We start from the raw sequence: 104,950 nt of genomic DNA, 5'->3' as shown, positions 1-104,950 counted from the left end.
CTACTGGAAGCAGCTCACATTTGTCCTGTGGATGACACTCAGTGCTTCCACAGCAGCAGTCACAACTTGGATGGGCCCTTTGGGAAAGAAAAATAAGGAAAGACTTCTTTTAAGTCAAAGTCAGTTGGCGCCAAAGAATGCTCTGCATGGGAGCACAACTCCTTCATTTGTCCTGTCCTTCCATTCACCCAGGCACTCGTGCTGCCAGATGGGCTGCTGGGCTACACGAGCCTCTCCTGTGAACAGGGCTGTCACTCTCATGGGTCAGAAGTAATTAAAACAATGACTCACGATCAAAACACCTATTAGGTTCAATTTGCTACCTAACTTTCTCTTTAGTACCTTTTATTCTAGTACTAAATTAAAAATGTATTTTATTCAAGCTTCTGTGGCTCAGGGTGAGGTTTGAACACCAACTTTTCCAAAAATCTAACAATTAAACTTCTACAACTAAATCAGCTTAAGTTGATTAGTCTTTAGTTAAACCTGCAAGGAACAAGGAACTAGTTCAGAGTCCAAAATTCCTACATTATTCAGTCTTATTATTGGACAATTCCAGGTGAAGCAAAACGCCGCACCTGAGCCAGTGTGTTTGTAAGAACACAGGCTGGTGTTCCACAGGTCTGTGTTCTGCCTCTAACAATGATCTTCAGAACACTTTCAGGTTGTGTCTGTCACTGTCCATGACAGAGGCACCCGTGGCCTGTTCAGGGACTCGCTGGAAATGCAGTGTTCAGGGTGGCTGAGCCCAGGTGCCCAGGTGAGGGCCCTGCTCAGTGCCTCCAAAGCTCAGCACTCACCACTCCACACCTCTCAGGTTCTGGCCACAGCTTTGGTTCTACTGAGGAGCTGAGCATTTAGCAGGAAGGGCTGATCTCACTCAAAGCTCCGGACTTGCTGACTCACCCCAGCACAACCCAACTACCATGGCTCACAAAACAAGACAAGACTCTTTTTCTCTCTTTATTGACTGATGGATTCTCAGGCAGATCTGTTAATTACACTGTTAAATAATAGTTAAAAACAAACCAAGGCCAGAGGAGTTTGAAGTGAAGTATCTAAACTGAAGCAGAAATTGGGAAGGAAAAGGCAGGAGAAGCTGGGCTGGGGTCTCCACTTGTGTATCACTTCAGCTTGGACACCCCGATGGCAACTGTTGTGACCCCAAGCCAACAGATTCCAAGGCCTGGCTCAGATGGGACGTTGTCTAGATAAGGAAACAGTTGCCCAAATGTAGCCAGATCAGAAGAGAACAGCTCTGTCCAGACACGGAGGTGCAAGGCAAGTCGAGGGGAAGCAGTATTGCAGCAATCCTAGAACACAGCCAGAGGGAGCAGCAGCTCTGCCCCGCCGTGGCCAGGCCTGGGGCTCCTCAGCTCACACGTTGTGGGTCCGTTTGGTGAGCTGCGGGTCTTCATCCACCAGCTTCGACTTGAGATGCTCCTTGTAGGCAAGGATGTCCCCTTGCCACTTGGTGATTGTCTGCTTCTCACAGACCCAGATCTCCTGTGCGACCTGAGAGCCAGCACACCACGAGGAGGAGGAGGAGGAACAGCAAAGAGGTTTGCAGTACAAATTTCTATCATCTTGCCAAAATTATAAAGTTAACTAAAAACAACTCTTTGAAGTCTAGCAAGAAAAGTTTGATAACTTTCACATTTAGACTACCAAAGAAAAGTATCTACAGGGAAACATTTCCCTGTAGATACGTGTTTTCTGCATAATTTGTACAAGATTTTAGAACTGAAAGTCCCAGGCCCCTCTGTATTTCTGGTTTTGTTCATGGACTAAGATGAAAAGCCTTTCTTGCTAAATTGGTAATTGAAACAAAAGTAGTTCTTGACCTGAACTACTTGGATCTATCACAGTGAAAAATAAAATCATATCTGAACTTGCAGCCAAAGCTATAGCAGATAGATCAGCACTTCACATTTGTGGTGGTTTTTGTTTTATTTTAAGTACCTAATGTTTTCCTGGGCTAGCTCAGCAATTGTTTAACATTGCAGAAAGGGAGTCACGATTTCTTTTTCACTTACCCATCTTTTTGGGATGAGTAAGAGCCAGTCAGTTGAAAACACCTTGTTTTCATGACTAAAATGTTATAAAGGTGCTCTGACAAAACTCACACCTGTCCTTACCTGTTGGATGAGTCTGAAGTCATGGCTGACAAGCATCATTCCTCCCTCGAACTCATTGATAGCATCTGCCAGTGCATCTATGGTTTCTATGTCCAGGTGGTTGGTGGGCTCGTCCAGGAAGAGCATGTGAGGGTTCTGCCAGGCCAGCCAGGCAAAGCACACACGGCACTTCTGCCCATCAGAGAGGTTCCTGATGGGGCTCACCTGCCCAACACACACATGCTTACAGCTCTGCAGGCACCTGACAGCTTGCCACCCTGCCCCAAACCACCTGGGTCTCACCTTGGGCTCCCAGCAGCTCCATGACACAGGAGTTAGCCTTAGACCTGCATCAACCTCAGTTAGCCTTACACCTGCACCAACCTCAGTCAGCCTTACACCTGCATCAACCTCAGGTAGCCTTACACCTGCATCAACCTCAGGTAGCCTTATACCCACCCCAACCTCAGGTAGCCTTACACCCACACCAACCTTCTCCCACCCTGGGAAAAAGGGAATTCCAGGGGTTTCTGAAGGACTGTACACAGCAAGACCCAGCTTGTGCCAAAGGTGTGTAAGGACAGTTCATTGGTATGACTGGTATTCACTGACACAACAATCAAACTACCCTCAACTTCTGCAGAGATAAATGGGCAAAACCAACATAAAAATCAATGCTGAGCTGCAGCAGTGTGGACAACTGTCACACACAGGACGTGTCACACTGGGCCTTGGAGCACCATAGATGGGCCCACTCTCTTGCCTGAGCCAAGTGGACCCTACAAACAGCTGAGAATCTTCTAGCACTTCTGCCTGGTATTCATCTCAGAAATAAGAGAGAAGTAAAATAGTTCAAATTATAATTAAAACATGCTCAGGTCTAGCAATATACCAGAACTTGCTTTCTTTTCACCCGGAGTGTGAGGGAGTTACCCCTTCCAACCCACACACTGCTGTGATCCAAAGAGAGTTCCCATGAACCGTGAGTTATTTTTTTCTCCAATTTCAAAGGCAGAGACGGAAAAAGCATTCTCATGCTGTGGTGTGGCATGCTGCATACTGTATCACACTGTCAGGTATCAGTAAAGTAACAGAAAACACAGAACCTCTAATCCCCTAATGAACAAAAAAGAAAACCTCAACAGCCAATACTCACCTGCTGCTTCCCTGTCAAACCATATCTGCCAATGATTTTCCTCATCTCCTCCTTCTCCTTGATCTCTGGGTAGCATTTCAGCATGTACTCCAATGGTGAGAGGTCTAAGTCCAACTGCTCTTGCAAGTGCTGACAGAGAAGAAAAGTCAGCTTCAGGCTGGGCAGGCCAACCACTCCATGGCCCTAAGCACCACCCCCCTTGCACCCTTCTAGTACCAGGTGAGCAGCAGAATGCATGAGGCAATAATCCCACCCACAGAACAGCCTCTGTGCCCAGCTACTAGGGAATAATTCAATAATTTCCATTTGAGGAACAGGAGTGCTGCTCCAGAACAGGAGGCTTGTTCACCACCAAACACAAGGCACCAGCTCAGCCGTAGCAGGTGTGAGGCTGAACAAGAAGGACCACAGCCAGCCTCTTTGCAGGGTAAGAACACGAGCTGGAGCCCATTCCATGGAACAGCTCCTTCCCCCATCTCCAGACACAGAAAGACAGCACTGGGAGAGGCCTTAGGAGCAGAACTAGAGGGGTAACGTTCCTCATTCCTGACAGCTTTTTCCTCAGGATTCCCTGCCCCTTGGGGCTGCTGTAGGGAGTACCTGGTGGTATCTACCGATCTTCACATGTGAGTGCTTGCGAATCATCCCATCTGTGGGCAGCAGCTAGAAGGGGAAGATAAAACCATTTCAGCAGGAAAGCTCTCCTCTTGTAGTATGCCAGAAATACAGAATCCAGCCATCTCCAGTCTGGCACAGGGAGACAGTCTGAACAGGTAATATGAGAGAAAAAGCCCTATGTTTCAGCAAGACCACAGGACTTCTAAGGCCTGACCAGGGTGTTCTGGAAAACAAGTGCACTTTGTTGCAGACTATTCCAAAAGTAAAGGCCCAGAGCAGGATAGACAATGCACAGAGCAAACCTCTCCTGTGAGCAGTTTCAGCAGTGTTGACTTTCCAGCTCCATTGGGTCCAACAAGAGCTACACGAGTATCCAGGTCAATCCCAAACTCCAGGTTATTATAGATCCACGGCTGCGAACCACAAAACCCACAGAACATTATTACACCTTCTCAGTACTCTCCAGAACCTCCCCACTGCACCTGTAATGCTCTGTCCCCAGCAGGCCCAGCATTAGCACTGCCAAGAACTTTGCTCCACTAGTCACATACGGCAGCCCCCTCAGGAAGCTCAGCCAAAAGTCTCCCGCTCCCAAACAAGCAGGAATACAAGTGATCTCTGTATGCATAGTCCCATACTCACCCCATCCTTGGTGTATCTGAAGCTCACATTCTGCACCATGATGACGGGAGGGGGAATTTTCCCACAGGGTGGAAAGTAGAATGACAAAGTCTGTTAACACAGAATATCCACCTGTGAGACACCCAGATCACGGGACAGCCCACTCATTCCAGTATAACCATGCCTCACTACCAACATCAGCTGTAGACCAAGGCCCCAGATTGTGGCTTGTTATACGCCCTTCTTGCAACTCACTCAGATTTATTCTGATGAGCTGCTTGCAAGCTCATCTGCTGGCCAATAAATCCCTATTTCTTTTCCTTTGAAACAAATGTGGGTCTGCATTCTTGACACAAGTAAAGGGTGCACTGAGCATCCTCTCTTATCTCCTATGAGCCCTAGGCATTCCTTTCTGATTTCTGCAAAACAGCCTTATTAATAAGACAACTCCACTCCCCTCCCCTAGAAAATTCCTCCTCATTGTTCAGCATCACTCCATGTTGAGTACAGGGATACTTGGCATCAAGGAGGGGTATCTTGTTCTTGCTACCAGCTCTGTCAGCCCTTCCTGCTGTCTGCTGAAGACCCTTCTACTCCTGTAGTCCATGTTTCAAATACAGATCTCTAGATGCAATTCCATGTCTGATCCTACCTTATCATTCACAACTCTCTCTGTCAAGCCAGAAGCCATCATTTTTTGAAGGGTCTTCTCCTTGCTCTGAGCTTGCCTGGCCAGCTTCGCACTACCATGGCCAAACCGTGCAATGTAATTCTGCAAAAAGAGCCAGCCAAAAGGCACAGTGACAAGGCTGATGAGGGGCAGGAATGCCCACTAAAGGGGTAGGAGGGTGCTCGTGCAGCTAGGCAGGTACCTTCATATGAGCGATCTGATCTTGCTCCCAGTGGAATCGCTTCATTTGATTTTCTTCTAGTTCTAAGCGGGTCTTTACATACTGATCATAATTTCCCTGGAAAGAGAGCATGGCACATCAGATGTGTCCAGAGAACAGCCCCTGTGCCTGTCTGGTTACATGGGCTCTGTTCACTCACCGTGTAGTACTTAAGCTTGCGGTTGTGCATGTGGATGATGTTGGTGCAGACGCCATTCAGGAAGTCCTGGGAGTGGGATATCAGCACAAGAATCCGCTTGAACCTGTGGCACCACGTAAGTTATTACAGACTAAATTAGGAAAAGAAATCCCGTTTGTTGGCCCTGATGGTGACAAAGGCTTTATATGCATGCTCTGGTAAATAGCAGTAAAGCATCTACAACCAATTGAAGTGTGTAAATCCTGCCAACAGTTTTCACTGTAGTAAAACACCCTGCACCATTACATAGTCTTTGCCTGTTACCACAAGAAGTCCAGAGCTGATTGCCTTTGAGGCAAGTGACTTGTGTCACTGATGCAGCCATCTCCATTAGCATCATGTTTCTAAGAAGTTTCAACCTTGGCTGCTTACTGTCCCCTCAGTACAGACTCCCATCTGTCGCTATAGGACACAAAAAAACACGAGCTCACACCGCTGTTCTTAAGGTGAAGAAAAAGGGAAGTTTATTTTCTGACTCTTAACATTTATAGTTTTTTAAGAGTGACAGTGGATTGGGGGGTGACAATGTCACCTCTCCAATGACATTGGACAAACCAACAGTCTATCAACTTTCTCTTCCTCCATAAAGGAATGCAAAACAATGAGTTATTTACAGAAAGTGTGTGAGAAAGTTCGCTATAAGAATGACAACATCAGAAGGCTCAGAAAATCTTAAAAAACCAGGGTGACACCCATCCATATGCACACTGCAGTTGGCTCTGCTCCAAATCCATACAATGAAGGGTTAAAGCCTCACCAAAAAAGGTTCAAAGTTCTTTTCTAAAGCACCTCACTTCTAAAGCAAGGACATAAAAGGTTCAACTGACAGAGCTGATGGGAAAACCTCTGCAAAGGCAAAGCCCTTCTCACAATAGTTCTTTTAATGCACACCCCATAACCTGAGCTTCCTAAGTGTTCCTAAGCTTTTTGCCTTACACCTTAACATTTTACCTTTGTCATGAAAACTAGGCACCTCACACTCTAGCAAAAGATGAAACCAACACGCTCAGATACTACAGTTCTATAAAAACAGAGAAATGTGGGGAGGAAGATGAGCTGACAGCCAGGTCTGGAAAGCTCATTATGTACTAGTACAGTACTTAATGCTGGTACACAGGCTGCCAAGGCCTGCTCCTGACTTTCAAGGAAGCACCTTTAACCTGGGAGTACAAATTAGCATTTCTCATTTCTTCAGTGCAGGGAGACAGGGAGTTGAACTGAATTCTTTATCCTTGTCTCAAAGAATCTCACACAGCAGCAAGCAGGTGTCACTGGTACTGCAACACAGTTTTGCACCCACAAGAACTATACAGTTACTGCTGCAGAACTTGCTTAGGTGCTGACAAGATGTTTGTGCTCACATGCTGACAATCAGAAAAGCACAACCCACAGAAGCAGCAAACTCCTCCATGCTTACGTTTTCAGCTCTTCCTCCAGCCACACACAGGCATCCAGGTCAAGGTGGTTTGTGGGCTCATCGAGCAGCAGCATGAAAGGCCGAATGAAGAGTGCTCTGCAAGGACAGGGGAGATGTCAGCATAGGGTAAGTGTAGGGAACCCAAAGCCTCTCAACCTGCTCTGAGTCCTTACAGCTGTCTGGGACTCTGCAGTCACGGGCAGCCACACACTCTCACTCACCTGGCAAGTGCCACCCTCATTCGCCAGCCACCACTGAAGTCCTTCAGCTTCTTCCTCTGCATGGCTGGCGTGAACCCCAAGCCGTGAAGGATACGTGAGGCTCGTGCTTCTGCCTTATCAGCATCCAGCTCCTCCAGGCGTTCATACAACTCCAAGAGTTTCTCACATTCCGCTGGAAGAGAGCCTGATGGTCAGCACCTCTGCCCACAGAGGGTTCTCAGCTGCACAGCTGGGACACCTCACAGCCCCTCTGCTTTACTCCTATTGAGCCCCCTGCACAGCCAAGCCTGAAACACTTCTTAAGATGCCGCATGGAATAATTCATCCAAAGAAGTGTCATCTGTGCCCATTAGTACAGGGCAGCTGGAGGAAACAGGTACCACAACATGTGAAAACTTCCCCAAAGAACCCCAATTTCTTTGGTAGGGAAGGAAAGGGAGGAAATGCCCCTTGGGACTCTGAGAAGCTTTACCATCTTCATGAGCTAAACGCTCTGCCTCTCGCTCCAGCATGGCCCTCTCTGTATCCACCTCCATCACACACTGCAGAGGGGTCTTGTCACTGGGAGGCATCTCTCGGGTCAGGTGATAGATGTCAATGTGCTCTGGGATGGGCACTTCTCGCTTCCCAATAGCTGACAAAAGCATGGATTTCCCTGTGTGCAGATAATCACAATTAATTGCTGCAGTCAGTGAGCTACAACGTCACAGTGAAACAGATGAGATACACTCAGATCCCACGGTGATTCCTTCCCTTTCCAACCTCAGAAAATCCTGGGGAACTTTTTTCCCAAGAGGCCAGAAGAACTGGAGGCACAGTAGAGCCCACTGTCTCGGTAGGACAGGCCACCCTCCTAGCTAAGGCTCACCACCCCAAAGACAGGACTGAGACATGAAGAAGCTTTTTGGAAACCACTGCACTTCAGCCCTCATCCAGATTTAGGAAACTTTATCTCTGTCGTAGTTTCTGCTGTCTAACCAGGTCTGACAGCTGGTATCACGATCCCAGATTCTGAAGACTTCTAACACAGAGGAAAGTAATGCACTCATCCCTAAACAACCAGGGTTTTCCTGAAACTTAAACCAGATGGTCACTCTTACTAGCACCTGTCTAATCACAGGCATATTCTGCATCTCTCAGTGTAGCATCACTTTCTCCATAGACTGTACAGTTGTTTTCCTAGTCAGGCCAAACCACACGTTTTCTACTTCTCCATACAGTACAAGTCCTTTGACCAACACCAACAGCATTGGGTTTACTGGCTCTACTAGGCTAATCAGGCAAACAGGAATCAGGCAGATTAACAGCTCGCAGACAACTCTCCCAACTCTCCACAGAAAGCAGATCAAAAGCACAGTCCAAACCCAGAATGCAATCTCAGACATCTCTCAGCAATCAGTAATTCCCCTCCCAGGTGGAGATATGGGAGAACAGAACCTGCTGGGTCCCAGCCATATCTGCCTAACCACCTTCCTTCTGTTTTCCAGCACTTCCCACCTGCACCTGCCCAGCCTCTCAGCAGAGACCTTCACTGAGTTCCAGGGGGCCACGGTGCTTGCCCTCTTGCTCTCAGCTTACCAATGCCATTGAGTCCAATCAGGCCATAGCGCCTCCCAGAGTTCAGCTCCAGTTTGGTGTCACTCAGCAGCTCCTGGCCATGAAAGGTCAGCGAGAGGTTGATGATATGCACATCAGTGCTGTTGGGGTGGGAGGCCAGCACTCCTGTCACGGCTCGGGCAGCAGCTTTCTTTAACTCAAAATCCTCCAGCTCCTTCGTAAGAGCATCCACCTCTATAGAGAAGACCAGAAGTGTTACTGATTTACAAACACAAGGGAAGCCATAAGCCCCTGCACCAAAAGGCCCAGGACCAAAAAACAACTCCCATTTCTACAGAAGAGTTGAGGAGACCAGGATGCAATGACACTCAGCTTTTCAGCTTAGCACGAGGATATATGCGGTCCAGTAAGAACTTCAAGCAGCCAAATATCTAAATGTCAACTAAACAAAATGGGACCATCAGAACTAAGTGAGCAGCCACAACAGTGAGCCGTTTTCTGAATGTGATGGGACTAACCCCCACTAGCAGGAAAGACTAGACTAGGAATAGAGCGTACAAAGTATTGCCTGCAAGTGTAAGAAAAGGCTTGGACAAAAATGAATTGACTAGAAAATAAACAAAGGGAAAGCTAAGAACAGAGAAGCAGCAGCAGCAGCGAAACAGTCCCTACTAATTTTCTGAGAAGCTACAATGCTCATCTGCATGTTCCCTCTTCCTTTCCTCCTACACTACAAGAAAATGATAGAATCACAAAATCCCAAATTGGTTTGGGTTACATCTTCCAGAGCATTTAATTCCAAACCTGCTGCCATGGATAGGGACACCTTCCACTATCCCAGATTGCTCCAAGCCTCATCCAATGTGGCCTTGGACACTTCTATGAATGGGGCAGCCACAGCTTCTCTGGGCCACCTGTGCCAGAGGCTCACTGCCATCCTTCCTGTCATGCTGACCTTCTGTCATAGGCCAACTTCACTCAGTGAGAGATGCTGCCCTTGGAAGCAGCCAGTGGCTCTGGGGATGCTGGCAGGCAGACCTGATTTCTGATTGTGCCAGTGCAGAATGACACCCTGGTTGTCAGCAACCAGCACTCCTGGCGAAATCACCCACTCTGCAAAATCACTATTAACACCATAGCAAATGTGCCTTAGCCGAGGAGCAAAAAATATCACTGGCACTGACTCACTGGCCCAAAGGACTCCTTTGGGCAATGCCACAGAGCAGTGACCACAAAGAATGAAACAGGTGAGCGAAAATGGGTAAAGGAGTGTTACCCCGATGCATCAATAGCTCAGCAAGAAATACGCCGGTATTGACCCACATAGAACCACATGATCTCCTGGGCTGGAAGGGAGCCACAAGGACCATGGAGCCCCAGTCCCGGCCCTGCACAGGCACCCCAGCACCGCACCCCGTGCCCAGGAGCGCTGTGCAAAGGCCCCGATGCTCGGGCCCGTTCCCGGAGGAGCCGCCGGGGCAGCGGAGCCTTCCCGGGCCCAGCGGGCCCCGCCCCGCCCGCGCTGCACCAATAGGAACGCGCTATGCAAATGACCCGGCGGAGGCGGCGATTGGCCGGCTCGGGCCGGGCGGCCCCCGCGCGCCGGGGCCTCACGGAGCCCAGCCCGCGCTGGGACCCGCGGCCCTCACCGGCCCCGCCGCCCCGGGCTCCGTGCCGTGCACCGGCCGCCGCTTGGCACGGCGCACCGCGAGCTGAGCCCCACAGAACACTGCGGGCTGCCGGCTGAGCTAAAGGAAGGCCCAAAAATGAACTCTCTGTAAGCGTTCCCAGACCTATTTCCTTTGGGACCAACAGCTCCCTGCGGCAAAGCCTCTCTCTTTAACAGGCACAAAGCCTCTTTTAGAGGCAGGCTCTTAGTTTTTGCAAACCAGGTACCTCTCAGAGAAACAGGTGAGCAGAGAATCACAGCAAATAGCAGTAAGAGAATTGATTTAGACGCTACAGTGGCTTCCGCAGCAGGAAAGAAAACTCCAAACTAAACGAAAACCCAAGAAACCCAAGAAACAGGTCTGGGCATCAAGCAGCAGAAGGTAGGGACAGTGTCTGAGAGGAGGAAAACACCATCAGCCCCCTCCATCTTCACACTGCCGTGCCTCAAGCGAGGGCATCCTTCACACACACGGCCCATGCGGAGCCCCCGGGCCCGCGGCTGTCCTGCTGCCTCAGGGCAGAGTGGTCCCGACGGCAGCTACTGCAGCCGCCGGTTCCACGCAACCCAGGCCGAGGCATTTCATCAGAACATCAATGTCGCGGTTCGCCCACCCGGGACACAGCCGAGCGTACACGGTCCGCCGGAACGGCGCGGGCCAGGTCCCCGCCCTGGGACACGTGGGGCAGACACAGGACCGGCCGGCTTCTCACCTGGCAGCACCGTCCCGTTGGCCTCCGGGGGCCGGACTTCCTGCGGCTCCGGCCCGGCATCACCGTTCTCGTCCGGGACCCGGCGCGGCCGCTGCCGGGCCTTGGCCGCCTCCTTCTTTTTGGCCGCCTTCTTCTTGGCCAGGTCGGAGGGCATGGCACGGGTGGGAGCTACGCCAGAGGGGGCGATAGGCGCCGTTAGGTCGCGCCGATTCGGCCCGGCCCGGGTCGCCCCGCCTCTGCTCCCCGGCCCGGAGCACACGGCGCCGCCGGCTCCTGCCGAGGGTTCCCGCCCGCCTGCCGGGCTGCCCGCGCCGCGCCACACCGCACCGCACCCCCCGCCCACCCCACCCCACCCCGGCCCGGCCCCGCCGCTCCCCTCTCTCGGCTCCCCGGGCCCGCCCGCACCGGCCGCTCGCGCTTTCCTTCTGTCGCAACAGCCCCGCCGCGACCGCGTGCGAGCGCCCCGCCCCCTCGGCGCACCGGCCAATCGCAGCGCGGACCGTCACCGGCGCCGGGCGGCGCGCGGCCCTGGGGAGCGCCGTCCGCACGCCGCCGCGCCTCCCGGCATGCCGCGCGCCGGCCCGGCCCCGCCCCCGCAGGTACCATAGAGGCGCCGGCGGCGCGGGCCAGAGCGGCCGGCAGGCAGCAGTGAGAGCGGAAGCGGAAGCGCGCGGGGCGATGTGGCCGGTGAGGTGGCAGCGGCTGAGCGCGGCCCGGCCGAGGCCGCCGTCACTCCCCGAGCTCCCGTCCCGGAACTGCGGCCCGCCCTCTGTCCGGTCATCGGCCTGAGGGTAACAGAGCCCTGGGGCCGCCGTCCCGCGGGACCGCTGCCGCCTGAGCGCCCCGCGCCCGCCATGTCCTGCGGCTGCCCCGGGAGCTTGGCCTGGCCGTAGGTGCCGCGATGCGCCCGGGCGCGGTGCTGAGCGCGCTGCGGCCCGCGCTGCCGCTCCTGCTCGGGCTGTCCTTGGGCTGCAGCCTGAGCCTCCTGCGCGCCTCCTGGAGCCACGGCGCGGCTGAAGAACGCTGCCTGGCACCGGGCCCGCCCGCGCCGCCCGCCCGCGGCGATCCGCCCGAGGCAGCGGAGGGGAGGCCGGGCCCGGGCCACGAGGACTTCAGGCCTCGGATTGTGCCGTATTACAGAGACCCCAACAAGCCTTACAAAAAAGTGCTCAGGTAAGGCATGCTTTTTCTTGCCTGGATTTTCTTCAAGCAAAATATTCTCGTGGGAACTTTTAAATCTTCGTGTAATTGAACAGGTTCAAGGTGAAATTTGCTGTTTGAAATAACTTGTGTAGTAACAGCGTGGTGCACCAAGGTAACGGCCAAGATTGTTGCCATAAGGGGTGTAAGAGATGCGTTCAGGAAATCAACCTGAGGGGGGAAAAAGGCAGCAAAATTGCCTAAGAAAAGTGAGAATATTTCTTCTCAGTACAGGGAGGATGATTCTGCCCTGCTCAGGTGAGACCCCACCTGCAATGCAGCATCCAGTCCTGGGGTCCCCAACACAAAAAAGGACATCAGCCTGTTGGAGTGAATCCAGAGGAAGCCACCAAGATGATTGGAGGAGTGGAGGAAAGGCTGAGAGAATTTGAATTGTTCAGTCTGGAGAAAAGAAGCTTCACAGTGATCTAGCTGCAGCCTTGCAGTACTGCAAAGGGAACAGCCAAGAAGGATGGAGAGAGACTGCTTAACAAGGACGTGGAGTGATGGGACAAGGGGGAGTGATTTCACGCTGAAGGGGAGTAGGGTTAGATTAGATATTAGGGACAAAATCTTTCCTGTGAGGATAGCAAAGCACTGGCAGGGCTACCCAGAGGGGTTGTGGCTGTCCCATCCCTTGAAGTGTCCCTGGCTGGGTTAGACAGGGCTTGGAGCATCTAGTGGAAGATGTCTCTGCCTGTGGCAGGATGTAGGGACTAGATGATGTTAAAGGTCTCTTCTGCCCCAAAACACTGTGGGATTTGGGGGTTGTTTTGTTACTTGTGTTTAATAGAACATGCTTAATTATTCTTCGAAATTTGTTTTAACTGGTCTACTTGTTAGGAAAATACTGGTCAACTAATCATAGTGTATGTGTTAAGGAAATTTTCCTGCCTGACCATTCAGGAGCCACTCTGGGTATCCCTGCTCAGCTCCTTCCACACACCACACTCATATTGCCAGACAGGTTTCCTTGGCCTCAGGTTTCCTATAGCAAAGTCTCTTTGATTTCTCTTAGTATTTCACTTACATTGTAGCAACACCATAACAGCTCAGGGTGGTGCCTCTGCAGAGGGACCCTGAACAAAGGGACCCCTGGACTTTGGTACCCTCACAGTCTGTGTATTCTCTTTGCATATTTCCTCATGTGCCCCTTGGTGCAGTGGCGGTTTTTGGTCTGGAGGCTTCTCATTGTTCACTGGGTCCTGCAGGGCTTTGTGAGGCCAGAGAACAGCACCCATTGCTGGCTCGTGGCCTGGGTCTCCAGTGATCTCCCAGCACCCAGGGCCCCGTGTGCAGCTGGTGTACCCCAGCACACCTCAGCCACCAGCACTAGAGACTCCTCAACAGTCATTCCTGTGTTTTTGTTGAGCATACCTGCTAAGCTGCACTGTTTACTAAGCTCCAAGTGGTTAGCTCTGTGGTATTTTAATTTTAATTGCACTGGCACAGTTTTCTAGCTCAGATAGCTACAATCTCACATTATCTATCTTGAAAGAAGCATTTTTACAAAATGGGATTTTCACTAGTGAGACTTCTCAACCTCTATGACCAGGCTTGACTTCTTCACCCTGGGTAGATTCCAGCATTTAATGATTTGTCCCAAGTTACCATAATTCTTTGATTTTTTTTTCTCCTCCAGCTGTTTGTCATGTAGGTATGTACTTCCTTTACAGAACTCGCTACATTCAGACAGAATTGGGATTCCACGAGAGGCTGTTTGTGGCCGTGCTGACCTCCAAGGCCACGCTGAACACGCTGGCCGTGGCAGTGAACAAGACCGTGGCCCACCACTTCCCCCGCCTGCTGTACTTCACCGGGCTGCGCAGTGCCAAGGTGCCCCATGGCATGGTGCTGGTGGCCCACGGCGACGAGAGGCCCATTTGGCTCATGTATGAGACCATGAACTATATCCATCAACATTTTGGTTCTGACTATGACTGGTTCTACATCATGCAGGACGACACCTATGCCCAAGCTGAGCAGGTCAAGGCTCTGGTGACACACCTGAGTATTAACCAAGATGTGTACCTGGGGCGAGCAGAGGAGTTCATCGGGGGAGACGAGCAGGCCCGGTACTGCCACGGGGGCTTTGGCTACCTGCTGTCCCGGAGCCTCCTGCTGAAGCTCCACCCACACCTGGACAGCTGCCGCAATGAGATCCTCAGTGTGCGCCCAGATGAGTGGCTAGGTCGTTGCATTATTGATTTCCTTGGCATCACTTGTGTTTCCCAGCTCCAGGTACTACCTCCCTGCTCAGGTTTTGTGTTAGCTGAGCCTGACAAAGCCCAGAATTTGATTCGTTCTCTACTGCATAGCCAAGAGGCTTTTTTGTGAGGAGCTGCTGCTGTGAGTTCCAGAGGAACAAAGGGCTCTGTGCTATGGCAGCGTTGGTGGCGGGGGGGGGGGGGGGGGGGGCAGAATCACAGCTGGGATGTTGAGGGAGAGAGCATGCACAGGATTTAATTTTCAGCCTTACTGCCAGGGCTGATTCACAGGTTTTTGAAGGCATGATAAAAGGTATGTTGGTACTGAAGCAAGTGCAAATGCAGTGCAGGGTGGGAGGGACAACTTACCCCTTTTTTTTTCTGGGTACTGCAGTCAGTATGGAAAGAGGGGCAGATGTGTGTATGGGGTGAGGAGAAGCTGCTCTGTGAACTCAAGTTCCATGCCAGTCTTTGTGGCTTTTGTCTGCTTCAGGGCCAGCATTATCGCACTTATGAGCTAGCCAAGAATACTGAGCCAGAGAAGGAGGAGGAAGAGGACTTCCAAGCAGCTCTTGCAGTGCACCCTGTTTCTGACATGACCCTCATGTACCGGCTGCACAAGCAGTTCAGCAGGATCCAGCTGGACAGAGTCTATCAGGAGATCCAGGACCTCCAGGTATGTGGGGAGGGCTACCTGCAAAAACTCCTTGACCCAACAGAGGATTTCCTTCATTTTCAGCACACTGGAGGGAGATCATTGCTTCTGTTTGTGGGCAACTGTCAGTCAGACACAAGCTGTAGTCCCTTGTCTCAGAAACAGAACTTCTGATACCACGTTACCCAAAACTCCTGGTGTGACACTACCCATGTACAGTTGTAGGTGGTGAGGTGGGCCTGGGGAGGAGCTGGCCTAGATCTCTTTGAGAACACAGTGGCGATCAGTTTGTGCTCTCTCTTTGCACAGATGCAGATCAGGAACCTCACAGCACTGACCCCTGCAGGTGAGGCAGGTGTGACCTGGCCTGTGGGCATTAATGCCCCATTCCTTCCAAAGTCTCGTTTTGAGGTGATCAGCTGGGACTACTTCACGGAACAGCACCTGTTCTCCTGTCCTGACGGCTCCCCAAAGTGTGAGCTCTCTGGAGCCAGTAAGGCAGACGTCAGTGAAATCATTGAGTCTGCGGTGGAGCAGCTGAACCGGCTCTATCAGCCCCTGCTCCGCTTCAGCAAGCGGCAGCTGCTGAACGGCTACCGGCGCTTCGACCCCACACGGGGCATGGAATACACCCTGGACCTGCTCCTGGAGGCTGCCACCCAGAAGGGTCACAGTCACGTTCTGGCCAAGCGAGTCAGCTTGGTCCGACCCTTGAGCAAGGTGGAAATTATTCCCATGCCATATGTGACAGAGGCCACACGAGTGCAATTGGTGCTTCCCTTGACAGTGCAGGACCTGGATTTTGTAGCAAACTTCCTGGATATGTTTGCTATGAACACACTGGACACACATGATAATGCCTTACTGACTTTGCTCTTTATCTACCATCCCTACGATGCCCAGAGAGTTGGTCAGATGGATGTTTTTGCTGGAGTCAAAGCCATGGTAGGAGAGCTAGAGAAACGCTATGCAGACGTTAAAATCCCGTGGATTAGTGTTAAAACAGAGGTGCCATCGCAAGTAAAGCTCATGGATATAGTCTCAAAGAAGCACCCTGTGGACACACTGTTTTTCTTGGCCAGTGTCTGGACCGAAATCAACATGGAGTTTCTGAACCGCTGCCGCATGAATACCATCAGCAATTGGCAAGTCTTCTTCCCTGTGCATTTCCAGGAGTTCAACCCTGCGCTGGTGTACCGTGGTGAGCAGACAGCATCCTCCAACACTGACTTCCTGAGAGATGGGCATTTTGACAGGCATTCCTTTGCTGAGGCCTGCTTTTATAATTCTGACTATATGACAGCACGTACCAAGCTCGCAGCTGATATCCTGGACCGAGATGAGGTGCTGGAGAGCATGGAGGTATTTGATGTCTTCCTGCACTATTCTGGCCTGCACCTGTTCAGGGCCGTGGAGCCGGGGCTAGTGCAGAAATACACCCTGAGAAGCTGCAATCCCCGGCTCAGCGAGGAGCTGTACCACCGCTGCGTGCTCAGCAACTTGGAAGGACTTGCATCCCGCTCACATCTAGCCATGGCCCTCTTTGAGCAGGAACAGGCCAACAGCACTTGAGAGATGAGGAACATCAAGAGCTTCTCAGCACCTTAACACTTGGCACTTTCCATTCCCTTCCCAGCCTTGCCATGGGTGAAGGGTATGTGAGGTCAAGGGAGGAGGAAGGCTTTCCCAGACCCTGAGGCACATGGGCTACGGAATGAGGCTGTTTGAGTAAAGGGGGTTTGGTTTGTTTTGGGGGTTTTTTAAAATAAATTTAATTTTCTTTCCAGGCAGAGTAATGTCATCACTTGTAAACTTTGCAGCCTCTGGGATGAGGGATGTAAACAAGCTGTAGAATGCACCTTATTTAAAGCTATGTAATTCTGCTGAGCAGTGCAGGGAGAGAATGGGTATGAGCTGTGTACTTGAACAAAGTTACCTTGACTGTGCTATTCTCAGGGCTGTTGCTGCACCCTCCTTTGTGTTTATGCATTTCACTTTTTCAAGAGGTGTAAACACAGCTTGTCTGGGTTAGCTGGACAAAGCTCTTCAACCACTTTCACCTTGGTGGTTTTGGCTCTTCCAAAGGTATAGAGTGGTTCCAGTTTAAATATCTTGGGGATGGAGACTCCCAGCAGTAGAGTGGATTTACAGTAGAGTAACATTTACAGTTCAAAACTTCTTTCTCCTGTTAAAATGAATTTTTTTGCATTTTAATTTGTGCCCATTGCTTCTCTCAGCATCACGGGATGCCACTGAGCAGCAGCTGTTTGTGTCTTCCTTACACTTTCCCGTTACTGACGCACGCACAGATGACACTGTTGTGAGGCTGTTCTTCATACAAAACACTCCCAGTTCCCATTACTTAACGTTTCCACGTCCCTTTACCGGACTAACTCCAGTATGTCCATGTATGTCTTGTATTGGGAAGCCCAGACTGGACTCAGCACTCCTGGCATGTCTCACTCGTGCTGAGGAGACAGGTCATTGTCCTTGGCCTGCTGCCACAGTCCTGCTGCTGTGACCCAGGGTGCTGTTGGCCACCTTCGTTCCGAGGGAGTGCTGCTGGCTTATGCTTAGCTTGGTATCCACCAGGACCCCACTAATCCTTTTAGTTTTTCAGCTCTCCAGCATTGTTTCTCCAGCCAGCATCCCAGAAAGCCCTGATGTGAGCTTGTGAATTGATGTGATAAGCCAGCAAGTGTGACTGACCCTGTTCAGCGCTGCAGGGTCACTGCTGAAGGAGAGAGCTTGTATTTGCTACACTTATCTCATGAGGTGAGCGAGGTGAAGGTCTGGTGTGGGCAACAAAAGACATGCTGAAAAATTAGAAAAGCTTGAAAGAAGTATTCAAAGTCAGGAACATTGGTTCAAATTGGGTAGAAATTTCAGATTTTCTTATTTAAGTAAGGCACGTGTCAGTTACATTTACATGGGAAGATCACAGATGTTTGCAGTGCCTTATGGGGATGAGTGTTCGTTGCTAAGCGAATGAAGCAGAGCAATGCAGAGTCCCCAGGCAGGTGCAAAGGAGAGCCCTTTATTGCAAAAACCAGGCCTTTTTAAGTAGTTAGGCTGTTATCAGTTACATTCCATTTTAGCATGCCAAATGTAATTCAGCTAACCAGTATTCACCACAGTGTGAGCACGTAGTGGTTATATAACTTGTTTTTCTGTCTCCAATTCAGATGAGTCACTTTCCCATAGTCCTCTTCTACTTAGCCAAAGTAGCAGGCCTGAGCCATGATTTTACAAGGTTAACAAGACCCTTATTTTATAAAGCTTTACCTATATGCAACATGTAAGCACACATTCACAGAATGAGGACAAGGGCAATTTTCTGGGAAACCTTTTATTAATATAAGGGTTGTTCTGTATGAGGAGGTCCTGATCCATTATGATCCAAGTAGGAAAGGGACTTGGGCTGTGTAGGGTGCTGTTTAAAATACAATGTGTTAGAGCCAACTATTCATGAAAGAATAGTGTACATCATCTCATTTCCTTTAGATGTGGGGAGCCTCAAGTGGGCCTCTGATCCACAGCCAGCATGCCCTGCAGACCCCACCTGCAGAGCTGGTTCTCTGTTTTTTGCGATTAGAGCCATTATAAGAGTGCAAGAAAACAACTCTGCTCCTCATTCCCGCTATCACACAGAAAGGATGTATGAATGAGAATTTCTTGCCTCACTGTTAGACAAAAGCCAGGCCATGTGAGTGGCAGAATGGCTGGGCATGACCAAGAGCTGCCCATGAGCATTTCTGCATGATGAGCTGGCTGAGACTGTCTGGTGGGCCAGGGGTTTGTGCACAGAGCCAGGTCTGACTGTTGCCCTGTGAGCAGCACAGGCCTGTGTGTGCTCAGGTGAACGTCTCCATCTCCAGGATGGAGTGACTGCCAGGTGGGATCATGTGCCACAGATGGACAAAAACTCCAGTGCTGCTCACTTTGGGGATGGTGTGCTCGTCTTGAATGCAAAAGAGATTCTGGTGCGTGAAAAATAACTTCCCAGTGTCAGCAAGGATACAGAGCTAGTAATTGCAGGTTTCAGTACAGTGTAATATTCAAGGAGGATTCCTTGGATCATTGTTCTACATAACACATCTGGAAGCACTGGCAGAGGACACGGTGCTGTAAGAAACTAAGCAAGCAGCAGATCTTCTGCACAGGGACACAGCTGGTGCCATGTCACCAAGCTGAGCATTAACCTGGGAGAGATGCAGGAATTGGCTGTCAGGAATTGCTGACTGAGAGCTGCAGGGGATGTGACAGGTGGGGATGTCTGGGATGTAAAACAAGCTGCTAAAGGAAAGGGTTTGAAATGACATGGGGCAAGCAAGAATCATTAGTGAGTCCTCATTAGAGAAGAAAGAGAATCATGGGAAACAGGATGGTGAGATTTGATGGATGTAACCCAAAAGCCAGGAGTGTTGTTGCCAACTTGCTGTTGGCAAGTCCCTGCCTGTGTTCAGGGTATGTCGGATGATGGTGCAATGCTACACAGAACTTAAAATTCTTAAGAGCATCTTGCATCTTGAGAGAAAGCTGAGGGAAGCTGGAAGCTGATTCTTCTATTTTTTACAATCCAGCTCTGTGGGAAAGGAAAGACAGGAAAAATACTGCCAGAAAATTGCCCAATCCATAAGCTGGGGATTCTGGTTTTTATCTGCGGGACAGTTCCCCGGCCAGTTGTTTGACACTTAATTGATTATTTGGAAACAATTATTTTGGAAACAAATAAAATCAGCAGATATGTAAAAATATGCCAAAAAGTCATGAAGAGAGGATAATAGTGAAGAAGAGTGTGTAGCAGAGTAGGGCCCTTCATACAGACTTTTGTCTTAGGACAGTCAAATGCAAACTTACGTGCTTGGGGAAGATGGTGTATCACTCCTCCAGAGAGGACTCCATGTTAAAAAAAGGTAAGTCTGTAAAGAAATTGACTGTATTAAAGTGGAAACAGCTTTATTTACTTGGACCCGCTGTTCCAGACACTAATACCCAGGCTCTGTCCCAGCCCTATAAAGTATCGATTTCAGACATGATATAACAGATCTTTACAGGTAGACAATCTGGGGGAAACAGATGCTGTTGATGTGAGACAGCAAGAGGGGCCCTGGTGGCATAGCACGCAGCCTATTTTTAAGGCTTCTAGGGAACAAAGAAGAATGTTTGAGGTTCACAAAATGTACCTCAAGACTGTAAGTATTTTACAATGTGAGATGCAGAACTCTTGTTCTGGTAATGACTTTAAACTAGGTTTAACAGTTTTAAACTAAAAGAGAGTAGATGCAGACTAGATAAGAGACCATTTTTAAAATGAGGCTGGAAAGCACTGGCATAGATTGCCCAAAGAACCTCATCCATCCTCGGAGGTCTCCTCCTCTAGGTCGAGCAGCACTTGGAGTGCCCTTATTATGAGTTGGAAATGTCCCTGTCCATGGCAGGGTGGGACTAGAGGGCCCTCAAAAGTCCTTCCCAACCCAAAGCTTCCTATGAGTCTATGGACTCTTCGAAGGTTTGTGAGTGATCTGATTAGGGTGTGTGAGTACATGTACAAAGTGAAAACACTGGATACTAGAGCAATTTTTAGTTGTCCAGGGATAAGGCATGACTGCAGTAGATTTAATTCCAAAGGAAAACAGGCAGATGCTTTCAGTGCTGAAAGTAGTAGCTAGTGGAATTAGTGGTAACTTTTCCCATGTGCTACAGTTTACTTGGGGCAAGTGTGAAATTATTTGTCAAATGTAAGTGGGTAGAGTAAGTCCTTCATGGCCTTAAATTTCATGACTGTCATTATACAGTGGATGAAATTTGCAAAAGAGAAATCTATCAAAGGCTGTTAAAACACAAAGCCAAAACCTCTGGCACAGCAGGTCTCTGAATTACAAATCTGAAGCGTTAGGAGAGCTGCCAGGGAGGGAGCACTTTGTCTACCCTATTTTAGTGACTTTTTTCTAAGCAGACAGTGTCAGGGAGGGGGTAAATCAGTCAGGTGTGCTTATGATTTGACTCTGTGCCACCATTTTTTCTCTTGCACTAAAAAAGACAAGATCTTTTTTTAAGGATGCACTTTATTTCAGCCAGAAATTATGCACTATGTGGGGATCATGGTACCGAGTCTGTGTACTGCAGTGGGGTCATGTACTGGCCAGGAAGATAAATTACCATGATTGTCAGGTTTGATCCTGTAGCCCTGAAGAAATGCACACCCTTATGTGATGTCTCTGCTTTCCCCAACATGCACTGGGTGTGTTTACTTTTGTGTATACACAAAAGTATATTTTCTTCTTCATTTTCTTTGGGGTCCACAGCAATGGATATTTTTCTTTCTTGTCTCCAGTTGTGAAGGTAATTTCATCCATTGCATGTTTTAGACTGGCTGACATATCCTGTTGGAATAATCTGTTGATCCTACAGAAGGATGTGTAGTATATGTAACAAACAAAGAAGCTTCGGTCCCAGCTGCATTTTTAACTTCAAGAAACAGGTAAAAATAGACTCTCCACCTTTTCATCTGTGACAGAGCCTACTCTATCCCAAATTAACAAGTATACGTTAAAAAAAAAAAAAAACAAACCCAAACCCAGATGCTGTGAACTCAGATATTGTATCTAATCACAGTGTTCATCAGTCTTCTCCAAGACCAGAATATAAATGATGTGCCTCTGCCGTGTGACCTGGATGAGTAGCCCATCCCCCTGGGGGGATGTGCCCAGGGTGGGCTCCCCTCTGCTCCCTGGGGCACACCTGAGCAGAGTTCAGGTCTGTCTGGGCAGCTCCTCCACTCAGGCACAGCTCACAAGCTGCTTCACCCCAAAGTGCTGCAGAGACAATTCCCAGCACACTGGAGAGTGCAACCCAGGTCTTGCAGATGGTCTAAACTGCTTCACAGAAGTTCTGGAGTTGCTGTTGGTCAGATGAGCAGAGAGAGGACAGGATGCTCTCATTAACACGTTTCCCCAGCTACAGCAAGGTATTCTTGCCCAGCATACTCCTCCATTCTCAACTCCAGCACAAAGAGTTCTTTTCATAGGAGCTCGCTGTCCTCTGTTTGGCTTGGAGCATTGCCTTGTCACACATCCATTGGGAAATACTCTGTACAGCACTGCAGAGCACGTGCAGGTGCCAGCTGCCAGCTTGGTCTCAAGCCAGGGGTCATGGCCTGAGCCCCACCATACCAGGTGCTTTCATGCCCCCTGTCCAGGGCTCACCACTCCCCAGACCTGTACTTCAGCCAAGGCAGTCGCCCTCCCCCATTATGAGCTCTTTCCTGCGTGTACACGTACCTTATCTTCCCAGCATGCGTGCTGAACCATTGCTCATGGATTCTCAAAGGGGGCAATTTTCTGGTGACAGGTACCACAGAAGTTCATTTTGTATTTGCAACAGTGTTTTCCTGGCACAAATAACGGTAGGAAAAAGCTTGCAAATGTGACACAGAAAATGTAGTGAAAAAGCCAAAAGCATGTGTACAGTCCCTCCTTAAAAACACCCACTAAGACTTAAATCCACCTTGTGATCTTTACAATATTTTACTTCATCTTTTAGACTTGCACTGTTTTTGAGCAGTCAGGTTTGCTGTCAGGTTTGCTTGGCTCTTTGCAGATGGAGCTCAGTCCTTTCACCACTTCCTCACAGCTCCTTGGAGCATCACTCCAAAGCATTCACTGTCAGTGCTCATCCTGTCCGAACTTCCCTCATCCCCATGGACTGCAGGGCTTTGGAAGTTACGCTGAGGGTTCCTTCTCACCGCTCTGTCAAAGTGCATTGTCGCAGAGACCTCCCCCGGGGGTTTAAGAAGCAATTTTCCTTTTCCTGTTACAATTGACACCGCGCCTCAGATCCGTAGCCCGCCAGGCCCAGGACCCTCATCTTCACCCTCCCGGGAGCCACCAGCTCCCGAATCCAAGGCAAAGCGTGCGGATGGTGGATCGCTGCTCTGGGCCGGTTCTGAGTTTGAAGGACTGGACGTGCCTCGGAGCACCCCTGCCTGTTTGCTCTTTCATCCTGCTACTCCCGTCCCCATCGCCACTGGAATTCTCACTGCCTCCCGGCCCGGTCGCTGTGGGGGCGAGCCCCGCTCGGTAGCGCTCGAGAGCGCTCCGGGCCGTGCTGGGGCCGGGCCGGGCCGGGCCGGGCGGGGCGGGGGCTCTGCGTCGGGCCCCGCGGCCCGGGGTGATGCGGAGCGGGGCCGCCAGGCGGCGCTGGGGAGCGCGCGGAGGCTGCGGCGGCGGCCGGAGCGCTGCGAGAGCGCCGGGGCTGCGGCGGCGGGGGCGGCAGGGGGCGGCGGTGAGTGCGGGGCGGCGGGTGCGGGGCTGGGGGCTGCCACAGCGAGGGGGCTCCGGCGGTGCTGCGGGGCGCTGCCGGGGAGAGAAGGGAGTGCCTGTGGCGGCGGAAGCAGGGGCGGCGGGGCTGGGGACCCTGGCGGCGGCGGCGGACCTAAAGCCGGTCCGTCCCTCTCTCGAGCTCCGTCGAGGCGGCAGAGCCGGAGCGGCCCGCGGGGCTGGGAGGGCGTGAGCGCCGCACCCACCTGTCCCCGGGAGGAGCTCCGTGCCGCGCCGCCCCCGCGGGGCTGGGAGCGGGGAAGGGGCCGCGGCTGCGCCGCCCTCCCGCCGCCGCAGCGCGGCCGGGGCCGGGCTCCCGGTGCGGGACCCTCAGCCCCGGCGCGGCGGGTCAGATGCGCTTTACCGACGGTCCCTGGCCGCTCTCCGCAGCGCCGCGCAGGCGCTCCGCACGCGGACGGGAGCGGAGCATGGACGGGACGGTGAGCGCCGCCTCGGGCCCCGGCCCAGCCCCGGGCAGCTGCGGGGCGCCCCCGCCGGCGGTGCCCCAGGGCCGGGCACGGACCCCGGGCAGCGCCGCTGCCGCTCCCGCCCGGGGTCTGCCCGCAGTGTTCGCCCGGTCGGAGCCTGGTGGAGTCCGGGCGGACCCTGCGCCGCCGGTACCGCCCGGCGGTGCCGCCTTCCTCCGCCGCCGCTCGCTCGTGGAGCCGCGGCCGGAGCAGCCTGGCCCTGCCGCGCTCTCTGATCCTGCCCGCGGACTCGGCTTTAGGCGGTGCGGCCCCGCCGGCCCCTGCCGAGCCCCCCGGCTTCGCTGCCTGGCAGGAGCTCGGCTCGCTCGGACGGGCAGGCGGAAAGGGGAGCCCAGTGCTCGTGTACCGCTCCCGAGTGTGGGCTGCAGGCCCCCTCGGGAGGGTCTCCTTTAGCAGGGACTGACTTTACCGAGGGAGACACCATCACTCTCCTGGATTTGTCCATCCTGCCCTGACATGGTCCATCCATCCTCTGGAGAGAAGGGTCCTCTTCTTAACACCCTGTCCCTGGAGACAGCCCAGCGCTGCCCTGCATCTAACTGACTTCTGTCTCTGGTGCTCCAGGAACAACCAGCTTTCACACAGGAGATGGCAGCTTTTGAGAGAGTGTATTTGCTGCCTCTAAGATGCTGCCTCTAAGATTTGCTGCCTCTGAGATGCCTCTCAATTCTTCAGAGGGAGATACATGGTCCAAGATACCCTCTCAGGACTAACAGATCCGTGTCTGTGGGAGACTGATGCTCTGCATGGCCTTCTGGAATATCTCCTAACTTCCCACACATGCGAACCATCTCACTTTGGCACCAGGAGTTTGCTGCTGGAGATTGCTGCTCCTTCCCTCCCTCCTGTTCCCTGAAGCCTGAACTCTTCTCTGTTCCCTCCATCACCATGGCCTGTGGAGGATCCCTGTGTGGAAGTTGCTCCTGGGAGAAACTGAGGTAGAACTGAAATGGGGGACTGAGGAGCAAGCAACATCATTCACCAGTTAGCATGATCTGGGAGGGTGTGCACTATCCTTGCCTGGTGCTGTCAGCACTGCCCTTCTTGGAGACTTCACCCTACCACCCATCCAAGGAAGTCCTGCAGCTTCTGAAAACAACCAGTGCCTTGGTGTTGTCTGAGGAGCAATCAACGATCTGCTGTTTTCCATGGGGACACCACCAACCAAATGAGCTGAGCTCTCTGTGAGGAGGAACTTGCAGCTTGGCCTTGCCCCTAAGGCAGGGTGAGGACACTCAGCCTTTGCTCTCCTCCTTCTCCTCAGCGCTGCAGTAATGTTCCTTTCTGTACCTCCTGCACTCTCCCTTCTCACTTGCGCTGCCTCCACTGCAGTGTTTGCCTCAGCCCCTGCCTGCCTGGGCTCTGTCCTTCCTTGACTACAGCTCTGTTCCAGCAGAATTCACCATTATCTTCTTTTTGCCCTTTGTTCTTCCCTTTTCTTGACCCCAGTAGATGCAGAGCCTTGGTCCTGTCCCTGGTGGAGTTATCCACTCTGCTCATGCTGCCTGCACTGCCCAGGCTGGCACTGCAATGCTCATACTTCCCTTTCTTGCCTGTCCCTTCTTTGAGCAGTGGTTTCTATTTGCATGTCTAGGTGTGAGCTTATGCTTGAGAAGGCTTTGTGTGCTGGTGCTCACACCTGTTCTGCTGTAGTGCTGCTTTTCTTCATCAGCTACAGTACAGAGCTGCCAGGAGCTGCTGTGCAGGGCTTTGTATGTGCAGGTGCAGCTGCCTCAACTCTTCCCATGGAACAGATCCCTTTTCCTTCTTAGCCTGGTTTGTCTTCTTTGGGAGCTATCTTAGCATGCAGACACTGAAGCTGCCTGACTATGCCCTAAATCTGTAGGATCATTAATTATTCCAGTCTGCCACACTCTCCTTAACCTACTCGGGCAGCTAATGGTGCTTGATAAAATGCTGGAGTGTTCTGGTAGGAGTGGATTTTGAGTTCTTTAAGGAATTGTTTTTTTAAGGATGAAAGCAAACTGACTTGGTTAATGTTCTTAAACTGGCCTGCTTTCCCAAGGTTGAGAACCTCTGTGTGAGACAATACCCTTGCTTCTTGGGACAGGCAAATTCCAGGGGTCCACTCCACTCCTACCCACCCTGTGGTTCTTATCAGAGCCTGCTCAATAGGTTGACAGGTTATAGGCAAGCAGTAAGCTTTTTGTTCTTTCCAGACTCCACAAATACAAAGTGGGTCCTGTGGGGAAACTGAAGAGCCTACATGGATGGGCCAGTGCCTGGGCAAAGCTGCTGTCCCGGCAGCCTGGCCGTGCACCTGTGTGCACAGTCCCCAGACAAGTCCCAAACTGCTATGTCAGTCTCATCTTCCCTTTCTTGCTCTTCTCCCCCCTCTCTTTTTCCGCAAGTTGGGCTGCTTATGAAGTGTCACACGGGTTTATGCTGTTCTAGGAAATGTTATTTTTATTGTATGTTATTTCCCTCTCACACAGTATGTACTTTCTCTTTTCAGAGCTGGATCCAAATGCATCCTCAGCCTGCTGTCTTAGAGCTGTTCCTGCTTAAGGTCAATGAGAACATCTCCTGCTAATTCACCATGACATAATATCTGGTCTCCTGCTCCATCCACAGGATAAGTTTCTTGCTTCCTCTTGGTCTACACAGATGTGACTCCAGGTGTTCAGCTGCCTTGTCTGATACAGGTAGGTTTTAGCTCTTTGAAAAGTGACCTGTTTTAGTCAGGAAGGACGTGTCTGTGCTTTGGACTGGGGAGGGAAAATGTTTGCCTTTGGGCATATGGGAAATACCATGTTGTGAAATAAATGCTAAGATGCCAGCTTGCTGCTGCTGACATAAACTGGTCATTTGAGTAGCCAGTTACTTGTATGATAGTTTGTGCTAGTGTTGGCAGGAAGATGCTGATCTGGCAGAGAGGACTGGCTCAGAGGAAGTGACATTGGAGGATGCAGTTGCTAAGAGGAGGAGGAGGAGGAGTAGCAGGTATTCCTTGTGGTAATTCATTACTCCATTTGCCACAAGTAAACATGATTAGTTCTTGTCAGGTGGTTATTGATCTGTGGGGTTCCCATGCTTCTCAGTGCAGGTTTAAATTAGCTCTTCCCAGCTAGGAAGACTTCATCAGTACCTGCTGTTGCTGGATGGGCACTGGTCATCTCCATGATAAGGTGCCCAAATCTGCCACTCACATCCTCATTTTCTACCATTAGTTACATTCTTCCTGTTGCTTCCACTGTGAATATCCACCTGTAACTACCTGTCTGTTTTCCCAGCCAGTGCACAGCAAGGCTGCAGGGGACTTTTGTTTTTGCCACTCCTGGATTGGTGACTTCTCACCTTTCACAGCCTACACAGGTCACCTCACTGGTAGTGGAAATTGGGTGGTAGAAGACATGCATACTATTTTGCTTTGGAAATAAAACAGCCTAGGTTATAACAATTCTCACTGGAATTGGAAGGGCTTGTGCATGAAAACTCCTTCAGTTTTTTGATGAAGATGTTCATGTTAACATTCTGTTCTCTTCATCACCCGGCACTATCTCCTTGCCCAGTGCTGCCACTGTGGTTTCCAAGCAGAGTGCTTGAGCTAACACCTAGAATTTGGTGGTCTCTCCTGGAATTGAACAGCATTCCAGAAGCTTATCTGTTCTAGAAAGATGCAGCTGGAGGAATTGAATGGTTCTTAATTTAAACTGTGAAGGATTAGGAGTTTGGGTGTTATACCAGGGGAGTTATCCAGGTTTTGCATTTATATAGAAATGCCCTGGGTACATGGAACCAAGCAGGTATCTACAATTGATGTGCCTTTACATCCAGCTCACAAGGCTGCACTGTGCACACTCTCCATAGTGTTTTCATAAAGCAAACATTGGCTAACAGGTCTTGTTCTGGAAATGTTCCTCAGAGGTCATCAAGTGAGGTGTGAATTGACAGCCTGAGGTGCCCTTGTCAGTTGTTTCCAATATTCACTGAGTAGATGTGGAAGTGACAATGACACTGTCATTTCTGTACTGGCAGCTTTGTGCTGGACAAGAACCTCGTGAATTTTATAGAAAGCTGTTTTAGTTTTCCTTTCATTTTTTAAAAAACTCTGCATTCACAGGTTTCAGAGTTTGAGAGACAAACTTCCAATCCTTTCCTTTCTGGCCTCCTAGAGTCCTGTAGCCTTCTCTGTTTTCTGTACTAGTGTGGAACAGATGGTGTCTGTGTCTGTCCGTGATCAGTGCCCAAAGCAAGGGATAGAAACATTTCTCCCTGAACAGAACTAGCCTTAGCTAGCTTGAAGGCCTTAGCTAGACTGAAGAATTTGCCTGCTCCAAGAATGTCAGTGTAAGATTCTATTCAACATTGTATTTTTTACCTTTTTTACCCCCAAATTTGGCACACTTACTCTCTGCCTGTGAGGCAGAATTTCTTAAAATTACTTGTTTAAAGGTAGTTCATCTCCTTTCAAGATCCTAAACCGCAGAGAAGAAAACAAAATTTACCAGTTATATATTTTTATATTTACAGGTGCAATATGCACAGCTATTGCATCGAAGTGGGAAATCATGTAAACTTACCTTTTCAGCATGTGGCCTTTGATTTGCAAGTATGCTTTTGATGAGCAACTCCCCTCTCGAGACAGGCTCCCTTTCTCCCCTGTGGAGAAAGCTGGGGCTGTTCAGTCTGGGGAAGAGAAGGGTGTGTGGAAGTGTCTGAAGGGGCTGCGGGGGAGCTGGAGAGGGATTCTTTGTCAGTAACTGCAGTAATAGGAAAAGGAGTAACTGGTACAAACTGAAAGAAGGGAAATTCAGGCTAGATATTAGGAAGAAATGTTTGCTATGAAGGTAGTTAGGCACTAGCACACGTTGCCCAGGAAGGTTGTGGATGCCTGGCCCTGGCAGTGCTCAGAGCCGGGCTGGATAAGGCCTGGAGTGACCTCGTCCAGTGGAGGTGTCCCTGCCCAGGGCAGAGGGGCTCTGGCCTAAATGATCTTTTAGTCCACTCCAACCCCTTAATGTTTTATGAGTCTATGATGTGAAAGAAACTTGACTTGGTGAAATGGCGAGGCCCAACAAAGTATGATATTGAAAATTTATGAATGTATTAATTTTAAAGAATTAAACCAGTCATTTTCCCCTGGCAAATACTATGATCCATGGCAACGGCAGAATTTCCAGTTAAAAGGTGGTGTCTACATGGAACAGAAGAGCTGTGTTTGCAGCTGTGAGACCAGTGAGGAATGATTTAAAAATGTTACTTGCATATTTTTAAGCTTTCCATTTTCATGATAGAGAGAGGACATACTGGAAGGTTACTTGAGGGGTTTTATTCTTGTTTGTTCCTTGAGATCATAGGGGTGAGCACATAGTAACTGAATGGGCTGGCAGGCTGATCACTCTGTGTGGACAAGGGCCAATCTTAGCAGTTGCAGGAGAAAGTACAGAGTTCATTCACTGTGGGTCACAGAGGGACAGAATGGTATGGGTTGGAAGGGACCCTCACAGATCACCTATGTTCAGGCATTTCACCTCCCTCATTGTAAAAAATTTCTTCCTTAGGTCTCATCTAAAACTGCCCTTTTTAAAACAGCAGTTTAAAAGTGTTGTCCCTTGTCCTGTCTTACAGGCCTTGGTAAAAGGTCTCTCTCTGTCTTTCTTACAAGCCCCCTTTAAGTACTGGAGGGCCACAAGAAAATCTCCCTGGAGCCTTTTCCTCTCTCTTGCCTCTCTCAGCCCATCTCCAGAGCAGAGGGGCTCCAGCCCTCAGAGCACCTCTGTGGCCTCCTCTGGGCTTGCTCCAACAGATCCATGTTTGTCTTGTACTGTGGGCCACAGGTGAGGTCTGACAAAGTGCAAAGAGGAATAATCCCCCCCATACCTGCTCCTGCTGTCTGTGCTGGGGGATCAGCCCAGGACACAGGTTGTTTCTGCGATGTCAGCCCTCATGGCCAGCATCTGTTCCCCCAATAAATGAGATGGAGAATTGGTCATGACCAAAATGGAGAAGGCTGAGGTACTCAACAACTTTTTTCCTGCTCAGTTTTCACTTGTAATTGCTCTTTCCAACTCTCTGGAGTGCCTGAATGTCATGGCAGGGACAGGGGGAATGAAGCCCTGCCCACTGTAGGAGTAGATCAGGACCTAGACCACCTGAGGAACATACAGGAGTGCATGGGACCTGATGAAACACGTGCCAGGGTCCTCAGGGAACTGGCTGATGGTGAATCCTGTCTCTCCTCAATAATCTGTATTCATCAAAGAACATCCATGGCTGGAGAAGCCAGTCACCAACCTCAGCCATGAAGCCAGGTGTTGATCCACACTGATCATGGTTGTTTACACATTAAGAGATCTTATACTAAAAGAAGCTTTTGGATGATATGACACCCATATTTTACTGAGCACTAATTGATTTCCATTGGTCCTTACTGTGAGCCTTATACCTTCCACAAAGACAGGCTGGTTAACCACTGGGAATTTAAATGTGACATACTGCTTGTAGACCTTCTACCAGTGCAGGGTTTAAGAACTTGGAAGAATATCTGTTAAGAAGGGTTTTGGCAGATCAAGGCTGACTTGGGGCAAAGAAGGATTTGAAGCCCTGAAGGCCATGCCACCCCTCTGCTTGTTCTCTTAGCATTCTTGTATGAATCAAAGTCTCTAGTCCAAAGGTATCTGTATGTGGTTTGTGAGTAATTCTTGTGCCAGTTTTGTGCTCGGTAGTCCAGACCTATCTTAGTAAGGAAGTGAGCCAGTGTGGACTGCTAGAACAGCACAGGTCTATGCCTAGATCTCCCTGGGATGTGCACAGACCAGCTAGGGGACCAGGGCAGTGTGCCCTGAGACATCGCTTTGCTCTGGACTGTCTGGTCCTTTCAGTCTCCACCATCCTCCGAAGTAAATGGTGGCGTGTGTCTTCTGGGCATTTGGCACATACAGGCTTTGCCAAGTGGCTACAAATTTGAGAAAAGTGGATGCTCCTTATCTAGTTACTGCTTTTTGCATCTTCAGTGTCTCTTGGCAAGTCCTACATCAGCTCGTGCCCCAGGCTGCCTATCTTACATGAAAAACATTTAATTCATTTTGAACTTAGTCCTCCATTTCTGTTGGTGATCCTCAAGTTCTTTTGTTACAAGATAATGTGCTCCTTTCATCACAGTGACAATTTTTGTTCTCTATATTTTCCCCCTCCTCTGCAATATAAACAGGCACTCTGCCTCAGCTCCTCTCCATAAGAGGATTACTTTGAATGTAGTCTTTCTATATCTGTATGGTTATAATTCTGCTGTATGCTTTTAGAGATGTGACCAGCAGTGGCTGCAGTGTGATAAAAAGCCAGTACTGACTGATACTGTGTTCTGTAATTCTTCTGTCAAGCTCTTCATAACTCCACCAAATTTTATTTTCTGAGTGAATGCTTCTCTCAAGTGCTGCAGCCATCCTCACCTGTTAATATCTTTAACAATGTAAATTGCACACAAAGTTGTAATTAGTGGAGTCCTGTTTTCTTGTTTGAAGACTTGATGTGTAAGTGAGCCACTGCAGGTAAGGAGGCACCATGTCTTCTGTAGAGACAAACACGTGTGCCTCATGGGTCTGTTATGTTCTTATTCTATTCTCCATTGTGTCCCTGTTTTATTAGGATTAGAATTCTTTTATAGGTCATGTAAATAAAAGTGGGCTTGTCAGCATATTGCATTTCAATGTTTTGAAAATGGCTCTCAGTCAGGTTTCCAAAGAATATAAAAGCTAACAAGGGAAGTAGATAGTCAATAAAGAAAACTCCTTGTAAGCAGTAAGAAAAAGCAGTGACTCATACAATGGTTGAGGTTGCAAGGGCTCTCTGGAGGTCATCAAGCAGAACTGGTTGCCCTGGACCATGTCCAGACAGCCTTTCAATATCTCCAAGCTGGGAGACTCTGCAACCTGTCACCCTCACTGTAGAACACTGTTTGTTGGTGTGCCAAGGGAACCTCTTGTGTTTCAGTTTGTGCCTGTGGCATCAGATGCTGTCACCACTGAAAAGAGCCTGGATCCATCCCTTTGCATGGAGTTTATATACATTAATGGGCCTTCTCCAGACTGAGCAGTACCAGCACTCCTGGCCTGTGCTCACGGGAGAGATGCTCCAGTCCCTTTGTCAGGTTCACGGCTCTGGTGTGCACTCCCCAGTGTGTCCATGTCTCTCTTGCTGGGCACAGCTCTCCAGCTGTGGCCACCCCACGCTGCAGTGAGGGGCAGGATCCCCTCCTGGCACCGGTGCAGCCCAGGTGCCCTGCGGGTTCCGCTCGGGGTCTTTGTCTGACAAACTGCTCTTGGGCACATCCTGGTGCCTTGTCCTTCCCCAGGGGCAGCCATTTGCACTTCCTGCTGAATTTTGCCAGGAATGTAAGGGTAGTGCAAGGTGAGAGTTAGGTGAGAGCTAACTCACCTGACCATTTGTGTCCTCAAAAAAGGACACAAATGAGCCCCAACACCTCTTCCTCTTTAAGGTCAGGCGGTCAAGGAGGTTCTCCATGCAAAGGGGATAATAAGTAAATGGGGGAAGTGCTACAGAGAAAGAGAGACCCTGTTAGGCTGTTAGTCAAGGGATAATGGTGACAAAGCCCAAGAGCAGACTTGCACTGACTGATGAACCTTTAGGAAACTGCAGGCATGGCTTTCAAGAGATCTGAGCTGGATTAGAGCAATCCCTGGGACACCAGGAGGTGCTGATGGTGGTGGCTGTAGAAGGATGAATAATTGTTGTGTTTCTGTGCTTTTTTGGTTCCCCATTGGTGCTCGGTGTATGATGAATGATTTCCAAAGGTCTAAGTAATGAAGCAACAAAATTAGATGATAATGCAACCTTATTTGGTGCAGCAGAACCTAAATCTGTCTCTTAGGATTGGGGAAGAGTGTTTCAAAACTGGATGATAATATGGCAGAATAAATTTATATGTAAAGTGCATAAAGAAAATAAGCCTGCTAATGTAGCCACATCATTGCTAAAATGATCTCTTTCAGCTTAGGAAAGGAATCTTGGCATCTTTACAGAGTTCTCTGTAAACCCGAGCTTAACAGCAGTGATTAAAATGGAAACTTTGATGTTAGATATTACAGGAAATTAATTAATAAAGCTGAAGTTACTGTTGTAATATTGTATACATCTGTGGCTCTCCTATGTTGTGAAGAGAGAATGGAGTTTCGTATCCCTTAAGATGCAGTGACTAGTAGAACAAGAGGAATTCTAGAAAAAAAGATGAGGATAGTGAAAGGTGGAGAGATTTCCATCAGAGGAGGCATGTGAGAATTCTTTAGAGAAGTGATATATGAAGGTACAAGTGCTAGAGATCATCAGCCACAACTGAGGAAAAGTAAAGCAAAATGGACTTAGAATTCATAGAAGATACAGGCATGTGATGAAATTATGAAGCAACAGGCTTAAAACTAGCACAAAGTATTTTGGGTGTTGGGGTTTTTTTTTCAGTTGAAGGTAAGCTGGGATACCCCCAGGTGTGCAGGAGCCAATGGCACCTGGCTTGTACCAGCTCCAGGGCAGGTCCTGTGCCTGTGCTGGCCCTGCTGAGCCGCCTCCAGTGCTGGGGGCAGCTCTGGCCCCTGGCGACAGGAAGGACCTGGAGGGGCTGGAGCGTGTCCAGGGAGCGGAGCTGGGCAGGGAATGGAGCCCCAGGAGGGGCTGAGGGAGCTGGGAAGGGACTCAGCCTGGAGAACGGGTTCAAGTTGTTGGGAAATATTTATTGAAAGGGTTCTGAAGCCCCAACACAGGCTTCTCAGGGAAGTATCAGGGTCGCCGTTCCAGGAAAAGACATGTAGACATAACACTTGTGGGCATGGCTTAGTGGTGGACTTGGCAGTGCTGGATGTGTGTTGTATTTGATGATCTTGAAGGTCTTTTCCAGCCTAAATGATTCTGTACTTGTATTCTGTGATTCATACGTGGACCATGTTCCCTTCACTCTTAGGGCACTGCAGTGCACTCGGTCAGTAAATTAAGGCAGGGGTGGAGAAGGGGTCCCTCTGCTGCCAGGAACGCCACCAGGCTTCCCATTGTGAGGCGTGCTGTCCACTGATCCTTTGAGCTCAGACTCTAGCAGGGTCTCCTTCCCCACATCAGGTATATGGAGCAGGAGGCCCCTGTTTCAGCTGACACTCCTCCCAAATTGCAAATCTTAAGTATCAGTGCAGTCTTTTCAGAAGGATGGGGAAAAGGCTTGGGTGAGGAAGGAGAGAGAATGTGAAACGGGGTTGGGTGGCACCAGCAGTGCATCCTGCAGCCCAGGGAACTGCCTTGCTCCTCCTGCACGGCTGCAGTGCAGATCCCACCTCCACACAGGTCCCGTGCTGCAGGAGCTCCCCCCGGTGACCTGGCCAAGGCGGCCGCAGCGGGGCAGTGCGAACCTGCCAGGACCGTGTCCGTGCTGAGCCGGGCTGTGCGAACCTGCCAGGACCGTGTCCGTGCTGAGCCGGGCTGCAGGAGCAGTGCGGATCTGCCAGGACCGTGTCTGGGCTGAGCCGGGCTATGCAGCCGTGTCCGAGCTGCGCCTGCTGCGGGAGCTGCTCTCGCCCCGGCTGCCGCCTCTGCCGTGTACTGCTGCTGCTGCCGTGTGCTGCTGCTGCTGCTGCCGCTGCTGCCGTGTGCTGCTGCTGCTGCTGCTGCTGCTGCTGCTGCTGCCGCTGCTGCTGCTGCTGCTGCTGCCGTGTGCCGCTGCTGCTGCTGCTGCCGTGTGCTGCTGCTGCTGCTGCTGCTGCAGCCGTGTGCCGCTGCAGCTGCCGTGTGCTGCTGCTGCTGCTGCTGCTGCCGTGTGCCGCTGCTGCTGCCGCTGCTGCTGCTGCTGCTGCTGCTGCAGCCGTGTGCCGCTGCTGCTGCTGCTGCAGCCGTGTGCCGCTGCTGCTGCCGTGTGCTGCTGCTGCTGCTGCTGCTGCCGCTGCTGCTGCTGCTGCAGCCGTGTGCCGCTGCTGCTGCTGCTGCTGCCGTGTGCTGCTGCTGCTGCTGCCGCTGCTGCTGCTGCTGCTGCCGTGTGCTGCTGCTGCCGCTGCTGCTGCTGCTGCTGTGTGCCGCTGCTGCTGCCGTGTGCCGCTGCTGCTGCCGTGTGCTGCTGCTGCTGCTGCCGTGTGCTGCTGCTGCTGCTGCCGTGTGCTGCTGCTGCCGCTGCTGCTGCTGCTGCCGTGTGCCGCTGCTGCTGCCGTGTGCTGCTGCTGCCGCTGCTGCTGCCGCTGCTGTGTGCCGCTGCTGCTGCCATGTGCTGCTGCTGCTGCCGCTGCTGCTGCTGCTGCCGTGTGCTGCTGCCGCCGCTGCTGCTGCTGCCGCTGCTGCTGCCGTGTGCTGCTGCCGCCGCTGCTGCTGCTGCCGCTGCTGCCGTGTGCCGCTGCTGCTGCCGCCGAGGGCCTCCGGCGCACAGAGCCGGCTGATTTTACAGACAGGTTCTGGCTAAAACTGGTGGCAAAGACAGAGCAGAGATGGACACTGCCTTTTGCCAGCCGGCTTTTCTGGAAAGGCAGTTCTAGACCACAGGAAGCCTATGGAGAGGAGGGAATCCGTTTTATTGCACATTAGATCAGTGAGAGTGAATTGAAAGAGCAGCAGGAGAAAAGACAGGCATGCAGAGGTGTGTAGGTTGACAATGTCATTTTAAGTGTTGATATCAAAACCAGATATTAGGGATAATCTGACATATTATAGCAAAATGCTTAAAACATATTCTGAAAACAGGAATGGAAGAATGATTGATGTGCTTAACTGGGGGAGGTGATTATGACTGTGTAAAACTCTTTATGATCTTAAAGATGCTGAAATGCTTTGGGCACAGTCTCCAAGAGCAGTGGCTGTCTCCTTGGCAACAGGAAGGCATCTATCTGTTCCCATGGCAGTGGAGCAGAGGGGTGCTCGAGGAGGGCTGTGCAGAGCTCCTCAGCGCAGGCTCCCGGCTCGTGTTGCTCCTCCCTGGAGCAGAGGCTGTGGGCACATTCAGGTGCTCTGATCCTCTAGCTGACAAGGAGGAGTGAACTGGAAGTGTTCCTGCTCCCTGTGTAAAACTGATTAATTGGGCAGTGTTGTTTCATCTGGGGAGTTCCTTGCTAATTGCCAGCATTAAAGAGTTCTTTGCGGCTCCTCATAAGGAAAGTAGGATTTTTGCTACCCAGAGAGGCATCAGAGAGTGTTTGATGTTGATTCTTTCAAAGCCGTGGACAGACAGATCTGAAAAAACAGGAAACAACGTATATGCAGAGTCTGCCTCTCAGCAGCCCTTTCTGGTGTCTAAAAGGAGAATTGTGCAGAGATACTGACAGGCCTATCTGCACTAGATCCACCACATAAGAACTGCTAATAAAGTAAGCAAATTATGTATAACAGGCACCACTTTTTCTAAACCCACTGTGATTCTTTTCTAAGGGAGCCAACTCATATTTGGCACCAGAAGCAGGATTGAAGCATGGTTTGATGTTTTCATCTTTTTTAAATATGAGGCATGGGATGCAGAAGCACTAATGGAACAGTGATAATTTCAAAGTGATCAACTGAGAAAACTATTTTAGAAGCAGCATTTTGAATGCATTTCTATGTTGTGTGTAGGTATTACTAAGCAGTGTTCAGTTTTTTTCATCGACAGCCTGCTTTTCATTCCAGTAGTTTCTTTCCAGTCCTGCATTAAAGGATAGCAAAACAGAAATGCATTACTTACCTTCATTAGCACATTGTTTTGCTCCCTAATATGTACCTTTTAAGGCAAAAACCACTTTCAGTTGCTGCTGCTGGACTAGCATATATGCTTGCAGGTAAAGGCACTCCAGGTGCTTTGTCCTTGCCTTGTTTCAGCTCCAGTCTCCAGGCTGTGGTTCCTCATACAAATTCACCACATGTTGATTGGGCAAGTTGATTGAGTTACTTGTCATGCTTAAGTCTTTCCTGAGTAGAATCATAAAATCACAGAATGGTTGAAGTTTAAAAGGACCTCTTGAGATTGTGTGTTCCAACCTCCCATCTCAGAGCTGAATATCTACAGTGATGGAGTGAACTTGCTCTTTGGGCAATCTTTTCTAAGTAAAAACCTGTTCACCTGTTGTGGATGTCCATCTGCTTCAAGCATTCCCTAATCTTGTCTTCCTTCATTGACATCAAGTTTTCCTTGCTCCAGGCTGGTCTTAGGAGCCTGGAATTCCTGACAGCCAATCTTGCTAATAAAGAAAGATGCAAAGAAAGCATTCAGAACTTCAACTTATTCTGTGTTCATTCTCAGCAAATCCCCTCCCCAGTAAGCCTCCATTCTCACATATCTGCCTTTGACTGCTGAAATATTTGTAAAAACCTTTCTGTCCTCCCTTCATGTTCCTCCCTAGATTCAACTCCAGGTGGGCTTCTGTTATCCTGATGACATCCCTGCATGCTTGGACCCTGTCTCTGTATTCCTTCTGGGTCACCTGTCCCTGCTTCTGCCTCTTGTAATGCTTCAGCTCAGTCAGGAGCTCCTTGTTCATGCATGCAGGCTTCCTGCTGCTTTTGATTCATTTCCTGCCTGTGGGATGAACCAGTCTTGAATTTGGAGGAGGTGATCTTTGAAAATCAACCAGATCTCCTGGAACTCTCGTCTTTCCAATTGATTGATTGTTTTCTACCCTGGTCCATCCTCTCATGTTCCTGAAATACCATCTCATGGTCTAGCCAAGGCTGCTCTGACCTTCACACTCCTGACCAGCTCTTCCATGTCCAGCAGAATGCCTTTCTGTGTCGGCTCCTCAGTTGCCCATGTTGGGAGTTTATGGTCAGTGTGACCCAGAAGCCCCATGGATTGCTTGTGCCATGCTCTGTTATGCCCTCAGCAGATACTGGGGTGGTTGAAGTCTTCCATGAAGCCCAGAGACTGTGGACAGGGCTTTTTCCTGCTGTCTGTGGTCTCACTATTTCTCCCTCAGCAGGTGCTGTGCAGCAGGCACCTACCATGGCTGGTCCAGCTGATAACTCTGATCCTAACTCTGGCCTGCAGGCTCTCCCCTCATGCTCTGTCCATCCCCAGATGGAGCTCTGTGTGCTCCAGCCACACACTGAAGGGATGAAGGGCAGCTCCTCCTCCTCACCCCCAGCCTGCCCTTCCTGGAGCATCCTAAAGGCTGCAGCCATCACAGCACTCCCATCCTGTGGGGTGTCACTTACCCTGGAATTCGTGCATGTTCAGGGTGAAAAGGGACTAGAGAGAGCATCTCTAACAGCGTGGGTGTTCAGAAGCTTTCTGGAGGAAGGAGAGGAGGCTGTCAGTCTGGCAGCAGATACAGCACTGTTGCTGCAGGAATCAGGAGAATGTGTCACAGCTTCATCAGCCTGAAGAGAGGGACTGAGGGCCCTCTGCCCTCCAGCCACAGGCAAATGGCAGAAAAAGCATTTCACATGTTCCTGCTCTCTCACATGCTTTGCTACAGGGACACTGCAACAGGATGAGGAACTGAAATAATAATTATTGGAGTTATATGTGGTCCATTCTTCACCAGCTGCCAGACAGAACAGTAATTTTCTGGGGGTGTTCTTCAGGGCTTTGTCTGGTTTGAAATGTCAGAGACCTTTTGTTTCTGCAGGCAGGCAAGAGGTTTTTTCTTTTGATAGACAAATGGAGTTGAAGTGTAAGGGAAGATCATAAGCCTTACAATAAGGCCATAACAGGAGAGAGATGCAGGTCTGGAACTGATTTTGATTAAATCATTTCTTACAAAGAGCTGCTGACTCCTTGCAGCACTGTGGAAGAGAAAAAGCATCTTGGGGTTGCATGGCAAAGTGGCCGCAGGGCAGGGTAAAATCAGCAAATGCATAAGGCTGATGGGATGCAGAGGGATGCAGAATTGGGCCCTTATCTACATGAAGTATCTGTACTGAATAGAGACAATTTCAGAGCAAATTTTTGCCTGTGGCATTCCAAGAGGATTTAATCAGAGTGAAAAAAAAAAGTATTTGCCAAGTTCAGAAGAGACAGAATTGCAGTTTTGTGATGTGCAACAGCAGGAGCTTGAACTGGGGAGAGGAAGGATTGACTCGAATAGAAGGAGGTGGAGAAACAGAAGATAAGAAAAAATGAGTAACCGCTAAAATAAAATCAGCCAAGTGGAAGAGTTGCTAAAGATCAGATGCAGCAGAAAAGGAGTAAGTTATGCGGTAGACAGAAGAACCTTTTCTGAAGAACAGAAATATGACAAGCTTTTTTTGTGTTGGAATATTTCTTAGCTCCCTGTATTTCTTAGTATTGGAATACTAGTGATTAACTTTCCATTACATAAGCTTTTCACTAATTTTTTAGGTTTGTTTCATTCTTGTTTAGATTAGGTAAATACCCTACTGGAGATTAATGTCCAAGATCTGAACTAAAAGGATTTAAAGAAATACTGTTTTATTTTCATGGTATCTCAGACTTAAAATAACAAATTAGAAAGCCTTTCTCTCTATAACCTTAGCAGACATTTATGTTTTATTATTTGGCATAATATTTACAATTAGCATTTGGTGTTACTGTATCATATGTATATATACCAGCTGGGCTGTCTATTCTGATATATGGATCAGAACACTAAGGAATCTCCTTGAAGAAGGAGACATAGTTACTTCCCAAGAGACAATAAGGTAGTTGAAATCTCCCACAAGTGTGTTGTTTTTATGGTTTCAAGTTGCGGGCAGAGTATAAATTGATCTGAGAACAGGTGTTGAGGATGGGTGCAGAGGGTAGGAATTTGGTGGCTGTTCCAAACAAGGGTAGCCAGACAGCTGGCACGCCCGTCGGGATGACTGGTGTGCTCTATTCCACTGTGCTCCTTCTATTTCCATCCGCTGGCTTCATCTGCAGACTGTCAAGGCCAGAGACGACATTGTTCTTAGCTGAACCTCCTCGTACTCTCAGGCACCAGAAACTAGGGAGCCCAAGAAGGGGAAGGATTGTGGCGTGTGACAGAGAATGTGACACAAAGTACAACACTCTTCTCCCTCTGACAGTTCATGGCCCTGCACAAACACATCCCTCTCCTGGAAGTTCTCCAAAGTAAGCTCTGTTTTGAAAAGCACTGAATGCCAGAATGATTCTACTTAGCTTCTTCTGCACGTTTTGAAGCTGATTTAACAAGTAACTTGTCGCAGCACTTGTGTGCCTGGTGGCTGAGAGGTGCTTTCTCCCAGGATGGCTGCGGTGCACGCTGTGTGCCAGGTGACCCCGGCCAAAGGCAGCTTGGAACTGTGAGCTGGGAGCTGCCAGCCTGCTGTGCCCAAAGGCAGCTTGGAACTGGGAGCTGGGAGCTGCCAGCCTGCTGTGCCCAAAGGCAGCTTGGAACTGGGAGCTGGGAGCTGCTGTGCCCGTGCTCTGCTGAGGGACAGGAGCACACAAACCACTGTGCTGTGCTGCAGCCAGGCCGGTTCCACCCCTGCAATGCTCAGTTGCTCAGATGAGCCTTGGCCAAAGCCCATTGTCCAGCTGGACCCCAAGGGCTGTAATCGTGTCCCTGTACCACGAGCTGCTGTGCTCAGGGTCCTGTGATTTCATACATGGATTTATGTACTGGGTGAGTCGCTGCTGAAAGGATTAGCAAACCATCCTACCTGCCCTACACACACAGCACAGTTCTTCCACCTCAGGATTTATCTTCCACCAGCCAGATCTTTTCCAGCTTAAATCTCCTGTCTAACATTTAAGTCTGAGTTGAGTTTTTTATCCTTTCTCCTGATTGGCTGTGAAACTTTTCCAAAATCTTCTTGTGTGAGGATTTAATCTACAAATATTTTGCTTCTCTCTTTTAGATCTTTGAAGGAGGTAAAAAAATCTGTATGGAAAACCCACCTTGGAGTCCATAGTAGTCATTTTCCTTCCACTTGTTTTTATTACTTGTTTATAACTTTTCAGTAATGTTACATACAAATTACATACTAATTATGTTCCTATGAAGAATTTCAGGCATATAATGTTTTACTACATTGCCTCTAAGTCACATTTGCCATTTCCCACTGGCTGCCATTGTTTTTTTTCCAAAGCCATTGTTTGCTGTAATGACGTACCGTTTGAGATTAACTTTGACTTTTTGGAGTAATCTGTAACTGTTGTAATTATTCTGCCAAATAAAATAATTTTAAAAGACATTTTGCCTTGTCTGGCAATGCAGTTTTTGTAATGATCACCACTATTGCTTGTTCTCAGTTCCATCATGTTCTAAGGCTGACATGATTGTATTCCCCTGTTAATTGTCATTCCAGTTCAGCTGAAGTGGGACCTGGATTTATGAGACAGTCCATGCCAAGACTGCTCCGTTTTCCTTCTTTGGTTCTGTCCTTTCTCCAGCCTCCTAGTGCTCAATTCTTAAGCAGCTTTGCCTATGAATACACTCTTCAGTCCATATTTACTTACTATTGATTTGCTTAAACTATAGACACTTTTCAAATTACTTTCAGTGAGAATAGGGATAATTCTTAGCATTGTTAGTATTAATCAAAATGAACTGTAATGGACTCCTGACAAACAAATAGGAAATCCTGTAGGTTTTCTGACAATGCAGAAGGGCGAGACTACTCTAGGCAGATGCATTACCTTCATCCTAAGTCCATGCAAGGCTCAAGAATTATTTTTGAAAGACAAAATAACTGAGCATGAGAAGGGTATGTGTGGTATGAAAAAGCAGCCTAAGTTTACTAACATACTCTTTCTCAGATAAGTAGATTGATTCCTCACAAAGTAATCAGTGTCTTTCTTGTCCAGACTTGAGTGAAGCCTTTGATACAGTGTGATCTGAACATTTGGCTGGGACTCAGAAGACAGGTAAAAGCAGAACTGCAGAGTAGGGAAGGAGCTCAGTAAAGAAGACACAAAAGACATTGCAGTTTCTTCAGGATTTCTCTAGGGTGACATTTAATATTTTCACTAATGCCCATGGCACAAAAATAGGCAATGTAATAATGAAATTTGCTGCTGATGCAAATTGGTATTGTTGAAGCAGAAGAGAACAGGTTATGTGGGAAGAACTGCTTGACTGTGAACTACACAAACAGAACCAGCTGGTATCTGGTGACAGTGCAGTGCACAGCCATGCACTTGGGGCCTTGTCACAGGAGTAGGCACTGCATGCCAGAAGTGATCTAATGACAGTGCTTAAGAAGGAGAAACAGCCTGGTACTTCAGCTCATGTTCACTGTCAGGATGTTGTGGAAGGCAGCTATGAGCCTGGCGAGGTTTGATAGATTTCTGCTTGTGAGAAAAGTCCTGATGGCACACGAGCATGTGGCCTGGACAATGGAGGTACAGTTCTGTCTGCCCTTGTTCTAGCCAGGTTAACTGGGACTGACAGGTGTAGGGGGATATGGCATGGGTAAATGAAGGTGGTGTAGAATGTAATCTTATCCCCTAAAAGAGCTGCAGCTGAACCAATTACTAAAGATTAGGAGCAGAGCGGATGATAACAGGCCACACCTGTAGCCAATAAGAACAGTGTTATAAAAGAGTGGACTGGGAGGAACTGGAATGAGATGACTCCTGCAAGGACTGGGAAGAGTTAGTGCTAAGAGGAACTGCCTACAAGAAACATTGAGAAGGTACAAAACTCTGGTGATATGGAATCCTTGCGCTATAATGATAATAGAACTCTTGATATATAAGATGACAGACAGGAATGTTGAGAAATGGGTACAGAATTTTAAGAAGGCAAATAACAGTTTCACTTGTTTAGTCTGACAAAAGGAAGAGTGAATGTGGATGTGACAGGTATGTAGAAATGCTTCAAAGCATAAACATTAGACACAAAGGACCATTAAGGACAATGTTGATAAGAGTAAATTAAAATAGTCACAAAACCCCAGAACTTGGATTTTTAGCAGCTATCCTGAAGGAATACCAAGATTTAAAGTGTTGTGCAATAAACTTATATCTGAAAGGGTTAGATGTCACATGGTTGCTGTTGATTATACATAGAATCAGAGAATTGTAGAATGGTTTGAGTAGGAAGGGACTCTCCAGCCCAACCAGTAAACCAGGTTACTCCAAGCCCTGTCCAACCTGGCCTGGAATACTTTTAGGGATGGGGCAGGCACAGCTTCTCTGGAAAACCTCACCACCTGCATTGGGAAGAAGTAGTGGTTCCCTCAGCTCTGTTCTGTCAGTGAGTGACAGCAGGTGAATATTCTAGGTGCTCTTACCGAAGGCACCCCAAAGCCATCATTCTGACCACCAAATATCATGAAGATACACTTTCTGGACTAGGGGGCTGTTGGTTTGAGGGTAGTTGTTGATAGGTCTTTTTCTCTGTACCCTCAGGATTACCCACCAAGAATTCCTCTATTTAATTCACTTCTGAAAAATTCAAATCTGTATTCCCAACTCTTCCCCTTCCAGGACCAAAGTCTGACTACTAACCTCTCAGACTGCGCAGCTCTGCTCTGGCCCTGGTTAGAGGATGAGGATTGTGGCTGCTGCTTGCAGTGCTCTGGTCTTTGCTCAGATGTCTGAAGCCGTTTGTGCACAGCTGTTGCTGCACACAGTGTAGACAGGGATGCTGATGATGGAAAAGGGGAGGTAAAGGCATGGTAGAACTAGACAGCTTACCATGAAGCTAAACAGAATTGACTAAAATATTAGTATGGTTGATGATAATTCTGATGACTCATTATTTTGTATCCTATAATATTACATACATATTTTATATATTTCTCTGTCTTTTAGCATCCCTGCTGTTGCCTTTGATTACTTTTAAAATAATAATGAAATAAGTTTCTCACTCTACCTCTTCACAATGATGATTGGAACCTTCAGAGACAGAGACAAACACTTCTCTTTGTCTTATTTCCTGCCTTCCTCCCTCCCTCCCTGATACATTTTAGAAACAAGTACTGGGAAGGTCTAACAAAGAAAGGAACCTCTGTGTTACAAAATTTCCGTTTCTGTATGGAAATAAGGCAGAAGGAATCTCTGGGAATCAGCTGGTGCTGTGTCCTGTCCGCAGTCACGATCCACACCACCTACATCAGTCTGGATAGATGCTTGTCTAACCTGTTCTCGAAAGACCTTTGGTGATGAGGAGTCCCATCCTTGCTGGACAAACTCTCTCAGAACATCTCTACCGTCACTGCTGTGCTTCTCCTTAATATCTGACATAATCTTCCTGGGAGAAATTCAAGCTGTTATTTCCTGTCCTCTGTGTATGGGGAGCATCTCTTCCCTGTATTTGCAGCAGCCTTTTGGACACCTGACCACTGTTGTTTTCTCTTTATCTTGTTTGGACCTTACAGTTCCTGTCACACTTACTGACCTTCCCTAACCTTCCTGGTTTCTCCCCCATTTCCTCTGGTGCACAGAGCCCATGACAGCAAAGGTTGGTCTGGGTGAGACCCTGACAATTCATACCACGACAGAATTGCTGTGGAAGAGTCCCTCAGCAATTCTGGAAACATTAAATTTTTCAACCTTAAGGAAACGTTGAGCTGGAACAGCTCGTGGCCTGGAGAGCTCAGGGGATGGGGAGGAGAGATGGAATGAGGGAAAATTAACAATCTAGAGTACTGTTGTCAGTGCCTGTGCTGCCACCAAGGGGATGAGAGCAGTGGGGCAGCACTCTTGTAGTCTGCTGATCTTCTGGGGTTTATCTGTTTATTTTGTGACAGTGTAGTACTGTTAACTCACATTCAGCTTACCATCTATCATATTCCCAGATGTTTTTTCTGAAAAAAAGTCTCTTCAGCCAGTTCTCCATCTCCTGTTTAGATAGTTGCTGATTTATATCCTTATGTGGAACCCTGCACTGTTTCTGATTGAATTGTGGTTTGAAAAAACAGGACATATCTCCAGGTGCTCAGGACTTTAATTTTGATAATCTCTTGTAGCAAACTTGTAACCTCTCCAAACTGTATGTTGCTAGGAAATTGAATAAGCTTGTTCTCTAAGTACATTATCCATATTGTTAATGAGACTATTGAATAATTGTGAACTCACGAACAAGTGGACATTTCTTTAGATTACCAGAGCCTCTGTCTTGGGATATTTTTTTGGTTCCAGCATGTCGTCTATGCCACATTGCATCAATTCCAAAACTGTTGCAAATATTCTAAGTTTCATTGAAAAAAGAGCGACGCTGACTTAAGTGAAACTTGGGTGAGGGAAACCACACCTGCTTAAGGCAATCAGCACCTTCATTACTTCTATAATTACCTACAGACCAAAAAATGGCGAGTAGCAGGAGACACGTCTCCATAAAACAACTTGGTTCATCTCTTTTCTAATTGGACCATCTTAGTTTAACAGCCTGAAAAGCCCTGAATAGCAGAAGTCAAAGCAGAGCACACACACCAAGAGGGCTCCCAGTGCCCCGGGAAGTACCAGGGAAGGAGATCAGCCCTTCTCTGAAATGAAGTGCTCTGGGAATGGGACATGAAGTGAGCTGAAAGTGAGTATGAATGAGGCCCCAGCATGTGCTCAGCCTTCAGGAATGAGTGGAAGAACACAAGCCTTGCCCGGAGCCCCGTGGCACAGAGAGCTTACAGGTCAGAGACAGCTGGGAGCTGCCAGGATACCTGCAGCAGTTGGGGATCACTTGGGTTAAATCAGTCACTTTTTAAAAGAACATTGACAACTATTTTCTACACTTTTATGGGGGGGGGGGGGGGGGAAAGTTGGAAAAATAGAAAACTAAACAATTTAAAATAAAATCATATGCTGTGTGTCTTAATATGGGAAATTACATTCTTGCATGGTAACCTTCATCCTTTTGTGCAAATGCCTCACACAGTAGTTTTCCTGGACACTATTGTGAAGGGTTGAAGAATCACAGGAAATGGGTTTCATTCTCAGCTAGGTAATGTTGGGCAAGTCACTTCCATCCATTTGTACCGTATTTTCCATTTGCAAAACATAAGAGCTGCATGTGTTGATTTTTCTAAAGTGCTTGGAGAACTACCATGCTAAGAGATGAGTTTTTATTATTACAGGATTTTTAAACGTGGTGGGGTTTTTTTGTTGGGTTTTTTTTTGTTGTTGTTGTTGTTGTTTTTTTTGGGGTTTTGGGTTTTTTTTTTTGTTTGTTTTTTTTTGGTTTTTTTTTTTTTACATTTACTCAGTCAATGGCTGAAGCGAGGCTGCCATTCCTTAATTTTCAAGTGGCTGGCCCTGGAATTTGATGTTCAAGGAAACCTGGTTTTGGATGTCCGTTAAGAACATCCAGATAGATTACAATATATATGGTATGGTTTTCAGCTTAAATTACTAGCACTTCATAGCAAATGTCCTCCTGCTCCAGAAGGGACTCGGTGGCTATTGATGGAGCTCGGGGCGGCTGCGGCTCCATGCCGTATTTGCAGCTAAGTGGAAAAACAGGAGAAGCCTGAAATGCGCAGCCGAGCGCATGCTCCGGCCGGGGGACAAAGGGCCGGGGCTCGGGGCTGCGGCCCGGCCCGAGAACAGCCGGGCGCCGCTCCGTGCCGCTGCTCCGGCCGCGGGCGGTGCCGGCGCGGGAGGGGTTAAAGCGCCGCCGCCCGCGCGTCCCCGCCGGCCCGCGCTGACCTTCACGGGGCCGCGCCGGGCATGCGCGCGCCGCGCCCGGGGCCGCGCTGCGCCCGCCGCGGTTCTGCCCGCCCGGCCCGGCCCGGCCCGGCCCCGGGCAGGCGGATTGGCCCGGGCCGGTCCTCGCCCGCCCGCGGCGGGGCCGGGACCGTGGCAGGCGCACGCCCTGCCCGTGCCGGGCGCGCCGTTGCCATTCGGTGCCGATGGTGCTGGCGACGGAGCGCGGGGGGACGCGAGGGGGGACCGCGCGCCGCGCCGCAGCCCGGAGCCGCCTCCGCCCCTGCCCGCGCCGGGCCCGTAGCGGCGGCTGCTGGAGGAGCCCTGCGGCCCGGCCTTGGTGCCGTTTCACGCGGTGGGGGCTCGCACGGCTCCCCGCCAGGGGGAAACAGCCGCACGGGCCGGGGCCGGTGCCCCTACGGCCGGGACTGCTGAGACCGCCGGCCGGTCTGAGTGCGGCACCCACAGCTAGTACAGAATGTGAGGAAAATGCACGATGTCTGCCGGGAGCAGGGAAGGGGCTCCCATGATGGGAACCAGCATTCCTGTGTGAGTCTGGGGTCTAAAACACTTGGCAGATACCAGCTGCCTGCCGCCTTGCCAGTCACACTGGCGTTTAGAGTCGTTTAGGTTGGAAAAAGCCCTCTAGATCAAGTTAACCTGACGTGACCATGTCATATGTGCCTTTAGTTCAGCTAGAATTTAAGGAATTTTTCCAGTACAAAACAAGGCAAGGCTATGTTGATTTGTTTGGCATATTCCTTCTGAGGGGCTGAGGGGGAGCTGATAACCACACTCACCCTCCCTAAGTTTCTGTGATTCCTCGGGCTGTTGCCACACACTAGCACTTAGATTGGGTGACCCTAAAAATCAGTGGAGGTCACTGTCCTCACCCCCATGTTCAGAAGGCCATGTGACCTTCATGGCTTGCCCTTCACTGCTAGTCAATGCAGTGTCTTTTCTGTGCTTGTTTTTATTAGTGGATGAGGGCAGAATAATTTTGTTTCTGATCTGATCCCGTTGTTTGCAGTCCTGCCAGAAAATTCTCAGCCCCTAGACAAGAATTTCAAGCAGAGGAAGAGAATAAACCCCTCTTGTAACCTGGCAACATCTCGCCTATTGCTGTGTTAAGGGAGAGCAGGGAAGATGGGCCCTCCTGTGTTAAGGAGAGCAGGAAACAGAACGGTGCCCCGGGCCCTCACTGCGGGCTCGGCCATCATGGAGCAGCCGCGCTCAGCCCGTGGAATGGCTGCCGTGCTGCCGGCGCCGCCAGGGGCTGGGCTGCTGCTCTCTTCTCCCTTCCCCCTTGGGCTTCACCTTCCCAGCAGTGTCCTGGGATGTTACACGCTGTCGTGCAGGGCTTTGTGTGACAAGCAGTGAACTGCTGATGTCTTACAGCAGCTGCGGTGTTAATAATTTGTCTGCGTCTGTCAGTCAGCCTGGGGTCTCTGGAGGATCCATCACAGTGGTAGCAGAGCATCCCGAGCGTGGTCACTGGGGAGAGCTGGCGGGAGTGGGGGTGGAATCAAGCCGTGGGAGCTGCGCCGCCATGCTGCCCCCCACCCCCTTCTTTTGCTGATCTCACATGCTTGCTTTCCCGTCGCTTCCACATGTTGTCCCTCCCTGTTCCCAGCTCCGGCCTCCCGCTGCTTCTCTCTTGTCCAGAGGGGTTAGCTCTCGTCTCTCATGCTGGAAACGCTGCCAGCGAATGTTTCTGTGTGCTGCCTGCCAGGTCCCTGGGGAAAGGGCCTGGAAATGCAGTGCAGGAGGAGCAGTGGGAGCAAGGGAAAACCACTGCTCGCCTGCTGCATTTTCTAATGGGAAAACATCTCTGCGAGGTGCTGAGCTCTGTGTCACTGCTGAAGTTGCCCCCTCCCCCTTCCCCTTGTCCCAGAATTTCCCATCCCTGATGCAGAGGAGCAGAGGCTGCAGCACTACCAGGGAAAACTGAGACGTGTTTTTCAATTTGCCTCCTGCTTATCTCTGCTGTTTGGACAGAGAGGTTTAAAAAGCTGGATTTTCTGTCCCTGCAGAGTAAACAGACAGAGCCCGGCAGCACAAACTATTTCTGGCTTATCAGTGGAGGAATGCAGCAGCTGAGGCTGAGCGCGAGTGGGCCGTCAGGAAGGCCCTGAAGGGGCCCCCTCCCCACTCCGTGCTATTAGAAGTGTGAGAGCCCAGCAGGACTCAGAGGGGAGAGTTGGAGAAAAAGGCAGAAAAGGGAAAGAAAGAGGAAGAGAGAGAGTGAGAGAGGCTGAGCAGACCCTGATGGCTACAGATGAAGTTACAGGAGGGGCTCGCAAAGCTACGAAAAGCAAACTTTTTGAGTTTCTGGTCCATGGGGTGGTGAGTCGGGAAAGTTAGTGAGCTGGCTGGCTCTGAATAGAGGGATGAGTGGAAACTGGAGGTTCTGTGCTGGGCTGGATCAGCTCCTGCAGTGTGCTCCTGGGGCGCTGGTAGCTGCCTCACCAGGGGAACACTGGGGTCTGTAGAACCCCCAGCCTCTGCACCGATTCATTGTTAATACAGGCTTGTGTCTGGGGGGATGTGTGCTGTGCTTTTTGCTGTGATTCTCCATGAATGGTGAATAGCATGCTTTTCAGCCTGATCATGGTGCAGAATCTGCACTGGATCTAACCCATATGGGCTTGTAGGACACTTTGTTCTGTAATCAAACTTGTGTTTTGAAAAACAATTCTGATGAGAGCCTGATGAAGCCTTGGGGTGCTGCCTCTGGTTCTTGTCTCCAGTCTTGGCTCATTTGTATCCTCTGGCTACTTAACAGGTGACTTTCAGGGGCTTGAAGAGATTAGCTCTGCAGGTCTGTAACAGTCTATGGAAACTCACCCACGAGAGAATTTCAGGGTGCCATGCTTAATTAAAGCAGTCCTTCAGATCTTTAAAAATGTTCCAGCTTTTGTTTAAGAATCAGGTCTTCGATCTCCATTTAAGGGGAAATGCTCACCCTGTTTTGCTGCCATTGGAAATGTTCTTTAAATGACTCTAGTGTCTGAGAGCAGTCACCATTTATAACATTTGGATTTCTAGCATTGATACACATTGAACAGAAATAAGGCTGTTAAAGAGCCCAAAGGAATGTAATATTATTTGGATGCTGATATTCCCGAGTGCTTCTTTCTCGAGGATCCTGGCATCTCCTGTGACACCTTTTTGAAGACATCAGGTGGGGGCTCTTGTACAGAGGTCATAGAAACCTGTGGGGCTCCAGGCAGACTCTTGTGTCCTTGATTCAGGCTAACTCCAGATGTGTAGGATCTCGTGTGTGTCCTTTGGATCCTGGGCATGGTGGGTCTGGCAGGGCCAGGGACTCTAAGGTGGCCTTGTGCAGAGGTGCTGTGGTGCCAGAGAACAGGAGCAGGCTGGGCGAGATTGGCAGCTGCTCGGGGTGATGGAGAGCAGCTCTGCAGGTGGTAGCAGTGGTTTCGTTGTGGGTTTGTCAAGGTGCTCTGGAGTGTGATGGCTGTATCTGAGCAGAACCAGAAGCAAGTTGGGAGGGTGGCAGATGGGATGATTTTGCCTTTTCTAAAGTTTCCCTTGGCATTTGCACACCAGTGCTCTTCCTTTAGTATCGAGAAGAGTGGCAAAAATAGTTATGGGAATTTGCTTATTCCACATCTAGCTGGCCTTCGTGTGAAAGCAGCATGCAAGGCTCTCAAGCCTGGGAAATTTTTAATTTATACTGGAATGAATATAGCAGAACTCATTTCCATTACTCATTTGGATGCCAGAAAAGTCTGCCTTTTCTACCCTGGGAGTTTTGTTGCTAGTGGTACCTTACTTGAATGTATGCATTAGCCTGGAATATCTGTATATATCTTCCTGCTTCTTGTTGCCGAGGCTGGGGCTTCTTTGCTGTTGTCCTGGTGCCTGAACACCTCTTGTAACACCCTCTCTTTTCCTTCATTATTATCTCCTTTAGTTCTGCTTTGGTGCCTGGTTTGTTCTTTCCTTTAGTTTTTTCCTCATCTCAGGTTCATTTTGATCAAAACATGGGTTGGGGTAGTCACTCTTCCATTACTTCAAAAAGATGAAAAAAAGCTATAATTTCATTTTATCTCCAGGCCCTGGATCCTGTCAAATAAGAGAATGTGCCATGCCTGTCATTACCTTGAGTTTGCCTAGCACTGGCTCCTCTGTTTTATTACTGCCCAAAGTGTGTCAACACCTGAATTAATTCATTGAGAAATCAAGTTGCATAGCAGACTTTAGTGGAATTTCTTGGAGTCAGATTCTGCTCTAATTTCAGGGACCAATCTCTTCTTCAAATGCCTAATTTTTTTATTCTATGATAACATTATTTAATTTGGTTATTGAAAATTATTTTCTCTCCCCCTCAAAAAATGGGGAGAAGCAAACAGAGGTAGAATGTTGTGAGAAATCCTTTTTTCTTTGTTGACACTTAAATTATCAGGATAATTCTGCAGTATTTCCTATGGGCACTTAGCTCTTGGATTCACCTGATCTTTCTGGAAACATATGCTCCTTGGCTAAGGTCGCTTTGCCCTTTGCTCTCATGCACCTGATCCTGCTTTTGTGCTTTTCCATATTGCCAGCTTAGATGATGACTTCTTCCTCATTTGTCCCAGGCAGAAGGGATCCCTCTGAAAGGTGAAATCTTTCAAAGGTTAAAACTCTCAAGTGGGACGCTTCATTCTCTCCTTCTTGAGACCTTGATCGTTTGTTACACCTCTGGTTAGCAGCTGGGCTTTTAGAAAGGTTAAATCTCTTTCTGTTTAGTTATTTTTGCTATGCTTTTACTCCTGTTCAGGTTCATCAACGTCCTGCACATCATTTCTGTGGGAAGAATCCCACCCCCCCCGGAAAGGCTTCATGCTGTACTTAGTCCTTTTTTGTTGTTCCTCTGTTTTTCTAGCATTTGTATGGACAAATATGGCTTTAATCACCCTATTTATGTTTATTATCTTTTTATCAATGCATTTTCTGCTCTCCAATAGTACATTTCAGGCAGTCTTTTTGACATTTCTCTAGCTGTTCAGCTGTTGCCTTGCATTTTGTTGAACGAGTTACTAGTCTTGGTGCAGGTCATTACTTTCCTCAGTTTCCTCTCTCCTCTAGTCCCTACCATAGGCCTCATTGCTGGCTGGATCCCTTAAATGGTTCCTGCCCGTGTCTCCCTCCCCTGCTTTTTTCTTTGTTTCTTTCTCTTTTGTCTTTTTCTTACTCAAACAGGTATCTGCCTGTTTAGTCTTGAGAAGGTCTGTGGTGCTGGTCTTGTCCAGACAGCTGTCCTCTTGTGACTGGGTTGCAGGAGCCTTTGCTTGGTGCCTTGTGCTGGTGACCTTGGCTGTGTCATCTGCACACAAGAACCTGCTGAGAGGTTCATTTTCTTCTCCCGTTGTTCTGACCTTTTTCATCTGCTGCTGTGTCCTTTTCCTGTTCCCACTTTATCTTCCTTCCAAAGCCAATCTTCTTGCCTTTTATCCACCAGATACCCCTGGAAAGGTCTATGTGCCTTTCTTAACTCTGGAGTCATAGCTGTATTTGCAATGTGCTTGCTGTCAGTTCAAATCACCTTCTTTTTCCCATAGTGATCTTGGTCGTTGTCCTCTCTGCTATGCTTAGGAAGCTCTCTATGGCAATATCAGTCCTTATCCATATTTATTTTCTGCTAATAGGTGTTATTTCATTGTCCCTGTTAATCTCTACAGTTTAATGTTAGTTCCACTCCGAGATTGCTAATTCATACAAACCTGTGTGTCAGTGATGTGACTGCTTTCCTTATCCTCAGTCCTCTTTTTGTTTGGCTATCTACTTCTCAAATTTGGTCTTAGGATTTTATGGTGAATACATAAACTCTCTCATATGAAATGGCATTTACAGCAGAGAAAGAAGAGTGTCAGAGCATTGCCAGCATGTAAACAAATATTTAATATATATGATAAATAACTAGTCAGTGTTAGAACAGACTAAACAACAGGTCTGATGGTTATGGAGGATCTATAACAGATTTATCAGTGATTGGGAAAAAGGAGTAAACAAGGAATTTCATATATGACTTTTGCATCTCCTGATACAGGGTGGGTTTAAATGAAATGTCACTCTTCAGGAGAAAGGTCTGGATGTCCTGTGAGCTGCCTAGTGTCTAACTAATAAGAAATCACACAAACTGTTAGCCTGATTGGAAGGTGGGGCAGGGAATAATGCAGAAGCAATTGTAAATCCGTGGCATATGCTTAACAATAATGTTTTTCTGGTTTTGTCATCTGTATGACTAAAAAGCCAAAGTACTGGAAACTCAGAGGGCAGTAGTAGTGGGACACCTCTGAAGGTTTCATCAGTGAGGGAATAGGGGTATTTTTGGTTTTATTTATAATCTCTAAGTATAGAGACTGATTATGTAAATATGTAAAATCTCTCTCATTGGAGGCTCTTGGATTCTGGTTAAAGAAGTAAACATCTATCAAAGATGATGGAGGTACTGGTAGTACTTCTTTGAGAGGAGGAAGAACTGCATGACCTCGAGGACTCATATTTCAGTATATTATAAAAATTATGGAGGTTTTATTAAGATGGGAAAAACTAAAGATATTTTCCCAAAATTGAATGGTGTTTTTAGTTTGTGTGTTTAGTTTTCTGTTTTAGTTTTAAGTGAATAAATGTGACTGTTCCTCCCACTCAGTCACAGGGTTGTAGAGATCACTACTGGCAATAGTAAGGTGCAGAGAGTATGGCCAAGTTTGAAAAAAGTAGAACTTTGCTAATGAAAAATATCCTACTAATTTTTCTTTTGTCATGGGTGTAGGTACTGTCTTGTCAGAGCATAAGCCAGCTAACACTGGAATGGCTAGAAAAGAGCCTCATGAACTGTTTGTTTTGGACAGTTTGTTCCACTCTCTACCACAGAGCTCCCTGCGTGCTTCTCTCTGCAAGGGCATCCTCAGGGAATGGGCCTGGAATGGAGGCACTGCTTTGCTGTGTGCATGTTCCCTGTTGTGGTCAGCAAGGAGGTGTTTGGGGCAACCTGGACAAATCTAGAAACCTTACAGCAAGGAATTTGATTGGGAAGGTAGTTGCAGGGGACAGCTAGAGTGAAAACCTTGTACAGTGTTCAGCCATGTGAGCAAGCTGCTGGTAGAGATTGAGGGCTTGTCCTTTTCTAGTCATGGACTGATGTCAGACTGTCAAACAGAAAAAGGTTGATGCATAATGAAGGAAATAAAATCATGAATGCTAGTCAAGGCTTTGAGATCAATGTGATTTTGTGCAATGTAGGCTTGTTAAACAATGGAGGTGTATGGATACAATGGATCTGTGAGATGTTTGAATTGCTCTTCTCTTTCTAAAAAAAAAATACTGTAGGACTATGAAAATAGTCAGATGATCGTTTCGTTCAGTATCCCGCGCAGAATGGGGGCAGTGAAGGCAGCATGGACGTGCAGGAACAAGGCAAAACCTTGGTGATCCTTCATACAAATACTCTGATTTGGAGCTTGGGAGCTTTCTGACCCAGAGCTGCCCTCTGTGTAGTGCCTCTATGTGGATTTTATTTATGGATGTTAGTCTAATGCTATCTTCCTGAACCCTTCTAAGCTTCTAGCAGTCAGTGTTTTGTGTCAGACATTTTTTCAGCTTATCTTGCATAAGGAATTATCTGATCCTGCCAACTGTTGTTTGATTATTGTAAGGGAAGAGACAACAAGCTCTTGACCAGCTTCTTCTGTCTACAAGCCAGTCATGGTGCTGCAGAGGTCTGTTGTTCCTCTCCCTCTCCAAGCCATACTTTTCAAGAGGTGCATTCTGGTCATTCTTCACACAAAATCCCTTCTATACATTAGATCACAGCAATGGTATGATGAGATGAGTGGTGGAACTCAAAGCTGGTCTGTAAGGTTTATTTGTTTCAATTCCAAAGATTTTCTTGGTTTTTTTCTTTTGGTTGCATCCAAGTGCACCACTTGAACATAGTGGCAGATTATTCTGAACTGTGAGCAGACATGCATGAAATAGAACTGAACTTAATCTCATGTTCCAATTCTGTAAATGGGATGTTTTCCTAGTTAAAGACTTCTGGATTGTTGTGAATATTATATTGAAGTGTGTGGTACCTGGAACACTTGGACTTACAGACCGAGAGCTTTTGGGAAATGGAGGAAGGTGAATATGGCAGGAAGCAAGAACTGCGATAGTGATGTTCCAGCTTACTAAGCCTCTAAAAGATTCATAGACATTGAAAAGGGGAACTCATGAAGTAGCATCTGTATTTTTGAAGAGGTGAGAAGCCTTGTACCAGTTTTATTTGTTGCACTTCTAAGAGCCCATTTTGAAACAACGCATCCAGTTTGGAAACCATTTGTGCAGTCAGAAACTTGTTGCCATCACACAGTATCAATCTAGTCTACATTTCTTAAGGGTTCCGTGTACTTCTAGTTACTCACTCTTACTTCCAGACAGCATCAGATATCTCCTCTTGCTTATGTTTTTGCCCTATAGAAATCATAGAATGATTTGGATTAGAAGGGACCTTAAAGATCATCTTGTCCCACCCCTCTGCCATGGGCAGGGACACCTTCTGCTAGACCAGATTGCTGCAAGCTCCATCCAGCCTGGCTTTGAACACTTCCAGAGATGGGGCAGCCACAACCTGGGCCTCATGACTCTCATAAGTAAAGAATTTTCTTCTAATCTAAACCTACTATCTGTCAGTATGAAGCCCTTCTCTCTTGTTCTGTCACTCCAGGCCCTTTTAAACTGTCTCTCTCCATTTTTCTTGGAGGCTCTTTTTTAGTTAAGAAATGTGCTGTTTGTATACTTGGTGGTGGTGGTGGTTATTCTCAGAATCTGTCAGTGTCTCTGTTAACAAGAAGCTGGTGGCTGTTCCCCACGAGCCAGCCATAAGAGCCACGTGTGTGGTGCTGAGGTGGATGGAGTCTGCCAGGACAGGAGATTGCTGTAGGTGCAGCCCAGCACTCAGCTGCAATGCAGCAACTCCTGGCTCTCTCTTCAGTCTTTCTGAGGCCTCTTGTGGGTGTTCTTGCTTTACTTTTCTTGACGCTTTCTTTTACTTTCACCTGTCAATTCTCCAGGTTATTTTCCTCTTACTGGTCTGTCCAGACAGGACTCCTTTTTTCTGCTTCTGTGTTTTGACTGCTGTGATGCACATCCCCTGAGAAAAGACTCCGCAGCAGAAGAACATAGAAAAACACTGCTCCAATGTTGTCTCGTTACTGCTGTCAGACAGAAGTTCACTTAGGGATGCCAGAGAGGACAAAGGCAGAGCTCTGAAGTGACAGGAAGTTCAGGCAAGGAGGGCAGCAGGCAAGCCGAACACGGCCTAGGGAGCTGATCAGTGGACAGCAGTGAAGGGCTCTGGGGCAGGTGTCAGGGGTGGTGCTCTGCTGCACTCACAGCATGCTCAGGTTTGAACAGCTGCAGCCAGAGCAGGGCTGGGCTGTGCACATGGACACAGGCAGTCAGCAGAACTCTTGGGGACCAGTATACCTGCATGAACTCGGTGCCTTTGTGTCTTTGCCTTGATGCTGTGCTGCTCTGTTTTCTGCTTCACCTTCTCAGAGCTGTGAGAGTGGTCCTTTCAGCTGAGGACAGGCTGTGGTCTTTCTCATTTCCTACGGCCAACAGTGGTTTTGCCCTCGGTCCAGTGAGGTGTTTGTGCAGAATAATATATGCAAATGGAATCAATGGAGGTAAAAAGGAGATAGGACTGTGGGTACAAACAGAGATGGGTCAGGGATGGGGGCCTCAGGTAGATGATTTTCCAGGAAGGAGGATGTATCAGTGCTGTTTTGCGCTGCAGTATTTCCTATGGATGCTTCTTGTTTATGATAGATTCCATCCTGCTGAGGAAGAGGGGGAAGAGACAGATCCTGACCTGTAGGTAGATACACCTTCAAGATCTCTTTCAAAAGCTGTAATGGTATTGGAATACTCTTTAGTATGAGGACTTTTCTTTTTTAATGTCACTATTACGAAAAATTTTAAGTATTGTCCATCACTCTCTTGTATCACACTTGTGTTTGAGAGCAAAATAAGCTTTTAGGTATGGTGAGATACTGCTTGTGTGTTCTTCTTTTATCAAAGTTTAAATAGATAAAGCATTTCTGTATCTTGGGAGTCTGGTGGGCTTGCAGAAGGAAGACAGTTGCACAGTTGCATAGTGAGTAATACTTTATCTGTGAGTGATTTCAGAGATAGGAACATGAGAACAGGCGAAGGAATGAGGCGGTCAAGGGATGAGATTGAACGTTCTTTTGCTAGAGCTGCCTCTCTTTTCTCATGTTTGTCCTTTCTCTGTGTCTCTATTTTAGTGCTTAACGAAGGAACTGAAGGAAGTTCAAAAATGTAAGACCAAGACTGAGAGTAGATTTGGCTTGCTGACCTTGTTCTTCAAGCCCTGAGTTGTCCTTTAGAGCAGCACCAAAGTGGCCCTTCAGTTTTGTCCATGTAGCCAGTCAGTCTCCGTGAGATGTCTGTGCTCAGGATCTGGGCTCTTCTGAGTGACTGTCAGCTGTCCCCAGCTGACTGACAGGCAGCAGCTGGCCCAGTGCTCTGCCCTTTGCTGGAAGGAGGCCACAATGTGTGGCTTGACAGATGACACATCTTAAGTGCAGGCTCAAGAGAGGAGCATTTTCTGGGCCATTTCTGTCCACTGACTCTGCCTGTGTCAGAGGGTTGGGGCTCATGCACGGGAACAGAGAGCCCTGTTCTCCTCCAGCTGTTCTGGGGCTCCAGGCTCACGGCAGAAGGCATTTGGAGCTTTGCACAAAGGTGCAGTTTGGTCTGTCTGCTGCTCTCTCTGTGGCCACACCTGCCATTGCTTTCTTACATGGACACTTGCTGAATTCACCCGCGTGGATTCCTGTGCTGGTGACTCTCCTCCCTCCTGCCTTGCTGCTCTGTCCGTGCCAGTTATAGCCCATATTGGTTCTTTGCTGATCATCCATTCCTCTCCTTTCTCCAGTTTCCTTTATAGATACAAGCATGAGGAATATCTCAGACTTGTGCTGATCAGGGAGGGCGTTGAGCTGGGGCTTTGGGAGCTATAGTGGATTTGGATGGTCAATTTGGAGATGCGGGTCCAAATTATTTTTAGAACTATCTTTTATTATAATACATATATAAATATTTAGAAATCATAGAAATTATGAGATAATGATGATATAAACTTTTTAAAATAATGATATATGTTGACTGTGCATTGAATATTTTCTTCCCACCCCCAGCAGACTGGCTTGCATACCCTCAGGGGTGCACATGTCCACCTCATTTTGGAGTCCAGGAGTGTATTTCTCCCAAGTGCTTTCACAGTCTGCAGCTATTGAGCCAAGTATGTCTTCCACGTTGTTAGCACCCTTTTGGAAGAGGGTTCCACAGGCTGATACCCACAGTGTGACAAACTCACTCCTCCAGTGGTCTGTGAGCCTGACCCCTCTGCTGGTGGCTAGGGTTTGCTATTCTGGCAGGGGCAGTGAACACTCAATACCTGACTGTCCTCCCCAGGCCACACGTAGTTCTCCAGAGCTCTGGAAAATGCCCCTTTAAATCACCTTGGATCACCTCTTTCCAGATGAAAAGTCACAATGTATTTACCTTTACTTCCCTGGATGCAGTTCCATATGCTCAGAATTTCTGTGCCATTCATTGTCCTTGTTTCAGCTCTGCTCTGCTGAAACAAGGAGAGCTGCAGGAGCCAGAGCTGCGCACAGAACTTCATTTGTAGACACACCATGGCCATGGCACACTGATATCCTCTGTTCCCTCCACTCTTATTTCTTTTCTTTATGATTTATTTTGACCTCTAGTAACCAGTGAACCAATATTTTCTGGAAGTGTCTGTTTAAACAAGGTTCTGCTGGACAGCAGCTTAGGACCCATTGCTTTGTCTGTGATTCTTGGATTGTTTTTTCCCCTTTTGTAATTCAGTTCAATATGCCTTGAACTACATTTGCATCTTCCTTTTAAGCATTCATTCTGTCTCATAAAGTCCATCTGCAGTTCTTGAAGCTGGCCTTCGTCCTTATCAACATGAATAACTTAGCATAAGCAACAAACTTCTTCACTTCATTGGGTTTTCCTGGCTTTTTTTGGTTCTTTTTTTTCCCCAGGTTGTTTTAAATATCCTGAAAAGGAGATGTCCCAGTAGAAGTTTACATGTGCCTTTCTTTTGTTTTCAGAACCAATCACTTTTGCCTCACTTCTATCCTTTAACCAATTGTTTATCCATAATGGATGCCATTGCCTCTTGGTTTCCTTAAAAGACGTTGTAGAGGGACTTGGCTTTCAGAGGGCATTTGCTGTATGGTTATTCTTATTTTCATCCTGGTTCAAATGCCTAGAGAGAGTGTGTGTCTGTCATTTTTGCATGTATGTGGACATATATATATTGATAATTCTCATTATGAGACTAAGCTCATCTCTCTGGTTTGAATTGCATTTTACAGGCAGTCATTATTTTACTGGTGGCTTTCTTTGATGGCTATAAGCTTTTAGAATTCAGAATTGAATTTACTGGGTGTCTTGTGCAGCATTAAGCTTGTGATTTGACCCAGTGTCTCTCAAGAGCATGCAGAAGACAGCATAAATTCCAGAGCTTTGGAATGCCTACAGGGGCTGCTGACAAACTACCACATCCATTTCTTTTTTTTTAAATTTTATTTTAAAGTCTTGATCAGAGACATGACCTTTTTTATAAAGGATTTGTGTTGCGTTATGAATTTACACTGCTCTCTGGTGTAGGCGAAGTGAAGGCTCTCAATGGGAAATGTTTATCCTGGTGCTTTGCCTGGGCTGGTTTGTCTGCCGCTGCTCAGAGCCGCCTGCTCTGAGTGCAGTGCAGCGCATGCAGCGGAGCGTGCTTGGAGCAGCATGTGAGCTGCAGCAGTGTGGTACTGCTCAGCAGTGCAGTGCATGCAGCAGGAGCGTGCTCAGAGCAGCATGTGAGCTGCACCACTGTGGTGCTGCTCAGCAGTGCAGTGCATGCAGCAGGAGCGTGCTTGGAGCAGCATGTGAGCTGCACCACTGTGGTACTGCTCAGCAGTGCAGTGCATGCAGCAGGAGCGTGCTCAGAGCAGCATGTGAGCTGCACCACTGTGGTGCTGCTCAGCAGTGCAGTGCATGCAGCAGGAGCGTGCTTGGAGCAGCATGTGAGCTGCACCACTGTGATACTGCTCAGCAGTGCAGCGCATGCAGCGGAGTGTGCTCGCAGCAGCACGTGAGCTGCACCGCTGTGAGCTGCGTGTTGCTGCCATGGGCTGTTCCCATCCAGGCTGGAGGTAGAGCTTTCAGCTGTGACCTGGTCTGGGTATGCTGCTGAGCACTGAGTGTTTTCCCAAGCCTAGTGCTATGCCTCCCTGTTTCCTGTGTGCTTTATCCCTGAATACCTGTCCCTGATACTTACGATGCACCAGTCACAGAGCGCGCGTGCTTTGTATTGCTGCTCAGCGCTCATCAGGGCGCTCAGAATGGGGAATCTGTTGGGGCCTGTGGCACAATAATGTACAAATGTCTTGGCAGCTGCAGAAAGGGGAACCAAACGGGCTTTTCTTTCTGTTTCGCTTTTCCTCCAGCGCCCTGGGATGCCATCAGGAGCTCGAATGCCCCATCAGGGGGCTCCCATGGGTCCTCCAGGCCCCCCGTATGTCGGAAGCCCCTCGGTGCGACCCGGGATGCCCCAGACTGTGATGGAAACAACAAGAAAACGCACGGCACCACAGCAGGTCCAGCAGCAGCAGGTGCAGCAGCAAGTGCAGCAGCAAGCTACTCAGAACCGAGCTAGGAGGTGAGTGTTCTGGAAAGAAAACACAGGAGGACAATTTGAGGAAACAAAGATGGCACCTGTTTAGCAGTAGATAAGACTTTTAAGAACAAATAAGACAGAATAGAAGATCTATGCACTGACAGTTTTTTAAGCAGGAAAAACATTAGTAAATTTTACCTTTTTTTGTTTGTGAATGGTCTTCAACGAACCAACCTTTAATAATGTCTGGTTTTGTAGTTATTCTGCTTTTACTTTGCAGGTGTGTCAGGCCATAAATTTGTCGAGTATGTTTAGCCTTTAGAATTAATGAACACCTCTCTTCTAACATAGTACAATTATTGTATTATTTGTTGCCTGTTCTGTATAGTTGCTCTGATTTCTGACTGGCTAACCTAGTAGCTTGTAAATGACACAAGTGGAAAAAACTTTGGTTTGTCATGTGAATGCTTGTGCTATGGTCACTCAAAAGAGTGGTCATAGAACTTGCAGTTGTCCCAAGTGTTTTTACATATAAAGTAAATAAATATGCACTGGAAGTAATTTCATAAAATTAGAGGGATTTCTGTGTGGAACTTCCTTTTTGAAATATGCCCACCTTGCACATTGCTGAATACATTCTGTCTTAAATAGGTTAACTAATTTCTTTTTGCAGCACATTAGACCTTATCAGTCTTGAGTGTTGAGTGGGATCCACACGCACATAGGGTGCAGTCATCTGTGTGGGCTGCCTTTTGCAGAATCATTATAGATGTATACACAGCTTCAGGCAGTGTTCTGGTGGGTCAGGGAATCCAGCTGGAGGTAAAACATGACTCTCTAAGCTCAGTTCTTCAGCAGCCCTGCTCTGTCCAGGTTATATACCTTGGATCAGCAAGCCAGATTTGGGAATGCTTGTGTCTGGGATGCATCTGGAAAGGACACTGATCTTGGGAGTATTAATACATTACAATTGAAAAGGTTGAACACAGAAGGAATGTGTGTGAGTGCAGCATGTGAGCACAAGCAGTGCATGAACCTCTTGGAGACCTTTCCCAGCACCAGCCAAAATGCACATTCTGTAGCACCTCCCAGGAGGTTCTCCAAGAAACTGCACAAAATAATGCCACAAAATAATGCCCATGCTTCAGGTCCTAGGGTGGATATAACCCGACATATTGCCCCTGCTGGATAATCAAGCTAAAGTTTAGTCACTAACTAGTTTCCAGGGAGCATTAGAGGACAGTATTTGCTAAAAGCTGGTGGCCTGATTCACAGAAAAAAGTTCCCCTCCCTTGTTTTTAACTTCAGTGTTTCTAGTTTGAGACCCAGCAGTGATCTCTACTGCCTTGAGCCCAGTTCACATCAGTGCTGCCTGGGTACTCAGAGTTTCTCTGTTTCTTCTGCCATGCCTTCCCTTCAGATATTGTATTGAACGTTTTCCTTTTTTTCATTTCCACCTCCTTGTGGTTTCCCATTATGTGTTTTTCAGGCACACTTTTCTGGCACCTTGGGTCCAATTCTGGGGGTAAAATGAGTTCCATGTTTCTTAGCATGGCCCAAGAAAGTTGCCCTTGTCCTTTCTTCAGTGGAGACAAAAATCTCATTTCTGTAAGAGATTATTGAAGAACTGGTTGAGATCCAAATTGTTTGGGGGTGTTGCTTTGTTTTTTTCTTGCTTTTTATTTGCAAGCCTATGGGGTTGTTGCAGGTATCCCAATCCCTTTGGGAGGCTGGGGGTTGCTCAGCCCTTACTTCCAGATTCTGTGAAGTGTTTCGGTGCAGGTTTCATTTTGTGAGCGGTGGAACGTGTTGGAGTTTGACACTATGTGACATTCCATTCCCATTATTCCTACACTTCTAAAAGGGACATTGTTCACCTATTAAGTTGGGTGTAACTGAATTTTCTGTCCACTGTACCTCCAGGCACAAAGACTTCCTCAGCCTTGGCTTATGTGGGCATGGGGAAGAGTCTTAAGAATCTGGTATTTCAGCCCTGGCTCATTATTAACAAACATAGGAAGAGAGCATGCCGCATCAATGCATGGAAACACGGCTGATGACTTCCAGTGTGGAAAGGAGGGGTGTCTTTGTGACATGGCAGAGTGGCAGCAGCTGGTTTGCTGTCTCCCATTTGTCCGTCACAGACAGAGTGATTAATCTCCTGCTTAAGATAAAGGCCTTACAAGTTAAAGAGATGGGACCTGAATTCCCTCTTGGCCTCTGTTAGAGAAAGCTGGGTGACAGGTTTGGTGGGCATGAACAATTCTTAGAATCTGAAGGCAGTCTTCCCGACAGCAGCATTTCTCAGGCACACGCAGATTTGTGTTTATGTACATGAGTACAGGTGTGTTTTTAAAAGCATAGCTATAGAAATGTGCCTGTGTATGGGTACGGACACAGTATGTATACACACTGCAGGCACACATACATCTTCCCACTTCTGTGTTCATAAAGATGAAAAAATGTGGAAATGTAAGGTCTTCCACCTTTATCCATCACTCATGCAAATATGATAAGTAAAACAAGTGTGTATGTACATATGAAGGAAGGGTGTGAGTATGTGTGTGTTTTCATACATCATATGAAATACATATATATGTGTGTTCTTCAGCACTTAATTTTGGGCATGATGGAATAAATGCATGTTGTCTGTTTGAAGAAGTTGACGTGCCATGTGCAGGCTCTCAGCCACTCAGATGTGCACACATGTAGGTGTGTCTGTGCATGCCACATGTGAGACTGTCCTCTGCATGCTCGTCTGTACCCAGGAGCAGTGTGTGCACATGCACTGCCATATATTGCCGCCCTGCACCACAGAAGATGCTGTGATCAAAGAACTTACAGACTTCTTTCCAGGATGCATAACAGACAGCCCTGATTTGTTCTTACCTAACTGCCTCCCCAGGCTGCTGAGAGAAGGGGTACAAGGTCCTGGGCATGGGTGAGACCCTTTTGCTGATGCATGCACAGCTGTGCACCAGCATGTGGAGATGTCAGGATAATTTAGCAGGTGGCCTCGTTACTCCTAGATCTGTCACCATGGTAACGTGTTTTTTTCTTTAAAAAATGTACAGTGCCAAGAGGAGGAAGATGGCTGACAAAATTCTCCCTCAGAGGGTGAGTCGCTTTCATTTCCTATTCCCTTCACAATCAGTTCAGCATCTTAGTGTAATTAGAGGAATTTTAGAAAATTCTTTCACTTTTTGTTTAAAAATCTAATTAAAAAGTAAGTAGGCAGTGGGTGCAAGTGGAGAGCAGGCTGGGCTGGGGGCTGGGAGCGGAGCAGCCCGGCCTGCGCGGCCTCGCGCCTGGGTTAGCCGAGCCAGCACTGCCGCTTGCTGGAGGCTCCGCGGCGCTGGGCTGCCAGCGCGGCCCTCGGGGCTCACACGGCTCCTGCTCCTTGCTGAGCCTGGCCAAAACCTGCTCCACAGTGTGCTGTACCTCCGGGGCTGGGCTCAGACTCAGGTTCCTGGCCCAGTGGAGCTGCCAGGTTATGATTTTTATGGTTGTGTCACCATAGGGCTGAAGTGAACCTGTGTAAACAACAGAGTCCGAGGGGTCGGTATTGTCTGGAGAGTTACTAATTCTCTTATCCCTGGGGATATGTCTGGCTTCTGGTGCCTGCCTATGTTTGATCCTCAGTGCATCTTCTACTTCCTTTCTAAACATTGGGATTTCTCTCTGCTCTCCTCTCTCATTATTCCCATACTTTTCTTTTTCTTTATCCTATTCAGTACAGTTCACAAGAAACTGCTTGGTCCCTAAAGGCTTCAAAATACATACCTTTGTCACATCCTAATCTAAGTTGCTTTGACTTCTGGTGCTTTTTCTGGACTCAGAATCCCTTGGACAGGTGTGTCCTTTTCCTCCATATCCTTTTCAAGTTTTCAAGCTCCACTGCTAAAGTGAGCCCAAACTTGCTGGCACACTCCAAAGTCACTTCTGTGACATTTCACAGGTGTCTACTACCAGCCATCCAAAGAGGTGAGCCCAGTTTGGTACTCCTGATGCTATGCTATCACTTCTCTTGTTATTCCTGCCACTTTCTGGAAGCAGAGCCTTTCATATGTAAGCCATTAGATCTCTTATGTTGCTGTCTTGAAAGGACTAAGCTACCATTAAACCCAGACCTTTGAATGACTTGCAGCCTCCCTGGTAATTCTGTTGAAGCCTCATTCCTGCTCTGCTGGTGGTCTGTACCTTTTCTATAATGAAGGCTAAGTTTCTTGTACTGTCAGTTTTGTCTGTCCCACACAAACTGTTTTCATAGACAATGATACATCCTGAACAGTGAGGCTGTTGCTAGAAATAAATGTCCATTTCAAGATGCTTTTAGTTTTGTTTTGGGTTGGTTGGTTGTGGGAGTGTCTATATTTTCAGTTTTTATTTTGTGTGTTGCCTTCATAAGATTAAAAGGTGTAAGAGGTAATCAAACTTTTTTGCCAGCAGAAGATCACTGACTCTGTTTACCAAGTCCATGATAATTCTTTAATAGGTAGAGCCTTACATAGGTGTGCCAGAAATCTCTACAGATGCTTTCAGAGCCATGCTGTCACCAAATATTCTTGCTTTTCAGTATCTCTGTTGCTGCCAGCCAATAGCTTTAACTGATGGAGTAATAAGGCATTTGCTAGAAGTCTCCTCTGCAGTGGGGTTTTTATGAGTGCAGCTGCAGTAGTGGTATCAATGATGTGACCTCTGTCTGGGTTAAGGTACTCTCTTAGGCAGCAGTTAGTGTCAGGAATCCCTTACACCATCTGTGGGATGAAGAAATGCTGTGCACATCATTGTCCTGTCAAGTGGAAGGTGTGCACTGGTGGCTGTGGAATGCATGTGAAACATGGGTAAAACAGTTCCAGCTTTCTGGAACTACCTACGGAATGTTTTCCGGCCAGTCAGCATCTGTTACCCACAGATTTTTTGCAGACTCTTGTTTATGTTTTCTGGGAACTTTGAAGGGAAGAGGGGAAGACATTAAATACATTTGACTCTTGAAAATGATCTTATGTAGTAGTGGAAAGGAGGTGGGTTCTCACTGTTCCTCGCTGCGATAATGACTCAGCAGTTGGCACAGGTAACCTCCTGTTGGATTTCCAGGCTCTCTGGTCAAGCCTGTGCCATAATCCCGGAGCATTTTGCTGGCTGCAGAGGTTCACTGAGCCACTCCAGGTCAACTATTTGAGAAGGATTTAATTTTGCAGGAATATAATGGTATGAAAAATTCAGCCCAGCAAACTTTGCAAGTAGGAAGTTTGGATTAGGGAACTGCATGGGACATCCTGGCACTTGCAGTCTGATTCCCTCTGTCTTGGAAGCCATGACACAACTGCCACTTCAAGACTAGTTAGGTTCCTTACCTGAAACATACTTTTGATCTGGCAGCTTGGGGTTTTTTTTGTTTTGCTAGGCTTGGCAAGGGAATTACTTTCAGTTTGCCAAGTTAGAGAGGCTCCTCTCTTGAAATCCTCTTAGTCATTTGTTTTCTCTGATCCTGGTTAGATTAATGTCTTTCAAACCTCTTTAAATCAACCTCTCAAGAAACCAGAACTATACATAGTATTACAGATTGCCAGTATTCACCATGCTTGAATGCTGCTCCTGCATTTTTAGCTCTATTGGAAATAGCACTACAAATTGGGATTGCTGTGCTTTTTGGGTTGTTGTTGTTCGTTGGTTGGTTGTTTTTGTTTGTGGGGTTTTTTGGGTTTTTGTTGGGTTTTTTTTGGCCTTTCCACATTGATACAGCCTCTGGTCATTCTGTGGTTGGCTAATACAAGTATTTCTGCTTTCTGTCATATGCAACTGATGAATTCCCATATTAGAGCAGGATTTAGACTCTGAGGCATGATCCTGTGTGTTGTAATGCTATATATGATCCCATCTCCATTATACAGTTCTGAGCTTCCTTACATTCTCTGTACTGTCCTCTTCCTTGCAATGACAGTGACACCCAAATTTAGCATTACTAAGTTTTCTTGGCATACTTCTCCTTTTTTGTACAAGAACACTTTTTTCCTACGCCAGGTCTTGCTCCAACCCCCATTTTTCAGTCTTTAGGAGTGTGTGTCTTTATGACTGTATGTCAAATGCTTTACTTAAATGCAAGTTGATTCTATTGACAGCATATATTTTGTCTAAAATGCAGTTTTAACACAAGGACTTTGGTTACGCTCACATTGACATACTGTAACATAACAAGGCTTAGAATTTTTTATAGAGTATTTAACATTGACTCTAGTTCTGTCCAGCAGGCTCTTTCCTGCCCTATTTTCCTCACTTCTGGATCTTTCCCTTGTTCACACTTGGCTGTCGCTGAAATCCTCATTCAGTTTTGGAGAAGTTCACAGGCATCTTCATTCATGGCTGGGTTCCTAAATCTCTGGAACTGATGTTAACTTTGTGACCCAGGTTTCACAGTTGTGCCTCAATTTCGACCTCAGACCACAAACTGTCTGTAGGGACACATGACTGCACCTCAGATTGTACCTCTTTCTCCAGGCCTTGCCTCCTCATTACTTTTGGTCAGTCTTATTTTCTCTTAGTATTGAGTCATTACATTTTTTCCCAGGGAGATGTGAACGTGATCCACCATTCTGGTTTTTCTTGGCTTCCTTGCCTACCCGTTCTGATGCGAGAATCTCAGCTGAAAACCATTCTGGCTCCATAGCTGTGCCCATCTCTGCTTTTCCTTGTTGAACTTGCAGAGTGGAGTTCAACTTTGAAACAGCAAACTGACCCCCTTCTGTGGCATGCTTGTCTCTTAGTATTGGCTGCTGTTCTTCTCACTCAGACCCAAATTCTTGAGGACTTTTTGTCTGGCTGTGCTGACAGGGTTTTGTACACCTGTCCTCTCCTTTTCATCTTCTCTACTTCATTTTCCTTTACACAATATTTAGTCAATTTTTGCTGCTGCTGTTCACTGACCACCATGTGGAATTCTCTGCACAGATCCCATGCCATAATAGCTGTCCTACTGTGGGTTGGTCACTGCATGGCTGTTGTCCACCTCTTTCTCCATCTGAGCCAACCAGAGGTGAGGAACACCTGGATCTGCCATTCTTTCATGCACGAAGAAGAGGTTAGGGGTGTGATAATCAGTGGTAGCCTTAGATATAGCAACTGTGAAATAAAGAAATTAAAGATCTTGCCAGGGATGAGGAAGGAGAGTAGTCAAGTACAAACCCTGGACTTTAGACAAGCAGAGTTTGCCTTATTCAGGGGACTGGTAGGTGTGATTCCTTGAGAAGCAGCTCTGAGGGGCAAAATGTCTCAATGAATCTGGGAGGTCTTTAAGGACCTTTAAAGCAGCCTGCTTTAAATGCAGGAAAATGAGCAGATTTATGAGGAGCCCAGAATTAGGTAATCACAGTGGCGGTCCCAAAGTCAAAAGGCAATGTACAAGAAGTGAAGCAGGGACAAGGTTACAAAGGAGGAGTTTAGAACAATTGCCTGGGCATTGCAGGGAATGGTATCAGCAAAGTCAAAGCTCAGCTGTAGCTGAGATCTTCAAGGGACATCAAGGACAAGAAAAGTTTCTACTCTTGCACTAAAGGCTGACCAAGTTCAATGCGTGCTCCATGCTGAGTGGGCTGGGTGATCCAGTGATGACAGACACAATAAGTCTGAAGCACTCAAAGCCTTCTTTGTTCAGTCTGCACTAATGATGCCTCCTATGCCCTGTGATCAGTGAACACATCCAAGAGGAACAGGAGACACTGGACAGGGATAGGGCCAGGGATTAGTTGAGGAAACTTGACCTGTACAACTCCATGATATCCAACAGGCTACATCTGAGGGAGCTGAGAGAACTGGCCAATGTCCTTTCATGGCCACTCTCTCATACATAATAGTCTTGTATTCAGGTTGGGACATTTTGGTCTAAATGGGCTGACAGCCATGTGGGTGGATGATGAGGCTGAGAAGGTGGCTAATGGTTGCTCAGAGTGCTGCAGGGATGTGTCACAGCAGCTGTTCAGTCCAGCATCCTTGCCACTGGAGGAGGCAGTGCCATGCTTGCTTATAAAATCTACAGATGACACCAATCTCTGTGTGGGGAAACCAGTTGATATGCTTATGGATGTGCTGGAGGAATGAACCAACAAGAACTTTGTGAAAGTGAACTAAGTCAAATGTTCTTCCTTGAGAAAGAAGAGGGCTACCTGGCTGAGGAGCAGCACTGCTGGAAAGGCCCTGCAGGCACTGGTGGACAGTGAGCTGAGTGTGAGCGGGGGCATGTCTTGTCAGCAAAGATGACTAACAGTATCCAGAGCTCTGTGGCCGGGAGCATAGCCAAGAGATTGAAGGACTTGATTACCCTTCTTTGCTCCGTACTCGTTAGCTCAGTGCTAGAGCACTGTGTCTAGTTTTAGGATCCTGAATTCAAGAAAAACATTGGCAAACTGGACTGAGGTCAGCGGATGATTGTCAGGTTGATTGAATGCCCTGATCAGCACATGAGGCAAGACTGAGACAACTGGCCTTGTTCAGCCTGAGGGATGCCTCTGAGGGGACCTAGCAACAGCAATGGCTTGTCAGGTCCTAAGAGAGGAAGACCAAGAACATGGACTGCTTTTGCCGTTTTACTGGACTGTGTTACCAGCCCTGTAGTAGTCAGTCAGAAATCCTCCTCAAACCACTCTCTCTTAGGGGTTGTAGGGTGGTACAGTTGTTATTTATAAGGAATGTCAGCCCCTAACTGTCTTTCTTTGACCATAGAAGCCTCAGTGGTAGAGACACTTTTGTCAATAAGCTATAGTCTAAAGTTTCTCAGCAGGGAAACTGTCCAGTATCTGCCAAGTCAGACTTCAGTCACTGCCACTTAAGATAAAAATTCTGGTTCTCAGCAATACATGTGAAATGTGTGGGTTATGTCCGTCTGCCGTAGGTAGTAAAAAAGGCTAAGGATCAAATTGAGCTTGTCAAACTTGGGGGAGGAAGAGGTTTTGGATTTTGTTACCTGTCTCAAAGACAGAAGTTCTCGGGTAGCCTAATTCTCAAGACACTGCCAAATCTCTGTTTATTAGTGATTTTTTTTTTTAAAAATCAAGATTACTGAAACTGTTTTGTTTGTCCTGCTTAAGCAATGAAGAATGCAGCTCCAGTTGTTCCTGCCTGAAATAGATCCAATTTTATTTACTGAGCTTTTTCTGGGATCCTGGAGGTGCACAACAATAGGACCAGTGAAAGATTTGCTGGCCAGCTGTTGTATAAAACAGGTTCAAATTACATCAGCTTGCTCAGGACCTTGTCCAGACGGGTTCTGAATACCTCCAGCCAAGGATGAACACTCCAGAGCATTTCTTGGCAGCCTGTTCCAAGGTTTTAATACCATAATGTGTTTTGTTTGTTCTGTCAGAGGTTTTTTTTACAAACCAATTCCTTATAGGGAGTGAATTGCCCATGCTGCAGCGAGTTTCTGTTGCCTCTCACCCTAATCTCACGCACCTCCAAGGGGAGGCTGGCCCTGTCTGTGCTTCACCAGTCCCCATGGCCATCGCACTCTCCCAGGCAATCTCCTTTTCCCTTTTCTTCTCCAGGCTGGAGAAGCTCTTGCAGCCTCTCCTGGCAGGTCTGTGCTCCAGCCCCCACCGTCCTCTGCAGGCCTCGCTCCAAGATGTCACATCTTTGTGCTCCTGTGCCCACCGGTCCAGATCCAGTTTCTCCAGCGTGGAGTAGGAAGGAAGAGCCTCTTTCCTGGGCTCGATGGCAAAACCTGTGCTAATGCAGCCCCTTTTGCAGCTGACCTTTGCTATGGCTGCCTTACCCCTCAGAGTCCTTCTGCCCTTGTTGTCTGTCCCTCAGGGCCCCCAGCTCCTCTCCTGCCAGTCTGTTTTGTACCCCAGCGATGCCCACCTGTCCCCCTGCCCGGTGGGTGTGACTCCATGCCAGGAGCAGAGCTTTTCCTGTGCCCACCTTCACCTGTGCTGAGGTGCCGTCCTGTCTGTGCAGCCTGTCAGGGTCCCTCTGCCCAGCCCTGCTGCCCTGCCTGGCCTGGGCTCGGCACTCTGGGAGCCTGAGGACAGCACTCAGCCAGGAGCAATGGAGCCAAAGGCAGCGTGGAGCCTTCTCTGTGGCTTTGGACGTGAGCAGCAGAACCAGACCCGCACCTGGGCTTTTCTTTAGCTCTCCTTCTGCTGCTCATCTTCTTGCAGAAGGCTTCCTCATTGCTGTCCCCAGCCTGCTGACTGCTGTCATTGCCTTCCAAGCTGTCGTACTGTGACAGCCATAAAAGCTTTCCAAAGGTGTTTATATCCCAGAATTTGTAGTGTTGCAGCTGTTCCTCGGTCTCCAATTCTGTCTCACAAGCCTTGCACATCTGTTTACAGGCAGGTGTGGTGGGGCCCCCACACTGTCTCCCATCATGTCATTCCTTCCACACTGTCCACATTTCCCCCACTTGCAAGTTGGCCATTTTTTTGTCATCACTGATAAAAAATCTTGTGAAAATCAAAGATAAAAATCCATAATTTAGTAACAATTTTTTTAGTAATTTATAAACGTTTGAAATGTTTGAATTTTCATACTAGAAGGATAACTGCAGCCTAAAGAGGGACACTGTCTTACTAATGTTAATAGTAATCTCTTCCAGCTGTCCATGGAATTCTAAGACAAAGTATAACTTCATATGTTCAAAACCATGGCTGATGAGATGCTGGTTCTGCTAGGTGCTTTCTGGAGTTTGTCAACCAGAGAAAGGCCAGAATGGAGAATTGAAGTATTGAAACACTCTTTTTGCATTTATAGTTGGAACTTTAGTAGAAGAGTGTACACCTGCACGGAGCCATGAACTTTTCTGTTAGGGCAAACCATGAAAGGGAAGGAATTAGGCAGGCTGCACAGATCCTTATCACATACGCACTGTCATGCCTCCAAAAGATTATTCCAGTAGTAGGGTGAGAAAGCAAAGGACTGAGAGCTGCCAAAACTGGCCTGATCTTTGATCTTGCCCAAATCCCATCTTTGCTGTGACCATAACACATCCCTAGAGAAGAATACAAACACAGCAAGTACATTTCTTCTCTCAAATGCTCTCCCAACCTGCGGCCATTTGCAGTTCAAGGAATTAGATGCAGTTTTGTCTTCGGCTGATTTTAAAGTGTTTGTGCTTTTTAGCATCTTGTAATATTTAGCATCCAGTTTGGTTAAAGGAATGGAATAGGAAATAACCCTTTCACTTTCATGTGATAAAAGATGTCAAAGTGTGGAATAAAAATATTTATTGAAAGTTTCTGCTGTTTCTACAAACTTCCTAGAAATTTGATTAGATCCTGGTCTAGTGCCCATTGAACCAGCCAGAAAGGTTGTGTCATCTGTGCTGCACAGGCTCTCTCCTAAGGGCCCTGTAGGCCATGCTGCACCCTGTGCCCAGGGGGTTCACAAACTGACTCTGATGGCACTTGGCCTTAAAGGTCTGAAACTACTTTCTTGGTCCAGAATTTTTAATTGACTGTAGCACACCATCATTAATTTCTTCAGGCAAGGAACTGAGGAATCTTTTAATCTGTGCAGAACAGGAACATTGGGGTGTTTTGTTGTGTCCAAAGATCTGCACTCAGTGCCTCGCTGCCCTTGCTCTGCAAGCTGTCTGTCAATTCCTTGATGTTTCCAGGGTAATGCTTGCTCTTCATGCTCATGTTTCTTTTATTATGCTGCTGATACTAACATTCTGAGAAAGCATATAAGCAGTTAAAACTATAATGGTTTGCCTAAAGCTGAACAGAGTTTTTGCTCTGGTTTCTACTTTTCCAAAGTATCTGTGGTTTCTGCTTTTCCAAAGTTTTAGTCTTGCTATAAGTAGAGCAGGTATTCTACCATCTCAAAACAAAAAGAGTCAGTTGAAAGAGACATTTATTTAATAACCTTAGTCTGTCTAAATACAGCAAGGAGAAATTGTTCATCGTTAGGCTGGAAAAGCAAATTAGGAAAAGGATGGCAAAACTCTGTAAAACATAGCAAAGTTGCCTAGGGAATGCCTTCCCACTGCTGCTCCAGCAGTGCAGGGAAATGGCACCAAATGAAACTCACTCATGGCAGGTTCCAAAGGAGCAAAAAGAGGTTCTTCCTCCCATATTGCCTGCTGAGGTTCTGGAACACTCTGCCTTGGACTGTTGCGGATACTGAAAGGCAGCAACTTTGAAACCTGGTCAGAGGCACAATAGCAGGAGAGCCAGCTGTTGGCATGACCTCTGCAATAGTTCTCATGTCCTTGTTCCAAAGGGAACACGTGCATGCCTGCTGTCTCTCACACAGGTGTTTGTGCCTTACACCAGATATAAACTGTAATTTTAACTCCAACTAATTCTGTTTCTAAAGCAAAACATGAATACCAACTCACTTTTAATTCCTATGGAAATATAGGAGTGAATATTGTAGAAATAGAAAAGGTTGTCTAGTAGATCTATTTTAGTTACTTACAGTACCTTTTTATGGTTTTCCTGCATGAGTTATTCCAAATTAAGAAGCAACATTTTCATTTAAGGGTATACTTACCCACTTCTAAGCTCAGTTCATTAGGTCATATTTCCAACCTACTTCATATCCCCTCCTCTGCTAACTCCCTTTTAAAAGAGAAAACAACAACAAGGGGGTTTTTCAATAGAACTAATATAGTTAACTAATGTATTAAAATACCAATAAAAGTTGGCAGGATCGTGAGTTGACACCTGATGGCTGGTTGTGTTGAAACTTTGACATGAAGGTCAATTTCAGCAGCAGAGGAAGATGTGCTGACAAAGGCAGGCATCCCACCTGGCAGCGTTTACTTCCAATGGGTGGCACTTGTTTTTGAAACACCAGCATGAGCACACCCCACCCCCTCCCCGTTTAGTTTGGGGGATGCAGCACTTTTCTAGTTTTTAACAGGACAAATTCACTGTAGTTTGGATTGCCAAGAGAAGTCTCCCTGGCTGCTGGTAGCTAAGCCTCAGTGGAAGAACACAGCCATGGTCCAGGCTCTGTGGATTCAGGTGGGGTGTCCCAGAGCGCATTAGCCTCCGTTCTGTGCTCCTGCTCTTCAGTCTGTGCCTGTCCCACGCCACTGAGACCTGCCCCACTGTCGGGAGCTGCTGTGGCAGGGAGAGCTCCTCTGGGCACACCTGTCCAGGGGCTGGGAACGTGTCAGTGTGGCTGTTCTAGAGCACGGCACGTTTGTGCTCCCGGTGCTGAGGTGTTCCTTGCTTCCTTCTCAGATCCGCGAGCTGGTTCCCGAGTCGCAGGCCTACATGGATCTCTTGGCCTTTGAGCGCAAGCTGGACCAGACCATCATGCGGAAGCGCGTGGACATTCAGGAAGCGCTGAAGAGACCAATGAAGGTATGCTGTGAGAAATTTGGACATTGTATCAGGGGAGGAGAATAATTCTTGTAGTAAATGGTGGAAATACCTTTCGAGCTAAAGTCTCGTTAGCAGAAATGCTTTGGAATGGATTAGACAAAGCTCCTAAGAGTAAACAGCTGAGAATCAGCATGCATAGAAAAGTGGTAGAGAAAATTTAGTGGCCATTACCAGCTCTAGCTTCTGAAAGTCTTTAATAAGGGGAATAATAGCCTAGGGATAAATAAAGGATAGATAAACATTGGTTTGGGAAGTTTGTATTAAAATGATAAAAAATGAGAAAATAAGAGATTAGAGGGCTGTGCTGAAGGTGTGTATTACTTTTCCTATTCAAATTTGGTCAAAAAGTGGAACCTATGGAATAACAGAGCATACAATGGGAAGAATTACTTACAGAAATTATTATTTGTGTAAAAAAAAGAATGGATGACATTCTCTGCAGTTTCTATTAGATGAAGTCCAGCACTTCACTCTTCCTAATATCCCACTGAAAAGGTTTTTTCTAAGTTTTCTGAGTCTATTCATTGGAATCATGGAAGAGTTTAGATAGGAGGAAACTGGAAGTTACTTAGTTCAACCTTCTTCTAAAAACAGGATTGTCAAGGCCTTGTTGAGTTTTGAAAATCTGTAAGGATGGAGGTTTCACAGCCTTGTTAGGCAGTCTGTTACATTTTTTGCCCACTCTCATTGTGAAGAATTTCTTTTCATGTCTCATTTAAGTTCTTGTAACGGTATTGGGTAGCTCATACTCTATTCCTCAGGTAATTCCCATAGAATGAAGGGTTTTGTGGCCAGATGTCTGCTGTGACATAAAGCTATCATTCTTGTCTGTACCACAGTGATGGGGGTCAGCCCAACAAAGATCAATATTCTCTTGTCTTTGTCACTGTACAGGTACCTGATAAAATGTGGAAAGCTTTTACCCCTTGGTGTTTTTCCAGTTGATATATGTGAACAAACAAAACAGCAACAAAAAAAAAACAAACAAAAACTGCAAAACCCAAACAAAAAACCAACCAAACAAAAAAACCAAAAACCAAACAGAAACCAAAACAAACAAACAAAAGAAACAATTAAGTTATTAAGTTCCATTAAGTTCCATCTACCCCTCCTAGACAGAAAGGAAACTGAATTGTGGATGGTCTAAATCATGAGTTCATTCTTAAAAAGTGTTGCACATAATAGATTTTACTCTCAGAAGAAATAATTTGTCTTACCTTCTTGATATGGGTAGAACACCATTCTTTTAAACTAGTTAGGAATCTGGCGTTATTTTAAGGTGATTGAAGACTTTGACTTAAATTCATAAATCAGCAGGAAGTTATTTATTCTGTGGCAAAGTCTTTAATGAGGGAATCAACAAGTGCACAAGGTCCTAGCTGTAAGCTGTGCTATGGAGATATTCAGGGTCTGGGATAGGGAAGAGGGTCGGAGGCACAACACTCTACAGAAACTGTAGACAGAAAATTCTATCTAGGGCTCAGCAAACACATTTTAAATATCACTTACTCAGTTAACATCTAGAGAATGATCAAACAGATGTTTTCCAAATTTGTGTGTAGGTAGTCCTAGCATATGGGTATCAGAACTGTCAAAATAGGGCTAAACCTAGATAAACATGGGTTCTTGTTAATGTTAATATTTCCATTTTATTATAGTTACAGAATTGGTAACAGCAATAGAAGTTACCTCTGCATTTCCATCTCTTATCAAAGCTCTTGTAATTTTGAAATACTTGCCTTAGAACAGTGATTCTCAAACTGGAATTGTAATCCTATAAGAAATATGAATTTGTCTAAAGTATGTGAAATAATGTAGGGAATATGCAGGATTTCTCAGAGTTATCAGCTGCAGCTACAGTTACAGTGTTTGTCAAGGTGATTGAGCTGTAGCTAGAAACAGCTCGAAGCTGTGGTTGTAGGGAACCACAGATTTATGGTCTAGTGTTGCTCAGGCTGGGGCTTTTTCTGTCTGAAGACTATGCTGGGGAAATTTTAGGCATAAGTGGTTAAACCTTTTTTTTTTTTTGTGAGGACAGTGCATAAAATATGTTTGGCTTGTTGGTCCTACTTGGATCTCCTGAGAACAGGTGCACTCTTGAACCAGATGACAGCTGTGGGACGGCTCAAGAAGTGAGGAGACCTGGGATTTGGGCAGCTGTTGAAGGGGAAAATGGCCTTCCCCACCTGTCAGCTCCTTGGACTACTGTCAGCAGCCCTCTTCAGCTGCCTGGGCAGCTTTCTGCTGCTTGGGCACTGCTGTGTGCTCTCCTCTTCTTCAGCCAGTCCTGCATTCTTGGATTGCATCTGTCATGAGAGTCTCAGAATTCCTTGTCTGCAGAGCAGCATTAGCAAGAGTCCTTGTCCTGACTTCATGGAAGACCCACGTGGTCAGAATTCCAGGAAGAACTTTAGGAGGTAGTCAGGCAGACAGGGCTGTTTGACAGATATAGCAAGCTCCATGGCCTGAAGGAAACAGAAACCATACACTCAACAGATCAGAAGATGTCAATAAAGAATTAATTACTGAAAATCTATGCAGCTCTAAGGCCATAGTGGACTTTGGGAGTGGGATTTATTTGGCTAAGTATAGACATAGCCATTTCATTCATTTATGTGTGAGCTAGTCACTCTCAGCTCCCTTCATAGTTGAGAGATCAAGTTGGTGTAGACAGTGGTGTTCAGGGCACAATTCTTCTCATACACAAGTGGATGTCTAAAATAATATAGATAAATAATACCCTAAAAATGCTTATTTGTCTCCATTGTGTAACCCTGAGATAGACAGTTGTCACCATAAACATAGTTTTAAGACTGAGATGATTTTCATCCCAAAGCCTGAACCAGGGTCTTCTGACTGACAGTGGGATGTGACCATGACATGAGCAGGGCTCCCACTGCAAACCCTGGCACCACAGACAGTACTTTCATCTCACCCAAACCACAGACTGGCATCCAGAGACTGTCCTTCTTTCGCAGTGAACTGGTGTGAGACATTCTGTTTACAGATATGTGTGTGGTTGCAGTTCCCAAACTAAATTATCTGCTTCCAGGTTCTCCAGTTTTAGGTGAGAAACAAGTAGTAGCATCAGAACACCATCATAGTGTCTCTCTCCCTAGTTTCATGAATTGAGATTTTTTTCCCCACTTTCAGGTTTTAAGATGACTGAGGAATTGATATTGGATTGTTGCCAGAAAGCAATTAGGTTTTTTTTTCTGAAACACTTGTCTTATGCCATAATTCTGTGTTCTGCTTTTTGCATTATGAGATAAGGAAATTCAAACACCTTATCTCCTTTAATCAATCAGTGTTTTAAATGTCTTTCAGGTTCTTTAATGTTCTCTTTTCTCAGGTAAAAAATTCATTCCTCCCAATCCCTGTAGAAAAATAATTTTTCAGTGCACCTGACTTCTTCTTACTACCTGTCACTATCCAACTCCTCATTGTCTCCTGAGAAAGTAGAATCTACAACTACAAAATAAGCTGCTACAGCTGATTCTGTAGACTGTTGTGCATACTAATTTCCATTTGATTCCTCTGTAGCATTCGCTTCACCTTTTTTTGAGTTTTGTTGTTGCTATTTACACTTTTATAGAACTGTTAATAAGTGTTTTTCATGTGCTGGTGCAATTTTGAACTCAGTAAATACTGTCCCATTCCTTTTATTATTCATTATACTTGTGTAGTCTACCAAGTCACTGGGTTTTCTGCTTTGGGTTGGCCATTTTTAAGTTCATGTCCATTTTCTTTTCAGGAGTTACCTAACTAATTTTGTTTCCTCTACAAATTTTGACATGTCTTGCTGCTCTGAGCGAGATGCCTCTATACTCCAGCTCTGATATGGACATTCTTCATTTAATTGGGGTATTTTATAATGATCAGACAGTGGTCATTGTTTTTTCTGGCTCCTGATTTTTAGTTTCCATGCTACCACTGTTCATTTTGCTTTCTAAAAAGTTTTTTTTTCTGTGAGACTGGAAAACAGTTACTGTATATGCAAAGGCAGAAACACAGATTTGAATCTTTTCTGTGCTTTGTGCTTGAGGTTTTTATGCTATATTGAGGTTCATAGAAATTCACCCTTAAGATATACTTAGAGAGCTCTTAACACAATACTACTTACGAGGTTGGCAGTCAGATTTTCTTGAGTCAGTCAGCAGTAGACTGTCTGTCTGTCTAACTTTGTTTGTTTGTTTGAAATCCCAAGCACAACTTTGTTTGTTTGTTTGAAATCCCAAGCACAACTTCCCTGGAAGTGTCTGGGAGGTTTTGGGTCCAGCCTGAGAGTTCATTGAAGGAAACTAACTTCATCAGTTGATGGAGATTTATCTGGGGGATGGCACACAGATCCTGGGATCATCAGATACTTGCTTTCTGATTCGACTTGTTAGGGATTCAATGCTGATGGAAATTGAAAAAAAAAAGTAACACTGTAAACCAGGGAAGGTTTTCTGGAGGATTTATTTGACAGATCTCCAGCATTTCACCCATTTAAAGCTGTATTCATTACTTAAAGCTGTATTCATTTGTGTGAAGATGACATCAGAGAACCTGGAGAAGGAGCAGGCTTTGGGTGTACTGCTCCACCGTTCCTGTCAGCCTCCCATTCAGATCTGTTTGATTTCATGTGATCTCACTCAGCAGTTGTGCTGAGACCCTTGCAGGAGTTCATTGCTGACATGTCCACTCATCTTTTACATTTGATTACTTCTTTCCTTTTCGTTTTCTCAAGGAGAAATTGTAAGTGAAATACAATGGGTTTCAGGGGAGACTTTTCGTTTTAATCTGAGTGCTATTTAAAGTTCCTTTTGCTGAAGCTGAGTCAAAGATCAGTGTCTTACTGTGAGGGAACAAGGAGCTCAAGCGTTTACTGATTTTTGGACAAGAGATTATTTGATTCACAAAGTTGATCAAGTCTCTGTGAAGTTCCTCCTGCTTAGCTTTGCATTTTTGGGTGGTGAAGTTCTGGTGTGTCTGAAGAGATGAAACGTGATGCTTACTTTTTGCCCTAGAGCTGTAAGTCTTCTCTTCAGTTTTTGCTCCCAGCTCCTGAGAGTCCTTTGGTTGCTTGCTCTTCTGTTCTCTGAGAATCCACCGTACAGAGAGGAGAACAGGTTTTAGGTCTGTGTGATAAAACACATGGCTGAGGGATTTACAGAATTTATTGAAGGGCTGTTGCTTCTTGCCACCGCTTTATTTAAGCTGCAAAGCAATCAAGTTGCTCATAAATGTTATCATTTCCTCCCTGGATGAGATGGAGTTGCTCAACTGGGGATGGAAGAAGGTGTTCCTTCTCTCATTCTGAGAGCCTTCTGAATATGAACCTGACATTCTTGTGGAACAGAGGGATACTGAGAGTGAACCAAATGCAGTGATTTTTGATGTGTATCAGCAACTGAAGAGACTTTATGGCCCGTTCTTTAAAACCCCACCCAGCACCATGTTGGTGTTTTTCTTTCTTGAGCTCAATTTTGACTATATCTCATCTTTGAACTGGCATCTTCCCAGACTGGACATCCTTATGATAGCAGTATGGCTGTGCATGCTGGAGCTGTTACTGGATAGATCCCTTCAGGTAGGATTCATACTGTACTCTTGGGTCCCTGCTAAGGGTCCTGCTTGCTCTCTGGTAGTTTGAATCAGCTGCCAGGAGAATAGTCACAGTAGGAGAGAAAGGGCTTAAGAGTCCAAAGCAACTGTTCCTGGCTCTAGAGTCACAGTTCTGAAATCTTGCTAGGGATTTCTAAATTTATTTTCTTTAAGTTCTACTGCATGAAGTATGCATTACCACTGTTGGTAATAAGGGCATGTAGGGCAAGTTCAAGGGCCATTGTCTAGTTCCTGGACCTGGAAGAGGAGACAGCCTCCCAAAATGTCTGGGAGCAGAACCATCCCAGGTGACTCTTACAAGAAGCCAGTGGTGCTGGTGACACTAGATATCTATTAAGTAAAAGCCTGCTTGTGTATGTAGGTACAGTTCTGCAAGTAATCCAGGTGGGGATAAAATTTAGGAATGGTGCGTAAAATGTCCAGGGTAATTTGAAGAGTTTTGAGTTTAGAAATGTGAAATCCTTCACAAATCCACCACACTAAATAGAGATTTGGGGTCATTAAAATAATTATATTATGAAATAGTACTTTGGCAACAGAAATCCTGTGGGAAAAGATGGAAGAAACATGGATTCACAAGAATATTTTTCTGCTAATCTGCATGTTCTTACCTGTATAAATCTGTCATTTTCTGCACTGATGGCACTTTGGAAAATCCTGTTCCCTGTCAGAGCATGTTGACACTCCATTTGTTGACACTCCCTGTTGACACTCCATTTCTGTCAAACCTCTCTGTCACTGTCTTCTCCAGATTTGGCAAAATGTAGTAATTTTCCTGTTTCTCTTCAGCCATACAACTCTGCCTTCCCCATTCCTCTATGCCAGATTATGCTGTATAATCTGCTGTATGGAACTTGGTTCTCTCCTATGCGTGTATAAACTTTACAAGATTGCTCCTTTCTTACATTGTTTTGTCAAGATTAACTTGACAAGTACAGCCTTTTTGACATTGTCATCTACATAGGTATTGGAGATTAGAGTCCCAAAGTCATTTTTGGTAACAATCTTTTCTGGAATCCATGCATCAGACTTAATAGCTGGGTTTTCCACATGATGCCTGGAAGGAAGGGCACTGGGAGATGACACAGCCATAAGCCACTACAGTGACTGGGAAGCTTCAGGTGCTCTGTAAAAATGACAATGTAGTAGCATGATTGTACCTCTGGCAGACCTTAGCAGCTGGCTTGGGGGTGAAGCAGGGTGCCTTCCTTCACACAGGTCTCCCAGCAAGCTGCTCAGGGTGAGGGCAGCTGGGCTGAAGAGGAGGGTAAGGCAGAGATGTGTGTGTTCAGGTGTGTCTACAGGAGGATTGTTCCCAGGTGCTGCAGGATGGCACAATGCAGATGGGCAGAACTGTGCCTGGCAGGCAGTTCACAGCTTGAGCTGTATTTGTGACTGCCATGTACAAATCTGAGCTGTGCAACGATGAAAGACATTTGTGTTGCAATAGAGTTGCAGCTGAATTTTAGCAATCTAGCTAGGTTGAAGCCAGAAAGGGCATAATATCATGCTTTACCCACAATGATTTCTCAGATATCTAATCTAGAAGTATAGGATGGATCACTTCTCAGGCATGGCAACCTCCTGTCTTCCTCCATTTACAGTGAATTTCAGCATGTTTGTATAGGCAAGAGTTTTTGAAAGGAATTTTTAGATTCAGCTCTTCAATGTATTTTCATGTAACAGAATCTTAAATTCTAATACAACTGGTGCAGCTGTACAAAACATGGAGATTCCCTATTATATGTGTAATTGTCACCTTTCCTGCAGCTTCCTCAGATCCTGAGCTTTAACTGGATATGTACTTTTCCCTTGTCTATGTGCGTAACAGCAAAAGCGGAAACTGAGACTTTACATCTCCAACACATTTAATCCTGCAAAATCAGACGCTGATGACTCTGATGGCAGCATTGCTTCGTGGGAGCTGCGCGTGGAGGGGAAGCTCCTGGATGATGTATGACTTACCTCTGCTTCACTGGGGCTGGCAGGATCTAAAGGCTATCCTTTGGGGTGGTAGGTGGGGACATCAGCAAGGCAAGACATGTCTGAATGGCAGTGTTGGCTTGTGGCTGCTGGGAAGGCACTGTGCCCAGCCCAAGTGAGGGATAAGGCCCTAATGGGAATGTTGGAGAGTGCAGCTGAAAATGAGGCAGACATAAGGACAGGATAGGTAGGAGGTTGTGGAGAGAAGAGGGCTGAGACTGGTCCCTTTAAAGAGATGACGGGGTTCAGGTTACAGCAGGTAAGTGGCAATTCTGGCCTGCAGTGGACATTGCATCTTGTGAAGAACAGGGTAACAAGGAGAAGGCAGTGCTTCATATTCTTAGGGGGTACAACACAATGTATGATTGGCTAGAGCAAGGGTGAAAGAAACATTTTACCATTACGAAGTCCTCAGAAACCTCAGTGGTGGATTTAGCTGTCCTTGGGGAAGGCTGGACTTTCCTAATAAAGGCGTCCATCCATTTGAAATGACTTCACAGGCAAGCATGTATAGGCTAAACAGACTGAGAACATGCATGCATGGAGAGGGTAAGGCTTTCAGTCTGTCTGCAGCTAACTGTGCATGAATCAGAGTCTTGCTGGAGGAGGAGGTGGTGACAAAGTGCAGCATCTGGGAATTGAAGTTAGACAGATTCAGTTTAGAAATTAGAGCATAAATTTCAATAAAGAAAGAGATTCTTTATTGGAAGAACATAGCTTTTCAAGTACCAGCATTTTTAAATAAAATATTATCTGCATTAAATACAAAGAAATAAATTGGAATCCTGTGGCCTGTATTCTGTGGAGAGTCAGATAATCACAGACCTTCTGATTTTTCATATAGACAATATGAGCTGTGCACTAAGCAACAAATACAGATAATTAAATGAAAATAAAAATCTTAAAAGGAAATAGTTTTGCTTAGTGTATGACAGTCTGCAAAATTTACTGTAATCTGATAAATCAGACCAAGAAATTAGCATTCATCAAAAAAACCCCAGGCTGTTAAAAAGAAAGGGATACAGACGACTTAGGATCATAGAAGGGTTTGGGTTGGAAGGGATCTTCAGGACCATCTCATTCCATCCCACTGCCCTGGACAGGGACCCCTTCCACTGGTCTGTGTTGCTCAAAGCCCCTTCCAGCCTGGCCTGGAGCCCTTTCAGGGATAGGGCAGCCACAGCTTCTGTGGGCAACCTGTGCCTCACCACCCTCTGAGTAAAAAATGCCCTTCTTAAGACCAGTCCAACCCTGTAATTACAGATCATGGTAAAAAGTTGCCTTTGATGTTTCTTACAAGCCCCCTTTAAATACTCCCTGCAACCTGTGTTTCTCTGGGCTGAACAACCCCAGCTCTCTCAGCCTGTCCTCAGAGGAGAGGTGCTCCAGTCCTGAGATAATTTTCATGGCCATTTTCTGGACCTTTCTCATGGGTGCCATGTTTACAAGCCAGTGCTTTTCAATAACATTAAGAGTCAAGGAGATCTTCCCTAAAATGTACACTGTTCCACTACTGTTGAGATTTTTTCATCTTACCCTGTTTTTGTCAGAGGGAGAACTCAATTAGATTGATCACACTTGTGGTTTACATGGGATTTAATGTTCAAGACAGACTGAGAAGTCTAGGGCAAAGCTAATAAATGCAGCCTTATACATGTCTGGTTCTTCTGCTTGTACAGCTCAGCAAACAGAAACGGAAGTTTTCATCTTTTTTTAAGAGTTTGGTTATTGAACTGGACAAAGATCTGTATGGACCTGACAATCATCTTGTGGAGGTGAGAAAGCTGTGCCCCCTTTGTGTACAAACTAGTTACTGGCACACATTGGCACCTGTTACTTCCCTTGTTTAAGGGACTTTGCATTCATTATCTCATTCACAGTATTTTCAGAGTTTTCAAAATTCCATTATTCTTAAGAATGTTTGCTAGAGGAATCTACTCTAAAAACATAGGTGATGTAGCGCTGCAGTGCACATCTTAGAACAGAATGTATGAAAAGATGAAAATATTGTGCACATTTCTGCTAACAAGTAAAGTATGTTAACAGCAGAGCAGCTTCTGCACTAAAGCTGAATTGAAATGACTGGGGGTAGAGCTGGGGGGGTGTTGCACTTTGGTTTTGTTGTTAACTTTTTTAGTTAACAAGATCTTTTTTAGATTGCCAGATCTTCAGAAAGCTTGCACTTGTCTGATTCTGGTATGGTATGCTGTGCAAGATGCACCTTCATGGACATCAGTGAAAAAAAGACCAACAATTTTATTTTTCCCTTTGTTAGTGGCACAGAACTCCCACGACCCAGGAGACGGATGGCTTCCAGGTGAAGAGGCCTGGGGATGTCAGCGTGCGATGCACATTGCTCCTCATGTTAGACTACCAGGTCAGTGCACTGCTTTAGCCTGGAACATACAGCCACTGGGACCTAGTGCAACTGACCAAATTCATCTTGTCACACAGCTCTAAACCCAGTATACTTGTATTGCAGTGTCACATGGTCCATTGAAGTTAGAATGATACCAAACAGAAGGATTATTTAAAATTTAAAGGGGACAAATCAAGTGAGTTTCTAATATAGTCAAGCAAAATTTTGGTCTTGGCATTATGATAATTAGTATTGTTATTGCCCAGCTGCAGGAAAAACATGCATTTCCTCCTCTGGCTTCTTAGAGAGTAGTCAGAGAGGTTGCACGCAAGTTATGCATGTGGTTCTTTAAAGAAATACAGAGGAGAAGCTGTTGCTAGTGATACCTGAGCTGGCTGTGTGGCTGTTGGCAGCCTTACCTTGGCACAAACGATGGATACTGCACTTGTGGAGCTCACTAATCTGACTGAAACCATCTCTGGAAGAAACATTGCTGTTTAAGGGAACTGTTAATGTTAAACTTGCTCTGCTGCGAGTAGATGGGATCCCCCTTTTCCATGACAGCTCAGCCTCAGGTGCATTTTGATGGTGAACTTGTTCTCTGCCACCTTCTTTTACCTCCAGGCAAATAACATCTATTTGGGATATAGGCACTCCATTTTATGTTAGCAGAGAGAAAATTGTATTAATTTTAGGGAGCATATGGGCTAACTGAAATACTGATATAGGCAGCGAGGATTTTTGCTATTAAGACAATATAATGATGTTTTTTATGCTCACCATTATTATAAATTTATACTTTAAAATAGATGTTTTTTTGTTCTTAGATCCGGATTTGTTATAAAGCTAGCTTTGGGTGACCTGCCACCCATCAGAGTAATCCTTGCTTATTGATGTGATGAATACTAAACCTGAGTATGAGTACACACTTGAAGAAGAATCCAATTCCAGATTATCCAAGGAGTTTATGTTACAAGAGGTGGAGAACAGGGAAGTTGAATTATATCACTGAGATCAGGAAAAGAAATAAAATCTATTGACTGGTTGTAGTTGGGTAAATTTTTTTGGTATGCACCAGAACGGTTCATGCCTGATCAGAGTTCCAAGACAGTGTGTTGGCATGAGACAGCAGTTACTAGCAGCTGTGGAGGCATCATCCTGCCTTCCTTCTCTCCCTCTGTGGTTAAATTCCAGTAGCTCAGAGGAAGGGCTGTTCTTTTTCTTCTCTCATTCTCAGAAGTCAAATTTTGCATCAGTGTTGAAAGGGAAAATTCTTCCTGAGTCTTTGTGCAAGTTTTTATTATTTGAAGCATGTGCTACAGGTAGTCTGTGTGCGCGGCACACGTACAAGGTCCTTCTCCCTAAGCACCAATGGTGAGACACAAAAATACAAACTTGTATTTTTGCAATCTCAGCCACTGAATGGGATACTTCTCCCAAGGAACAGAGTCCCCCGAGAATTAAAACTGAACCTTCCTCCTTGTGTATCTGTGTGCTTTCCTCTGTGCTGCCGCCTCGTTGGCTCTCTGCTGCAGCCCCCCCAGTTCAAGCTGGACCCGCGGCTGGCCCGCCTGCTGGGCATCCACACGCAGACGCGCTCGGCCATCATCCAGGCTCTCTGGCAGTACATCAAAACAAACAAGCTGCAGGACTCCCACGACAAGGAATACATTAACTGCGACAAGTACTTCCAGCAGGTAACTCTTGTTCGGACTCAGTAGCTCTTTAGAAGCAAACTCTAACATCCAGCCACAAATTTGGGATGAATGAAAATGATTTTTGGGATGAATGAAAATGATTTTTGTTTTCCCTTGATGATTTGGGGTATCCTCAGCACTGAATGCCTTTCAGCAGCCACTACAACTAATACCAATAACACCCTCTCCACGTGCCAGTGTTGTCAAAACCAAGAAGGCCACATAAAAGCATCTCCACTCTTTCTGTAAATATGATTATGGGGTTTTTTTGAAAGGTAATGTTAACTGAGCTCTCACTGTCTTACCTGGCTTTGTTTTTTAGGCTCACATGACTTACTCTGAAAGTAATTGAAAGTAGGGTTTGTGATATACTTCTGTGTAAGGAAAATACTGGCATTTACAATGAATGAATAATGTTTTAGCAACCAATCAAAGTAAATGTTGTGATGAAACTTGTGTCCTAGTTTTGTTTTTAATTTTTTATTTTCTGTTATTAATTTGCCCTACAATAGTTCAAAGTAGCCAATGCTTGAAGAAATAAATTTAAAGATACCTCTGCACATTTGAAACTACAAAATGCAACAAAATAATTGTGAGATTCATGGGTGTGTTTAGGACTATAGAACCAAAGTGATCATGATTATATAGTCACTCTCATGTTTGTTTGGGTTTTGTTTTTTTGAGGATTACAGCATGCAGTCTTTTTCAAAAATAGTGAAAACTCCATGTTAAAACCACATAAGAATTTTTTGGCAAAATGACAATTCTGTTTGTTCTCTTTATTAGATTATTTGATTTCTATTCTTTATTTATCTATAGCCAATTTAGACTGAGTTTTGTTTCTGCCAGCCCAAAGAGGAAATGGGAAGGGGAAGGTGAAAAATATTTGAAAAATCATGAGCAGAAAGAAAAAGGTGAAAAAGGAGTAGTTTTTTATATTTTGGTCAATAATTACAGTCCATCAACTAAAACTGGCAGGTAGCAAATTGAAAACAAACAAAAGGACTCAAGCATATTTAAACTTCAAAACTCCTTGCAAGAGAACATTGCAAATACTAAAAGTGTGTATAGGTTCCAAAAGTGGCAAAGCAATGGATGAAAAATCTTGGGCTGTTTAAGTGCAAAGCTGTGGAAGTTGGGAGAGTTTTTTTGGGGGGAAGAACGAGTATATGTTTCTCCTGTTATTACATTTATGGTTATTACATTTTTTCCTTTAGTATCCACTTTTGGCCACTACCAAGGGCAGGATAGTATGGTAGATTTGCAGCAGATCCTTTGTGGGACCCTGTACAGATGTACATATTTTATTTTTAGTAAGCAGAAGAGCCTTATCAATTTTATTTATTTTAACTTTCAGTTTAAGAACTTTGTTAGAATAAGAAGTTGTTGAAGCTATCTTCTCCTCATGCATCTCATAAGAGACTGATTTGCTCTTAGGTCTCCTTTGTCTTAAAACTCTGCAGGAATGCTATGACACCTGACAATTGTCTTCTCATCCTCAGAAGATGAGTTAAATGAGAGAGTTGGGAAGTAGCTGATTGCTTTTCTAGAAGACTGAATCTCACACCCTGCAAGAGCTGGATAATCTGGAATAGTTTCACAAGAATTCAGTGCTTGCACTGATTTATATTATAAATGGGATTGTTTTGAATGTTTCCCATTTCCTAGGTCTCTGGCAAAATTGTCCTAATTTAGGTGATCTTGCTTTCAAAACTGACACTGCTACTTAGGAATCTGAATGCCCTTACAATAAATGAAATATTTCATGATGAGGTTTTTTTTTTGTTTTTCACTCTAATACTCTCAGGTTGAGAGATGGAGGGCAAAGGAATTGGCTTAGTAATGCCTTCCAGTCTGCTAATATTTCTGTAGATTCTGTAGTTTTAGCCACATAACTCCTGGAAAGAAAAGCATTGTCTGGGCTGGAAGTGTGTGTATCATTCAGGGGAGCAGTACACAATGCACCAGAGTCCCTGGCATTCCCCTTGCTATACTGGGGCTATCCAGCTTCTCTGAATCCCACACTGCTGTGCTGTGCTTATGTCTAAGGGCCCGAGAGAGTACAGACTAAACCATTACCACTGAGTTTCCTGACCCGCCAGGATCACTGTAGCCAGAGAGGCTTTCAGAGCCTGACTTAGTTTAGACCACTAACTCCAGTTAGGCAGGAATGGGAGAAGCTCTGGGAAAATTACACCCACCCTTAGTTTCCAGTCTCCCATCCTCCTCTCACTAATGTGTGTCCTTGATCCCTTTTCCCTTCCTAAAGCTCTTGTCACTCGGGCACCATCCGTGTTAGGAGCTTGACACGAGTGTTGAGCCAGGGATGAGAGCAGATGGCACGGAGCTCGCTGTGGAGGTATTGTGGGTGGCAATTCCACAGTCATCTCTACCAAATGTCAGGATTCAGGACTCAAATAAGGAGTGAGCTGCGGACTCAGTAAGTTTTGTTGCTTCCTTGTTCTTCAGAAACTAGCTGGCTGAATTCCTGGATGCAGGCAAGTCCAACACAACTTTTAGAGTTGATGAAGACGATCCTTTTCTGTTTAAAAACAATGTTTACATTAGCAGGCCAATTTGAAATCCACTGTGTTACAAGCAAAAGCAAGAAAAAAGGTTCAAAGGTATTTCAAAAGCAATAGAACTGTGCAAATGGTTCCGAGATCTGACTCCTAGGTATTTCTGCTGCCAAATCCATTCACATGAGAAAACTGTGAATTTCAAAAGATACCCTAACTGAGGAGCCAGAGCATCTGACTTTGTATGTCTGTTCTGCAACCTGAGAATCCTTTATTTCCAACCCTGCCTGCATCCTTTGTCTCTGGAGCTGCAAAGGATATTTCTGTTTATAGATGCAATACTATGAGTAGTGTATCTCTACTGTCAGGTGAAAACAGTTTCCCTACGAGGCATTTGCATAGGCCTGAACATTTTTACAAATTGCCTCCACACAAGGGCACATTTTAAGGCAAATGTTAATATATAGGTTTTTATACATGTGTTTTTTAAAGTCAGTTTAAATGGAGTATCTTTAGAGAAAAGTCTGCTTGTTCAGAGCATTAAAAATCACAGTAGGAAACAAAGGCTGTAATAATTATATTTCTGAAAACTCCAGGTGTAAAGAGTGTTGTTTCTATATTTGTGCCAATGCACTTCCATTGCTCACATAAAATTTCCAAACTCTACAGCTTTTAACCCTTTCCAGATTTTTTTCCCCTTTCCAGATTTTTTTCCCCCTGAATTCATCAGAAATTCATTGTGTGATTTCTGGGGTTGTCCTGTGCAGAGCCAGGAGCTGAACTCAATGACCCTTGTCAGTCCCTTCCCACCCAGGATATTCTATGGGTCTATGATTCTATTTAGCTTCAGGACCATAGGAAAGAGAAAGTATCCATAAACCATTGTTTGGAAAGGGGTGGGTCCCTCCCAAGAAGCTGGTCAGGCTTTGGTTAAAAATAAATAATGTCACATTGACTTTATTTTTCTGGAATTCCGAAAAACTCACAAATTTCAAATGGTTTTAAAATCCAGAAATGTTTTCTTGTATTTTTCTTTAGCACAAAATATTGCAGGAAACATTCCCTGGGGGAAAAAAAGACAAACAGTTTTTGTGTTTTCTCTGTTTGTTTTTTGTTGTTGTTGTTGCTGTTGTTTTTTCTCTGTGTTTTTCTCTTGAAAAAAATTCAGTCATCTTCTTTACAATATGCTGCTGTAAACCCTCAGTAAGAGAGGGAGTATTTGCTTCTCTGCCATCACTGATACAGTTGATCCTCATGTCCCAGTGAAGGGTCCTCTTCCCTCCAGCAGCTAGCAGCTAAACCAAAAGTGAGACACCTGAAATTGTCATGGCCTGATAGGTATGTCTGGAAGCCCAGATGGAAGTAGAGGGACAGAAGTGACCAAAACTTTAATCTGCAAGGAACCTGAATTACAGCTTTCAAAACCACCTTCTGTAATTGCCTCAGTTCCTTGTGAGCTGCAGATTCCTTACTTTCTCATTTAACTGCAAGATAGCCTTTGGACAAACCAAATTTGTTGTTTATTGTGTTCCAGATCTTTGACTGTCCACGGTTAAAGTTTTCTGAGATTCCCCAGAGACTCACTAACCTACTGCTGCCGCCAGACCCGATAGTGATAAACCACATCATCAGGTAAGCTGGTTGGTCAGCTCAGCCCTGGCCTGTGCAAAACACTCACTAGATAAAGTGCAGAAAGAGCTGCAGTAGCTGTAGGGACCAAAATCCAGGTTTTTTAACTTTGGCATGAACACCTTGGGCTTCGTTGTGTGTTCATTCTATGTGTCATTCTAGTTTGTATAATTCTGAATTATTTTCACGAGCACAGCATCAATTTTCTAGGAGTATGAAAAGCAGCTTTTATATTTACTAGAATACCATTGGTTGGGCTTTTTCCTAAGGAGAGAGGAATGAAAGTTTGAACCCACAAAAAGAGATCAAAAAGAAATTGAAATGAGGTATTGTCCATCATGGGCGATCATTCCAATCACTGATGTATTATGTAAAATGTACAGCAGCATTATGATTTCAGATGCAGGGCCAGTCCATGCATGCTTTGCTGGGATTGGGTCAGCTCCTTGGCTGTTAGTCTTATCCTGAGAATGCCAAGGAGTCAGAGATCTCCAGAGATTAACAACACGGAATGTCTGGATTCAGAGGAGGTCATTGTGACCAAGATGCTGAGCTCTCTTGTTTCCTTGTCAGAACAAATGTCTTCCTGGCATAGCAGATGAAACACAACTTTCAGCTCTCTCAGGCTCTTCCAGCATGTGCCTTTTTAAGTGACAGCTGTGTACATGGAGGAGGGGGATAAAGAAACTTCTGGGGATTGCAACTTTACTATTCAGATATTTCAGTCCTTTCCAAGTTTCTTTGTCAGGGTCAAAACTCTGATTCCGGATGTTTAAAAGTTATTATTACTTAGATTACTGATTTGATTTCCTACAGAATATATACAATATATTTTTAAGCAAATGTTTCTGAATTTGCTTAAAATTGGGCTCTTTATTTTAAATTTGTAACATATGTGGTAAGAAGAATAATATGTTAAATATTACATAGGCTATGAAAATGAAGTTTGCTTTTTGATTCATTTGAATGTATCAAGCAGAGTAATGAAAAAGCAGCTTGGTGGCCATGCAGATTGAGAGCTGTGTGTGTACTGTCATTGGGCACAACTCAGTGCCCTGTCTGATGCACCACAAAAAAGCTGAGGTCCTCAGAGATAGATAGTCATTGCTTAGAGAAAAATGACAAGGAACTGATGATTATGTTTCTGGGGCAGAGAGATGACAAAAAGGGACTGGAGGGAGTGGTTTTTGTCAGGTAACCAGCTCAAGAACAGGTGTGTGTCACAAAGCTACAGCTTTGTGTATTCTCAGTGTATTCTCTGATTCCCTGTGTCCACCACACAGCACCTCACAACCTTTAATGGTGCTGACATAATGGTGTGGACAAAGGAAGAACTCATTTCCTGGCAACAGGTAGTACTTTTACAGTGAAGTCTTTACAGTGTTGGGCTAAGCTAAAGTAAATCTGGACTTTAAAGAAAGTAAGTAATTTTTAGACTCATACAGTCACAGAATAATTTACAGTAGAAGAGATTACTGATGGTCATTGAGAGCTCCTCCATCCAAACTCAAATCAGGTTCAAAGTCTGTCCAGGGTACTTAAGGGCCTGCTCCAACCAAGCTTAAAACAGGGTCTCACAAATGCTCTGCCCTGTCATTCTGCATTCAGTTTTTTAGGGTGAGTGTAATCAGCCACTGAAACAGTATGCCAACTGCCTGTCCTGATTTAGTCCAATCTTAATCCGTCCACCCGTTCTCTCTCCAGCAGGGCAGGGGCAAGGATTGAAAAGGTAAAAGGGAGAGAAAGACAGTATGGTGATGATGATTATGATGATGATGATGATGGTGATGAACAAAATCCAACACTACAAGTGATACAGATGAAAACTATTGCTCACCACCAACTGACTGATGCCCAGCAAGACCCTGAGCAGTGAACACCTGCCCCAGTTTACTGCTCACTGTGGTGCCACATGGTTTGGAATATCCCTTGGGTCAGCTGGGGTGAGCTGTCCCAGCTCCTTGTGCACCCCAGCCTCTTCCCTCGGGGGAAGTATGAGGAGCTGAAAAGGTCTCAACAGGCTGCAAGCAATGATAGCAATAAATATCTTTGGAAAATATCTCTCTGTGACCAACCATTTCCAGCACAAATTCACAAAACAGCCCCATACCAGCTACTATGGAGAAAAATAACTCTATCCCAGCCAAAACCAGCACGCTACTACAGGGAATTTTTCATCACTAGTGATCATAAATGTATGTGCTTGTAATTCAGATAAATCCTCAGGCCTGCCTTTTACAGTAAGATCAAGCAGATCACAATTATTCATTCTAGTTTTAGAGGATATGCACAGGGACAAAAATGCGAAGTATTCTAAACTCATTCTAGAAATTATAGTAGTATTGTAGAATCACTCTCTGGGCACCAACAACCTTCCTTTTTGAAGACAAAGAAGAAACAATGCAATGGGGTTGAAGTGGACATAAAGTAGAGATTCTCGTAGAAATCAAATCTTACCTGAGCTCAAGCTAGAAGTGGAGATTTTCTTGAGTTGCACTCCTAATTGCAGCTGACACACCTGGAATCAGAGGTAAAAAGAATAACCTCTGTGGGATGACCATTTCTGCCAAGAAGCGAGACATCTTCCCCACACATTGAAAAACACAAACAGACTGCAAAGCATAGCTCTCCAATATTCTTCTAGTACAAACAGATTATCTCTGGCATCTCCCTTTTTGACTACCATCATGATTTTCTAGAAACAATTCCTTATAGGGAGTGAATTGCCCATGCTGCAGCGAGTTTCTGTTGCCTCTCACCCTAATCTCACGCACCTCCAAGGGGAGGCTGGCCCTGTCTGTGCTTCACCAGTCCCCATGGCCATCGCACTCTCCCAGGCAATCTCCTTTTCCCTTTTCTTCTCCAGGCTGGAGAAGCTCTTGCAGCCTCTCCTGGCAGGTCTGTGCTCCAGCCCCCACCGTCCTCTGCAGGCCTCGCTCCAAGATGTCACATCTTTGTGCTCCTGTGCCCACCGGTCCAGATCCAGTTTCTCCAGCGTGGAGTAGGAAGGAAGAGCCTCTTTCCTGGGCTCGATGGCAAAACCTGTGCTAATGCAGCCCCTTTTGCAGCTGACCTTTGCTATGGCTGCCTTACCCCTCAGAGTCCTTCTGCCCTTGTTGTCTGTCCCTCAGGGCCCCCAGCTCCTCTCCTGCCAGTCTGTTTTGTACCCCAGCGATGCCCACCTGTCCCCCTGCCCGGTGGGTGTGACTCCATGCCAGGAGCAGAGCTTTTCCTGTGCCCACCTTCACCTGTGCTGAGGTGCCGTCCTGTCTGTGCAGCCTGTCAGGGTCCCTCTGCCCAGCCCTGCTGCCCTGCCTGGCCTGGGCTCGGCACTCTGGGAGCCTGAGGACAGCACTCAGCCAGGAGCAATGGAGCCAAAGGCAGCGTGGAGCCTTCTCTGTGGCTTTGGACGTGAGCAGCAGAACCAGACCCGCACCTGGGCTTTTCTTTAGCTCTCCTTCTGCTGCTCATCTTCTTGCTGGCAACCACAGCATCGCAGATTCTCAGAATGTTTGCGGTTGGAAGGGACTTCTGGAAATCATCTGGTCAAATGCCCTGCCCTGCTCAAGCACAGCCACCTGTAGCAGGTTGGCCACAGCCATATCCAGATGGCTTTGGAGTGTCTCCAACATGGGAGACTCTGGGCTGGGGGAAAGGCAGATGGGGTTTGAGGGTCTTACTGCAACTTGTGCTATTGCTTGGTCACCCTTACAGTAGAAACGTGTTTCCTGGTGCTCAGTTTGCACCAACTGCCTCTTGTCCTGTCCCTGGGTACCACTGAAAAGATCCTGGCTCTGTCTTCTTTAAACTCTCCCTTCAAGTTTTGGTAAGTTCCCTCCCCACCAGCCTTCTGTTTTCTAGGCTGAATAGTCCCAGATCTCTCAGCCTTTCCTCAGCTGTCAGGTGCTTTAATGCCTTAATCATCCTCGTGGACCTTTGCAAAATTCTCTCCAGTAGCTCCCCATATCTCTTGCACTGGGGAGCCCAGCACTGAGCACAGTACCAGAGGTGTGTCCTCGTCGGTCTTGGGAATAGAGAGGGATCACTTTCCTCTACCTGCTTGCAACGCTCCTCATGCAATTCCATCCCTGCAAGTTTTTCTACTCCCCCAAGTCTGTCAAGCTCCATTAGATCCTGAGCAATTTTGTTTTGCTACCTACTGCAGATGCACACAACCCACACTTTTGACAGGTGGGGTTGAGAAGCCAGCATCTTTATATTGCAAGTGACAGTGACTGAAGTCTGATTTACCAACTACTGCGCTGAAGACTGTTTTCTTGTTAAAAAACTTTAGTCTAACAATAAAGTAAATGTTAAGTCAAAAAGTTGGCAAACTAAAGATAAATTTAGGACAGGACAAGCCAAAGAAGGATACTGATATTTAGTGTAACAGATCTCAGGAGGATGTTAGAAATTAAATTTTTGATGGTCTGGGCAAAAGTTCCAGCTCAAAAGTCTTTGAAATCTAAGTGACAAAAGATGAGAGAATATACTAGAATAGGAAAATATATAAAGATACCTTGTTCTTACACTTTTTTCACAGCATCTGCAACAGGCTTTATTGAAGAGTGAATTCTGGGCTGGCTGGAAATTAATTCTGATTCTTTATGGCAGTTCTCATGATCTTGTGTTATACTCTCCATAGTGTTGACCCCAACGATCAGAAGAAGACGGCGTGTTATGACATAGATGTAGAAGTTGAAGACCCATTAAAGGGCCAGATGAGTAGTTTTCTTCTCTCAACAGCTAACCAACAGGAGATAACAGCATTGGATAACAAGGTATTAGCTCAAGAGTAAAGTATCCCATGGTACATGTACTCCTTGTGTAGCTTCACATGTGTTTGGTGTCAGGTGTCAAACAGCAGTGTTGTGAGATGGGAACTTGTTAAGGGCATGTGCTTTCAAGGGATGAATAAGCCAAATGCAGTGGGAGTACATCAGGGTGAATGGCATTCCCGCTTAGGATTTGATCCAAGGCCTAACATGGTTGTGGAGATGATAGAGTTTCACAGATAGCATACCAAGTGCCCTGATGCTTGAGAACCACCTGAACTGTATGATTAACTTTTTATTGAGAGGTCATGATATCTTATTAAATTGCTAAGGCAAAGCTAGGAGAATCTCATACTCCGGTGTGAGTTTATAAGTGCAGAATGGCTTTTTGCATTAGGTGGAAATATGGAATATGCATGGCAGGAAAATCACTTGGACCACTTTGACAGTTCTAAGTGTTAGGGGAAGAGGATCATGTGCGCTTCAAGTAATAATATCAGTCTTAAGGCAGTGGTGGGTTTTGCAGACTGTTTTAGGGATTCATGTCCATGGAGCTGTCAGCCAGTGCTGGCATTTGTCAATGGCTCATTTGGGTGGGTAAGGGATAAACTAAAATACCTTCTCAGAGCAAGGCCCAGGTTCTCTTTGTTTGCTGCAAATGCAAACAAATGTGTTAAGCTCTGGTCCTCATGCAGTTTGAAAGGGAGTCTGGGCATCAGCAATGCCATGGATTCTGGTAACTCTTGCAGTGTCTTTGCTGTCATGGTTCTTGAGGATGGTCCTTGCAGCTGCTCAGTCAGTTGCTTCCCAGCCTGTATAAGCTTGCAAGCAGCATACACAGGGTTATTCTGTTTCCAGTCCCGCTCACCTTTTCCTCTGGCTGTGTCACCTCTTTTTTGAGTATTTGTGACAGCACAGGGCAAGCAGTGATCAGTGAAGTTCCTGAAGTCACTGCTGGGTGAATGGGCATGGGCTGTGTCCCTCTGTGTGCAGCATTGCTGTGCTGCCGTGGAGTCTCCTCCTGGGAATTCACTGGCACGTGCCAGTGGAGTTCACTCCGCACAACTGCAGCTTTTTCCCAAAGAAGGAATGATTTTAAGTTAACAGCAGCTCTCTTCTCTTAACATACCATGTAGTAGCTACACTAGTGGCCTTGACGGCATAACCAGATCAGGGGATGATTATTTTCTCCCATGTGCTTGGTCACCTTAGCTCTTTTGGCAAAAGAGATGAATGCATGAAACTAAACGAGATAAGTTTACTATTTCAAACTGGAATGTTAGAGGAACAGGGCAGCGGAAGTTTGCTTTTGTGTGTGTCTGTGTGCAAATGGTTCATGAGATGTCCTCCCATTCGAACTTGATGATTATCCATTATAGGACGTTGACTCTTCTTCAGTCTTCATTCTTCCCCACTAGTTAATATTTCTGCCATAATATCTCTAAAGATATTATTAATTTTCTATAAACCTTCCATACTTGTGATTTCTCATTGTTCACGCTCTTCTTTTTGCAGCCATTGTGACTTTTACAGGCTTTCTCTTAAGAAAAATCTAGAAGTCATGGCTATTTATTTGACATGGACTTGATCACGAAACGGCTAGAGGTTTTAAGGATTACAGTAGGATATTGAAGATGTGATCATGATGGTAGCCAGGGGAATAACTGCTTTCTTGCACTGGGCACTGCTTCACTGCATATTTATGTAACACCTTTCCTCAAAGATCCCAGTCTTGGCAGGCAGAGTGATTCTACACAGGAAATGATTTCGCTGTGCAGTGACATGGCTTAGTTCTGCATGCCATGCAGGGGTTCAGTGCAGGAAGTGAAGGACAATCCTGTACCTATTTGTATTGCAGAAGTACAAGTGAAACTAAAATGTAGTGGCAGGATTGCAGTTAAGTTGCTGCTTTTTTAATTGAAAAAGCCCTAGGAAGGGCTGCACAAGTCTATGGCGTAGAATTGTCACCTTTTTACATTACCAGGAGTACAAAGACAGTAACAGAGCTGACCTGATGGTCACTGGAGCATGGGAGAAATTAAAGAATATCCACTTTGGTTTTTTTTCTGTCAGATTCATGAGACAATTGAATCCATAAATCAGCTAAAAATACAACGTGATTTTATGCTGAGTTTCTCCAAGGATCCCAAAGGATACATCCAAGACCTTCTCCGGTCCCAAAGCAGGGATCTTAAGGTGAGAAAAGATTTGAAAAAGAATGAATAGTGGAACCAGAATGGAAGAATTTTATCTAAATGTATAGAGTGTATAGCCAAACATCTAGGATGGGTGATTGGTGGAAGACAGACAATGAGTGGAGTGCTGGAATCCCAGAGTAGATAGGAAAGATAGTTCAGGTGGGAGGAAAGATAGTTGAGGTTGTATTCCAGTTCCAGTGGAACAGTGGTGTTTCATGGGAGTGGTAGGTCAATTTGTGGCCAGACAGTAAGTTTGAAATACAGGGCTTTGTATTCTGTAAATTCAAAGCTATGTAAAACTCAGCAGGAGCATCGTAGAGTATAAGAACACAATTTGGGTGTTGGTTCATAATTTAATCTTATCAGCTGTCCTTGAGCTTATCTTTGAGATATACAAGAAATCAAAATGTAAAGAAGTTCAGTTGTTTGCCAGCAAAAATTAATAATTTGTTCCTCACAGTGTCACATTTTTGTCTTTAACTGACATGCCTCAAAATCGATTGTATTATTGAATCCATGAAATTATTTTAATAAAATCATTGTGTCTTTCTTATATATATGCCTATTGTTACCTGAATAGTCTTCCCAAAATCTACTCTAAAGATTATGGTTATTACTATTTATATTGTATTCAAAGGGGACAGGAATCTGATAGCATGTGTAAATAAAGCTGACCTCTACTTGAGGGACTTAAAAACAGAGGTGTTGTGGAGCTTCTCTACCTAGATACATGGAATAGTTGTTCAGTTTGCCCTGACTGAGAACTACTCCCATAAGAGCCTTTTCTGTTAAGGTTCTGCCCTGCTGGCATCAGAGTTGTGATTCCACAACATTGCTTTGCAAAATATACCAATAACTATATTTACCTGTGATTCTGTGATGCTGGAGACAAAGTCATGAAATTCTATTTTTTGTAGAATGGTTCCAACCCTCTGCTGCCCTATCCCTGGAGGCAGATTGGACAGGGCTTGGAGCACCTGTTCCTAGTGGAAGGTGTCCCTGCCCATAGCAGGGGGCTGGAATGAGATGAGCTAAAGGTCCCTTCTAACACAAACCATTTGATCGTTCTATGACCCTGTTTTGGCAGTAAGCATACATTGTCCACTTGCTTTGGGCTTTGAGAACAGTTCTGACCATTTTTATGTGTCATGTAGATAAATTTTCACTCTGGGTAAATCTGAAAGTTTCTCTATGTGGTGGAAGAGCTGTGGTGAAAAATGGTTTTATTTTTGTCACAGGTGATGACTGATGTGGTTGGAAACCCGGAGGAAGAGCGCAGAGCTGAATTTTATCACGAGCCCTGGTCTCAAGAAGCTGTGAGCAGATATTTCTACTGCAAGGTATCAAAGAAATATCCACACTGCTGACTTACAAATGCATCTCTTGCCACTGAGCAATTTAATCTGCTAAACTGTACAGTGTGTCTTTTTCTTGCAGATCCAGCAGCGCCGACAGGAATTGGAGCAATCTTTGGGAGTGCGTAACACATAAGTACTGCTCACAAGATTCCATTGGCATCATGACCACCAAACCAGTGGACTGCTCAGTGTTACTTAGCTCACTGTTACACATGGACCTGCTTCCTGACTGGATGAGAACGTGCCGTCAACACACCAGTCAGAACACCAGCTTTAGAGTGACCCTTGGAAATCTTGCCCAGGACAGGTGTCTCAAACCATTCCAAGCCAGAGGCAGCACCATACAAGTGTCAGTGTGAAAGAGGACTAAAGGTTCACTCATCAACGCACATTGTTCAGTTTTAGTGGAAAGTTAAACTCTACACAGCAAATCCTTATGGGCTATGCTTAGAATCATGGGTGGCACCGATGGTGGAGGTTGAGATAGGTGTTCTAGGAGACTACAGATTTAGAGAAATAAATGCAGTTCTTACCCTATGGTACCCAAGAGTCTCAAACAGTAACTTATCTGGGATTAGACATTTTCTTTCTTAGAGCTGGGGATGCTTTATATTCCTGAAGAGAGTTTTTATTTCAGCTGGACCAGTGCAAGAAGCTATCTCAGCATCTGAAAGAACAAACTAGGAGCATTTGCATCCTGGAGTGCAGAGCCCATCTGGAAGAAAGACATCTAGTCAGGCCATCTCTTCTGCAGGTGCAAATAATTTCTCTTCCCCCTGTCCCGGCAGTGAAAGGTAGATTGAGTCACATCTCACTAGATGGGTACAATCTGTACACTGCACTGAGAGAAAGAGAATACTTCCTGGGATAAGAGCTGCTTATGCATCCTTAACATCAGTGGGATTAGCAACAAATGAGGCATTCTGAGAAAACTAAAATAATGTAATGGTGCTTTGCTGATGCCTACCTTTAACACAGCAGATATTAACAATAAGTATATATGTAAAATACCAGATTATTTAAATGTGTCTCTGTGTGCCTGTAGGGTTCATCACTGAAAATAACTTCCTAATTCTTGGTGTAGAATCCAAGAAGCTTAACTTAATGTCACATGGTAGTTTTTTCTTTACTACAAGATGTTAAGAGAGTTCCTAGATTGGTCTCACATTTTGGTCATAGGTGAACTGCCTCTTACTATGAATTATTTAGCTCTCCCATACATGATACGTGCTGGTTATTTTGGATGCTGTTGAGTTATAAAGCATATCAGCCTTAAATAGCACAGAGAACATATCCCTTGGAAATCATCTTCTTTGTAAATGTATGACAAATTCAGATAATGGGAATTTATAGAACAATTACTTGGAAGCAGGGACATCTTCCTTAAATCCTTCCCCTCCTCATTTTTTGTAGTGCACAGATGAGCTGTAATAAAGGCCCAATATAATTTCTAGTCCAAAAAGCAGCTGTCAAAGTATAACTGTCCATTTGATGATGTGGCACTCAAAATCCTCTTCTAGGTTACTCCTTTTCACCTCCATTCTTACACTTCCTTGGAAAGAGAATCAAATTCACATGTGATGTGGAAGGAAGGCAGCTCTTCTGAATAAATGCATTTTTTCTCCAGTGTTGTGTTTTCTGCTGTCTTTGCCAGTTTCTCCCTTAGTTTAACTTAAAAGTTTCTTCTCTTGAGTCACAGAAGACATAGTCTTCTCTTTACCCCTTTATTTAATATCTTTGTTTTCACATTAATAGTGCCATAGCTTTTAGTCCATCCATTGTGTTCAGAGATGTCTTGGAAAATTTACTTTTGATTGAATTTATGTGATGCAGTACTCTCCCACAAAACCTGTTGGTGTGAGAAAAAGTACCTCATTGTCTGAGGCCTTTTGCTGGGAATGGCTTGATTTGGCATTTTTCCCTTTTGTGCTAATGCCTCTTTTCACAGTGAAGTGTGAAATCCTGCAGTCTTAAACTGGTTCTACTGAGGGACTGTGAGGCTGCCACAGTGATGGACTTGAAACGTTACTTAATTTAGGACTCCACTAATTGGACTGCAAGCAAGCATTACGAGGAGAAAACAGTGGGGATCACCTGCTGCTGTGCTTCCATGTTTGTTATGCTGCTGTGTCCCTGGTGTGCATGCTGCTCAGTGTCCAAAACTCCTGTCTGTGTGTGGCAAACAGAGCAGGTACAGTCAGGGGTGTGCTCAGTCTGCAGGAATAAGGAATGCAGAGGAAAATACGCAAGGATGTGAGAAGGACTGAGATAGATGCCTGCAGAATGTCTGCCAGGGAGTTCTGGGGTCTGAGAGCCTTCCCGCTGAAGTGGAAGATACTTGAGAGCAATACCAGCCATTTGCCACAGCTGACAGCACACTGGAGTCCAGCCTGGGTTTAGAGCCTCTGTAGAGTTAATTGGATGGATCTGGTTTCAAGTCTCTTTCAGAGTAAATTAACAAAACTCATGTGGTGTTGGTGCCAATGTTCACAACTGCATCACTGAAAGCTGAGGCTCTGTCAAGCAACAGCATTGTACTGAAATGAGTGTGTGCATGAATCAGCCACTGAAGATGGCCCTGGAGATTGCAGTCCAGAATCTAAATTCCTATATTTCACTGTCTATAAAAAAAACTGGTTACTACCATTGAGTCTTAGGACTAGCTGTCACATATCTTTCCTTGGGTCAAACTGAGGTTTGAGATTCTGATGCCTTTTTCCTGTGTTCAGGCACTGTTCAGATCATTTACTGAATCAGAGAGAGAAAAATTTTGTCCTTTGTTCCATAGGTGAAATTAAGAGCTCGCTTGTTTGTGAAACAAAGAAAAACTATTTGAAGATAAGTAATGGTGCAATACTGGAAGCAACTAGAGCAAGTGTTGCTGGAGCATTGAAAATGAAAGGCAGTGGCACTGCAGAGGCAGGTAATTATGGCAGACTGTGAATGAGGAATTTATGTTAAGTTCAAGATGGTTGTCCTTTTGTGTGTATCAAAGATGACAAGAACACGTACTGGGATCTTCGGTTGCCACCGTGCAATACAAATCTATGCACACTGCAAAAAAACATTCTGTGCATAGAAGTAGTTCATGTATAGGTGATAATATAGATTGTTAGAAAATATAGCATCAAACTAGGTAAGGGTTCAATGGAATTCTGAGTGCCAGTAGGAGGGAAACGTATCTTGGAGCAGAAGTGTTAGAAACAGGGTTTTTTAGTCTTCTGGGTTGTTGGCCATGAGGCAGGAATCAGATCAAATGTTTCTTAGAGATTGAAGGGGAAGCAAATGTTCAGTTGTGGAATAAAGAGAAGAATACAACAGTGGGAAAGGAAATGAAAAACGGAGCAGAGTAGCACTGAAGCACCAGAAAGACACAGCACAAGATAACATGCAAAGTACTCCTGGAAATAGCAGAGCCCACGTGAGTGTGCGTTCTGTGTGTGCATGCAGACACGCAGAGCTCTCTGTGGGAGAGACAGTCTCAGTGGTGTGCTGCCTGGGAACGGGGGGCAAGCACAGAACCAAATGCTTTGCAAATAACTTTGAGACACAGTGTCAAGGCGTTTTCCCTGTTACCAGCAGGGATTCAGTTGTTCCACATGGCAGGGTTGGTAGCTGCGGTGCAGACATTGTCATGGCTGGCAGGTTTCTTACACCACATTGTTTAGAACAGATGAAAGTATTAGTATTTAAATCGATATTGCTGTATATCCTAGGGCTCCTAATTTTGACAAAATGCTAATCAGGTGTTAGGGGTTGTTGCTCTGGTTTCGTGTGGAGAACCCTTTTAAGGCAATGCAAAGAGATAAGGAGGGAAGGAAGGCTCTTTTTCCTAAAGAAAGCAGTCTCCTTTCTGTAACTGCTCTGTTATTTAATAGGCTGTGTCTGTTCTGCCAGATCCTGTGTTATAAACATTTTTTCCCAGCTCACTGAAGAGAGGAACTCCATTTTAAAAGTACAACAGTGGGTTTGTGAGAGTGAGCAAATACGTGTATAAAGCATAGGGGGAAGGGAGAGAGAGACTCCCTCTACTCTGTAGCCACCCTATCCATTGTATGATGCCGAGTGATTCCTAGAAGAGCCTTTAACAATAAGTCCTTTGTTTCTTTGTATCTCCTGCACTAACCCTATGTGTTGTAATGTACCTTGGTTTCTTTCTGCTCCTGCTAATGATCTCTGGTGTTTGGATTTCTCTTCACTTGTGAATGCACACACACTTGCAAACATTGTGAATTCCTTTTTTCACTAGATCCCACCTTCAGCCATTTCCATACTCAGTAAGTGAGAAATCCTTTCCATTGGAGAGATCTGGCTCCTCTCCTGGACAGCCTAGAGCTAAAGCTTGGATGGTGAGAGGTGGTGTAGGAATTACAGAGTCACCATCTCCACCATCTCCATGTGCCACTGTGGTAGCAAACAGGTGGATACCACTCTATAGCACTTCTCCCTAGCTTCTGCTTAAATTTTAAAAATCAAATGGAGTTTCTTCTACGATGTGAAATACATTGTAGATCAGGCCAGGAGCTTCTGAAGAGGAGACCCCTGCCCCCTGTCCATTGTCAGTTTGGCAGGGAATATTGTTTTGTTCCAGAGTGGCTGGATGGAGCTCAGGGGACAGTTGTGGCTGTCAGCTTTGGAGTTTGATTGCAAAAGTCACTGATAAAAAGAATGACAATGAGATTTGTCAAACTGGTGCTTTCAGACCTCCCTTGACATCTTTTCTTTGTGTTGGAGGTTGTTGTGTATTTGCACTACAGGGAATGAATGTCCCCTTCCAAATTCAGCCCAGAAGGTCCCAAGGGCTCTTACTGGGAATATTTCTTCTTTACTTTCTTTCATTTGTGATGACATAATCTCCAAACTGCCAGGAGAAATTCCTTAATTTCAGAGCTTTGGAGCTGGGCTCCAAAAGGAAGGAACCTGAAACTGCTTCTTCTGATAAATCCCTAAGTATGGGAGGCCACACGTAGCTCACTGCCGTAAGCAGCTAGTAACTTCCACGGATATTTTAACTATTGAAAATGGTGACTTGTATTTCCTCTGGGCACAAATGACTTGGCTGTCCCATGTAGAATCCCCTGAGGCTGTGAATTGCAATCCAGAGCATCTTCAGGCTTCTGGTGCTCGGGGCTGTGGTGTTGGTTGTGCAGACAACATCCCAGGCTGTCTGCCCCAAGTCTGGATGTGCATTTCCACAGTTCCTCAGAGTGGGCAAAGGCCAAGAGGCTGCTGGGAAGGGCTTCCTCCCAGGCCTGGCCATCCTCAAGACACCTCAAGTTTTGTTTTTAAATGTTTGTTGTCTTTTGTTTCCCAGCCCAGGCCTAAGTTGGAGAAAAGGTGGAGAGAGTAGCAAGTGAGACCTCCCATGTTTAGATCCATCCTTGGATTCCAGGTTCTCCCAGTGGGTCTGTGCTGCCTGAGGGAAGGAAACGTTGGGAGTCCCTGTTTGTTCACCTGTGCAGCTTGGAGGAGAGACTGAGCATGACATAGCAGGGAGGCTGCACTTGTGTAGTGACTGCAGGAGAAGCATCTTGCCCCACGTGTCTCTGTGTGCTTCTGTCCTTACCGTGTGTTTGGCACTCTGTCTTTTTCTCTGTTCTTCCCCATGCCTCACTCGAGTTCCTTTTCATTCTCTGTGGTGCTGTCCGTGCCATTGCTCCTCAGAGGATCCTTGTGTCCCGTTCCCTGTTCCTGTTCTTTTTTAATGCCTCTCTGTCATGCTGCCCATCCCAGTTTGCGATTTTTTGTTTGTTTGGGGGCTTTTGTTTGTTTTTTTCTTTTGTTTGTTGGGTGTTTTTCAATTTCATCCTGCACCCTGTTCTTCCTTTCTTCCTTTTCTTCCTGTGTCCTCTCTGCTTCCTCTCCCTCTCTCGCTGCCCCCGGCCCGTGACAGCGAGGCTGGGCAGGAACCTCAAGCCTTCTGGGGGCTGCCCCCGCTTTCTTGTTGCAGCAGAATCCCTTGCTGGGGCCATGCACGTGTGGGAAGGGCTTGGGGGAAGCGCTGCGCTGCTGTCCAGGGCAGTCGGATTCGTTCTGAGCCTTCTTTGGGGGTCAGGAAAAGGGGGGGGGGGTGAAGACTCGGGGCTCTGATGCCGTTGGGGGCACCCCAAGGTGCCCAGGAGAGGGAGCCCCACTGCGGTGCAGGAGCAGGTGGGGGGCGGGCGAGGGGCGGGGGTCACGCTGGGTGCCGTCCCCCAGAGGGACCCAAAGCTGCCACCAAATGCACAGGGAGGGAGGGGTGAGTGGGTGTAGGATGCTAAAACCTGGCAAGGCGTTCGGTTTTCTAGGTATTGCTAAAGAATAGGAATTGGTCTCTAAACTCAGCTGGGGAGAAACCCTCTCTACGCACTCATTTGTTTCCAGGAATGTAGAAGGTTCCGACTGGAGATGGGTAGTAGTTCTGAAGATATTGCCGTGAGGTTTTGATCTAGGAACGGACCGAGCTGTGCCCTGGAACCCTCAGAACAGCTGCAGGGGCTGAAGGCGATAGAAGGGGCTCTCTGGCACCTTTTGCCTCCGTTCTCTGCCAGCGCCCAAATCGTGTCGCAGTCCCGGAAGAGGCGCTTGTCATCCCGAGAGCCAAAAGGAAGACGTGTAAAATCCCAGCTCTGCCTTGGGTTTCGTGTGGCTTTTGTACTTCGTATCGATGTCATTCCAGAGAGCAAGGAAAGAAGAAATGTGACCGGGTCCCACTATTACTGTGTGAAGGCTTTTTTGAACGGCTGCTGTATTTCTATTGTCTTTTTCCACTCCAAGCTTGACTTTTCCCTTTGTTTTTCGAGCTCTGCTGCATTGGGTGTCCCAAGGAGGGCGGGGTTCCTCAGCAGGGCTCTTAGGAGGTGGCGCTGATTCTGCTTTTTCTGAAGGCGTCTCAAAGCGTGCTACCAGAATGACAGTTTTGTGCACTGGAAAGCTTTCCCTCAGTGCCATCAGCGCACGTCCGTGTCTGAATTGTGGAAGCAGACGGACTAAGAACAGCCAGCACCCGGAGCAGATGTCTGTTGGCTCTGTGTCTGTGAGAAGCGGGCTGTGTGCTGGACGGGGAGAGGCGCTGTTGGAGAGTGGCATCAGCGCCAGGTGTGAGCTGTGAGGATGATGGGGGGCTCGGAGCAGCCCCAGGTGTGAGCTGTGAGGATGATGGGGGGCCGGCTCCTGCCGGGGGGGGGGGGGGGGGGAGGCAATTTTAGGGGGAGGCTTCGCCTCAGCTCCCTTTTGCATGGAGCTGCTGAGAAGAGGGGTTCATGGGGGGCTCCCGGG

The 104,950-nt window shown here is 46.4% G+C and overlaps 3 protein-coding genes across 7 annotated transcripts; 2 read left to right on the top strand and 1 right to left on the bottom strand.

Moving 5' to 3' along the window:
- Positions 1-950: 950 nt before the first annotated feature.
- On the bottom strand, positions 951-11,679 carry ABCF2 (ATP binding cassette subfamily F member 2). Its single transcript, XM_066552152.1, has 15 exons — positions 11,584-11,679; positions 11,179-11,346; positions 8,818-9,030; positions 7,712-7,894; positions 7,240-7,411; positions 7,019-7,114; positions 5,563-5,665; positions 5,385-5,480; positions 5,165-5,284; positions 4,534-4,623; positions 4,194-4,304; positions 3,874-3,936; positions 3,274-3,402; positions 2,139-2,342; positions 951-1,515 (listed from the first exon to the last, which is right to left on the bottom strand). The coding sequence occupies exons 2-15, from the start codon at positions 11,330-11,332 to the stop codon at positions 1,378-1,380; spliced, it is 1,872 nt and encodes a 623-aa protein (XP_066408249.1). The 5' UTR covers positions 11,333-11,346; positions 11,584-11,679; the 3' UTR covers positions 951-1,377.
- Positions 11,680-11,864: 185 nt separating this feature from the next.
- On the top strand, positions 11,865-17,030 carry CHPF2 (chondroitin polymerizing factor 2). The gene is made up of 4 exons (XM_066549549.1): positions 11,865-12,351; positions 14,055-14,619; positions 15,079-15,261; positions 15,550-17,030. Exons 1-4 carry the CDS (start codon positions 12,080-12,082, stop codon positions 16,810-16,812), a joined length of 2,283 nt encoding a protein of 760 aa, XP_066405646.1. The 5' UTR covers positions 11,865-12,079; the 3' UTR covers positions 16,813-17,030.
- A 6,431-nt stretch (positions 17,031-23,461) lies between these two features.
- Positions 23,462-99,319, top strand: SMARCD3 (SWI/SNF related, matrix associated, actin dependent regulator of chromatin, subfamily d, member 3). 5 transcript variants are annotated; one of them, XM_066549518.1, is made up of 14 exons: positions 23,462-23,526; positions 26,526-26,715; positions 60,065-60,276; positions 63,309-63,351; positions 73,422-73,544; positions 81,007-81,129; positions 82,838-82,933; positions 83,434-83,535; positions 85,053-85,214; positions 89,268-89,365; positions 94,008-94,143; positions 96,211-96,333; positions 97,574-97,675; positions 97,773-99,319. In XM_066549518.1, the coding sequence occupies exons 3-14, from the start codon at positions 60,074-60,076 to the stop codon at positions 97,824-97,826; spliced, it is 1,365 nt and encodes a 454-aa protein (XP_066405615.1). In that variant the 5' UTR covers positions 23,462-23,526; positions 26,526-26,715; positions 60,065-60,073; the 3' UTR covers positions 97,827-99,319. The 5 variants fall into 5 exon arrangements, with proteins under 5 accessions (XP_066405615.1, XP_066405624.1, XP_066405606.1 ...); XM_066549527.1 differs by lacking the exon at positions 23,462-23,526 and adding an exon at positions 24,379-24,987; XM_066549509.1 differs by lacking the exon at positions 23,462-23,526 and adding an exon at positions 24,379-25,274.
- The last annotated feature ends 5,631 nt before the right edge of the window (positions 99,320-104,950 follow it).

This window comes from Molothrus aeneus, chromosome 1 (genome assembly GCF_037042795.1).
Source record: "Molothrus aeneus isolate 106 chromosome 1, BPBGC_Maene_1.0, whole genome shotgun sequence".
NCBI lineage: Eukaryota > Metazoa > Chordata > Aves > Passeriformes > Icteridae > Molothrus > Molothrus aeneus.
This window is presented reverse-complemented; position numbering and strand designations above follow the sequence as displayed.

Coding starts and splice junctions, on each gene's coding strand:
- SMARCD3 (XM_066549508.1), top strand. CDS start 48,771: ATGGCTACAGATGAAGTTACAGGAGGGGCTCGCAAAGCTACGAAAAGC. Junction 83,536..85,052: donor TCCTCATGTTAGACTACCAG/GTCAGTGCACTG, acceptor TCTCTGCTGCAG/CCCCCCCAGTTCAAGCTGGA. Junction 96,334..97,573: donor CCCAAAGCAGGGATCTTAAG/GTGAGAAAAGAT, acceptor TTTTTGTCACAG/GTGATGACTGATGTGGTTGG.
- ABCF2 (XM_066552152.1), bottom strand. CDS start 11,332: ATGCCCTCCGACCTGGCCAAGAAGAAGGCGGCCAAAAAGAAGGAGGCG. Junction 5,666..7,018: donor CTGGAGGAAGAGCTGAAAAC/GTAAGCATGGAG, acceptor GTGGTGCCACAG/GTTCAAGCGGATTCTTGTGC. Junction 3,403..3,873: donor AGATCGGTAGATACCACCAG/GTACTCCCTACA, acceptor CTTCTCTGTCAG/CACTTGCAAGAGCAGTTGGA.
- CHPF2 (XM_066549549.1), top strand. CDS start 12,080: ATGCGCCCGGGCGCGGTGCTGAGCGCGCTGCGGCCCGCGCTGCCGCTC. Junction 12,352..14,054: donor CCTTACAAAAAAGTGCTCAG/GTAAGGCATGCT, acceptor CTTCCTTTACAG/AACTCGCTACATTCAGACAG. Junction 14,620..15,078: donor CTTGTGTTTCCCAGCTCCAG/GTACTACCTCCC, acceptor TGTCTGCTTCAG/GGCCAGCATTATCGCACTTA.